Source organism: Phyllostomus hastatus, unplaced genomic scaffold (assembly GCF_019186645.2).
Source record: "Phyllostomus hastatus isolate PE091 unplaced genomic scaffold, TTU_PhHast_1.1 phas_scaffold_1674, whole genome shotgun sequence".
NCBI classification, from domain to species: Eukaryota; Metazoa; Chordata; class Mammalia; order Chiroptera; family Phyllostomidae; genus Phyllostomus; species Phyllostomus hastatus.
Genome location: NW_025334011.1, coordinates 849,638 through 993,816, shown reverse-complemented (window position 1 = coordinate 993,816; position 144,179 = coordinate 849,638). Strand labels below are relative to the sequence as shown.

Sequence of the window (144,179 nt, the reverse complement as noted above, 5' to 3'; positions counted from 1 at the left end):
TATTATTCTGTCTGGCATCATGACAAGGTCAATAATGCATTTACCACTATTTGATAATTCTTGATTAATGTGGCTTTTTAAAAAAGATTTTATTTATTTATTTATTTTAGAGAGAGAGGAAGAGAGGGAGAGAGAAAGGCAGAGAAATACTGATTGGTTGTCTTTCACACACACCCAGTGGGGGACCTGGCCCATATCCCAGGCATGTGCCCTAACTGGGAACCGAATCCATGACCCTTCAGTTTGTGGGATGATGCTCAACCCACTGAGCCACACTAGTCAGGGTCAATGTAGCTTTTTACTCTCTAAAGTATGGATTCTTTCTTATTGTTATTCACTAGTAATTTGCATATACATCTACATAGTAATTCCAGGCACAGTGCTGCTTCTTCTGATCTTTTTGCCCTGATTGTCAGCTAATTAGAACCTTGAGATGTCAGTGTGTCAAGATGAAAAGAAATCCTAAACCCAGGTTAGCGCAGACAATGGCTTGTATAAATCTTCTTAAGTCATGCTGTTCCCAGCTACCTCCCTGTGAGGACGAGCAGTTGTTCCTTGACCCCAGAGGACTGCTGAACAAGGAGGACCTCTGCTGTCGAAAAAGAGCCAGCATCTTTAGAGGGACAGTGAGAGTGGACTTCCTAAAAGGCAAAACCAGAAGGAGCCACCACAAGGATACTTGAAGAAGAAACAGGATTTCTTTATTACCATTTTTTTTCTTTCTACAGAGATGCCAAACTAGCAGAGATGGACAGGCACACCCCAGCCTGCCACCTGCCATTGTTAGTGAACATGATCTTATGATGAATAAGAGAGAAAAGTAAGTTGTTGAGAAGGTGAAATTATCTTGTTTAGAGAAAACAGTATATTAATCACCTTGTGACTCTGTATAAAGCCATTCTTTCCTTTTTTCTCATAGTTTGCATACCACTTACATATTCATCATAAGAACTATATTCTCATCCTGGGAGAGATGTGTAAAGGGGACAACTTCCTCCCAATGTGTCACCAGCAAGAAAAATCCGCCATTAGGACTGCTTCACACACACACCTCCCCCAGCAGAAGGTTTTGTGAACTCCAAAGATATCTTTTCTTAACTTGATTTTTTTCCCAAAAAAAGGTATTGATTTCACAAATCTTCATAAAGAATCTATTAGTTGCATAGACTGGTATAGGTACTGTGGGGATAGAAAAGTGTAAGAGAGAGGTTTTGAGTTTGAGAAGCTGCAAAATAAGATATATGAAGTTTGTACAGAAGGTATCCAGCCATGTAATATGAAAAATGGAGACATTTCTTGAGAAGATACAGTAAACAGCGCACACAGGACAATGATGCTTCAGTCCCCTTCAAAGTAGGTACATTGGGACCTCACACAGTTCTCCCAGTTGCCATCAGCTGCCCTATCATATTTTCCTGAATCTCATTGATGTTCTGAAATCTCTTCCCTTTCAAAGGTGATTTTAGTTTTGGGAAAAGCTAGAAGTCTCAGGGCACCAAATCTGGGCTGTAGTGGGGCTGAGTCACCTGGGTGATTTGATGTTTTACCAAAATACTCTGCATGAGACATGATGCATGAGCAGGCGTGTTGTTGTGATGAAGCTGCCAATTACCAGTTGCCCATAGCTGAGGCCTTCTGAATCATCTGAAAGTTTCTGTAGAGGAATGTTCAAGCTTAATGCAAAATTTGATGCATACTCATTGCTCTACTTGCTCAGTCATTTTGAATGCCACAGCCACTTAGTACACATGCTCACTCAACAGCATCTACCACCCTCACTGACTAGTACAGTGAAGTTGTCATTGTTCATGCATGCACATTCCAGTCCACTCTCCTTGGCTGCCAGGTTACATCAATGTCAAGCAAACCATTCTCATTATATTGACAATGGCTGGATTTTTTCCAGACAGACCTCATATATGCATTAAAACAAATAACAAAATAAAAGAGGTACCTTAAAGTATGCTATCACTTGGTGCTAAGGGCCTGTTAAAAATAATATGTACTATTTATTTAACAAAATTAGAGAACTGTGAAAACTGAGGAAGCCAAGGGAGTATTTGAAGAGAAGGTCCTTAAAGATAGATAAATATTTGAGTTAGCCAGAAAGAAAGGGGATGTCCCAAGATGGAAAATGGGATAGGATTTACCTGGATAATAATGGGAATATAAAGACTTGTTTAAGGGAGTAGGAATAACCCTGATTAGCTAAAGAGTTGGAGTCTTTGGGGCTCAAATTTTGAAGTTCTTAATGCCAAATTCAATGATATCCAAGTATTTTGGATTGTGCATTTATCAGTAAAGATTTTGAGCATACCTCCCAACCTGTAAGCATGTACAACAAATTGATATATGACTATGCATTTTAATGTTTACTGATTTTAGAGAGACAAAGAAAGAGAGAAACACCTATTTGTTGTTCCACTTATTTAAGCATTCATTGGTTTGTTTCTTGAATGTACTCTGACTGGGGATCAAACCCACAACCTTGGTGTATAGGGATGACATGCTAACCAACAGAGCTACTCAGCCAGGTTACACAATTATATAACATATTTTTAAAGGATGAAATAAATAGTATTAATTTTTTGCATTATGATATAAAAATCTTTTTTTGTCATCTGTGGAAGAAATCAATCTTTTAAATAAGAACAGTATGGTTTAACATACTTTCTGTTAGACTCTGAACCATGTGGTGACACAGCAATTTAGAAGTCTGGCTCTGCATTTCTCTCATTTTGATAGTTGACTTTACTGGCTGATATAGGTGACAAAAGATAAGTGAATGGTAATTTTTTTCACTTTTAACTAAGAAAGGAATCTTAAAAGAATTTATCATTAAGTTATCATTAAGCAACATTCTATATTTTATTGTGTCAAATGCCTTTAGACACCATTAAAATATTTTTCTTTTCTGACGATAGAAATAATCTTACCACAAAGCTAATGAAGTGTAAGTTCAGGAACCCTCACCTGCATGAGCCTCTGCCCTGGATGGTACCCACAAGACCATCCATTCCTATGTGTAAAGGTTGCAAAGGTGAGATAAAGGGAGGATATTTTGACCAAAATTAAGACAGCTGTTTTTTTCTACTCTGACTCTCTTCTGTTATACTCCATTTGTGTTAAATGAGGCACGTGTGGCTGCAAGCATTTTGAAAATCAGAAAAGGGAAAGTAGACTGGGGAGCACATTTAGCCCAGGTTTCATGGGATATATTTCTACAGTTCCCAGGCTCCTCCGTGTGGACTTTGGTTATCACCTGCCATCCCAGTAGAAGATGCTTTCTGGGAATATTCCTGCCCACTGTACTCACTCATGTGTGGTTGTGTCATCAAGGTGCAAAATGAGTGTGTCCTAAAGTGTGCAGGGTCAAAAATATGTGGAAGTGGAAAAGTAACAAGGTTTGAAATTATGGAACCAGAAGCTTGTCTGTAAAAAATTCTTCCAGTAATTGTGTATGTCAGAGTATAAGCAAAGAAGTTGGTTCTCAGTGGAAATTCTCTCCTGTCATAGTATTCAATTTTAAACAAATCACACATTTTTTTCAGTTTTATTGTATTCACCTGAAACAGAATTTATCATAATTCCTATTTGTAAGGCACAAACCTACAGCAATACTAGAGCCAGTGAGTAGGTCTGTGTGTGAAGTCACATATTTTATGTGTCCCAGTTATCAGAGCACATCTTACCACAGCTCAGGTATCTTGTTCTGATGATATCTGGCCATTCCAGGTAAAGCGGCATACAACACTGCCACCAACATAGCAAAACAAGTAAAGAGCCTGCATTCTTATCATAGAACTCCTACACATGTTTACCAGTAAGTCAAAATATATAACATAAGAATAACTTGATTATATAATTATATAGCTCACTATAACACAAAAGCTGTTTTTAAATGCTTTTGAATTTGCTCTGATTAATTACTATTCCTAGTTCAAAAAGCATTTAAAATTAGTCTTACATTATGAACGTCCCAAAAATCTTACAGCTCAAATATAAACATAAGAGGTTTCTCCAAATTTGACTACAATAAAAAAATCAAAGTGGTATTTTTAATAGCAAATTATTCTCAATAATAAGAAGCAAGTTTTGATCAGTCATTCTGAAGTATGGATTATTTTTCTAGTTTGTCTGTAGAAAATGTACAAAGTAATTGTCATAAGGGGTGCTCAGAAAAGATGCAGCTAAAAAATATAGGGAAAATGTATTAGCTTCCCTGGCAAAGATGGCAGCATAGATAAACACAGCTTGTCTCCTCACACAACCACATCCAAATTACAACTAAATTATAGAACAACCATCACTCAGAACTGGCAGAATTGAGTTGAATGGAAGTCTGACAACTACAGAATTAAAGAAATCACATCCATCCAGACTGGTAGAATAGATGGAGATGCAGAACAATCTGGTTCCACATACACATGTGGTGGGTAAAAATTTGGGAGGGATGTCTTGGCAGCAAGGAGTCCCAGCCCCACACCAGGCCCCCCAGCCCAGAGTACCAGTGCCAGGAAGATAAGTCCCCATAACTTCTGGCTGTAAAAACCTAGCAGGGATTGAGTCAGTGGAAGAAAATTCTGGAGTCCCAAGCAGTTCTTCTTATAGAACCCACACACAAACTTACTTAGACTCATTCCCTCTGAGTTCCAGCACCAGAGTAGCAGCTTGAAAAACACCAGTGGCATACAGAAAGGAACTGATGTGGCTGGTATCAAGGTGAGAGCTGGGGGACAGCTTTCCCCCAGACAGGAAAAGGAAGAGCCGGCAGGCAGATGCCATATTTGAGACTCCATCAACCTGGCTAACACTGTTTGCCTAGCCCCAGAGGTCCTCTGAGGCTCTGTCACACCCAACTTATACCTCTTAGCAGTAGCTTTTCTATATGAATGGCTAGCCTTGGCTCAAGCTTCAAACTTCCTAAATCCTTTCAAACAAGGCAGAGCAGGCCTCAGTAAGCCCACAGACCCCTTATGTGTTGCTAAGTGGCCCCAGGCATGGCACTAGTGGCAACCAGCCTAGATTCACAGCTTGGCTTCACCTGGAAATCTCCAAGCCCAGAACGAGTAGAAGCCATCTCAAATTGCTCTATAGCTCAGTCAAGGTGGCCCTGGACAAAATACAAATGGGGGCAGACCTTGGCCTGCACCACCCCAAAAAACTCAGGGCCTGTGCTCCCAGTGGACAGCTTCAGACCACGTCAAAACACTACCACCCTGTCCCTGTTTAGCTGATCCTTCAGAGGGCAGAGATTGGTGATCAGTTGTCACAGCCAATCCTTGCAACTGACTGGCCTGGGTAAATCCCTCCCATTGACCTGCCAACAGCAACCAAGACTCAACTATAAGAGGAAGGTGTACTCAGCCCACACTAAGGGCATATGCCGAGTACTCAGCTTTAGTGATAAGGGTGGCTGTGCCACTGGACCTTACAGGACACTGACTATATTAGCCCATGATACCAAGACAGGGAGTCAAAGCACATCTACATAATGCATAGAAACAAACACTGGGAGATTGCCAAAATGAAGAGACAAAGAAACATGGCCCAACTGAAAGAACAGATCAAAACTCCAGAAAAAGACCTAAATAAAATGGAGACAAGCAATCTATCAGATGTAGACTTCAAAACACTGGCTATAAGGATCCAGTCACAAATGAAGGATGCACAATTGAAATAAAGAACAATTTACAACAGGAAATTGTAAAAACAACACTAGAGAGGATGAAGTCGAGAATCAAATCAATGACTTGAACACAAGAAAGCAAAAAACAACCAATCAGAATAGAAAGAAGAAATAAGAATCCAAAAAAAAATGAGGATAGTATAAGGAGCCTCTGGGACAACTTTAAACATTCCAATATTTGCATCATGGAGTGTCAGAAGGAGAAGAGAAATAGCAGGAAATTGGAGACCTATCTGGAAAAATAATGAAAGAAAACTTCCTTAATTTGGTGAAAGAAATAAACATACAAATAATGGAAGCACAGAATGTCCCCACACAAGATAGATGCAAAGAGGTCCACTCTGAGACACATCATAATTAAAATGTCAAAGGTTATAGATAAAGAGAGAACCTTAAAAGCAAGAAGTTAGTTACCTACAGGGAAGTCCCCATAAGACTGTCAGCTGATTTCTCAAAAGAAAATTTGCAGGCTAGAAGAATTAGCAAGAAATATTCAAAGGGACCTATAGCCAAGATTGCTCTACCCAGCAAATCTATCATTTAGAGTCAAAGGTCAGATAAAGAGCTTCCCAGACAAGAAAAAACTAAAGGAGTTCATGAACACCAAACCATTATTATATGAAATGTTAAAGGGACTTATTAAGAAAAGATCAGAACTATGAACATTAAAATGTCAATAAATACATACCTGTCAACAATTAAATCTGAAAAACCAACTCAGCAAACAAGAGCAGAGACAGAATCATGGATATGGAGAGGGTTTTAATGGATGCCAGAAGGGAGGGAGGTGTAGGAGAATGGGTGAAGAGGTGAGGGAATTAACAAGTACAAATAGGTAGTTACAGAATAGCCATGGGAATGTGAAGTACAGTATAGGAAAGGGAGTAGCCAAAGAACTTATACGCATGACCCATGGACATGAACAGTGGTGGGGGGGGATTGCCTGAGGGAGTGGGGGGTGCTGGGTAGAAGGGGCAAAGGGGGGAAAATTGGGACAACTCTAATAGTAAAATCAATAAAATGTAATAGTAAAAAATAAACAAAAATTAAAAGTTCTTATAAAGGTATACCAGCCATTCATTTATAAAACCATTATGTTACATTTGTGGATTTTGTGTTGTTTGTGGTATTTCCTACTTCTTAAGTGAATTATCTGTTGTGATTTCTTTTCTCATTCTAACCAAATGTTCCTTTTCATATTGGATTTTGTATTTGTAGTTTTGTATTTTTTCTTTTATAGAAAACTAACTCAAGTTCGAGCTCCACAAAATCTGAGTATATCCTTTTTAGGTTCTCAGTTTGTAATATCTCAGCTAATTTAATGACTTTAACTAAAATCTCAAGCACAATATATATACACTTAAGTTAAATACAGTAATAAATATTTCAAATGGCCTTTTCAGTAATTTTAAATCCTTTTGACAAAATTCTTGTCAGAGCTGATTACTTGCAATATCATTATTGCATAATGCGGCTTACGAAGTGTTTACACCAAGAATAGAAGTAATAGCTGCTCTTTGTTGTTGTTGTTCTCTTATCCTTCCAGTTACTCTTCTCTTCAGTCTGTGATTTCTTTCCTGGAATGTATTTAAGCCACTTGCCCATTCATGTAACTACAAATCAACGAATTCATAACAATGCATCTAAATAGAAAAATATCACAATATACTAGAAGCTAACCCCAAAAGTGAGATATCACTGATAACCTCCAAGTACTTTGAAACTTCAACTATTACTTCCAGATAACTCAGATACCACAAGCAACACAGTCACCGGACATACAGTCTGAAAGGCAGTTCCCATATCAGTCTGTAGAGGGGAGGGCAAAAGTAGGTTTACAGTTGTGTACACAAAACACCTTATTCTTGTATTATTATTATTATTATTATTATTACTGTATTATTTATTTGTATTATGTAAACCTGCCTTTGTCTACCCCTATATATAAAACATTAGCAACATTTAACTTTTCTTTTTGCTTAAAAATATGTATAATTTTTATATTGTGTAGAAATAGGAATTTAAAAATTCTGCTATATTCTTCTGCATTCCCATGGACATTCCTTCACATCTCCTGGATATACCTACCTCAATTTGGAGATCTCTGGTCTAATTAATTAATATGATTTATCTTAGGGGAAAAAAAGAAACCACTGAGGATTTTTGAGCATAAGACAGACATTAAACCCATATTTTTGGAAAATGAAGTTAACAATGCTATTCAAAATGGACTGAATGCTAGAGTTTGGAAGGAGAAAGATGAGTTAGTAGGTCAGTGCAATAGTCCAAAAGTGAGGTGGTAAGAATATGAGGTAGCAGTATGGAAATGAGAACGAGAAAAAAGAAACAAAAGCCACTGACCTGACTGAAGGAGAATGAAGAGAATTTACAATGCTCCCATTTACCAGACAGGTTTTGAAGGTGTGGGTGGGTTGAGGGCATTTGATTAACTCATGTGTGTCCTTATGGTTACGTCACACATCGAATTGCTAGACTGTTTATGTGTCCTTGGGAAAGCAGAGTGTTAATGTGCTACTGCCACACAAATAAACACACTAGAGAAATTAAAGCAGTGTGCATAAACATATGGGATTTGGCTGTCTCATTTAAATCCTAGCGAGCCAGCAACGGCCTAAATTGTAAGAGTTTAGTGACTGCCAGAGGAAAGCAGCAAATTAGACATTCTAAGTGGAAATATCTCAAATTTGTCCCAATTGACAATTTCAATGAAGAATTAGCAAATTTCTGAACACCAGCTAAAATGAGCTCAGTCAGAAATTTCTGAAGGTTATATCAAATTTTAGATTCTTAGAATGATTTGATGCAAAGGAGTCTCAAAATAGTGAACTAGACTATTTTCCTTGTTGACAGACCAGAGCAGTGAACAAGACAGACCAGATGAAGAAGAACACCACCTCACACTATTTCCAAATGTCTATATTATTAAACCATTTCTTACTTTTAGTTACTTTATTTTTATTAATCTTTTTCAAATAACCAAAAGGCTTCTAATTAAAGCTTTCTCCTGTCCTACCACCAGTGAGCTTCCCATCCTTCTCCCTGTAATCATAGTTAAATAATTTAGTGATTATATAAAAATCTTTAGAAAAACTTTTATTTTTATTTAATATCTTTAATCATTGTATTTTTGTTTAATGCTATAGGAAGTGAAGATTTATCTGTTTTATACCATTTCCAATCTAGTTTTCCCCAATCCACCCAATAGCACTATATCTGGTGGTATGTTGGAACCTACTTGTGCCAGATTGCAAGAGCCAATTGTTTTAGAAATTTTGCAAGCCAATTGTTAAACATAGCCATTATTAAAAATTAAATTACACAAATAAATTATGTAAAAACAAACTCTCAAAACTTACACTTCCTAATTATATTACTACCTTTTACTATTATCCATGTTGTTGAGGTTACTTATATTTTCATTACAGGAATATATTTATACTTAAAACACTTTTGCAAACACCCACAGTGTACTTCCAAAAAATTCTTCCTCACACTAATTCAGGTAATAAAATCAGTTTTCTTATAATAAAGACAAGCTGGTGTCTATTTTCTGATTCTAACTTTTTTTTAATTGAAGTAAAGAACTATTTATTGTGGGTTAGAGAAGAGATGCACAGAAAATGGTCACAAAATTCTCAGGTTTTAAACTTTGTGTGTGTGTGTTGACCCATTCCGTGTTAAATGTAGGAAATTGTGAGGCAAGTATATTATTTGAAACAGAAAATTAGTTTAACAGTAACAAAAGTAGACAAAAACAATCCCCAACTGAGTCTCAATGTTGACAAACCATCTAAACTGGGGAGTACATTTTACTTTCCTGACTATGTGTGAGTTGAGCATAGGACAGACATTATGAAAAAGGGCTTTTATGGTCTATTAACAGAGTTAAATGCTTTTAAAATGGAAAGTTATTATCCACAATAAAAAAATAATATTCATCCATATCTTCAAAAATATTTCAGATAATTTTAATTATCAGAAACAAACTACTAAATAATAACTTCTAGGAGTTTGCTAACCTTATATAACATCACTCTGTCTTCTGTAAATATACAGTTTACTGAATTTCCATTTGCTTGAAAAAACTTTTGTATTAATAAAACAATTTCTGGTAATAAAAAATATGACTGGTAAGAGAAAGCTTACTGTCCTCAAGGCCCTCCATCTTGAGAAAAAAAAACATAGAAGATCAGAAGTAGACTAATTGTTTATAGTATAGAAACATAAAGTATTGATAAATTCTGCATTGATAAATTTCAAGCCATCAAACTGGTTTCCAGTATGTCTCATTGTTCTTAATCTACCTCTATCCTACTGACTGAGATCAGCCTTTTTATATATTGGCGTTTTAAAAAATTATTATTATTATTATTATTATTATTGAACACATAAGTTTATTCTAATAAAATATGCCTATTCATTACTTTGTTTACAGAAAAATATCACCCATAAAAGAAAAAGGCAAAAAAAACACAAAAAACACCTCACTTCTAAAAGCTAATTGGATGTGCATTTTTAATTATATACTGAAATGTTTAGCAGGCTTAATTTTTCAGGAGCACCCTGTCTCTTCAGATGCCAGTCCAACAATTTCCCTTCTGTACAAAGTGTGCCTGTCCACCGTTAAGCCAATGCACATCGCTTCATAATTTAGGAGACATTGCTACTGTCCTGGAGTCCTCTGTGGAGCCCAGTGGCTCTCTATTAATGCACAAGTTCACTGAAATTAAGGATAGCAAAGGAATAGAGTCCATTTGAAAATATAAAGGGCAGCAGGACAGAATCTAATTTAATTATCAGGGCTGGGATTATTCCAGGACCCTGCCTGCCATAAGAAAAGTATCCTGGGATCTTTAATGACCACCAGTGGTCAGGATTCCAGGTTTACAGATCATTCAATTAATTGCCAAACACATCATTTGCAATACCATTAAGTGACAGAGCTGGGGAATTCACTCTGCTAATTAAGAACTTGGAGCTCTGTGTAGTTTCCCAGAGGACTTTTCAGGCTATGTGGGTGTTTGTACATGTCCATGTAAACATGCATTTAACAAGAGATGTTTCTATCATGCTTCGTGAATGAGAGAGACTTCAGTCCTCTCTGCTCCACTCAGTTAGGGATGGACGATCTCTACAGCACAAAGCAGGTGAGGGGTGAAAAAGACTGGGCTCTTGGGCCGTGTCGAGCCCCCACTCCATCTATCATCATGGTCAAGTGAAGGGTGTACAAATTGCTTTACACAGTCCCACATGCCTGTGGAGGAATCCACCCTCGCTCTTTACAGCAGGTCTCATTTCAGGATCTTAATATACTCTTCAGGGTGAAACAGGGGCAAGGGAAATTCTCATGTTTTCATATTCTTACAATAAAATGTGACTCTTCTTCAATTTCCCTCTCTTTGAAGGAAAAATAATTATATCTGCCATCTCAAAAATAAGTGAAGTCTGAGGAATGACCATCAAATATTTTTTCCAAAGTGAAAAGTAGGAAAGCTCCATCAAAGAGCCTTACTCCGTGGTTCCCAGACATCACTCCAATGACCAGTTGCATTTGAAGCACTTTTGAAGTTTATTAAAACTCAAGATTCTCAGGTTCCACTCCACAGCTACTAACTCAGAATGAGCAGTGTTGGGAACCAGGTATTTGAATTTTCAACAAGCCTGTGAGATCAATCTGTTTTTGAAAAACCACTGGACTCTGACTTCCTTTGGAGACAAAATAACGAAGACCCATTGTGTGATTTTGGAAAAGAAAACTTTGTCCATATATTACACACAGTACACACAATTTCTTTCTCCCTTTGAAGGCTTATTTTCTTTCTTTCATTGCTTCTATTTTAGATCCTATTATCTCAGTTATCAAGCTTAATTTCTTTCTTGCCAGGAAGCATTGTATAGAATTACTTTGGGATCTTATTAAAATCGATGCTAATTAACCTGACCATATTTATTTTCACACTCAGATAATATGAGTAATCCATGAGAGACACTGAACTTTAGACACAAGGGAAGTTAAAATGCCTATGACGCAAATAGAGGCATTAGAAGAAGATTATTGGACAATTTAAAACTAACCAAATGCTACTTTTTCCTGTTACTGTAACCGATGTTCCAACACAACCATCTGTTTTTAATTAGTGGGAAAGGAGATGTTTGAAGACATTGCAGAAGTCTGGTGCCACAGCAGCAAGAGTGCACGAAGATGGCCAAAAATTTCCAGTGTGATTGAGATTTTATTCATCTGTAAAGTGAGAGGGCAGTTCTGCAGGGTCTCTGAACCGCCTTCTACTCTAACCTGCCAGCAGTCTGTGAATGACTGTAATCCTTGAACAAATCCGCAGAAATTTAGCAAGGACATGAACATGTAAAATCAATAAAGTCACCTGGTCCTATTAGACCTTGAAGAAAGAGTTAGGTGGCTTTAATAAAGGAATCCAGGAAATATTTCTAGACCAAATAGGGTAACCTGTTGTCCAGGCTTACTCAGCACTAAGGGGTTTTCCAGGACACTGGACTCAGTGCTAAAACCCGTACGGTCACAGCCAAAGCAGCATTAGTGGTCATCCTAAGGCAAGAGGTTGAGTTTATAAAGTACAAAGGAAAATTCTCTACCTCGTAAATATAATTAAGTTCTTGACATAATGGGGGTTGAAGCTGGAGCTCTTTAGATTTTGGACAGGTGTCTGGAATATGACCAGTAACTCAATTGCCTGAGGCATCTCAGCCATGACCAGAACAAAAAACAGAATGTGAGCATGAAAGTACCTAAGGTAAGACCTACACAAGAAGCAACAAGAGCACCTGAGAAGGAATATAGGTAAACACCTTAATTAGAGAGGGATCTGGGGATTGTATTGTAAGTAGCAACTAATTTACACAAAGCACTTCAAACTAAAGACCCCATCAAGAAGCAAATTATTTTAAATGAATCTGCTGCCTCCAAATAGTTAACAAAACCTACAAACAGAATAGCAATTGATTCCCCTCAGAGGTAAACATGGACCTGCTTAGCAATTATACCTATTTACCTGGTTCCCCAGCTTATTTTTCTGACCCTCAGATATGCTCCAGGCATTTAGGCAAGAACACGGATCCATCCAGAGAATGTTTAAAGATGAATTTAAACAAAAAAAAAAAGAAGAAAGAAAAAAAGAAGTAAACAAAAACAAAGGAAAAGAAAACAGTACAGATGAATTCATCAAATTAAGGAATTATTTCATTTCACCTTAAAGTTATTATGAAAGGCCCTGACCTGTATGGCTTAGTTGCTTGGGCCTTGTCTGCAAAGTGAAAGGTCACAGGTTTGATTCCTGTTGGGGCATGTACCTGGGTTGTGGCTTTGGTCCCTGGGCAGGGTGCATACAAGAGGTAACCAATAAATGTTTCTCTTTCACACCGATTTTTCTCTCCCTCTCTTTTTCCCTCCCTCCCCTCTCTCTAAAAATAAATTAATAAAAAAAATTTTTAAAGTTATTATGAAAGATACTATGAATCTTTCATACTATCAGTTTTATGAAAGATACTTATGAATACGCATGTTTGAGGAGAGAGGGTTCTGGGAAAAAGGGTGTAGTAGGGAGCATCAGGAATCTGTTTCCCCACCCAGCTAACAACTGTACTGGAGGAATCTGTCTGCTGGAACTGTCTTGGAATTCTGAAATCTCTTGAAGGCTTGCAACTTTCAAGGGAAGGCTTGGACAGAAAATTGTGGTTCATTTCAGTCCACTTCAGCTCTTAGCACAAAAAATGAGAGACAAACTATAAGGCATATAGAAAACAAATAGCAAAATGACAGAAGTCCCTCCTTGTCCATAATTACTTTAAATATAAATGGATTAAATTCTCCAATCAAAAGAGAGATTGGCAGAATGGAAAAAAAATACAATTATACATATGCAATCTATAAGAGACTCACTTTCGATCCAAAGACAACTGACAGGTTGAATGTGAAAGGATGGAAAAAGTTATTCCATGCAAATAGTAACTAAAAAGAGATCAGGAGTACTAACATAAGACAAAATAAACTTTAAATCAAAAAAGTTTTGAAATGAATATAGGATTTCAGTTTTGTAACATGTAAAGAGTTCTGGACATGGATGATGGTGTCACTGAACAGTATAGTTAAAAACAGTCAAGGCAGTCATTTTTATGCTATATGTATTTTATCATAATAAAAATGTTTTAAGAAAAAAATGTATGTTTGTGTTTATATAATCTCCTAATTCAGAAAGGACTCAGCATTTTAGGAGGTGATGATTATGTTTGCAGAGACAATTATATAACCTCCATTTTGATTTGTAAAACAAGGTAGAGAAAAAAAAATCAATAACAATAGCTTGTCCCTAAATTCAAGGGACTCATTTCAATCCATTTCCTGATTGACTTCTGAGCCACATGCAGAACAGTTTATCACTCCCTGTTTCATATGCACAAAATAACAAACTTCTAACTAGAAAAGATTTGTAAATCTAATAGTGTAGTATTGTCCTGAGCCCTACTGGAGTCGGAGACAAAAGGAAAATTCAAAAATTCTGATATTGTTTCTATTTCAAAGTTTGATCTTTTGCATTAACTCAGATCTTTTCAATATTGCACTAAAATATTATTTGTCTTAATTCCTGGGGGTTTGGCACCCCTTTAGTTTTGTGTTCTGAAGTTAGTCCCAACACTGAAAGGATTCTCTTCCTGTCCCTTCTGTGACAAACCACAGTTTACTAGTTTTTCTGCTCCCTTTCTGGCCTCTCTCTTAGTCTTCTTTGCGCCTCTTCCTCCGTCAACTATATGCCAATGCCCTTCAAATTTTTTTTTAAGTTTTCTCCCTTTTCTCTACATACACATCCAAGTTATTTCAGTTATCTCTGTATTCTCTTGATCCTCAAACTGTTTCTTCTTCACTTTACCTTCCAGCCACATTAACACCCACACTATATGGATAACTTAATCCTAATCTAACCCCAATTTTCTGCCTCTGTGGGTCAGTCAATTCCTGTTCCCATGATGCATTTCTGGAGACCAACTTCCCACTTCCAACGAAGTATGTCCTCCTGCCAACATTTAAATTTCTGTACTCACCCAAACCCTCTCCCCACCCCCGTCGGGACTGCTCATACCCTAGGGTGTAGGGAGGGTGAGAGAGCAGCAGAAACCCTCCAGGCCCTCCATTTCATTCCTCCCTCTACTTTATACTCCAGTTGCTCAACTATGCCAAAATATCTCAATTTCACAACTTCAAACACACTGTTCTTTCTATTTGGCATGTTTTCTAACTTTCACTAACAAACTCCTACTTATCCTTCAGGTCTCAGCCTACAGACCCCTTCTACATAGACCATATCTGACCTCTATATTATATTAGGTTCTCCTATTATGTGCACTTGTAGGACTCTGTACTTTCTCTTTCATATCCCTCATTACGTATTATAACTACTTTTCCATTTTCTACTTTCCCCATTAGACCACAAGTTCCATGAAGGCAGAAGCCATGTCCATCTTGTTCACAATTATATAGCCAGGTCTAACGAAACGCAGTTCCAGGATGCATCAGCCACTCAGTAGGTAATTATGAAAGGGAATAAGGGCAGTCAGTGAGAATCAAACACCCTCCAGAGAGAACCTGTGTGATCAATGAGCAATTGAGCAAATGAGCAAAAGATAGCAAATGCTAAGATCACAAAGTCCAGCCACTATTAGAAACCAGATAAATAGAAAGTCCACTTTTTTCTAACCCTGAACCTTTTTTTTTCTAAATAACCAGGACTCCTTGCCCTCGTGCTGTCTGTATAATAGGCAGAGCACAGTCTATTTATTGGCTTGGATGGGGCCTGGGGCCACTGAAATCTTGGCAGACCTCTACAGGGCCACATGGCCTGAAACTCATTTCTTCTCTACTGTGACCAAATGTTACGCCCATTGATCTGTTTCTAGACGTAGGGTTTTGCTTGTTGCTTGCTGGCTATTGTACCTTGCCAGAGTATGGCTTCACATAACTATAAGGAAGAGAGTCAAGTTTGCCAGATCCCAAAAGCTCACCCTGATGTTGGAAACCCCTACTTAATATCATTAGCTTATGCTGATATAAAAGATTATGCTGATCAAACATAATGCTCATATTATACAAAGTGTTTAAAGCCAACAAACACAGTTTTACTGGACAGCAATTTGGAACAAGCCTGATTCCGTGGCTTAAAAAAAATTCATTGCCAAACTTCAGCCTAAATTATATGAGGTATCTATAAAACAAAAGTCAACAAATTCAAGCTGGAAAGTGGGGGCTTTGGTTTTGGGGGGACTTCATTGAAGCCTGCAGGAGAAGGAAGAGACTCTTCTCGTCCTGGGAGAATGAAGACTGTCACATGAGATGGAAATGTGCAAAAAAATTCTACTTCTTATAACCCCAAAAAGTTCAAAAAAGATCATTGAAAGAAGGAAAAAGAGAGAGAGTGTGGTTTTGGGAGAGGAAAGGAGGAGTAGGGGGTGGGTAGAGATGGGAAAAGGGGAGGATGGGGACATCTGTGGTAGTGTCAACAATAAAAATAAAGAAAAAATATTTTTTAAAACAGAGAATAGAGAACTTCATTAACCTCACTGTGTGTGGTTAATACACCCTTATTAGCATGTGGGGATTTGTCAGAAAACACTCCTAGAGCTTCCCCTGAACATTTATCCTTAATGTACTGAGAGCATAGACACACAGAACTAAGAAATTAGCATAATCTATAAAAATAGTGCAGCCTAAAATATTATAAAGCTGTAGAGTGGAATGTAAATCTTGAAAGCCTTTTTTTCTGTATCCCAGTAAGCGTGAGACTGAGCCCCATTTAAAAACATGATGCCAAAAATAGACACACACTGCTTAGTTTTAGAGAAGGATCTTGTACATGTCACTCCACACTGCAGGGGCTCTTTACAATGAGTGTAAGTACTTTTCCCATTGATTTCTCCCTGGGATTTTTCCCTTGGAACATAGCATATGGGCCAAGAGTGCTTAGATGTAGGCAGCAGGAGACACCCTGGTAACACAAGACGTGATACTCTCACTGCCTCCCTAACTGCAAGGCTAACACTCCCTTGCAGAGAGTCCACTCCACTTTATTGCTGAGTGTCCCACTCTTGGCTTTTCTTGCAATGCCATATCCTCATACTTCCCTTCAATTAGAAATTTGAATAGAAATCTGTGTACCAAAAGGTATAATAAGGGACACATTTTAGATCTTTTCCCCACAGAGGACAGAGTTCCAGCCCCTGAGATTTTTTTTTAACAGTCTGTCTGACTTCTGATGCCAACACCAACTGCTGGTTAAATCATCTAATCAGCCAGGAGGAGGCTTTTTGTTCTCCTGCTTTTACAATTTCATTTTTTTGAACATTTAAAGTTGCCAACAATTCCAAATGGTGTCACAGCACTTCTCTTCCATTTGCTTCCATGTGAAGATAAAAACTATTGTGTCTACACCAAATTATAATGGGATACGTAAATGACCCACCATTATGAAACCTACAAATAGATAGCTCCCTACAATGATCTGAAAAGGAAATTTTTTACTATCAAACCACAAAGGGAAAAATACTCTCTTGTTATCATATGGTTGTTATGCTATCAAGAATAGCAATGGTTTACCGAGTCCCCGCCAGTACCACCAGAGGAACTCTGGAAGTTTAAGTTAGTAAAGCGAGACCTATACAGTTTATCAATTCAGAACAAGGTCAGACATTTGCTTGCAGAAACAAATAAGGTTTTCCATTTCTAACATTTATGATTTAAATATTTTAAAAAATAAAGACAGGAAAAAGGTTAAAATGCAAAGCTGTTTTTTCCCAACACATGACTTTTTGACTTACAATAGGTCAAGCATCGATGCTCAGATATATAGCCAGGGAGCTTGTGAAACACGTGTTGACATCTGTAAGAAGAAAAATAACAATTACTTGATGAATCTCAAGCCATACAAAAAATTTTATTGAGAGTAAGATACTTCACGATAGCTAAATCCATATAAGAATCTCTTCATTCCTTCTCTTTTTGCCCCTTTCTCAGGACCTGTTCTTGGCATACTGTTTTTGGGTTTCTGCACTCTTATTGCTGAGGTAATATGATGTACAGATTTCTATTAACTGACAAAATAATAAAAATCAGATTTCTTAGAAAATATGTAGGAAATTTGTCTTAACTAATCTCTGGAAGCATTCATATAAGGTTGTCTACTCCTAACCTCTTAATGGGATTTGAAATATGTAAGTACAAATATTCATTTTAAAATATTTGTCAAAATGCAAAAGTCCCTATAAGAAAATATAGAAGAAAAAGATTCATGTTGAAATATTAAAAAACATATAAATTTATTGAAATCCATCAACCATAAGGATTTGCATTCTCTAAGGAAAATTTTTACTTAAACTGGTCTCAGTATAAAAATTATGGCCATTATTATCCTCCTTTAACAGACTGCTGGTTCCCATTTACATATTTGTGTTATCTTGTACGGCTTAATGAAAATTATCTTTATATTTCCTTATTGAGTAGTTCTACATGTAGCCTATATGTAGTCCTTAAGGATTTAATAATTATTGTACAAAAGCAGAGAACAAATTCATGTATCTTGGATGTTTCTACAGACATGATGATGTTTGGGGAAGTCTTTGCATAAAGCATGCAGTTTTGGAAAACAGGTACAAAACTAGTGTCAGGAGCCTAGTCTTAACAGAGATATGCAGTATTTCCCAAAGCTCATATCTCCTTACTTTCTATCCCTGTGAAAGATATGAAAACTTCAGAATGCCTGCAGAATAAAGAGAATAAGAACTCAGACCAACTGTGAGAGGGCCAGAACCCACTGCTGGCTACTTGGGGTTTGACCAACACACCCCCTCAGTTCATCCTCAGGATTAGTGCATATGTTTAAAATATTTCTACAATGAACAGCCATCTGTGTGAAATTGCGATGAGTTCTCCACCCCAGCTTGGCACCACTTCCTTCTGTGTCTCTGGCTATAAGCATCACAGACACTGTTTTGTCTTAGTAGAACCATTTGAAAGAGCAAATCTCTGAGTAATGCTTACTAATTACTTGAGAACTGGAAAGAAAAAGCCACTCTGAAGAGGTTCCCATTCTACCTTTAGCCTTAACATTTTTTCCCAGCAAAGGGCAAATCTTGTCTCTTTCAATAGCATCTGTATGTATCTGGCCGAATAATGCCTTCAAGGAACAGTAACACAGCACAGGTTTTTATGAGAATGGAAATGAAGTCACTGAAATCTCTCAAGCCTTAAAGCCTCCCCTGAACCTGATGGTTTATTACTACATTTACCTGAATATATACATGTTTAATTTCTTTTTAAAAATTTTGTATTTTTTAAATTTTTATTTATTGATTTGAGAGAAAGGAAAAAGGAGAGAGAGAGAGATTAGTTGTTCCACTTATTTATGCATTCATTAGTTGATTCTTGTATGTCCCCTACTGGGATCGAATCTATAATCTTGGTGTATCAGGATGACATTCTAACCAACTGAGCTACCTAGCCAGGGCCTGTGTTTAACTTCTAATAAAAATGTCCATCAGAGATGGGTTTAACAAAGAGTTGACTAGGTTCACAAATGCCTTGGATAAGTTAAAACATACATATAAAAAGACCATCTTAACTATATTGAATATTGTAGAATTATTGAAGCTACTTTTATAAAATATATTTTTATATTTTTCAACACAATATATTTCAACACAATCTTTATATTCCAATATTAGTAATACTCTTAAAAATGTTAGGATATAGAATAATTCCCTTGAATACAGAATTCTCAACACATCAACACCCCTTGCCTTTGAAGCAGGGGTTGGGGTGAGGGTAGTGTTTCCATATAAGTTTGAGATTGTAAGAGCTTTACAGTAACTCCCTATCTATTCCCCCTTAAACCACATAATACACAGAGAGAGAGAGAGAGAGAGAGAGAGTGTCCTCCAGCCAAGAAGCAGAGGTAGACCCCCACCTGGACCCCACCTGGTCCCCACCACCAAACTAAAGGTACCTGCATTCAAGTAAGTAACAACTATTACTCATAACCAAGATGAACAGAATACTTACATTGGGCTAGGCACTGCACTACAAGCCTTGCATGAATTATTTCATTTGATTCTCAGAACAACTCTGTAAGCTCTCCATGATTTGAGGTTTAGAGAGTTTTTAGAGGTTTAGAGAGAATTGCCAAGTTCACACAGCTAGAAAAGAGTGGAACTAGAATCCAGGCTTGGGCTGTGTTCCCCCAGAGCCCCACACTCCTGCTGTCTCAGCCACAGCATCTTCACCAACCTTACATAATCCCTTCAAGCATCTTCAGATCATCATTTCAGAGCTTATACTTCATACTCCTTTCCTATCCTTAAGCTGCCCTGTCTTTCAGTTCGAGTATCAATTGCTTCCTTCACATTGAAAGAAGCCAAATAAGGCAAGAAGGCTCCTAGAATTGAACCAATAATCAGAATCAGGAGGTAATAGTGAAAGTTTTCAGAGGTAATAAAGCAAAAAGTGGAAGAACAGGAAAGAAGGGAGTCTCTGTTGCAAAGTAACTACTTGGCCTATCGGTTGGAAATAGTGTTTTTCGGTTGTGGTATATTCTCAAATATGATCTCTATAGTAGTTAAAATAAATGAATTACATCTAGTGCCACAATATGAAAAACTAGATTGAACGAAGAAATCAAGTTGGAATATGTTATGTACTTAATATCATTTGTTTACCTTTTTAAATACTTTATTTACTTAATTTTAGAGATAAGGAAGGGAGGAAGAGAGGGGGAGAAACATCAGTGTGTGGCTGCCTCTCATGCACCCCCAACTGGGGACCTGACTCGCAACGCAGGCATGTGCCCTGACTGGGAATCAAACCAGCGACCCATTGGTTAGTAGGCCGGCACTCAATCTACTGAGCTACACCAGCCAGGGTCATTTGTTTATTTTTTAAACCCATAAGATAATAGATATGGATCCACACATGTAAATAAAATGCATAAAACATTGATGGGAAGGAAAGAAATACATCTCAGAAATAGTTATGTCTGGGGGACTTCAGGAGTTATGGGCTGAGGAAAAGTAGAGGACTTTGACTACATCTGTAATGTTGTTTTTATTTCAAAGTATCTGAAACAAAGATGGCCAAATGTTCCCCTTTGTTAAATGCAGGCGCTGGTTATGTTAGTTTCTATAGGTTTCTGAATGTTGGAAATAGTTTATCGTTTCAACTGAACAATTGAGGTGGAAAAAGATGTGAGAAATAGGCAATTATGTATTGTGAAGTGTGCAAGGTATTTGATACATGATTTATACTCTCTTTCTGAGGAAAAAGAAAGAAGGCCCTGGGAAGGGGATTGACCAATTGCTGGTAAAGGCAAGGAATGCGTGGCTGTTGGGGCTGTCTGAGCAGGCATGTTGGGGAGGAGGGAGATGTGGAAGTAAAGGTTAGGTAAGGCACGGGAGGAGAAAGGGAGGTGAGAGGATAGTGTACTGAGGGTGCGAGAGCCACAGGTAAGTAAAATGTTTGAAACCTGAACTATAACTGTCTGGAAATGCAGAGCCTTGTCTGGGCTGGAGCTGAGACTCAGACACATCCGAGTGGGGGAGAATGAGGGCCTCGCTGCCCTCCATCCCTCCGACAGACACAGAGTCTCTTCAAGTAAGCTGGATTACTTGAGACTGAAGATCCTGCTGGGAAAATAGTTAAACCCTGACCCCAATTAGACTGCATACACATGTACCACTATGTCTGATTAACTGGGGGAACTTCAAAATAAAATAAGATACATGAGAGGCAATAGAACACTTACCAAAAGTAGCAAGGTATCTGGTGCAGTGATTCAGCAGAAGGACCTAAGGGTTGGGGGGCAGTGGATTCAGCAGCTGCAAGTGGAACCCAAGGGGACCTGGGCCTTCCAGCAGCATGTTTGAGCCCTGTGCCTATGAATGAACGGCTGTCCCCCAGCTTTGAAATGCTGGGGCACAAACCTTCCCACCATTTCCAAAAACAAAATTGGCCAAGATATTAGCAGGGATCTCAAATGATAAGGTGTTGGTGGCAGCAAAGTCCCAGCTTACCAGGCTCAAAGGCAGCTGCAACATCAGAGTTCCCACCAGAGCTCCAGGTGGAAGTTTTGGCTGCAGCAGAGGCAATGCAGGTCAGCTCAGAAGAAAGCACTGTGTGTCTAACTCACTGTGCTTTCAGGCTAGCCCAGCCTGTTCTGGACCCCTAGAGCAAGGGAGCATTCTTTTTCTCATTTTGTAGCGGTGCCATTGGCTGAGACAAGTGCCTGAGACAAGAGCCGCACCCAGGCAGTGGTGGCAGCGCTGTGGCATGCCAGCACCGATGCGGCAGCAGCACCAAGCCTTTTGCTAGGACCTGCAGCTAGACTGCAGTAGCAACAGCAGAGTTCCAGCTCTGGCAGCTGTGGCAACCAGTCTTGGAAGGCCCAGCAATGAACTCTAGCCCGGACTCTGCATGGACAAATTAAAAGCATCTTGTGGGGGAATTTCCACAACTATGTGGAGGAAGGGAACTCCGCAAAAGCTGTCGTAGGTAGGTGGAGTGCAGAGCCACTGAGATGTGAATGTTTTGGGCACCCAGGGTGGGAAAGGCTGAGAGGTTCAAGTCATTATAACTTGGCTGCTGTGAAAGACAGCATGTTTATGAAAGATTTGGGCTGCAGAGGGGAAAAAAAACCTAACGAAATAAAACACATTTGAATTAGATCATTCTTCCCAATGTTTTTGCATCCCTCTAAGATACGAAATCTGCTAAGAGGATTTTTTGGTTTAGAAAAGAAGGAGAGAAAAAGAACAGGAGGGAGGAAGAAACTGCAAATGATCAAATATATCCACTTATGACTATGTCACAATGACAATCTCTTCAACTGTAAACAATGAGAAACATGAGATCCTGGAGGCTGTTTCCAACGGAACTTTGCGTAATAGCTAAAATGTTAGTCTGAAGCCTGACAGTGGAAGAGGACAGGTGACAGTGTGCCGCCAGCAGGGATGGCTACCCGCATAAATCCAGGTGAAATGAGGAGGAGCTGAGCAACAGTGACCCCAGAGTCAGCCTCAAATCTAAAAATGCCCCCAACTCATTCCTGAACACTTAGAAGCCCATTACACAAGCAATCCTCAGTTTACAGAGCCCATTTGCATATATGAAGAAAAAACAAATAATGTAATGAGAAAGGTGGGGCAGGTGGAAACATCTGAGATAATTCAGATGAGATGCTGAGATTTGTCCAGCAACATACACAGCCACTTGGAAAGGGAAGATAGTCATCTCCTTCCATGGGCCCAATATTGAGAAGCATTTTAGATGACCGCTTTGTTGAAAGTGCAGGTACTTTTACTTACCCAGCACTTTGCCCATCTCAGAAATCATGCTGTCTTTCCTGAGTGTTCCCCTCTGGCAGAAGCAGTCCCATCAGTTGACTCCAGAGAATGTGGCAAAGGGAGAGAGCACATCGACCCCAGAGGGCCCAGCCCAGCCTCCTGAAGAGGGCATACGGGACACATGTGGGCTGTCTCTACCTTCCTGAGTCTTGCACAGGTATAAACACACAAGCGTCACAGCAAAGGATCACATGGGGACCAGGAGAGATGCATGCATGCTGCACTCCACTGTCAAGGTAACAATTACCTTCGATCCCTGGCAACAGATTCCTTCCTGACAACAGACTCCTTCTGGGCCTTCTGTCAGAAACTACGGGATTAGCCAGATTTCTCCCACTGGGAAGGTCACTCCCCTCTCCAGAGGGCCGATCAGTACATTAATCCCCACAGAGATGGCTGTTGTTGGAAGCATGTAATATAGGCAGAAGAACTGCTCGTCAGCATTTCTAGGTTGTGGGGACACAGCCCCAGAGTCCTCACACTTTGTACCTCCTTACTGATTTCAATAAAGACTTCTCCCAACAAGGAGTCTGTCTCCAGATAGTGACATATGATGACCAGCTGGCAGCCTGGCTCTGGGGAAAATGACCCACAGCAAATCACAGCACTTCCTGTTGGTGAAATTCAAATCCCATCATCAAAGGACTCGAGGATCTGATGGTAGTAGGAGATCGGGCTGACTACAGAGAGAGCATGCCTGAAATCCAAAGCACAAGAGGACGTGCCCCTCCCATAGACGAAGGTGTCCTTACACTTCACATGTGCCCCACATTTCCCCTGCCTCATCCCAGTAAGAGGCTTGCAATACGAATGTCCAGCAATTTTAAGACCCCAAAAGCCCCTCCCCTCCCTAGGAGGCATCTCACCAGCAATGGGAGAAATTACAGTTCTCCCAGCTACCAAGCTGCAGACACTATTTTCCTGCTTTCCTGGCTCCCAAGGTAACTGCCAAGGTTCTCTCCTTTGCCACAGAAGCAGCCGGAAGCTGTCAAAAAACAAATAGTATGTCACCTTTCTCTAAAGTATGGAATAACTTTTATTTTATTTTATTTTGTTTATCTTTTTCTTGAATTTATTGGGTGACAATGTTAATAAAATTATGTAGTTCTCAAGTGTACATCACCATTTATCTTCCCTATGCTCTCTTCTACTTCCCTCCCATAACCCCTCCCAGCTGGGAATAACTTTTAATGCTTCCAGTCTTAAATTGTTATCCTTCGTGACAGCATGGTTTGAGCTGGAGATTATTATGCTAAATGAAATAAGTCAGTCTGAGAAAGACCAATACCATGTGATCTCACTTATATGTGGAATCTAATGAACAAAACAAACTGACAAATAAAATAGAACCAGGTAATGGACACATGGAACAGACTGACAGATCTCAGAGGGAAGGGGTTTTGGGGAGGACTGGAAAAAAAAAGTTGAGATTAACCAAAGAATAAATGCATAACCCATGAACACAGACAATAGTGTGGTGAAGGGGAGGGCGTGGGGCAGGGGCTGGGTGGAGGTGGGCAAAGTGGGGGAGAAAAAGGGACATCTGTAATAGTGTCAACAATTTTTTAAAATTTTATTTAAATTGTTGTTGCAGTACAATTTTCTATCTTTTACTCCCATCCCAACCCACTCACAACAATTTTTTAAAAAGAGCTAAATAAAGACTATCTCAAGTTTTCCCCCAAATCACCCATCCACACCAAGCCCAGACTGCCTCTATTCCTTCCTTTAGGATAATTTATTCTTCAGCAGGCTGCTCAGGCTACTCTGTGGATAGACTCCTGGAGGCCTTGCAAATTTAGGGGAGTCTGAGACACGGACCTCCCAGAATGGCCAAACGTGTGATATACACAGGTAAGGTACAAGTTGAGATCCCCCTACGTTATTTACCACCATGGACACCATTCTCTCAAGGAAAATGACTCTTCCCCACAATGGAAGACAAAACTGTTGGACTGGCCAAAAAGTCCATTTAGTTTTTTCCATAAAATAAAACACACATTTTTCATTTTCACCAATGACTTTATTGATTTAGATATTTTGAGTATGTCAGCTATTTCCCACTATTGGCTTCTAGTGGGTAGAGGCCAGCTGTGCTGCTAAACATCTTCCAGTGCATAAGACAGCCCCACAACAAAGAATTATGTGGCCAAAATGTCAATAGCACCAAGAAAATTCACAAAACACTTCTGACACATTTGATCATTTGTCCATACACTGCACAAATCTTTTTTTTGCATTTCAGTTGCATTTTTACCTTTCCTGAAATAATAAAGCATCAAAACATCAAAACATCAAAAGCATTGAGTATCTTTTTCCACCTTCAATATTAAAATGGCTGCACAAAAACTCACTAAATTTTGATGTTTTTTTAAAAATGCACACTGATATGACAGTTGTCACAATATGATCTAACAAAATTGTTTCGAATGAAGTTAAAGACAACTAAGCACTATTAGAGCCATCATACGGAAAAATCACAAAGAACTTTTTGGCCAACCCAGTATCATTAAATGAAGGAGAAGAACTTCAAGTGTGAACGAGCAAAGATTCTGCCCATGTTCACATTTGTATACCTTAGAGTGTGCTAAGGAAAACTGTGGTCAGAAAGCTCATAGCAGCCCTGGCTGGTGTAGCTCAGTGGATTGAGCACAGTCTGCGAACCAAAGCATCGCAGGTTCGATTCCCAGTCAGGGCACATGCCTGGGTTGCAGGCCAGGTCTCCAGTGGGGGCCATGTGAGAGGCAACCACACATTGATGTTTCTCTCTCTCTTTCTCCCTCCCTTCTCCTCTCTAAAATAAACAAATAAGTAAAATCTTTTTTAAAAATTTCCATTTAAAAAAAAAAAGCTCATACCTTAAAAAACTCTTCCCTTAGTTGACCTCCCTAGGCTTTTCTCTTGTCAGACACATAGAATCACAGAGAAGTGTGACCTTGGTCTCTCTTAACCACCATTTCCTCAACTGTGACTACCAAGGAATGTTAACACTTGAGAATCTGACAAGAGATATAGGCCCTGTCCCCAGAAAAAGACAGGCAAGACTTCCATAGAAAATTTTACATATAATCTGAGGAGAAGATGGTTCTAAACCTCCTAACATCCAATCTAAAAACCTTTGAATTAAATGATATCTGAGATCTCTTCCAACTTTCAAATGAGTTTATGGAAGTTCTACCTAAACTGGATGGATTAAACGCTCTCATTCTTTTTTGCTCCCTCCTAAAATCTCACAAGAAAAACATAACAAAAATAATAGTAGCCTATAACTTGAGTCGTAGACCTGGGACTCACTGCTGCTGGAACCTGAGTCTTTGCTTCTTGCCTTCCTCCCTGAACAACACGAGCTTCAGCGCCCACTCCAGCTTTTCCACAAACTACAGAACCCTGGGCTCCATGCAATCACTCAGCCACTGGACACGGCACATCTGTACAGGACAGAGGGCTTGGGCCCAGATCTCTTGTCCCACTCCACCAGCATGTGGGGTGGCTGGAGGTCTGGGGGCCTGGCAGTGGGGATGGCCAGGGGTCTGGCGGGCACAGGGGGCATCAAGAGCAAGAAGGAGACTATGAAATGCCTGAATGACCACCTGGCCTCCTACCTTAAGAGGGTGAGAAGCCTGGAGGCTGATAATCAGAGACTAGAGAGCATTTGGAGAAGAAGGGATCAGGGCAGAGACTGGGGTCATTATTCAAGATCATCAAGGAGCTGAGGGCTCAGATATTTGCAAGTTCTGTGGACAGTGCCTGCATCGTTCTGTAGATTGGCGATGCCCAAATTGCTGCTGATGACCTCAGAGTCAAGTATGAGACGGAGCTGGCCATGCGCCAGTCTGTGGAGAGAGACTGACATCAATGGGCCCTGAAAGGTCACTGATGACACCAATATCTCTCAGCAGCTGGAGACAGAGATAGAGGCTCTCAAGGAGGAGCTGCTCTTCATGAAGAAGAGTCACGAGTAAGAAGTAAATGGTTCACAAAACCAGATTGCCAGCTCTGGATTGACCATGGAGTTGGATGCTCCCAAATCTCAGGACTTCGGCAAGGTTATCTGGGCCCCATATGATAAGCTGGCTTGGAAGAACCAAGAGGAGCTCGACAAGCACTGGTTCCAGCAGACTGAGGAGAGCACCTCAGTGGTCACTTCACAGACCTCTGAGATAGGAGCTGCTGAGATGACACCACAGACCTGACATGTAAGGTCTAGTCCTTGGAGACCAACCTGGACTCTATGAAAAATTTGAAGGCCTGTTTGGAGAACAGCCTGAGTGAGGTGGAGACGTGCTATGCCATTCAGAAGGGACACCTCCACAGATGCTGCTGCACCTGGAGTCAGAGCAGGCCCAGACCCGGGCAGAGGGGCAGCACTAGGCCCAGGAGTCTGAGGCCCTGCTGAACATCCAGGTCAAGCTGGGGGCTGGGATTACCACAGACCGCAGCCTGCTGACAGAAGGGGAGGATGTCAATCTTGGAAACTCCCTGGATAACAGCCACTCCATACAACCCATTTAAAAGACCACCACCTGCAGATTGGCAAAGTGGTGTGTGAGCATTTTGAGTGCTCATAATGTATTGGATAACTTCCAGAACTGTTTCATAGGACCATACTACTCCTATATCCAAATCTTTTCTCATGTTATCTTTCCTACATAGAATACATCATTTTCTTCTTATAGTTTCTAGAATCTCATCTTTCTTACCAAGGCTTTCCAAATACCTGGATGAATAGAAGACACATTTTATTTGAACATGTATTTTCTTGAGATTCACACTTAATTAACATAAATACATTGTGCTGATTTTTCTAAATACTGTATATTTAGTTATTGGCTATATTTGCAGTAATTCTTTTGTCTGTTAATGTGCCTAAAACTCCTGATTGTCTATTTTCCTTGGAAGGAACAAGAAACTAAGGGAGTGCAATAGGGGAAAAATAAGAGGAGCGTCATCCATAGCAAATCTTGCTTTCACATACTTAGGCATCGTTAAGCAGAACAGATAATAAAACCATGTGCTACGATGCTCATTTTTTTTCATTTCCTTTTTTCTCCTATGTATCCTACAACCAAACTTTCTCAACTAAAACACTGATCCTTTCAACTCAGAAAAAGTACAAAAACAAAGACAAACAAAATAGAGCAAACGGCTTCTTCATTAGCCTAGATAAGAAAAAGTTAAGTGTACATCTTATTTTGGTTTTTATCTTTGTCTACCTAACAGCATGTGATGGGTAAAAACAAGAAAAGATTGAAATTAAAATTATATACTCTGCGAGAAGTCCAGGGCCATTTTTCATAAATCAACTTTATACACATATATCTATTATATTTAACTTCTAAAAAGTTCATATTTATAAAACATTTCACAAAATTAAATGATTATTAATGCTAAGTGACAAATACATTTCCCTGTGCCACAGAAGAATTCAGTATATTACAGAAAACAAACAAACCTGTACATTAAAGTTCACGGATTAAAGAAGTTTCATTTAGTCACTAAACCAATATCTAACAAGCATCAGCTTCATTTTCCAGATACCATTCTAGGCACTGAGAACAGCAATGATCAAAAAAGTACCTATCCTGATGGAATTTACATTCTAGGGAAGGCACACAGACTATAAACAAATGTATGATCAAATGTATTGTCTTCATCTGGTGATAAAGGCAATAAACAAACGCAAGGGAGAGGAAAGGGAATAGTGGGAAACAGAAGCATGATGAAGGGGATGTACTTTTAGACAGGGTAGTCAGGTAAAGCCTGTTTAATAAGATGTTTGAGCAGAGACAAAGGACGTTGGAGTGAGCCAGGAAGAGATCTGGGGGAAAAGCCCCCAGGCAGGATGACTAGCAATGGCAGAGTGCCCAGGACTAGAGTGTGCCTGGCATATTCAGGGAATCACAGAGGCCGGTCTGCTGCACAGTGAGCAAGGAGCAAAGTAGTAAGACGTGAAGGTGGAGATCATGAAGTACCGTAGGGCACATGGTAAGAAAATCTTGACTCTGAGACATGATGAGGCAAAGAGATGGGATTACATTTCCTTTACTCCTCTGAAAAAGTCAGTCAGTCTTTTTTTCTTTTTAATCTTTATGATATTTTTTCCACTACCATTATTTAGTCCCCTTATACCCCGCCCCCCAGTAATCACTACCCTGTCGTCCATATCCATGAGTCCCTTTTCTTTTTTGCTCAATCTCTCTACTCCCACAACCCGCCTCCAGTAGCTGTCATCCTGCTCTCCACCTAGAAATCCATTTCCATTTTCCTTGTTAGTTCGTTTTGTTCACTAGATTCCACCATATGAGTGAATCATATGGTATTTGTCTTTCTCTGACTGGCTTATTTCATTTAGCATAATGTTCTCCAGGTCTATCCATACTGTCACAAAGGGTAAAATTTTCTTCTTTTTTACAGTCAAGTAGTATTCTATTGTGTAAATGTCCCACAGCCTTGTTATCCACTCATCTGCCGATGGACACTTGGACTGCTTCCATATCTTGGCAATTGTAAATAATACTGCAATGAACACAGGGGTGCTTATGTTCTTTCAACTTAGTGTTTTGGGTTCCTTCAGATATATTTCCAGAAGTGGAATCACTGGGCCAAAAGGCAGTTCCATTTTTAATTTTTGAGGTATCTCCATACTGCTTTCCACAGTGGCTGCACCAATATGCATTCCCACCAACAGTGCAAAAGGGTTCCTCTTTCTCCACATCCTCACCAGCACTTATGGTTTGTTGATTTATGATGACAGCCATTCTGACAGGTGTAAGATGATATCTCATTGTGGTTTTAATTTGCATCTCTCTGATGATTACTGATGTTGAATATCTCTTCATATGTCTACTAGCCATCTGTATGTCCTCTTTGTATAGTGTCTATTTAGGTCTTTTGCCCATTTCTTAATTGGATTGTTAGTTTTTTTGGTGTTGAGTTTTTTAAATACTTTATAAATGTTGGATATTAACCCCTTATCAGATGTATTGGTAAATAAGTTCTCTCATTCTCTGGGTCTTTTCATTTTGTTGATGATTTCCTTTGCTGTGCAAAAAGTTTTAGTTTCAACATAGTATTGGGTGTCATAGCCACAGCAATCAGACAAGAAGAACGAATAAAGACATTCAAATTGGAAAGGAAGGAGTAAAACTGTCATTATTTTCAGATGACATGATACTGTACATAGAGAACCCCAAATATTCCACCAAGAAACTACTAAAACTGATAAATGAACTCAGCAAAGTAGCAGGAGACAAAATTAATATCCAGAAATCAGTTGCATTTTTATATACGTCAATAACAAACTAACAGAAAGGGAAATTAAAAAAACAACACCACTCACAATTGCTACAAAAAGAATAAAATACATAGAAATAAACCTAACCAAAGGTGTAAAAGACCTATAGTCAGAAAATTATAAGACATTGAGGAAAGAAATAGAAGATACAAAGAAGTGGGAGAACATACTGTGTTCATGGGTGGGAAGAACTAACATCACTAAAATGTCCATACTACCCAAAGCAACCTATAGATTCAACACAATTCCTATCAAGATTCCAGTGATACATGTCACTGAACTAGAACAAATATTTCAAAAATTTATATGCAACAACAAAAGGCCCTGCATAGCAACAGTAATCCTGAGAAAGAAGAACAAAATTGGAGAACTCATGCTACCTAATATGAAACTATATTATAAGGCTATAATAATCAAAACAGCATGGTACTGGCATAAACACAAACATATATTATGAGGGGATTAAATGGTAATAAAAAATACAATAAAGATTAAATTTTAAAAAAAACAGACACATATAGATCAATGGAACAAAATAGAGAGCCCAGAAATAAACCCATACTTTTGTAGTCAATTAATATTCAATAGAGGAAACAAGCACATATATTGAATAATAGTTTATTCAATAAATGGTGTTGGGAAAATTGGACAGATACAGACAGAAAAATGAAACTAGACTACCTTCTTACACCACACAGAAGAATAAATTTGAAATGGATTAAAGACTTAACTGTTAAACCCAAAACCATAAAAATCCTATAAGAAAACATACACAGCAAAATCTCAGGCATTGCTAAAATGTAGCAAATAATTTATCACATATATTTCCCCAGGCAAGGGAAATAAAAGAAAAAATAAACAAATGGGGCCACATTGAACTGAGAAGTCAGTCTTGAAGGAAAGGAATACATTAACAGGAATCACAACACCAAGGAGGGACGAGACTAGTCCTGATGAACAACAGAGTGCTTTGAAACCCACTTCAAGACCATAACATGTGACTCTTGCGATTTTTATCTGAAAATGTTATGAATACAATAGCAGGCTGACATTCGTGATTACCTTCAGTCTACATGCAGTAACCTCCTATTTTCCCATCAGGAAATAGAATCCTAGTCTAAATTCGGCCTCATCAGAGTGCTAATAATAGCACAATTGTGAAGAGTGCCTCTGAGCTAGAGATGCCCAATTCTTCTTCTTAATTAAGCCTTATTACATGTCCTCAGGTTCAGGTTAATCATCATCCTGTGGTGAGCAACAGTTAAAGACAGGCATCAACATTATACCAGAACTAGAACTCAGAAGAAACAACCACCAAGCTCTAGCCAAGCAAATGTGCCAGCATGCAGTAACCCGTTCTTTCTCGTTGCTGAACTTCTAGCAGTCACTGCTGAGCAACTCATTTTCCCACACTGTGGCTGCCAGAACAATTTTCCCACAGAAAGTGCACAAAATTTCACCAGCTAATTTGTTCTCGAATCCTGCAGCCTTTCTTTTCCCCTCCTTCCCTACCATTCTTCCTCCCTTCTCCCCCTCCCTTTCTTCCTTTCTTTTTCTTAATACTTACATCCTGGGCCTAAATCATCTCCTTTAGGGATGAAGTCTCTCCCTGCTTTAGTGAAAGAACTTTACTGTTTAATTCTTATGGTAAATTAGGTACAAAGAAAAGGACATCTGTGCTGGGCAATATTAACACTGTACTGTGGAGCTCAAGCAGTCCTCGTGAATTCTCTTTGTAGTGAAATACTTTTGTGGTCATTGTTCAAAATGGGTGCCAGTCAGGGAATTGCATGGGAATTCCTGCTGCCTCAGATCTCAGCCTATTCTCTTCACAGTTACCACCACCCTGTCCTTATCTTCCAGACCCATTAGGATTTGAAGATTCATATTTATTGTTCATCACTAGGGAGGAAAAAACAATGTAACAAAAATCTAAAGTGTGATGATACCACAAAATTTTTTTAATCCTACCTAGTTCTTCAGATAAATAAATTCTATTCTATATTGACACCTAACTGGAGGCAAGAAAATCTCTCTTATAATGCCTTTCCTGGTTTCCGTAGGAAGTTTCATCTATCCAAATATTACAGATATTTATTGAACATTTATTATGTGCCAGGCATCATTCTAGGTGTTAGAGATATAGCAATAAACCAAAAAATAAAATAAGTAAAAAAAAAGTTCCCGCTATTGCTACCAGTGCAGGGAAACATACATTATAAAATTAAGTAAGTGAAATACATAGCTGGGAAAATTGTGGTAAATGGTATGGAGAAAAATAAGCCAGGGAAAGAGGCTAGGGATGACTAGGTGGGAGGGAAGTGCAATTTTGAATAGGCAGTCAAGAAAGGCATCACTGAAAAGATTCATTTGAACAAATATCTGAAAGATTCAAACACACAGGATACCCTTTCAAGAAGCATTTTGACTTCATGTTATTTCATTTCTAAAAATATATTCTCTGTGATGGTTTTAAGGAAGCATATTTTATAGATTTTTGGATCACTTTACACACTTTTAAATGTTAGCTCAAAGATAATCACTCTCACCATTATTATCTCACATTGTTCTAGAGGAGATAGTAGCCAATGAAATTGGTCAAAAGAAGAAATTAGGTATGAAATAGCAAAGGAGGAGGTGAGTATTATAACTGATAGATCATCTACCAATTGCTTCAACCTAAACAGGGAAAAAGGCTGTCCAGATAAGACTAACTTATGCTGATGAGAATTGGGTTATTCTTGGGAGTAGGTAATGTCAGAGAGGGTACATCTGAGAGCCTTCTGTGGTACTGAAAATATTCTGTATTTTCGTTAGTAATGGTTAAATGCATGTATACATACTTTAAAATATTTGCAAAAGTTTTACAGACTTTAGCCCTGGCTGGTGTGGCTCAGTGGATTGAGTGCCAGCCTGTGAACCAAAGGGTTGCCAGTTCGATTCCCAGTCAGGGCACATGCCTGGGTTGTGGGCCAGGTCCCCAGTAGGGGGGTGTGCAAGAGGCAGCCACACATTGATGTGTTTCTCTCTCTCCCCTTCCCTTTCCCTCTCTCTAAAAATAAATAAATAAAATATTTTTTAAAAATTTACAGACTTTATATAAACTGTATCCCAATTTAAAAAAAAAAACTAGCCTGGAATTTCCTTCTATTCAACCACAACATACTTGGGACTAAGCTATCCACATTCCTTTCTTTCTCCCCTTTAAGAGTCAAACTCACCTATTCAGCAAAATTCCAATGCCAGATAGCACAAATGCAAAGTCACAAGGAAAACAGAAACACAAATATATTTAGCTGGTGGAGAGATCAAAGAAAAGTAAATAATGAACTGTGGCTTCATCAAACATTTACAGAATAGTACAGGGCAGAACAAAGAAGCCAATAATCAAGATACGTGTCTTGAGACAGGATCCTATTTGCTTTAGAGCAATTTATTTGCAAATTTGCAATTGGTTTCAAAGTCTTTCACCAAAATCTAACATTTTGTTAAGAGATCATAAGAAAACTCTTTCCTTTTTGAGATTTTGCATTTGCACTGCCCCACAGTCCACTGACCCATATGTATCCAAGCAGCTGGCAAACACTCTAACAGGACTAGTTTTCACACTAAATTTTCTTTCTTCTGCATGTATAGAAAACTTCTCTGGTTTTGGGAAGATGCTGTAGAGACCTGCTTCCCTGGCTCTGAGCCTCTGAGTATTTCAGTTAAAAATACAACTCCCCCCACTACCCCGTTCTCCCTCCCCTTATTTTTCAACAGAAGCAATTCCTGATGGGAGGGTAAAGAGCACAGAAAAGTCCTAGGCCAAGGGTGGCCAAAGTCAATGACCTTGGGCAAACCCACTAAGCTTTCTCCTACCAGAAGCCACAATTTGAAGAGTGAAAATAAGCAAAGTAAGGTCATAATAAACTGCTACCAGTAGAAAGGCTAATGGGAGGAGGCAGCTGCATCAAATTCACCCAACAGCATGATTTTGTCCCATTAGCAGTGCTCTCTTCTGTAGGGATCCAATGAATTCTGAGCTTATAACAACGTGAGGCCAGAAAATAATCAAATATTAAGGAGGAGGAAAAAATATAAAGAGAAGGGAGAATTTGATAGTATTAATAGCAATTATTCCCAACTTTATTAATTTTCCTCTTCTTGGAAAGAAATGACAAAGAAACTATGGAATTTATCCCAGGCCTACTAAAATACATCTACCGGGAATTATTTCTACTATTGATGAATCAAAAACTCCTTATCACTTTTTAAACCTTTATCATCTTATAATTTTTGTGAAGGCTTCACGCCTTTTAATCCTCTGGAATGGGATAGCTGTGTTTTTCTGGAAAGGGAAGGAAATGGGGTACAGGTTATCTAATCTGAGAATCATGGCTTTGTCACTTACTAGATATAACACAGGAGACAAAGCCTAGCTCCACATGACTGTCATAAAGAGTAAAAAATTTTGTAGCTTGTAACAACTTAATACACATGTAAGAGAGGCAGTATTACCAAGTGAGAAGAACAGAGAGATCCTAGTTCAAATCCCAGCAGTATCACTTTGACCAAGTTAAGTTCTCTGAACTCAATTGCTCCATCTGGATTGTTGCAAGGATTAAATATTAACTTACATAAAGGCCCAGTTACTTAACAGACATCCAATAAAACAGCAATTAGATTGGAGATTTTTTCCTTTCCTTTAGTTATTTTTCAATCATTTATTCAACAAATATTTATTGAATAAATGTGCTGGGCTATAACAATAAGACACACACGACTGTCACCATGGACTTATCATCTAACAGGGGATGCAAAAAAATAAACAGAAAATCAGAATAAGATTTTGTATGGATTGCAATAGGAAAAGTGTAGGGCACTCTGGGAACCCAGGTGAGACACACTTCATCCAATTTAGGTTGGTATCACAGAGGCCTTTGGGAAAGGTGTAATTGAACTAAAATCTGAAAAATAAATAGGAATTAACAAATGAAGCAGAGAAAGTACGGGAAAATTTCCAGGAAAAGATACTTGCGAAGGCCCAGAAGCAAAAGAGATAATGTTTATCAAGAAATACTTCAAAATACCCACCAACACATCTCCTCTGTTCTGGGATAGAACATAAACGCCTTCATACAGATCTTTCTGCCCTTTTCTTGCCCTTTGACATCATGTCTTTCAAACTTGCATCTGACAGAGATCCATCAAAGACAATTGAAGTAAACATATTTTCATCCTCAGCCAAAATCTGACCATGTCTAAGCACCATTATCAGGTATAAATTCCCGATAATTCACAACATATGTTCTGATTTCAATCTAGTGATACTATGAGCATAGCATTGGCCTCAATGATGATGGATAAACACCACTCTCTACCCTCTATGAGGTTAACAGTCCAATTAGGAAAATAAAACAGATTATGACATAAAACAGAATGTGATTAAATACTACTCAAATGGTTGGACAACAAATGTAATAGAAATTCAGATAAGGCTTGACCGTGATAAAAATCTTATAAATGCCACTGCAACTTGGATTTTCCTCACAACGTTTACTGAGTATACCTCAAAACCAGGAATTTATTTATAAAAATTGTGTATTTATTCTTACGTGTTTAAGCTGCAGTCACCTTCAAAGTACTCTCCATTTGATCCAATACACCTACTGAGACATTTTTTCCACTGTTCAAAACAGTTCTGAACTCATTGATTTTGATGCCTTCTAGTGCTTCGGCAGTTTTTCGTTTCACCTCTTCCACATAGGCAAAATGTTTCCCTTTGGGGAATTTTTTAATCTGGGAAAACAAAAAAAAAAGTTGCTCGGGATGAAATCAGGTGAATAGGGAGGTTGGGGGGAGGGGGATCATGCCGTTTTTGATCACAGTCAGCATGGCGTGGGCAAGTGCAACTGTAAATCACCCACTATGAAGTGGGTGAATGCACTGAGTCTTCAAAATATTTTCACTGAAGCCGAATCAAGCCTCCCACAACACCAGCTGGTACAATGATATTGATGGGTTCCTAGAACACTCACCTAGTAGGGAAAGACTGTACTACATGGGGTTCACCCTCTAGAAGATAATTCTGGGGGCAGGGGTTGGATCACCCCTCATATATATATATGCACACACACAAGAACACTTTGACAAGTTCATTTGTTCAGTCATGCAACAAATATTGAAGTTGTCTACTATTATATGTACATGGCAGGTACAGGAACAAAACAAAGGTTCTGCCCATACAAATCTTACATTTTTATTGGCAAGAGAGGAGGCCATACAAGTAAACACTTCACCTATATATCTTACTTAATCCTTGAAATAACTCCACGAGGTAGGACTTACCATTCTCCTTTTACAAAGGAGATACAGGATATTGAGTAACTTGTCCAAGGTCAAACAGCTAACAATTAGCACAGACAAGATTTTAACCTGGTCTATCAGGTTATATAGCCCAGGTTCAATGTGAGCCATTCCATTACACTGCTGAAACTTGCTACTCCCCTGAACCACAGAAGTGGCCGGCGGCTCCTCTGATACTGCTTCTCTGGTACATTGTTGGTCCTGGAAGAGTATGCCCAGCATTTAGCCAAGTGATTCTCACAATCTCTCCTTCCACTGAGCTGGGTTGTGGGCTATTTCTTACTCCTGCAGTTTCTACCTTCCATATGAATCACTTTCAACTGTGATTTTGGTTCCCACTTCAAAATATATCTACAAGTTATCTATAACAGTCAATAACATATAAATATTGAGTTGGCCAAAAAGTTCACTTGATTTTTTCTGTAAGATGGCTTCATTAGACTTGGTTGTCTTTAATATCATTCAAAACAATTTTGTTAGATTGTATTGTAACAGCTATCATATCAGCATGCATTTTAAAAAAATCAAAATTGGTGAACTTTTGTAGAGCCATTTTAATATTGAAGATGGAAGAAAATACACAACATTTTCTGCATATTGTGCTTTATTATTTCAAGGAAGGTAAAAACACAACTGACATGCAAAAACAAGATTTGTGCAGTGTATGGAGAAGGTGTTATGACTGATTGAACATATCTAAAAGTGGTTTGTGAAGTTTCAGGCTCAGAGATTTCTTGCCGGACTATGTTCCACAGTGAGGTAGACTATTTGAAGTTGAAAGCGATAAAATTGAGACATATTACTTGAGAACAATCAATGTTATACCATGTGGGAGATAGCCGGTGTACTCAAAATATCCAAATCAATAAAGAGATATTGGTGAAAATGAAAAATGTGTTTTTTACTTTACAGAAAAAACTCAATGGATTTTTGGCCAACCCAGTATATGGGTTTCACTCTATGCAATTGCCTTCTCTGCTCTTAACATCTTCAACAATTCTCCATTCATTTTCCTCATTCACCAAAAAGTTGTTGGTGAGTAGCACTACTCTTACCTTCAAAGGTAGTGCTCTAATGGGTTATGTGGCAACTGTGATATTTTGGATTACTGTATTTAGATTTTCTATATATTAATAATAGGTCTACAACTGAGCGGTTAGCACCTAGTCCATTTCTACACTAGTTCATTTCAATAACACTGCAAGTTATTAAAATGTTGTCCTGTTTTTCAGATGAGAAACTGAGTTATCTTGCTCAAGACCAGGATATAGTAAATCCAGGTCTTCTCCTGTGTTTCCTACTACACCATGCTGCTTCTCATCTAAAATTATAGAAATCCCAGAAATGTGGATTTGAAATGACTTCCTAGGATGGTTCACATGATCCCTTCCTGTGTGGGCATCTCTCCAGTAGAATCCTATCCAGCGATTCAGTCTCCTGTTGAGAGCCTGGCTTTGTCACATGCAGATTGTGACCTCTGTGAGCCTTTGTTTCCTTGTCCACAACAAGGAACACTACTTCTTACCTCAGGGTTACTGTGAGGACGAAATGACAAAGTGTGCAAAGTCCTGTGCCAACAGCAAAGCACTTTACCAATGCTCCCTGAGCTTCTTTACAAGTAAGTCAGACCCGTAGAGCATTTTTTTTTAAATTTAAGTTATTACAAATGGATTGTCTTTCATACATTACTTATTTAATAATCACAAATTTAAATACAACAATATGCCAACAACTCTTTTTAATGCAAGATTATTTTACATTACTACTAGATAAAACCCAGCTTACAATGTTTTTCACCAATTTCTTTTTATGATATAAGTTTTTCTCAAATTATTTGAACAGGGAAGAAAATATAAATGGGAATAGCTATGAGAAAGTGAATTTCATCATAAATGTGCAGTTACATAAAATAATTAATTTGGCTTGCAATAAGACTGGCTTTAAATGAGTTTACCAATATAATTTTATTAGAATTCATATCCATATTAAAAATACCAACACAATTACAATAGAAAACATTTATTGAGCACTTGACACTTGTTAACTCATTTAATAAAATTCTTCAGTTATAAGAAAATAATACTTCAACAATTAAAGGAAAGTTTAATAGCTAAAGGAAAGTTAGTATAGGACACTAATAAAATTATATAGGCAAAAAAATATACATAGCATATATAACCTGATTTTTAACAGAACTTTTGGTAAATCATAAATTATACCCAAAACAGAAATGTTTTAGAACCCTTTGTAGAAACTACAGATAAAATAAGTTAAATTTCATTAACTTGACATACATGTGGAATGTCCACATGTATGCTCATTTAAAACTGATCCATGAGTATAATATTATGTCCCTTTATCCAAGTAAATAAAAAAATTAGATTTCTCTATTTATTTTTTATTTCTTTAACTTTCAATTCATCTCAGTACATTAATCTTAAAAACTGTCATTTCCAGGATTGTTTCTGTGCTTCTTTCATTGGCATTCATATTGTTTCCCTTTCCTTTCCAAGTATTTTATTCTAAAAAGCCATAACAATGCATGAGCATATATATATTTGTATCTGTGTGTATGCACAATATTACATCTTTTTCTAAATGTACATTTCTTTTAGTAATGAATTAAAATAAAATCAGGGAAGAAGGTTTACCCCTTTCTCACCCCCTATTAAGGCAGAAAGGTGGAAATACATCATGTGGGCTTAGGAAACACAAAAGGTGTTTCTTTCCTAAGGTGCCCATCTCACTAAATAAAAATACTTACTGTTTTACTTACAGCCAATGTCCTTCATATTGCTTGTGATGGTATGTTTTTTCAGCAATCACATCTGAAAAATCAAAGAAAATCAGTTTTCTACCTTCTAAGGTTCCGTATCTTCTGAGTGATGCAGGCTCAAGAGTTGCCAAATGAGATGGGCAAAGGCGGCCAAGTAGGACTTCCTAGCCAACCTAAAAATAGCAGTCAGTGGTGGGCAGATACATTTGTTTCTCCTTGCTCTTTTTTTTTTCCCTAAGAGCTAGGTACCAAAATAATGGTTTCTTCAAAATTAAAACTGTACGAAGAGAATTATATTCTCTCTTGCCCTAAGATTTAAACATGTAGTGGTCAATAAAAAAATTTTTACATTTTGTTAAGGAAAATGTAAAAATCAAGGCAAACCTATAGTCTACATTCATTACATGAAGTTTTTCATTGTGGAAAAAAAATTTGATCACAACTTGCTAGAATCCAGAACTGCCTTTGTCTTTTACTTTTACTTCTTGGAGCTCCTTGAATGATAACTATTAACATTTCTATGTTTTATAATTTAAGAAGTCCTTTCACAGATTTTATGTTGTTGGCTCCTTACAACCAGCCTGGGACTTGGAAAGGTTCTAGAATTACAATTTGAAAAATGTAAAAACTGAGGTTCACAGAAGTTGAAGCTTGCTCAAGGCCATCTGGGTACAAAAAAGAGACAGATCTGTCTTCAGATTCCACAATTGTGTCACACACACACACACACACACACACACACCCCTACCTCCCAACACAAATGTCCTTTAAGGGTTTAACTTTTAAACTTTCACACAGGTACAAATAAATTTGGGGGGAAAATATTATACTAACTGTTCTTAGATTAAAAGTCCTTTAAAAATTCAGAAGTTCTACAAAGTGTTAAAAATGAATTTACTAATCATAATTACATAATGACAAATACACTTTAAAAATTCATTTTTCAAAATATTATTCACTTAACAAAAGAAATTAAATAAGGAGTTACCACGGACATTTAAGTTTTGTTTGTTTGAATGTGGGAGCGAAGAAGCTCACAGCTTGGGAGGATATACAAATGTCATAAGCAGTTCTCTCTCAGTGGTGGAATTACAGATTTTTTTTCTTCTTATATTTTCTGTACATTTCAAACTTTGCAGAATCAAGAGAATACAAACTTAATTATATTTTTAAAAATGACTTAGACATAAGAAAATTGTTACAATAAACTAAAAAGAAAGCAGGTCACAAAATTGAATCTATAGTGTTATCTCAATTTGGTAAAAAAGAAAAATGTTTCTTTGTAGATGCAAGTACAGACAGCTGGCAGGCAATAGCCTGTCAGGATTGTTTTACCTCTGCATGACGGGATCCAGGAAATTATCTTCTTATCTGAACATTTCTGCAATCTCCAACCTGTTTTAATGGGCATATTGTCCTTTCATAAAGAAGAAAAAATGTTATGCTTATTGTCACAGCCAATGGGAGATCAAGTGGAAGTAAAAAAAAAATCTCATATTATAAATCAATGGAAAATATAAAGATTCCCAAATTGTAATTTATAAATCTTTCAGCTTTATGTCCACTAAGTTAGACACAGGTGTCTCTCACTAAACATAAAAGATAAGGGTCAATAAGTTTTGCTGATAATCAAATCTGTTTTAAAAACCCTGTATTATTACATTTTCAATATACAATTTAAGATTTTGGTTTCTGAATGTAAACAAAAGTCCACAAAAGATCACAAATATACACAAATATACACAATTCATAAAACTATGTATATGAATATGTACATACATGAAGATGTATACATAGTAAAATGCAGGGATATGGTGAGATTTCCAGTAGATTATACTTTTTACTTTATAATTTTTTAAAAGACTTTATTTATTTATTTTTAGAGAGGGAAAGGAGGGAGAAAGAGAGACAGAGAAACATCAATGTGCAGTTGCTGGGGGCTGTGGCCTGCAACCCAGGCATGTACCCTGACTGGGAATCGAACCTGCGACACTTTCATTCGCAGCCTGCACTCAATCCACTGAGCTATGCCAGCTAGGGCTTTACTTTATAATTTTTTATATTAATTTACTGTGCTAAATATTGCTCCAGTTTCCATGAAATTAAAGATGCCTCCCCCATCTCCTTTACCTTGATTCCTTTGTTTGCAGTAAAATAGAAATTGCAGAACACCAAGAGATAGATATCATTCAAGGGTTTCATTCACTTTCCTTTCAGTCCCTATTATACAATATCAAGTATTATCCAGATATTACCTGCACTGCTCCACAAAAGGCAGAATTCTTCAACTGTCTGAACAGACCGGAGGGCCTGACCAGGCATGAAGCCAATGCAGGATTTTTGCCTGCAGCCTACAACCATTCCTTGCAGAAACATCTGGGTAATTGGGTGGGGTGGGAAAAAGAGTTATCTTGCCCTTCGTATTATGTCCTCATGGCAGAAATATTGGACTCATAACACTAGTTATAATATTTTACTCAAATAAGTGAAGAGTAATAGACTTCTCTTTTACAAAAATAGAAAGAGCAATGGCAATTTCCACAGAATAGACTTTAAAGATTATTTATAGACATTGAGAATTCTTTGTTTTAGTCTCTCTTCTAGGAAAGGATACAAAGATCCTTATGTACCTTGCTTAAAAACAACAGATAACCCTGACTGATGTGGTTCAGTGGGTTGGGCATCCTCCCACAAAATGAAAGGTCACTGGTTTGATTCCCAGTCAAAGCACATGACTGGGTGGGGGCATGGGAGAGGCAACTGATTGAGGTTTCTCACACACAAAGATGTTAATCTCCCTCTCTTTCTCCTTCCCCTTCCCTCTCTATAAAAGCAAATAAAATCTTTAAAAAGAAAATAACAGATAAAAACCATAGCCTACTGTAGTGAGTCTACATCCCAAGAGAAGGAAGGCATCTTGGTGTTAGGAGTGTCAAGTATCAAGTTTTCCTGAGAGGTTTCCACAACAAATTTGTATCATTTTTTAACTTACATTTATTGTTCACAGTATTACAGATGTACCCATTCTCCCCTGCTCACCCCCCACCCCTCAGCCTTTACCACCTCTATGTAGCTCCCACTCCCCCTTCCCTGTGTTGAGTTGTGTAAGTTCTTTTATCTATTTTGGAAATTAACCCCTTATCAGATATACCATTTGTGAATGTTCTTCCATACAGTGGGTTTCCTTTTCATTTTGTTGTTTCTTTTGCTATGCAGGTTTTTAATTTAATGTAGTCCTATTTATTTTTTCCCTTGTTTCCTTTGCCCTAGGACATATAGCAGCAAAATATTGCTACAAAAGAAGTCTGAGATCTTACTGCCTATTTAACTTCTAAGATTTTTATGGTTTCACAACCACCTTTTATCCATTTTGAATTTATTCTGGTGTATGGTGTATGTTGGTGGTCTAGTGTTTTTTGGGTGTGTTTTTTTTTCACATGTACCTGTCCAATTTTCCCAACATTTATTGAAGAGATTGACTTTACTCCATTGTACGTTCTTGCCTCCTTTGTAAAATGTTAGTAGACCATAAAGGCTTGAGTTTATTTCTGGGTTCTCTGTTCTGTTTTATTGATCTACATGCCTGTTCTTATGCTAGTACCAGGCTGTTTTTATTACAATGGCCTTGTAGAATGGTTTAATACCAGGGATTCTGATACCTCTGAATTTGCTTTCTCAAGATTGCTGAGGCTATTCAAGGTCTTCTTTTGGTTCCATATAAATTTTTGGAGTATTTTTCTAGATCTGTGAAATATGTCATTAGTATTTTAATAGGAATTGCATTGAATCTATAGACTGCTTTGTGTAGTATGAACACTTTCATGATGTTAATGCTTCCAATCCATAAACAGTATATGCTTCCATTTATTCCATCTTCCAATTTTTCTTCAATGTCCTACTGTTTTCCAAGTACAGACCTTTTACCTACGTGGTTAAATTTATTTCTCGGCACCTTTTTGTTGTTGTTGCAATAGTACATGGGATTCTTAGCTTCTCTTCCTGATAGTTCACTATTGGTATACAAAAACACCCCCAATTTCTGAGTATTAATTGTGTATTCTGCTATCTTGCCAAATTCATTTATTAGATCTAGTAGGTTTTTGGTGGAGTCTTTAGGGTTTTCTATGTATAACATCATGTCATTTGTGAATAACAGTTTTACTTACTTTCCCATTTTTGATACCTTTATTTCTTCTTGTCTGATTGCTGTGGTTAGGATTTCCAGTACTATGTTGAATAAGAGAGGTGAAAGCAGACATTGTCTTGTTCCTGATCTCAAGTGAAATGCTGTTTTTGCTCATTATTATGTTGGCTGTAGGTCTGTCATGTAAAACCTTTATTATGTTGAGATATAATCCCTCTATTCCCATTTTTCTGAGTTTCTATCATAAATGGGTGCTGGATTTATCAACTGCTTTTTCTGTATCTATTGATATGATCATGTGATTTTTGTTTCATTTTGTTTATGTGTTGTATCACATTTATTGATTTGTGAATGTTGTACCAACATTGCATCTCTGGCATAAATCCCACTTGATCGTAATGTATGATCTTTTAAATGTACAAGTATTGCTGGTTTGCTAATGTTTTGTTTAAGGTTTTAGCATCTGTGTTCATCAGGTATATTGGCCTACAATTTTCTTTCTTTGTAGTATCTTTATCTGGTTTTGGAACTAGGACAATACTGGCCTCGTAAAAAGAGCTTCCTACCTCTTGAATTTTTGAAATAGTTTGAAGATAGGTGTTAGTTAGTTCTTCTTTGAATGCTTGGTAAAATTCACCTGTGAATTTTTAATATTTCTATAATCTGAAAACAATAAAGCTGCTCTCATTTTTTATTTAGTAGAACTTTTTCACAAATGAAAAATTATTTTTAAAACATTAATGAAGGTACCAAAAATATTTATATTCAGCACCATTCAAAACAATTAAAATACAGAAAATAAAAAAAAAGAGAATGATAAGAACTTGGGTAGCAATCTAATTTCCTTCATGTGTAACTTGAAACTTTCTCAAGGGGAAAAATAGATGTTCCTTCATGTCTTAGCATGCAGTAAATCAATAAATATTTGTTGAATGAGTTGAATATTAAATAAATTGCTACTTTTTTATTTTTATACTGAAGACATTCTCCCAAGAATCTTAACCACCATTCCAATCTCACTCACCAGAAGTAACTACATGAATAGCTTGGTGAATCTCTCCATACACAAACATGTATGAAAGAAAGATGGGGAGAGAGAGACAAGAAGAAAATGAAGGAAGAGAAAGTGGAGAAGGAGGAGGAAGAGAAAAGAGGGGAGAGGGAAAAGGGAGGAGAGATGTAACTATTTATACTTCAAAATACAGTGGGTAGCCCACTATAGTTCTACCTAATTCATTCTTTTTTAATATGGCACAAACGTTAACAATTTTCCAGATGCTATCAGCAACCAACACATTGACTGAAAGATAATAATAGTATTAAAAGTAATGGCTAACACTTACTGAGCATTTTTCCATATGATTTATATACTACATATTAAAATTGTGTAACTTTATAGGTAGGTACTATTATTCATGGCACTCTTACAGATAAAGAAATTTAAATATATTACTTGCCCAAGATTAAAATGACTTGCCCAATTTAGACATTAAGTGGCAGGCCAGGATTTGAAGGCAGGAGTCTGTCTTCCAAGCCTATGTTCTTAATCACTACTGTTTCTGTGAGGGTAAAAATATTAAACATAAATTCATACTTGACAATGAATGACTATTGGTATATACCAGATGTAAACATAGAACACAATGTCTTGGTATTTTTTTTAACTATACCAGAATCTTCCATATTTAGTAGTGCTTCCAAAGTAACCATATCGAGATTTTATGATCGGTTTCGAGTCTGTCATTAGTCAAAAGTATTTGAATTGTAAAAAACATATTAATTTCCTTCATAAATATTTCATAAGCTGAATAGAAAAAGGAATCTAAGTGCCTTACCCTTACCTTCTTTTTTTTAAACAATTTTATTTTAGAGATAAAGGAAGGGAAGGGAGAGAAACATCAACGTGTGGTTGCCTGTCATGCGCCCCCACTGGGGACCTGGCTTACAGTCCAGGCACGTGTCCTGACTGGGAATCAAAACGGCAACCCTTTGTTTGGCCCGCAGGCCCACACTCAATCCATAAAGCTATACTAGCCAGGCCCTCTTACCTTCTTTTGTGGCCCAGAGAGGCTTTTTTCAAGTTTTACTCTCCATTTATTCACTGGACTTGTGACTAAATGATTTATAGTTACTAAAAAAAAAACCTGTATCCAGTCACACACATACAAGAAAAACCTAAACCATATTTTTAAAATATGACTCAGACTCTAAACTCAGATACAGGAGTTTTTTGAATAAGATGGCAGAATCTTAGGAATAAATGTGTCATCTCTCAAGGTTACTTTTCTGAAGAGGATAAAATTCAATTGCCTGTTTAAGGTCAGTCTGCTAAAAGCTAGTTACCATACTTATCAGCTTTATTTCATTTACTACTCCAGCAACCAGTTCATGTCGGCCATCAGCATAACAAGTGCTGTCCATATTGACTATCCTGTTCCCAAGTCAATAATAGCTAGTCTTCTAAGCACTGCATGAAGATTAAAAACAGTGTTTCTGAGCCGAATGGAGGATAAATTGTTTTTATATTAGCTAACTTCCTAATTTACTCTTTAACATAACATGATTTTACTGTACCTGGCAGTAACAGCATGGACAAAAAATGGCAGCTTGAGGAGATGCTTTACCTTTGACTGAATCTTAAACAAGGAATAACAGTAAAATCAGTGCATACATACACATAGAAGTATATTCAATATTACCAAAGCACCAGTATCACCATTATTTTGAAGTGATGCCAAACAGCATTAAAATGTGATATGTTTCAGAAGATGGGTCAACTGAAGATCAGGTTACATCTATCTCTGTTACGGACCATGGATTTGTTAAGTAAACCTTTCTTCTTTGAAAAATACTTCTGTCCGAGCTCCATACAGTTCCATAGAATAGTAAAAATAACTGTAAGCTTCTTTGTATACATAATTTTAAGTAAATGACAAAGTCTCACAAGACAACCCTTAGTCTAATGAGTGAACATCGGAAAATCAAATTTTGTGCTCACTTCAGCAGCATAGACTAAAAATTGGGGTAATACAGAGATTAGCATGGCCCCGAGCATAGATAACATGCAAATTCATGAAGTGTTCCACATTTTTAAAAGGAAAAAGAAAAAAAAGAAAATCAAATTTCATGGCAGCCTGTTACACATAATTATCTAACCAAATATTGGATTGGCCAAAATAGCCATTACATTTTTTCTGTAAAATAAAAGACACTTTTTTTTTCATTTTCATCAATAATTTTATTGATTTGGATATTCTGTCAGCTATCTCCTGCCATTGGCTTCTTTCTAGTGGGGAGAGGCCAGGGGTGCTGCTAAACATTTTCCAATGCCTAACAGCTCCACAGTAAAGAATTATGTGCCCAAAATGTCCATAGTACCAAGAAACTTCACAAAACACTTTTGACATGATTGATCAGTCACAGCACCTTCCCCATACACTGCACAAATTTTTTTTGCATTTCTACCTTTCCTGAAATAATAAAACACAATACACCCTGAAAATGTTGCATATTTTCTTCCACCCTCAATATTAAAATAGCTGCACAACTCATTAAATTTTGATTTTTAAAAAAATGCACGCTGATATGACAGCTGTCACAATACAATCTAATAACATTGTTTCAAATGAAGTCAAAGACAACTCAGTACTACTAGAACCATTGTATAGAAAAAACCGTAAGAGACTTTTTGACCAACCCAATACTATCCCCTAAAAACAACTTGGTATTATTCAACCTAAAGCTGGAGAAGCAGCTGGAAGTTATGTAGCAGACTTTCTTATAGTAAAATAATTCTAAAATCACCACTCTTTTTGATTGCCTACATCTAATCCAATAGCTCATTTTCTCCCACTCCCCACATCTGCACACATACAATCTCATAAAAGTATTTATTAATCAATTAGTGCTTTTGCTCTGGCAATGCAAAAGACCTCTTATCAGCTCCTATCTTTTCCCAACCACTCACCATCAATATAATACTGCTTGGATTATAGCCAGAGCAGAGGAAACAGTCAAGTATATAATGACCTCATGTGGCAAAGGCCTATAACTACTGATCTAACTATGAAATAATCATGGGCTTATACTTGTGTTATCGAATTATTTTCATATTACATTTTTAAATGAGAATTAAATAATGCCTAGAGTTAAGGATGAAAAGAAAATGACTTCAGACATAAACAAAAAGCGGAGGTAAAAAATAAAGCCATTTACTCACTAAAATAAAAGAAACCCCATGCTAGAGTCAAAATATTTGGGTTCTTGTTTCAGTTTTAATTTTTGTGGTTTCTTGAAAAATCCTTTAGCCTCTCACATCTATAAAATGGTGGTAATTGTTTTTTACCATAGCCTTTTAAGGCTAAAAGATGGTTATGTGAATGTTCTATCTTGTATTTATGACACTTTTATCCTGTTTATGGTATTTATAATTCTAAAACATTTTAAACCTCATCATAAAAACTAAACCAAAAACTATTTTTACATAGTTCATCTTCCAATTGTCACCTGTTAATTCTACTACAATGACACTGATTGGTATATTACCTGTTTTATTCTAGACATGGAATTAAAACTGAATTCATTCAAAGAATAGCCATGTTGTTAATGAAATTCTTTGAAGACAGTCTTTTCTACTACAGTTTAAATTAGATATTTTGTATGAGTTTCAGGTGGAGGATAGTCTTAAGTCTTAAAATAGTTCATATTTATATATCAATTTGAAATCTGATAAAACAGAACTGGGTATGAATTCCTTGTGAATTCCCTGAACTAAGCCCAAATCTTTGTTCATAGAAATATCCTGAGATCAAAGTCATGTTAAGTATTATAACTCATTAAACATAGTTATAGAGCTGCAACCTCAACAATCTAAAAAACATGTGGGGGGAAAAGGGAGTAAAACTGAGTCAAAGTCAAATTACATACCCATCCCTCACTTGATATGTCTGTAACTTATTCCTGAAATCACGGCTACAAAGTAAAAGGCTCTGAATGAAAATCTTTTCCATTAATTTTAATAAAGTACATTATATGAGATCCCAAGATCCCCCCAAAAGTATCAATTGACTATGACCAAGTTTATAGGCAATAAACACTATACTGTCCATGAAATATATTGCAAAGGTTTACTGTACTTGCCAAGGAGAACTTGGGTTGCAATCTGATGGAGAAGAGGAATCAAGGAATCATTCTTTGGAAGGTAAATTCCGCTTTCTGAATCATATACTCCTACCAGTGTTCCAGCCATTTGGATCTCGTTTTTAAACTGCACTTAAAATTAAATTATAACACAAATACCTTTCAGGAACTTCCAAACACATATAAATGGTATCTGTCCATAACGGACTAGAGCCCCAGAAGATGCAACATCATCATTCCTAAACAATTGGATGTACAATTCAAATGTGTTTAAAATGATAATCTCTGTGAAGAAACTGTCAAGTAAGTGAATATACTTTTGTCTAAGATGGTAATATTTATGCTGTTTTTTATTGCATACTTGTTTAATGTACTTTGGAGTAAGAAGTCTTTATACCCAAGGAGAAAAAAGGATGATTTTCTGAAAAATAATGTAATTTTTCAAAAACTATTATGGCAAAAGTTATTAACTTTTTGAACAGGTTTTATTGGGGAAGTCTGTATTTAACATTTAGGACATTACTGATCTCAGTGCTAATACATTTTGTAATTAATGATAACATTCCAAGGCATTACAGAGTAAGAGAAATAATGAATTATATCAAAGTTGTCTCCACTTTTCAATATTTTTCTAACTGAAGATAAGAAAAACATAATTTCATTTTACACATAAATTCTTTAAAAACAGAAACCTTATTAGAACAGCTTCAAATGCCCCCATTGTATTGCTAAACCTAGGTAGCTCATGCTCTAGGAAACACAAAAGTTATCCAACTTCAAGACTTAGTATATAGAAATCTACAGTAATCAAGACACTATGGTATTAACAAAAGAAGAGACAAATAGATCAGCGGAACAGAATAGAGCCAGAAAAAGACCAACATAGTCCACTGATGTTCAACAAAGGAGCAAAGTTAATACAATGAGGGAGAGACGGTCTTTTTAACAATGGTGCTGGAACCAAGGACATACACATACACATACAAAACAGTGAGTCTAGACACAGACCATTCATCTTTCACAAGAAATTAACTTAAAATGGACTATGGGCCTAAAGCTAAAACACATAATTATAAAACTTCTAACAAATAAAACAGGAGAAAACCTATATGACCTTGGATATTACGTTTTAGATACAACATAATGAACAATCTATAAAAGAAACTGGTAAGCTGGACTTCACAAAAATTTAAAACTTCTGTTCTGCAGAAAACAATGTCAACAGGAGATAAACCACAGACTGGGAAAAAATATTTGTAAAAGGCTCATATGATAAAGGACTGTTATCTAAAATAGTCAAAGTTTTAAAACTCAGTAAGAAAATGAACCTGATTAAAAAATGACAATGGACCAACCTTAAGACATCTCACCAAAGATATACAGATAGCAAATAAGCTAATGAAAAGATATTATATGTCATTATGGAACTGCAAATTAAAATGAGTTACAAGCACATACCTATTAAGAATGGAACAAATCTAAACCACTGACACCACCAAATGTTGGTTAGGATGTGGAGGAACAGGAACTCTCATTTATTGCTGGTAGGATGGCAAAATGCTATGACCATTTTGGGAGTTTCTTAGAAACCTAAACATACTCTTAACATATGATCCAGCAATGGTACTCCTTGGTATTTACCCAAATGAACTGAAAACTCACATTCACACAAAAACTTGCAGATGTATATAGCAGCTTTATTCATAATTACCAAATCTTGGAAGCAACCACTTGTCCTTCAGTAGCTGTGTATAAACAGTGGTATATTTGGACAATGGGCTATTATTCAGCACTAAAAAGAAGTGAGCTATCAAGCTATGAAAATACAGACAGGAAAACTAAATATAAATTCCTAAATGAAAAAAGCCAATCTGAATAGTCTACATACTATATGATTCCAACCATATGACACTCTAGAAAAGGCAGCTATGGAGACAATAAAATTAGTGGTTGCCAGGTCGGGGTGGGGGGATGGTCAAAGCACAATGCACAGAGTACTTTTTAGGGCAATGAAACTATTTTGTATGGTGAATACATGTCATTATTCACCAAAACCCATAGACTGAACAACACTGAGTAAACCCCAATGTAAATTATGGACTGAGTGATATGTCAGTGCAGGTTCAATGAGTGCAACAAATGCACCACTCCGGTGGAGATGTCCAGAGTGTGGGAGGCTGTGCAAGGAAGGGCAGGGGCAGAGACTATATGGAAACTCTGAACTTTCCACTTAATTTTGGTTAATATGAACCTAAAGCTGCAATAAACAATACAGATTGAACATAAAATACATTGTAAACATGTCTAAATAAAATCTATTAGAAGTTTTTAAAAGGAGAAATAAGACTGATAAAATCCAAATAAGGCCTGTAGTTTAGTTAATGGTGTACCAAAGCCAATTTCTTAGTCTTGACAACACACTGTGGGTAAGCAGGGTGGTATCTGGGTGACGGGTGTGCAGGAGCTCTAACAATTTTGCTACTTTTTGTGAGTCAGAAACTATTTCAAAATGTTTTTCTTTTTAATTTTAAAAGGAAAGATAAGATTTGTCAAATGTGGAAAGCTATTTTTAATCAGGATTTGTAAAACCCTTAAACAACTAATCAAGCATTTTTCTGGCAGTAAGATTTACATTTCTATGTAAAAAACTTTGGTATTCCTCGTCCTAAAAGTTTGACAGACCAAATTTCTAGGGTGCTCAGTATGTAGTGCTCTAAGTTTCAGGCATAGAAGATGAGAAATTCTGAATGAGGAAATAAGTCTTATACAATTAACTTCTTAGGAGAGCAAACTATAAAAAGTAGTACATATACTCTAGTGGAAGATGGTCTGATATGGAAAATAGAATCCAAGAGGTAATGGAGACCACTGAGCTCAATACTCTCTTGCCTATCCAGTGGTACAGCTTTTGAGTCATGGCAAATAGATTTGTTTAAGCTTCTTTTCAATACCATAAATTTAAAAAGCCCTTAAATATTTTTAAAGGTTATCAAAAACTTCTGAATTGTCCCCACTTAAAGTAGAATCAATGTAGCCCTGGCTGGTGTGCCTCAGTGGATTGAGTGCCAGCCTGCAAACCGAAGTGCTGCCGGTTCGATTCCCAATCAGGGCACATGCCTAGGTTGTGGGCTAGGTCCTCAGAACGGGGTGTGTTAGGGGCAACCACACATTGATTTTCCATCTCCTCTTTCTCCCTCCCTTCACCTCTAAAAATAAATAAAATCTTTTAAAAAACAGAATCAAATTGTAATTGAACAATAATTTTAAAAAACAATGTAATTTATATAAACCGTTGTCAGCTTTTTATACTCATATTTTTTCAAAGTAGAATTTTTATGTAAAAAGATATTTATTTTAATAAGTGTAGCTCCATTACAGGTCATGAGATTTATACTTATTTATTATTTAATTTTTTAAAAGATTTTATTTATTTTTAAAAACAGTGCAAGGAATGGAGAAAGAGAAATATTGATGTGAGAAAGAAACATCAATCAGTTTCCTCTCATACACACCCCAACCAGAAACAGAACCTGCAACCCAGGCATGTGCCCAGACCAGGAATTGAACTGGAGACCTTTCACTTTGCAGAAAAACGCCCTACAGAGTCACAACAGTCAGGGCTATATTTATTTATTAAGCAAATGTTTAATTTAGTAACCAAATTGACTTTGTTTACTAAACAAAAAACATACATAATATCATGAGATAGTTTTAAATACGGTGATTACAGATTTGAAATGTAGTTTCCCTTTCAAAGGTCAGTACATCTAGATTGTTTAACCCACTAAATTATCTCAAGAAACAAAAGATAACATTTTTAAATAGAAAACAATAGTTTCAAAGTAAAAGTGACTCTTCTCATTTCAAAAAAGAATTTTTCTAAAATGTTAAATAGAAACAGTAAATACATAGAAAAAAACTTCACACTTTAAACAAACTTGAAAAAATCTGTAATGATATACAGAACTAAAATGAATCCATGTGGTTTTAAAAATTATAACTATTTTGTCCGTTTTCTTTATTTTCTAATATGTATTAAAAATGATAATACTTTCAAGATATATAACATACAAAGCAAAATCATTTTTATCAGTAAATTGTCTTAAAGGAGTGGAAATAAAACTTAAGGTGTAATCCTACAGAGAAGCAAAGCCAACTCTGAAGCGAAGAATATCATAATGTCCTCAAATCATAAGTGCAAGACTTTAAAATAGCAGTCTGCCTAATTCAGAGTAGAGAAACCCAGATGAGGCAGGAAATAAAGGCAGGACTAAGCAAGCTAAACTACTAAGAAGGTAATCTCCCTTGTCTTCAGTTTCTCTTTGACTTCTTACGAAGTATAAGGGTAATGCAAGACTATTCCTAGTGCAGAGTCAATAAAGAATGAAATGGAGAACCTTACCCCTTACTATATGTTCCACTAATGTTTTACCTATAAAAATTAGAAGAAATGCAGGAAAAACTACATTTCCACCTCAAATGATTTAAAGACAATCATAATTTAAGCCAATCTTTAAACTATAACAGTACTATTTCCTCATAAAAGAACAGTCCGAAAAGGAAGCAAGTAGTTAGCTATTTTAAGCTCTATATAAATTAGATCATTTACTCACGTAATAACCTTCAGTTATCTTTTAAGTATAAAAACATTTCCTCTTTAATCATGCAAAATACCATGCAAAAAGACGAAGTGTCACTCATAGCACAGATATATCCATTATAAATGGGAACAAAGCCTAACTTGCTCCTCTAAGAATGTATTATAGACACACTAATATCAACGAATCTATTAAATACTAAACATATTATCTTCCACATAAATTGAGGTAGAATAGACGACACTGGATCAAAAGTACTTAAAACTTTTTAATTTTTTCTAGAGATTCCTTAAATTCCACTTTCAGCTTTTTGCACTAATTCACATAGACACATTACCACTTTCCATGTAACATTAAAGTTTCCAGTTAAGAAATCAAGTTGAGGAACTGGTCAACAGTGAGATGCAAAGCACCAGGAAAAAAGCCAACCTGCTAAGGGGGATAATAGAGGGGAAAGACAGAAGGATCCTGGGTCCTTTATGATATAGTTTAGCCACTATAATGATTCTAGAACTATCTACTTCCCGACTTCTTGCCATGAGTGATAATTAAATGTCCTTTGTTTTTTGACTTGCCGCAATATTTAATTATCGATTTGGTCATTTGCACAAATTCTCAATGGTAATTGGTGGCTGTTGCTATATTATATTGCACATACTTCTTTTTTTTAAATTTTTTATTATTATTACAGTTGTCCCAATTTTTCCCCCTTTGCCATCCTCCATCGAGTCCACCCCACATTCCCACAGTCAATCCCTATATTTGCCCATGTCCATGGGTCATTCACACATGTTCTCTGTCTAATCCCTTCCCCTTCCTTCCACCATTATCCCCCTCCCCCACCCTCTGGTCCCTGTAAGTCTGTTCCATGTTTCCATGCGTCTGGATCTGTTTTGCTCATTAGTTAATTTTGTTCCTTAGATTCCTCTTAAGAAAAAAGAGAGGAGAGGGGGGAAGAGGGAAGAGGGAGGGAAGAAGGAGAAGTGAGAGGAAGACGGGGGAGAAAAAAGGGGGGAGGGGAGAGAAACCGGTCATAAAATCTTATACAGGATTCATTAAAAAAAGTTTTTTTCTTGGAACAAAAATGGTTAAAAACTTGGGTTTTCTAAGAGACATGTATGACTATGACGCTACAAAGACACACGAAGCTGAAGTATCTGGAGTCATTTCACTGCCTGTAGTCTTCAGCAAGATCACAAAGTGCTCAAAAATTCTTTGACCTGAAGGAAAGAAAAATATATTAATATAATTATTTGACTAATTTGAGATATCTAACATTCATTTTCACTTAAAAGTATTTAACAATTGAAGACCCTCAACCATCACAAAGCCATAGCATTTACTTTCAAAAGATGTATTAATACTTTAGTAGTAAAACTGAATGACCTAAAATGTAATTATAAGAGTTATTAAACCTAAGATTGATATAGTTTTATAACAGCCATAATCTCTAATTTTAAAATCTTTTAATTTTATAATCACTAATTTTATCTCTTTATTATACCACAGACCACTGACATATGCAGCTTTAACACTGATAACTTTAATAATTACAATGGTTTAATGGTTTAAACTACTCTGAAGGTTCAGACACATAACAGATTTGTAATTTTTCTTTTTTTGCCACACTTCTCCTTCCCCCTAGTTACTTTTCTGCAAGTTTTCTGAAGCACAAACTTAACTCTTGTATATACTCTGTAATGTTAATGTAAGAGGAAAGGTCATATAAGCAGTGACAATCTGTCCAACTAAACAACATCGCAGCAACAAGATTCTGTTCTCTACATATTCTAGACTACCCAGCAATTCTGCTGACAAGACGATTACTGCTGTGTACAAATTCTAGAAAAGAATGCCAACTGCTACCACTGTTAATGAAAATAAAACTAGATAATACAAAATGATGATTCTTAGCCAAAAACAAATGTTAAGATAAAATTTTAAAAAGCAGTTTTATAGCTTCATTCAGTTAAAATGATGGTTGGCTGTTAGTACTACAATAGCTGACAATTTATTTTAATAGTATCATTTAAGTGAATCCTAGCCTATATTTTTAACATCAGTTTTGGCAAAAAAGAGGTCACTACAATTGTCCAGATATATCCCTTATGAATGTCAAGTACCTACTACAGTATATAGCAGATATTTTGCAACAGGAAAAAAGAAAAATCAAATTTATTTCAAAACTAAAACAAAAAAAGTGTGGCTTCTTTAGATCTTGAATCCCTAAGTTAATTAATATGAATATAGGGATATTTGTTATATAATTCCCATTACCATTCTCTCTCAAGCATTCATTAATAGGTTCTCTCCCAGTCACTTTATCAATATAGTCACCACTCACTCAATAGAATATCCCAAATACCTGGGGGATAGATGAACTCTAATTAAGACAATGACTCAACTATTAGACAATTACAATTCATCATTGACAAGGCCCCAAATAAATTTCAAAAGTAAAAATCCTTTAATCTCAAGACTTCAGCTAATATAAAAATGGATGGGATCCATATCCTAGAATTTCAAATATCCTCCATACCAAATTTAGTTCAAAAAAAATAAATAATTAGTTTATTATTAAAATATCTAAAGATTGGTAGCATAGAGAAGAGAAAAAGAAGGGGAAAAAGCAGAGAAGCAGGTGAGCAAGAACTTTTGTGATATTCCTGTATCGCAGGCAAAGGAACTAAAGAATTAACAAGCTTCTTATTTTAGCTAAGGCCACAAAGCTAGAATTTCAAGTTAGGATTCAATTCTAAACAGTCTAAATCCCTTTAAAGTTCTTACATGTCCCTTAACGTAACTTTATATAACCTTTTCTGTTAGAAATTGTTTTTCCAAAATTTACAACACTTTTTTAGACATAACAAATATTAGTTTACAGTCTTTACATAAATATACCTCTTCAACCAGACTGTCATGTTTGTCTTTAAAGTCTTCATTAACATCCAGTGTTAAGATAGGCACTTCTTGTAGATAATCAAAGTTGGTTCTGTTTAAACAGAGATGAACAACACAATTAGAAAAAGCAATATATATGAGAAACACTAAAAACTCATTATAATATCACTGAAAAATCAATCACCATTACTGTACAAGTACTTCATCTGACAGCCCCTTCATTCTCACCTAGATTTACTTACACATCTAAAAATCTCAAGTATAAAATATAAAAAGCTAGGCATTGTGACATGTAATACTCCTCAAAAACCAAACTCATACCATAAAGTAGGAAGAATGTTTGCATTTTAATGCTAAGAAAACTGAACTTCAAGGGGGTCACTCTGAGACTCAGAGACTGCCCAAGGTCACACATGAGTAAGACTGGATTTTAACCAAAAACTGACTAGTGACAAAGTCCATACTTTTAACAGCTATGCTATACTACCTCCCAAGTCTTGATCTACGAAACAACTTTGAAATACTGGATCTTAAAATACTCTCTGAAAAATAGACCTAAATAATATACATAGATATATTTCCTACTTTATTACTTAATGTGAAATTCCATATATTGTGCTGTCATTAACAGTAGGGAAGATTGGCTATAAAATCTTTAAGAAAATTGAAATAAAGCCATGGCTGGTGTAGCTCAGTGGATTGAGCGCGGGCTGCGAACCAAAGTGTCGCAGGTTTGATTTCCCAGTCAGGGTACATGCCTGGGTTGCAGGCCATGACCCCCAGCAACTGCACATTGATGTTTCTCTCTCTCTCTCTCTCTCTTTCTCCCTCCCTTCCCTCTCTAAAAATAAATAAATAAAATCTTTAAAAAAAAAAGGGTGATGCTAAAGAACAATTAAAAAAAAAAAGAAAATTGAAATAAAAGAATCAAAATCTATACCTAATTCTGACACAGCCTACAATAGTAATAAATAAATTGATGGAAAATAAAAAATTGTATGCATTGTACATTTTTAATTAAAATTTGATAATGGCATTAAAAACAAGTAGTAAATAAGAAGTCTTACTTCAGTGTTCTATGCAAGAGCCAGCTTTCATGCTTATAGTGAAGCTTCTCTAAATATTCAAGAGGAATGTCTTGCTCTTCACTTCTTCCCCGTAAATATATTCTGCTCAAGCATTTCTAAAGTAAGCAATAAGATGAGGGGGGCGATTATTCCTTTCTAATGCCATTAAAATTGTCTTCTCTAAGTGTCTCTTTAGTCACATGAGCCAAAATCTCTATTCCTTCTAGAAAGTTGAAATAGTTCCTTTTCCCTCCCAGTACTTTTCACACCATTTACTGGCTTTAAACAATACAGTACTTTCAAAAATAAGTATATAAATTTCTGGCATCCATATTAGAAATATACTGTCTAAAAAAGTTTGGTAAAAACAAAAAAAATTCAGCATAAAACTGTCCTTCTATTTTAAATTCTCTTTTCAAATAATTAATTGATCCTCTAATCAAAATATATCAAAAAAATTAGTGAAATAAAATAGTTTTGTATTAGGCTTTAAGATTTGACTATGAATGTTTCTAACAATGAAATCATTAGTATTCTTTATGTTCTTCTATATTTGCATTTACTATTTTTATAATTAAAAAATTCTTTTCCAAAAAAGAAGCAAATTTCAAAATTATTATTGTTAAATTCTGGTTTATGTGATATTAGAACAAAATCATCACTTGAACTCAGAAACCTAGTTTTCTTTGAAAATTCAACATATTACAGCCTTCTTTCAGTCTATCAGTCACAACATTTACATTCATCAGAACCTACTTATCGCAGAATAGAAATAAAGAACAGAGAAAAATGGGAATGTCAGTGTCAAAACCACAAGTTTCTTAATAACTGTGAGCTCTCATTTAATTAGTTTTATGAAAGGCATCCACTTGGTCTTCCTGGATTCATTACATAATAGTCTATCTAAACAATAGCTATGTTACGACCTATCATGAAAAGGCACATTTTCAAGTAAGAAGCTCCCTTAACTGAAAACAGCAAGGGTCCACTAAGTCTTTTCTCTTCTGTAGCTGCTACTAGCCACCCATTCCAAGCCCAAACCATGAAAGACATGCTCCATCAACTATGCCATTCATTCAGCAAATATTTACTGAGCTCCTACTATGTACTCAAGCCTTATTCTAGGCACTAGATATTCAACAGTAATTAAAATACCAAAAGTCCCACCTCATGAAGCCTATATTCTAGAAGTTACTTGAGCAAGTTTCTTAATCTAGATGTGATCTACATATCTTAATCTAGATGCCTCTTATTAACCCTGCAAAAGTTAAAAAAATAATAAAAAACAGAACAGAGGAAGAACAGAGAAGGACCTAAACAACTTGCTAAATTTGGATTTCCAGTTTGCTGAGAAAATAGAACACTTCTATCCACACAATTCTGAGTTTCTAATTTGGAAGGGAGAAGCTAGAGGGTGGGGAGTGAGGTTCAACTAAATTGCCTTCACTGCATAACACTGAAAAGATTTCTAAATATTACTTTAAATTTTCAAAGGGGCCCTGGCTGGTGTAGCTCAGTGGATTGAGCGCAGGCTGTGAACCAGGCATCGCAGGTTCGATTTCCAGTCAGGGCACATGCCTAGGTTGTGGGCCATGGCCCCCAGCAACTGCACATTGATGTTTCTCTCTCTCCCTTCCCCCTCTAAAAATAAATAAATAAAATCTTTAAAAAAAATTCTTCAAAGGGACAAATATTTGTCTCACCTCTGGAGTGGCTCGAAGATAAATGATTCCATCCAGTTCAAGGCTTTGGCCAAACTGGTTATTCATCCAGTCATGCCAGTCTTGATAAATTGTCCACTCTGTTTCATTCATACAATCAGATTCATACAAATTAGATGCAAAAATATACCTGAAAGAGAACCTACATCAATACACAAATTCTTTCCAAAGAACACACAAAAACAAAAAAGACAAAATGGATCTACTAAATGGAATGTTAGATAATGCTTAGACAGCAGAAAAAACAACAGATTATCTCTTCAACTATAGGAAGCTATGTTCTTGGCAAGTGGTTCTCAAAAATGTGGTGTAAGGACTACTGGTAGACCCCAAGACTCTTCCAGGGGTTCTGTGAGAGGCCAGATTACTTTATATACTATACTTCAACCAAAAAAATATATTCAACAGATTGAATATAGAAGCATTAATGAGAACTCAGCTGTCTTCTATTAAATCAGATATTAGATTCATAAAAACATGAAATGCTGCTATTCTCACTAATTTTTTGTTTTGAAAATATAATTTTCACTAATATGTTATTTATGTTTACATGTAATGGGTTTATTATTGTTAATTTTAAGTAATTTTTCTATTTTTCAATCTTAATTTATAATAAAATAAAGACAAATATGACACCAAGTTCTTTGGGCTCCTCAAAATTATTAAGAATGAAAAGGGGTTCTGAGAACCTCTGTTCTGAGCTAACTCTAGAGGTTAAAAAAATCCTTGCATAAGCAGGGTAATTCTAAGACCCCCTCAGAGATTTTTTAAATCTCTTTGGTACAGGTGAGTCTAGAATATAGATTCAGATTTAACCAGAGCAGATGAGAATTTTAAGAGGATTAGAGAAAAAAATTTATCTGCAAATTTGAATGATATGACCACCTTATAGCACCAAACTGCTAAAAGGATTAAATGTCATTTTCCATCTCAAATCCCCAACTCAGCCTCTCTTATTATTTGATTCCCAGAAAACAGAAAAAAAAAAATTCCAGTCCTAAGCCAAGGTTCCAAACTAATAAGTACAAGTTACTTATGTATACCTGTCACTATATACAGATCGCTCAAAATATACTACAGGTTTCTCCGCGTCTTTGAGCTTGCCATTCAGAGCAGCAAGCTGAGCTCGAATTCGACTGAGGCAGGCATATGACTGGAAGGTAAAAGACCATCGCTCGGGTTTCTCATACATCATCTGAAGAACATTTCCACCACTTTTCTGAGATGTTGTCAATTCCTATTTTGAATGTGAAAAAAGAAACAAAAGGCAAAGTTAATAGCCAATAAGCTTAATTTTTTTAAAAGCTCAAAAAGAGAAGTTGGATAAATAAATGCATCATGATTAGCAAAATCAAAATGAGTAAGTCTTCTTCCTCCTTCCACTGTATTTTTCCACAGTATTTTTCAGGTTACCTGAGGCTTGGAAGAATTTAAAAAGCTAGGTTAACCACCAATTCCTTAGATCTTTTTCATAAGAAGTCACAAACGGCCTATGGCAAAAATTATTTGTCTGGCCCAAATGGGACTCATAAAAAATATAAATTTGTTGTCAATATCTAAAAGCTAAATAATTTCACATAATATATCTGGATGTATATTTTCATTATAAAAATGGAAAAAAACAAGCAATACTGTGCCTGGATTTCCTCTTGGTAAATATCAGCTATAGTAAAGTCACACGTGCTTTCCAGTTCATAAGCACCACCATTCCCTGTTGAGACTCAAAAGGCCTGATTTGTTTAGATGACCCTTTCACTATTTGAATCTGTGACACTAATCTTCTAATAAAACAGAATAGATCCTTACCAAAATTTGATTCAATAATTATAACGTAGAATCAGTATTTTCAGTATTATAAGAGAAAAAAATGTAAAATTAAGAATCTAATAAAATCTCTGTAATTTTACATCTGAACTGGAAATAGCATCAAGAAATTATTATTTTTTCATGATTTTTCTTTTTATTTTTTTATCAATTATTTTTCTTTCTACATAGTTTCCCTAGGTCTGTCAACCAAAAGGTCTACAGAAATAAACATAACATGACAACCTTGTAGAGATAACTGGAACTGCCATGCAGATTACAATCTCTAAGTATCATTTTCCATTAAACTAGGGTCACCGTATCTGATTCCAGGTCTGGGGAAGGAAATGTACAAAATGAGCTTAATACATATTGTTTCGGGAAACAAAGAAATTATGAAACATTACTGAGGCTGTGCCAAGAGCAAAGGAGCCAACGTGAAGGGGCTTCCAGTGATTAAAAAACATAGGGCACAAAAGGAATAATAAATGAGAGGCAAAAATCCGTAAGTTCATAATACTAAAGAAAACCAGAAAAAGGAAACAAACTCTCTAGTCATCTTTGAAAGTTGCTAGGGCACCAATTAATTATTCTGAAAATTTATAGATAAAAAAATATGTGTGTGTGTGTGTGTGTAGTCTCAAACATTTTACTCTGGCCATTTCTGAACAAATACTATTTCAGGTTAATGAAGTAATGAATGAAGATAAAATCTTTACTGAAGAATCTCAACTAATTAATTCAGAAGACTTGAAAAAGATATCTTTTGCAACATCTTAATGATAAATTGGATTAGGGTAACAATTAGCAATAGATGCTAAAATCATTAGAGAAAACCTGATAGAAAGTTTTATAATGTGTAAATTAAGCTGAACAGATTAATTTTAGCATTACAAAAGATATTCTCTAGATGGAATTGAAAGAAAATATACATTGCCACCTAAGAAGTCTTACAAAAAAAGAACTGAAACTAAATCTAATCAAGCCCGTAAAGATCTACCTATAAATTTACAGGAAATACAGAGAATTGAGAAACATGTTAAATTACACCACAGAGACACACTCAGGCAAAAACAGAATGAGGGGAATTGTACAAGGGCAAATGAACCGGTTTCTTTAACTAAAACTGCAAAGAAAAAAGAGGAAGAGGGAACTATAGGTTAAAATTTAGAAGACAAATTAACCAAATATAACTTGTGAACTTTGACTCATCAACAAACATAAAAAATTATGAGACAATAAGGAAATAAGAACACAGACTGGATGTGATGATACAAAAGAATAATCTTTTAGACAGTTTTAAACAATCTTTATTTCTAGAGTCTTTTTTATCAAGCCTTTAATTTCTACAGATGAATTAATTTACTACTGATAACAGAGGTTCTCAAAGTATAGTAAGGGAACCCCTAGGGCAGGGTATCCAACCTGTGGCCCACAGGGCACATTCAGCCCAGGATGGCTGTGAATGTGGCCCAACACAAAATTTACTGTGTAAGGCACAGTAAATTTACTGTTTTAGTAAGTTTACTTAAAACATTATGAGATATTTTTTGTGATTACGTGTCAAAATGTATTTAATGTGTGGCCTCTTCTTCTGCCAGGGTGGCACAGAAGACGTCAAAAGGTTGGACACCCCTGCCCTAGGGAGTCCCTGAGATCCTGGCAGGGAGTCTGCAAGAAAACAAAAACTACTTTTATAATAAATATACCTTTTTCCAATCTCATTCTCTCATGAATGTATAGTCGTTTTCCAGAAACTACATGACACGTATATTCCAGCAGTTCAAATGCAAAAGTATTACCATTGGTATTAAGCTAATTATTGATGAGAAAGCAGGAGCAAAGCAAGTAAGATATTGAATTGAGTTTAATAAACTGAGGAACATAAACCTGCCTGCTTGGCCAGGAAGCTACAGCTTCACACTGCCAGGCATTACAGTAGTTACCTGCTAACAAGATTAACACTCCTCCCTTCCCCATTCCAGTAGAAAACTATTGAGAGGCACAGAGGACACTGTGGGACCAAAGAGGCCTGTCAGTCTAGCAAGGGGAAGGAAAGGAAGGGATTGGTTGGGAAGCAGACCCCTCCAAAGTCTGTGAAAGTCTGGAAAGTTGATTGGTTCTTTTGAAAAAGCACCTAGTCCATCCCACAGCCAACCTAATATAATCCCAGGGGAACAAAGTTCTCCCTCGCTTAGAAACCCATGCCTGCCTGGTGGGCTCACATGTTTTGTCTCCATAGCTGTGTGGCCTTAGCAGCCACTTGGCAAGCAGCCAGACAAACTCCACCACCGGAGCAGAGGGGAACAAGCTAAACTACCTGGATGACGATTGAGGTCACTTAGCAATCACCTGCAGGCTCCAAAAGGACTAAACTAATATGTGTGCTCACTCTCTCTTGCTCATGACCAGCACTCATCCCATGCACATGCATGGCCTCTCTCCATAGCCATGTGGCCCTAGTAGCCACATAGCCCATGGTCCATGGCCCTGGAGACCCCACATGGAGGCTCTAGGAGGGAACCTGAATACCGCAGCACAGCAATGGGCTGCAGCTGGAATGCCAGCTTAGCATTCACACATGCTAAACTAAACAGATGCTGGTCTGAACTATAATTTAAAATGGAACAGAAAGTCTGGCCACTGGCTTTTGCTTTGGCCTTGCTGAGGACAAGATTGGACTTCTTCCATGGCAAAACAGATAGAGATGGGACATTTGGAAGTCAGTGGGGAACCCCCCTAATTTTACATCAATAAAGTGTACCATGGGCCCTGGCTGGTGTAGCTCAGTTGGTTGGAGCATCATCTGACCAACTGAAAGGTTGAGGGTTCAGTTCCTAGTCAGGGCACATGCCCAGGTTGTGGGTTTGAACCTCAGTCCATGAACATATGGAAAGCAACCAATCAATGCCTCTCTCATGCATCAGTGTTTCTCTCTCTAAAAAAGGAATGAAAAAGTGTCCTTGGGTGAGGATAAAAAAGAAAAATTAAAGTAAAGTTTACCACAAAAAGTTGCATCCTCCTGTGTGGGTCTCAAGAAATTCTTTTCCTCACCATACCACAAGAACTTGTTTTCCACCAATGACAGAGGCAGATGTGAGAATTCAGCTTTTACTATTCAATCACACCTTGATACTTGTACAATATAAAACAATGTTTTTTCACTAAATTTTTTGGTTTTGGAAAAGTCATTTTTCATAAAAATGTTATTTATATTAATATGCAGTAAATTACTGTGATTTTTAAATGAATTAACTGAAAAACTTTAAAGTTTCAAGTTCAATTTCTAACATAGTAAATATTGATCTGACATAACAGCTCCTTGGTTCCTCAATAACAAGAAAATATATGCAAGTTGTTTAGTTAAGTAACTTTACCTTTTAAATGGTGCTATCTTGTGTCTTAAAATAATTAAGAGCTCACAAATTTATCTATTCAATAAGCAGTTTCCCTCCTAAAAACGTCACATATACAGTATCTGCTTCAAATATCTTTATTACATAAATATAATATAGTTACATATTCTGATAAACATAAATGATTTAGAAAAATACCCAATCAAATCCCTAATTTAAAGTATTGGATTAGCCAATAAGTCCATTTAGTTTTTTCCATAAAATAAAAAACACATTTTTCATTTTCACCAATAATTTTATTGATTTGGACATTTTTAGTATGTCCGCTTTCTCCCACATGGTATAAGGCTGATTGTTCTAAATTAATGTCTCAATTTGATCGCTATCAACTTCAACTCATCTACCTGAACATGAAGCATCATGCAGAGAGAAATCGCCAGCACAAAACTTCGCAATCCACTTTGGACACATTCATAATGTGCCAAAAATGTTGCGTATTTTTTCATCTTCAATATTAAAATGGCTGCACAAAAATTCACCAATTTTGCCTTGGCTGGTGTGGCTCAGTGGATTGAGTGCTGGCCTGCAAAGTACAGGTCTCCAGTTCAATTTCCAGTCAGGGCACATGCCTGGATTTCCAGCCAGGTCCCCAGTAGGGGGTGCATGAGAGGAAACCACACATTAATGTTTCTCTCCCTCTCTTTCTCCTTCCCTTTCCCTCTCTCTAAAAATAAATAAAATCTTAAAAAAAATGTTTTTAATTCATCAATTTTGACCTTTTAAAAAATGCATGCTGACATGACAACTGTCACAATACAATCTAACAAACTTGTTTCAAATGAAGTTAAAGATGTTTTCTGCAATGTCAAGCTACATAAACCTTCCACATTAAGTTGTGTAAAGTATTTGATCTTGTACACTAACCTTCAAGGAATACCTCTTAATTCCTATTCTCAATCCTAGTCCAAGTAAATACCCCTAAGTGCTTCCTGAAAATTCATGCTCCAAGTAGGTGGTTTTCCTCTATTAAAAAAAATCCGTAAGTATGAATATTACAACTGATCTCAAAGTTTAGTTAAGAATTAAAAACCATGCAAATACATGGCACAAACCACATAGTTAAGTGAATCTTCCTCTCAAATTTGAAATAGAAAGTATAAAATAGAAAGAGGCTAATAGTCAACAATAGGTCTGTGTAGAAAACACTCAGCAACTAATGAACTAAAATAAGGTTGTAGTTGCCTTCCCAAACTGCTTAAAGAATAAATTTACTTTTTTATTTTTTACTTTTATGAACATTCCATTAAAGAGCCTTTGTTAATTTAATTATAAATTGACTCCCCACTTATTCAGCATTCTCCAGGAAGAAAATGTTTCATAAAAGCGAATTTTCTCCAGCTAAATGAAATTTTTCAACTCAACCAAAACTTTTTTCCATAGTTATTTTTATAGGGAGAGGACACTATGTATTTCATTCCTACCCCAGTAAATACAGTATTTGAAAATTATTCTTAGTAATAGAAACAACTTTATGTAATACTGACTGTTGGATGTATGAGAGAAGTTAACGCTACAGCACAAGCTTCCATTCTACATGTAAAAATATCAGGCACAAATTGTTCAAGTTGCTATTTGATCTTATACTAAATGAATCCAAATTGATATTCCTTTTTATCCTTGTCTACTTTTTTGGTATTTTTTATTTCCTCCTTTGAGGTCAAGTTGTCAACATGGTTGTCTCATTCAAGTCCCTCCACTGACAGCTCCTTCTAATCAGAACATAAGTTTTTAAGATTGTGTCAAAAGTATATGTAAATACCCTATGAATATACCACATTAATCTTTTTAAATATATTTCATTGACTATGTTATTACAGTTGTCCCATTTTCCCCCTTTATTCCCCTCCACCCTGCACACCCCCTCCCACCCACATTCCCCCCCTTTAATTCATGTCCATGGGTCTTTGGCTTATATACTTCCTATACTATTCTTAACCTCCCCCTGTCTATTTTATACCTACCATTTATGCTACTTATTCTCTGTACCATTTCCTCCTCTCCCCCTCCGACTCCCCCACTGATAACCCTCCATGTATCTCCATTTCTGTGATTCTGTTCCTGTTTTAGTTGTTCACTTAGTTTTTGATATTTTTTAAGGGTCAGTTAACAGCTGTGAGTTTGTTGTCATTTTAGTGTTCATGTTTTTTTTAAAGATTTTATTTATTTATTTATTTTTAGAGAGGGAAGGGAAGGAGAAAGAGAGAGAGAGAAACATCAATGTGCAGTTGCTGGGGGCCATGGCCTGCAACCCAGGCATGTGCCCTGACTGGGAATCGAACCTGCAATGCTTTGGTTCGCAGCCCGCACTCAATCCACTGAGCTACGCCAGCCAAGGCAGTGTTCATATTTTTTATCTTCTTCTTAGATAAGTCCCTTTAACATTTCATATAATAAGGGCTGGGTGATGATGAACTCCTTTAACTTGACCTTATCTGGGAAGCACTTTATCTGCCCTTCTATTATAGATGATAGCTTTGCTGGACAGAGTCATCTTGGATGTAGGTCCTTGCCTTTCATGACATCAAATACTTCCTGCCAGTCCCTTCTTGCCTACAAGGTTTCTTTTAAGAAAGCAGCTGACAGTCTAATAGGAACTCCTTTGTATGTAACTGTCTCCTTTTCTCTTGCTGCTTTTAAGATTCTCTCCTTATCTTTAATCTTGTCTAATGTAATTATGATGTGCCTTGGTGTGTTCCTTCTTCGGTCCAACTTTTTTGGGATTCTCTGAGCTTCCTGGACCTCCTGAAAGTCTATTTCTTTTGCCAGAATGGGGAAGTTCTCCTTCATTATTTTTTCAAATAAGTTTTCAATTTCTCACTCTTCCTCTTCTCCTTCTGGCACCCCCATGATTCAGATGTTGGAATATTTATAGATGATCTGGAGGTCCCTAAGGTTCTCATTTTTTGAATTCTTGTTTCTTCATTCTGTTCTAGTTAAATGTTTCTTTCTTCTGCCCCAAACCGTTGATTTCAGTCCTGGTTCCTTCCCGTCACTGTTGGTTCCCTGTAGATTTTTCTTTATTTCACATAACGTGATCTTCATTACTGTCTGGGTCTTTTCTATGCTGTTGAAGTACCCAGAGAGTTCCTGGAGCATCCTGATAACCAGTGTTTTGAACTGTGCATCTGATAGGTTGGCTATCTCTTTGTCGCTTAGTTGTGTTTTTTTTTCTGGAGCTTTGAACTGTTCTTTCATTTGGGCTTTTTCTTTTTCCTCCTCAGTGCTCCTGTTACATAGTAAGGGGCAGAGCCTTGGGCATTCACCAGTGCAGGGCAAGTGGCTGGTTGTGACCCTGTCTGTGGGTGAGGGGTCTGAGAGGGAACAATGCAGCTTGCTCTGCTCTCTGACAGTTTTTCATCACTTCCCCCGCTTCCCACAATCAAACTGGGCCCTTCTGGTGCTGATTCCTGGGTTGGTGGTCTTGTGTACGCTCTAGGACCCTGTGGGTCTCTCCAACAAACTCTCCTGTGAGGCTGGGAGTTTCTCCCAGTGCTGCCTCTACCCCCTCAGGTGTTTTCAGTCAGAGGTTTGAGGCTTTATTGCCCCAAGCTGGAGCCCTAAGTTGAGTAGTCTGTCTCGCTCCCCAGCTGCTCCTCCTAGTTTATCTGCACCCGAATGTTGGACCGACCAGTACAAAATCCACCTCCTCACCAGGTCCGCCAGCCCTCAGCCTTGCCCGCCCCAGTCCTCCAGCCGAGCCTTGCTGCGAGTCCTCTCTACCCCTCCTACTGGTCTGGGTAAATGTTTCTTCTTTAACTCCTTTTAAGTCTTGGATTACTCTGCACTATCCTGGGTTACATTATCCCCAGCTTAAATGACATGTTTTTTTTAAACGAATGTGCTTAGAAATATGAGCAGAAAAGCCATATTTATTTTCTTCTAAAAGTTTACTTTAATGTCTTAGAAGCAGAAAACATAGAATATTTGAAGAGCTAATATGTTTCATTGCTCAAAATATCCCTTCATCAAGATAATGTAATTTAATGACAATTATAATACCTACCATTTATTGTCTCATATTTTACATATATGAGGCATACATTTACATTCATTTTGCATTTATTTACATATATTTTCTCACTCCTATGAAATAGTCGTTACTGGCCCCATTTTTCAGATTAAAAAACAGGGCTCAAAGAGGCAGAATATTGTTAACATCAATATACCTTGTAAGCAACAAAACTAGGATTCACACCTAGGATTGACTCTAAAGCCATATTCTTTCCAAAATGTTGTACTGCTATTTAAAAAGTAAGTAAACAATACTTACATTTAATTTACTGAAGGGAGATACTTGAATACTATGTGGATGATTAATGTAGTGCTTATGCTCTGTATTTTAATAATTTTATCAGATATGGATAATTTTACATAACTACACACACAATAGAGAATTCGCTAACAAGAAATACAAATTTACTAGTATAAGTGTAATTTAAAACTAAAACTAACCATAAAAACAATTTTTTGTCTTTACAACTTTCACATAAGTTAAACATGGTACTTTTTGAGTTTAAATTATATTTAAATATAAATTTAAGGTACTTCAACTTAGATATATGTGTATGGCAGACAATGGTCTATGTCCTCTAAAGCCAGCTCCTTCTTCCTTCTGGACACACAGGTAGGCTCTATTTTCCAGCCTCCCTGGTAGTAAATTGTGACCATGTGACTCACTTCTGCCCAATGGAAGCAGAGCAGACACAATGTATACCATTTCCAGGCTTAAACCATAAAAATCTCTCAAATGTTATGATTCTCTTTCTTTATCCATAAGCTGAAAGCAAAGGACATCAAGGCCCTACAGTGTGGTTCTCAACTTAAGCTCCAGGACAGGGGTATTGAAGTAGGTCCCCAAAGCAGCTGTATTAACATGACTTGGAAACTTGTAAGAAATGCAAATTTTCAGCACCTCCCACCCCAGACCTATTAAATCAGAAACCAGGGCTAGGGTCAAAATCTGTTTTAACAAGTGTTCTAGGTGAATCTAAACACTAAAGTTTGAAGCACTGTCCCAGAGGTTGGATGAGCTACAAGGTAGAAGGGACCTGGGTCCCTGAGTCACAGCACAGCATGCCATCCACCAAATACCATACTGTATTGTGCTCTGACTGAAGAATCAAATTTCATTTTGAACTAGAGATAGTTTTGAAGGTTTTTTTAAATTTTTATTTATTGATTTTAGAGAAAGGAAGAGACATAAATTTGTTGTTCCACTTACTTGTGTATTCATTGGTTGATTCTGGGATGTACCCTGAGCAGGGATCAAACCCACTACTTATCAGGACAATGCTCAACTATTGAACTACCCGGCCAGGGCCTGAACCACAGAGATTTTAGAGTTTATTACAGCAGCAACTATTACCTTAAATCTACCTGATACACTTAATAAAATCTATCAAAAGTGAACCTGGTTCATTTGAAAAACACTTTTGATCAATTTACTATGCACTGTGAATACTGAGATAAAACAGACTTTAAACAGGGCTCTTTACATAGCTAATGAGCAGAAGTTTGGGATTTTTTCTGAAGAACCCTGAGGATAATATGCTAGGTGAAATAGGTGAGTCAAAAAAAGGACAAATTGGTATAATTCCACTTAGATGAGGTATCTAACACAGTCAAATTCACAGATACATAAAATAGAATGGTAGTTACCAAGGGCTGGGCAGAGGGGGGAAAGGGGAGTTCTTTAATAAATAGTTTCAATTCTGCAAGATGAAAAGGTTCCAGAGGTGTTTCACAATATTGTAAATATACTTAACACTACTGAACCATACACTTAAAAATGGTTAAGATGGTAAAATTTATGTTTCTTACCATAATAAAAGTTAATCATGCAATAAAAGATCATACGTTTCCTTTTTAAAAAATTATTTTTCAATTACAGTTTACATGCAGTATTATTTTATATTAGTTTCAGGTGCACAGCACAATGGTTAGACAATCATATACTTTATATAAAGTGTCCCCTCAATATTTCAAGTACCCACCTGGCACCATACACAGTTATTACTATATGATTGACCATATTCCCTATGCTGTATTTCACATCCTGAAACTATTTCATGACTGCCAATGTGTAGTTTTTAATTCCTTCACCTTTTTCACCCAGTCTCCAATTCCTCTACCTTCTGACAACCATCAGTTTGTTCTCTTTATCTGTTTCTATTTTGTTTGTTTATTTTGCTCTTTAGAGTCTAATAATATCCACTTAGTCTTTCCAAAATATCCAATTTGTCTTTTTCTGACTTATTTCACTTGGCATAATCCCCTCCAGACCCACTGACGCTGTCACAAGTGTTAAGTTTTCATTCTTTTTCATGGCCAAGTAATAATCCATTGCACATACATACCACAGCTTTTTATCCACTCATCTACTGATGGGCACTGGAGTTGCTTCTACTTCTTGGCTATTGTAAATAACACTGCAATGAACACAGAGGTGTGTAAATTCTTTCAAATTAGTGTTTTGGGTTTCTTCAGAGATATATGCAGAAGTGGAATTACTGGGTCATAGGCAGTTCCATTTTTAACTTTTTGAGGAACCTTCCTACTACTTTCCATTGTGGCTGCACCAATTTTCATTCCTACCAACAATACACTAAGGTTCCCTTTTATCCACATCTTCACCAACGCTTGTTGTTTATGGATTTATTGATGACAGCCATTCTGACACATGTAAGGTGATATCTCATTGTGGTTTTAATTTGCATTTCTCTGATAACTAGTGACACTGAGCATTTTTTTATATGTCTACTGTCCATCTGTATGTCCTCTTTGGGAAAATGTCTCACACTTCTCCATTTATTTGAATATCCCAATAAATGTAATCTCTCTTGCCTAAACATATAGGTGGTGGAATTATAGATAAGTTTTATTCTGTTTCTATAGTTCATATCTGTAATTCTATTTCACTTCATGATAGAACACATTATTTTACCAAAAAAAGATTACTGCTAATATAAGTGAAAACCAAAAATATCAAGTAAAAATACAAAATCATTTATCTTTTAATTCTAGTCTAACCTTTGTAAACATTGCCAAAGAGTTGAATTAAGTTCATTCAAAAAGAATCAAGAGTCCATTACACAAAATAATCATAAAACAGTAAACAAAAGTTAGCAGGCGAACCCTAACAAGTATGGTTCAGTTGGTTGGGCGTAGTGGTGCAAAGCAAAAGGTCCTAGTTTGATTCCAGGAGAGAGCATGTGCCTGGGTTGCAGGTTGGTTCCCAGTTGGGGGGCACATAGGAGGCAACTGATTGATATCTCTTACACATTGATATTTCTCTCCCACTCTTTCTCCCTGCCTTCCCCTCTCTCTAAATATAAATAAATTAAATAAAAAAGTTATCATGCCCTGGCTGGTGTGACTCAGTGGATTGAGCACCAGCCTTCGAACTGTCGCTGGTTCCATTCCCTGTCAGGGCACATTCCTGTGTTGCGGGCCAGGTCCCCAGTTGACAGTGTATGAGAGGCAACTGATAGATGTTTCTCTCCCTCCTCTCTCCTTTCCCATCTTCCTAAAAGTAAATTTTAAAAATCTTTAAAAAAAATTATCAGGATGTCAGAAGGTATGAATGAAAGTACTTTACTGAGCATTTTTAATTAATTTCCAAGAATGACTTATTAAAAACATATGACTTGTTAAACAATGACTTGTTTAACAATGACTAGTTTAACAATGACTTGTTAAAAACTGTTTTTTTCATAGATGAGTATATTTTATCCCTTCTTTCTCTTAGTTATTAATTTTTCAGTGGTTTCTTAGTGGTAAGAAGTATTGGATAAAAGTAAAATAGGATTTGATGATTAGTAACAAAGAACTACAAAAGAATTCAGCTCAATGAGAAAACATGACAGATCACAGATATCTCCCTCACAATCATATTTCAAAAATAAACAAAAAAGAATAATACTCAAAAATAAATCAAATCAAAGCTCTGGGCTACATAATAACATAAATCACCACATAAAGCACATTGTTATTTGACAGAAACCTTCAATAAAAAGATCGATAATCATCTGCATGGTATGTTTTAAAGCACAGGTGGCACACACAGGGCCCGTGGGCCAAATCTGGCCCTCCACCTTGTTGTATACGGCCCGGCACCATGTTTCTACCCAGTGGTAGTGAAAAGCTCTCACTTACTGGTTAAGGAGTAATTACATTTCTACAGCCCTAAAATTTCATTTGGCCCTTTGAAGGCAACTGCGAGACTGATGTGGCCCCTGGTGAAATTGAGTCTGACATGCTGTTTTAAAGGCAATCCTAACATGGGAGGCGAAGGGAGGGGAGGGGAGATACATCTTTTGGGGCATTTAGCCTTATTGTTTTGCTAGTATCTGCAGAAGCTTATCAACAGTATAGCAACACTACAGCCACTTGGTGACAAGTTTAAAAAAAAGCTTAAAAAAAAAACAACAACAAGCTAAGCATGCAGGTGCAAATTTACTTACTGACTAGAGGAATACATCAAAAGTACCAACAGCCCAACTCTTCCAATTGTACACCAACTGCCAAAACGTATGATTTAATGGAGAATATCCAAAGTAGGACTGGTCTTGCAAGGGTTACATCTGAAGACAGTGTATTTTTCACTGCTGATGATATTCTTAGAAAGTTGAGATTTGGACAGTGGGTAATTCATACTATAACCCCAAACATTACATCAGGGCTGGGTCTGAAGAAGGAATCCAAGATGAAAAAGATCCCACTTCTTGAATTTAGAGGAGATCCAGGGAGAAAAAAAGGTATACAGATACTGAGAACCCACTCACCCACCACTACCTTCACACTCCAAAACCCTGTACCCCCAAAAACTATCCTCATGTGGCAGGAAAGTTAGAATAGGGAACAAAGGCCTCAGGCTCTACCTGTCTCCTCCATTTTGGATGGAATGTCATTGACACTACCTTCACTGACCACCTGTTCCCTGCCCCAGTTTCCTAAACTGGGAAGACCAAAAAGAAATCACTATTTGAAGAGGACAGACAAGAATAAGCTGCACTGGCAGTCATCCTACCAGAGTCAGAAGCAGAGGACCACCCTATTCTCTCCTACCTCCCACCTACATTTAAAAAAACCTTCTACCTAGACCCCACCAGAGCATCTCATTCTCCAAGGTTGCTGGATCTCCCTTCTCCAATGCATACTATCACTTTAATGAATTTACTGTGCTTTGCTAAGTCCTTCTGTCATGCTCTTGAATCATTTCTTGTTCTGTGACAAAAAACTAGAATAGGACTGAGACTTCCCTCAGCTTCCCCAGGTGCCACCCTATACCACTGAAAGTCCACCTAGAAGTACAGAGGACTAACAACATAGTAGTTCTCAATACACACACAAAAATAAAGCTATCCTCACAGAACGTGCACCAAAATCCAATGAAGTTCATTAAATTGTAACATTGTAGAGATATGACTGGATTACAGTAAACTGATAAATGTATAATAATAATAGTAATAATAATAATAATAATGGCATCTCCATGGTAGTTTTAAAGAAACATCAGTTTGGAATTTTGACTACAGTACATGTGAAGAAAATAACCCATCTCAGAAACATGAGTATCAGACCCATGAAGCTAAAAGATTCTCAGAATGGAGACAGATGCATCAATGTGTCATAGTCTGATGACATCAGTCATTAAGATAATATAATTAATCCCCTGGGCTCTTAGTCTAAACTTAACATACAACCTTATTATAAATTATATTCCCATGTATATTAATGCAATGTTTTCAACCTCTCCTCTCCTTATTAACTGGGTTCAATATACTACCGACATTAACAGTGATTTACTAAGGCAGTAATTTTTAACCAGGAAGCAACCACATATTTAAATTTCCAAGGAACTGTTTAGTTTAAAAAGTACCTCAAATCCTTGAGATTCTTAAGTTTCCTCTACTAGCTGAGAATTATAGGCCTACCAGGAAAACAGACTGACCTAATTTGATGAATCTGATAATTACTTATTTCTCTCTACAAATTAAAATTTTGGCATTTTGGTTTTTATATATCAGTTTCTGTGCCCTGGGTTAATGTGAGGTAGAGAGGCAGAGCATTTAATGTGTCAACAAATCAGTCATACATATTTAACATGAGTGAGAATTTTATGATACTAAGACTAGAACAGACCTTAAATAGAGGCTACTTAATCCAATCTAGTCTTAACACTGCCCCAATGAAAGAATCCCTTCTCTATTTCTGAACTTGGTTTAATTTGACTACATTCTACCTAAAACCTGAGAATAACTACACTGTTGGTTAATCACAGAAATGGGGTGTGGAGGAAGAAAGAAATTTTTATTTTGTTATTTCCTTTTTATTGAATTTATTGGGACACTAGTTAACAACACAAAACAGGTATTTTTAGAGCCCATGTCTCTCATTTCTAAAGGTAAGCAAACTTCAGTAGGGCACTTCAGTGAAAGAGGCCATGAGACATACTTCGGGAGGTAAAAATACAGGGTGGGGGAAGACATAAGACCCAAAGGAAAATGGGCAGAAGGCCCTAAACAAGAACTTCACAAAAGAAATTTTTAAAAAAGGAAAAATAAATTCATTAATTTAAATAAGGAGCACAATCTCATTAACAATCAGGGAAATACACATGAAAAATATAAAAAACATTAAACATTCATTAGAATGACAAAAATTAGGAAGCTGAACAATACCAAATATTGGCAAAGATACAGAGTAATAACAACTTGAGTACACTGTAGGGAATGTAAACTGGTGAAAACACTTTGGAAAACAGACATCACACATTTACCCCTCCACCCAATAATTTTACTTTATCCCTAGAGAAAATCTTGCATGCATATGTGTACCAGGATTCATGTTCACTACAGAGCTGTTTTTACAGCAACTAAGCTAGAAACCACTCAAAGACTAATCTCAGGTACAGAATGGACAAACAGTGACAGGGGAATACAATTTAATATTACATAGCAAATGAAAATGAACAAGCTAAAGCTGCATGCAATATGGACAATTTTCATAAACTTATCAAGCAAAAGATACAAGAGGAAAAAATGCAAACAGTTGACTTCATTTATAAAACACTCAAAAACAGACAAAATTAAGTTATATTTCTTAGAGCCCTGTTCGTGTACGGTAAAACTATTTTTAGAAAACTGGAAAATTATTATCACAAGAGTTATTTTATGAGTTATTACCCCAGTGAAGTTGCTACCCAGGGAATGAAATATCATAACCTGAGAAGGATTTCTAGAAGGATAGTGATGTTCTCCTTCTTGACCTGGATGATGGCTACAAAGATTAACATTTTTCTTCAAACTGTACATAAGTTTCATATACTTTTCTATAGTTACATAATATGTCAATACAAAGTATCAAAAGAAAGAAGCAAATAAAGTTACCCATTTTAAAATTCTACTGATTGCCCTCCCCTCAAGATAGTATGTAAATGGTGTACTTTACAAATTAACATTTTTTCCAACAGCCAGGTCTTTGGCTGGAGATTTAAAGGGTGTGTTTGAGGACATAAGAATTAGGGAAACCATTTAGTCAAAACTAGGAATGAAACAGCCATTTTTTTTAATTTTGGATGTGGCCTGAGGTAGAGTTGTGCAGCATTATTTTTATAATAACGTTATATTTACCAAATATATTTGGTATATTTACCAAAGGGAGAGACACAAAGAAAGATCATATTTTCAGAACTGACCTTAAAAGTAATTGTTGTGAAGTTATCTAGTAAAAGTGTATCTGTATCTTAAAAAAAAATTTCTATTTAAGGCTAACCATGCCTTTCCCGAACGGAAATATCAATTTCTTAAAAAAAGGCAGCCATATAGGAAAGAAGTCCCTACAAGCTTTAGTCTTGGTTATTCTAAGGACTGGGGTGTATGAGATGGGCCTAAAGTTAACTATGCTTGGCAAACAGGTATGTGAGAAAATATTTATGGTCATTGAAAACCATATATCCTCCAAGTTTACAGATTATCTTACTATTTTATATATATCACATTTTCAGTACTCAAATATTATTTCCAGATTCCTCATACCAACAGCTAAACTCTAAAACAGGCTTTTTTCAACCCTGTCCTCAGCTCTAACAAAATTTCTAGCACACATTTCCATTTTGAAGGCTTCTACTACACAGCCATGCTGTTTTCAGTTTTGATTCTCGTTTCTCCAGAAATAAAAATCTTAGCAATTAGATTGCATTCCTTTCATATTTCATACACATATACTACAAAATTTTATAATAAACAAAATAAAACTTAACTGTTATTCCCACTTCCTCACTCACAACATAGGATGAAAAATGCTGGGAAATTGAAACTTGTGTCCAGGATGAAAGTCTGACAAAACTGACAGGACAAAGAAATGGGAGATAAATTATGCGCTTTAAGACAAAAGACTTGAAAGGAAAACTAATAAAATTCAGTTATTGTGTAGTTGCTTTTGTTTTTCTTGTTTGTTTTTTTAACGTAAAAAGCCACTCAAGGAATTTAACTTGCAATTAGATTTTTTAAAAACTTTTCCACTAATTTTTGAAAACTTAAAATTTTTCTTAGGTGCAATAAAGTGCATAAATCTTAGGTGCATATCGTTCATTGTTTACATATGTAGATAAACATCCCTGTAACCATTGTCCAGATGAACATAAAGACTTAAAGGTAGATTTGAAAGTTTTATTGGCAAAAGGAAAAACAAGCAAAAACCCAAGAGATTAAATACCACTGCTTCTGTAAACCAAATGGTTTTTATTTTATTTAGTTAAATTTTATTTTCATACCTGAAATTCATCTTGAGTACTTTGAACATTGCACCATCTGGCAACAGGTTCAGGAACCACTTCCCAATCCTCACAGACTTGTTTAAGGATATTCACAAATGTTGTCTTTCCTGCACCTATTGTGAGAGAAAAAGTAAAACTGAGGAAGAAAACTTAGCAGGAAAAAAAAAGGCCAAAATAGTTATCAGCTTTTCAAAATTTAAAGTCATGCACAGCATTGACATTTTGGTCAATGTTGAACCATACATATTATGGTGGTTTCGTAAACATTATAATGGAGCTGAAATATTCCTATCATTTAGAGACATGTAGATATCCTGAATGTCTTAGCACAATGTAATACCCACATGTTTGCAGTCATGCTGGTGTAAACGAACCTACTTCGCTGCCAGTTGTATGAAAGTATAGCACATACAAATATGTGCAGTACATAATACTTGCTAATGGTAAAAAATGGTTATGTTACTGGTTTATATATTTACTATATATAACTTTTATTGTTAGAATTGACTCTGTTTATTTTAAAATAAAATAAAGAGCCCTGACTGCTGTGGCTCAGTGGTTGAGTGCTGGCCTGCATATCAAAGGGTCACGGGTTCAATTCCCAGTCAGAGCACATGCCTGGGTTGCAGGCCAGGTCCCTAGTAGGGGGCACGCAAAAGGCAACCACACATTGATGTTTCTCTCCCTCCCTTTCTCTCTTCTCTTTCTCTTTCCCTTCCCCTCTTTTTCTCTCTCCCTTCTCCTCTCAAAAAAATAAAAAAAAATCTTTATAAAAAAAAAACAAAGTTCACTGTAAAACAGTGTGCCCTAAACCTCATACATCTTATGGTTACCACATCTTTTGATTGCATCATTTTCTCTTATGCTTGATTTAATCTTGTGTCATATTTTTTAAATTACATTTTATTGATTACACTATTACAGTTGTCCTGATTTTTCCTCCTTTGCCCCCCTCCATCCAGCACCCCCCCAAGGCAATCCCCCCCACTATTGTTCATGTCCATGGGTCATGTGTATAAGTTCTTTGGCTTCTCCATTTCCTATACTATACTATACATCCCCATGGCTATTCTGTAACTACCTATTTGTATTTTTTAATCTCTTCACCTCTTCACTCATTCTCCCCCACCCACCTCCCATCTGGCAATGATCAAAACACTCTCCGTATCCATGATTCTCTGTTCTTGATTGCTTAGTCTTTTAGATTCAATTGTTGATAGGTACGTATTTTTTTCCATTTTATTGTTCATAGTTTTGATCTCCTTTTTCTTAAATAAGTCCCTTTAACACTTCATGTAATAATGGTTTGGTGATGATGAACTTCTTCAGTTTTTTCTTTTCTGGGAAGCTCTTTATCTGACCTTTGATTCTAAATGATCTTTGCTGGGTAAAGCAATCTTGACTGTAGGTCCCTGCTTTTCATGACTGAATGTTTCTTGCCAATCTCTTCAGCCTACAAAGTTTTTTTTTAACTTTTTTTTAAAGATTTTATTTATTTATTTTTAGAGAGGGAAAGGAGGGAGAAAGAGAGAGAGAGAGAGAAACTTCAATGTGCGGTTGCTGGGGGCCGTGGCCTGCAACCCAGGCATGTGCCCTGACTGGGAATTGAACCTGCAATGCTTTGGCTCACAGCCTGCACTCAATCCACGGAGCTATGCCAGCCAGGGCCTGAAGTTTCTTTTGAGAAATCAGCTGACAGTCTGATGAGCACTACCCTGTAGGTAACTTACTTCTTTCTCTTGCTGCTTTTAATATTCTCTCTTTATTTTTAAGCTTTGGCATTTAATTATGATGTGTCTTAGTGTGATCCTCTTTGTATCCATTTTGTTTGGGACTCTGTTCTTCCTGGACTCACATATCTATTTCCTTCACCAAATTAGGGCAGTTTTCTTTCACTATTTTTTCTAAGCAACTGCTCTAACCAACTCAGCTACCCAGCCAGGACTCACTTGTTATTATTTTTAATTTACCAAAACTATGGAAGAGAAGAATTAAAGATCCGGTGAGACTTTAGGCAAGATATTATGGTAGAAAAGAATCACAGTCCTAGGCTCACTTTCTTCAACCAAGGAATAAGTGAGCGATTGATACTTTTGTGGGGAGTGCTTAATTAGGTATGTGATTTTAGGATAAGTCACTGAACTTCTCTGAGCCTGTTCCCCATAATTCAATGGAGATAATAATAATAATGCCCTTCTAATGGAAACTGCTGTGATAAGCAAGTAAACTATTAGTACAGTGACAGTCATTCTAGGCTCTCATATTTTCAAAATTTTCTTCCCCAATGGCTCCATTCTCTCAGTTTACAAACAAGCTCAGGTCTTTCATAAAACCAATTTAGAAACAACCAAATAAACTATAAAATCAATATAAAGATGCATCCAATGCCTTGAGTTTTATAATGGAATTATATAACTAATTATTATATGGCACTATGGTTACAATTAATTATAAAAACAATTATGCAAGCCCTGGCTGGTGTGGCTCAGTGGATTGAACTCCAGCCTGTAAACCAAAGGGTCTCTGGTTCAATTCCCAGTCAGGGTACATGCCAGGGTTGAGGACCAGGTCCACGGTGGGGGCGGTGCAAGGGAGGGAACCACACACTGATGGTTCTCGCCCTCCCTTCTTCCCTCCCTACCATCTCTCTAAAGAAATAAAATATTTTAAGAAAACATTTATCAAAGTATTTCCTACAAGCAATAAGCATGTTTTCTCTCATTCACATTCATGGTATGTGCAGTGTGTACTTTATCCAATGCTTTACAAAAGCTAATGTTACAGAGCAAACATTTCAAAAATTTATATGGAACCATAAACAACCTGAATAGCTGCAGCAATTCTGACAAAGAACACGATAGGAGGAATCACAATACCTGGTATCAAACTATATTACAAAGCCACAGTAATCAAAATAATCTGGTACTGGCATAAGAACAGAAACATAGATCAATGGAACAGAATGGAGTTCAGAAATAAACCCAAGTCTCTATGGTCAAATAATATTTGACAAAGGGGGCAGAAGCATAAAATGGAGTAAAAATAGCCTCTTTAACAAATGGTGTTGGGACATCTGGACAGCTACATGCAAAAAAATGAAACTTGACCACCAATTTACATCATACACAAAAATAAACTCAAGATGGATAAAAAACTTAACTAGAAGTCATGATACCATAAAAATCCTAGAGAACACAGGCAGGAAAATCTCAGATATTCCATGCAGCAATATTTTCACCAATATCTCCCCTAGGTCAAGGGACATAAAGGAAAATATAAACAAATGTGACTTCATCAAAACAAAAATTTTCTGCACAGCTAAAGAAAACATCAGCAAAATGAAAAAGGAAACCAACCATATGGGAAAATATATTTGCAAATGAAAGCTCGGACAAGGTTTGATCTCCAAAATATTTGAAGAACTCACAGGACGCTACTCCAGGAAGGCAAACAAACCAATTAAAAAAATGGGCAAAGGATTTGAACAGACACTTCTCCAAGGAGGACATACAAAGGTCCCAGAGACATATGAAAGGATGCTCAGCATCACTAGCCATCAGAGATATAAATTAAAACCACATGAGATACTAATTCACACCAGTCAGAACAGCCATCACAACCAAATCAACAAAGAAGAGCTGGCAAGGTTATGGAGAAAAGGGAACCCTAGTGCGCTGTTGGTGGGATTGCAGACTGGTGCAGTCATTGTGGAAAACAGTATAAATTTCCTCAGAAAAAAAACTAAACATGGAAAAAACTAAAACATGGACAAAACTAAAAATGGAACTGCTTTTTGACCCAGCAATTTCACTGCTGGTATTACACCCTAAGAACACTGAAACACCAGTTCAAAAGAACCTATGCACCTCAATGTTCATAGTGTTATCTACAATAGCCAAGTGTTGGAAGCAACTTAAGTGCCCATCAGTAAATGAGTGGATCAAAAAACTACAGTACATTTACAAAATGGAATACGACATAGCAGAAAGGAGCTCCTACCCTTTGCAACAGCATGGATGGAACTGGAGAGCACTATGCTAAGTGAAATAAGCCAGGTGGTGAAAGACAAACCATATGATCTCACCTTTAAGTGGAACCTAATCAACAAAACAAATAAGCAAGTAAAATATAACCAAAGACACTGAAATAAAGAACAAACTGACAGTAACCAGAGAGAAGGGGGGAGGGGATAATGGGGAGCGAAGGGGAGGAATCATCAAGGAACATGTATAAAGGACACAGGGACAAAGCCAAAGAGGGTAGGATCAAGGGTGGGAGGTCGAGATAGGTGGGGAGGGGAGTGGTGTCATGGTAGGGGGAAAATTGAGACAACTGTACTTGAACAACAATAATAAAAAAAAGAAACAAAAAAGTCATCTGATTATCCACTCATTTCTGAGATAGTGAGGGGGGGATATTCAGGTGTAATCAGAACATATTATATTCATTATTTTTAAATTTCCCAGAATACATTCCCTTTAAGAGCAGAAAAAGTCTTGACCTAGAATTTCACAGAGTGTTAGCAGTACTCCTAATGATCACCACACCCCTCCTATCTGAAGTCACCAAATGTGCTTATATAAGACATCTCTAGTCAGCAAAATGTATGTTTCTCTCTTTGGATGGAACTGGATATATATATATATTAATATAGGATATATATTATATAATGTATATTATATATTCACACATATATGTATACACACACAGATATGCATACAAAAAACAACTTCAGTATGCTTATAAGGAAAACCTCCTCTTCCTATAAACTGGATCCAAAGAGAGCAAAAAGAACTTACCTTTGACTTACAAAACTATATTCAAACTTAGGACATTAAATGGGGCAATAGAATGAAAGAACAAACTGGAAACATTTTAAAAGAACACATATAGAGGAAAGAAAAGAGGAGGGTCAAAAAGAAGGTAACACACAAAGAACAGTTGAGGAGAAAAACTTTTAAAGATAAATGAGATGACTATTAGATCTAATCATGGGAAAAACACTGGTGACCACACAGATTTTGTGTGGAGAGGGTAAGCATAGAGAATGTAAGTCATTTAGGAGAGTAAGTGGAAACATAAAATGATCACCAGACATTCACTGACCTAGATGAAGATGGAAAGGAAAACATGATGTTCAGAAGAAACACCCAAAGAACACATTAAAAATCCCAAGCATCAATCAGCTGGAGTGTGAAAGCACTTAGGCTAGAATTCAGCTTTCTTCTGACTCTGTCGACAAAGTTCATGTGGTCATACTTTGAAATTTTAAGAGTAATAAAAGTTACATGTAATGCAAGCAATAATTACCTATAGTTCTCAATTGGACTAATATCCAGTTCATTAACTTGGGGGGAAACTAGAAAATAACCTAATTAATAAATTAATATTCTATGAAGAACCAAGGACACTGATGTTAACCATTTAAAAAGTCATGGGACCTAACAATTACTAATGCCAAGCAGGTATTATGGCACCAAAAGTTATTCTGTACAGACTATTAAGCTGAGAAGAAACAGGTAAGGCCTCCATAAATCCAACATAAGGGAGTATTTCAATAGAGAATGTGAGAAGATGGTGTACATGAGTATAAAACTAAAATGACCAGTTAAGTTTTGAAGTCTAGGAAAAAGAGAAGAATCACAAAATAGTTTTCTACGGACAGATTAAAAGTTATTACATTTAAGTTATTTGGGTCTGACAAATTGGAGGGGGCATGAATGACAGAGCAAGAGCAGTAACAAACAGCAACTGGCAACACTTCAGTGTCGGGAAAGACAATATCTAAGTAACAAGGAACACAGTTCCAGCTAAAGAGCAAATTGATGCCTTATGGAAACGCAGGCTGTGTTACTCAGATTTTTCAAGACAAGTAGAAAATGTAGACTTTATGGGAAATCGTGAAATGTAATGTTAGCAATTGAAATATTTTTTTTAAATCTGTGTAGGCCAATATTGTACAAATGCAGGCTATCAGTTTACAGCTCCTTCCAGTGCAGATAAAGAGGAAGTCAGAGAAGAATTTTAAGCAGAGGATGACAATTACAGTACTCATCCCTTATCTGTAGGGGATACTTCCAAGACCCCCAGTGGATGCCTAAAATTGCAGCATTCAAACCCTATATACACAATTGACCCTTGAATAACATGGGGGTTAAGGTCACTCAATCCCTCCTCAGTGGAAAAATCTGCATATAACTTTTGACTCCCCCAGAAACTTAAGTTGTCCCTTGGTATCCAAGGGGAATTAGTTCCAGGACCCCACTGTTGCAGAACACAGCCAAGGGGGAATGTACGATATATTATTACTGAAAGGACCCCCCAGTAGGTTCGCTATGCCCGCTGCCAGAGGAAAGACATCTCTCAATTCCAGAGATTTGTGAAAAGGAAAGGAATTATTTATTTAAAAGCTATACAGAGTTAGAGTAGTGACTTAATGTCTTCATTAAAATACTGAAGTCCTTTAGAATACCCACAGACACACACAGTCCTTCCTTCTCCCTCTGCCCTAGTCTGGGGTACTGTATCTCAGGAAAAGAAGTTGAAGTCCAGCACCATCAGCTGTGTTGCCGCCATGATCTCCAGCTAATCTAAAGCCATGTGGCACCTTCTCATGGCCCAACAGCAAGAGTCCTTTCACCCCTTTTCTTCCAGGCAAAGTCTCTCCTTCCTAAGCCATGTGGCAAAAGGGAACACCACAAAGCCATGTGGTCCTCACTCTTGCCAAAGCTTTGGGGTCCCCACTCTGCCAAAGCCTCGTGGTTCTCCCCTTGCATGGCTGCCGCATCTGGGTTAAATCCCTGCACCAATCTTCCTCTGCAGCCCCATTTCCGACTCCTCCTCCAATTGGTTATACCTGCCAGCATTCCTGTATTCTTCTAGTTTTACTGGACTCCCATATGTTGGGAACCGCCCTGACTGGTATTAGAAGCTGAGACCCCCGCCTAGGCTAAGGCTAAGGGAACGCCCTTGGAACCGTGAGCCGGCAAGGAGACAAAAGCTTATCTCCCTGGCAGTAATGCTGTTTCTGCTGCCGAACCCCAAAAAGCTTGGTCGGATAGCCAAAGACGGGTAAGATTCCCCACGGGAGGGAACAACCCAAGCCAGGCACGATCACTTTGGGAGGCCCCCCAAAAGAAGGACTTGGGGGGGGGGCTGCAGCAAAAGGGGGTGATGGACCCTCATTCCTCGGCTTTGACAAAGTCTGAGTTCTCAGCGTCCGGAAGAAAATCTCCTTATCTCTCGGTGGCCTTAGTTCCCGCGCTCCACCTAAGCCTGAAACAATGACGGGGAAGTACAGCTCGGTACTGGGAAGTGCGGATTTCCCGGGGTGATCAGGCCTAAGAAAGAACATGTAAATTACTGTGAAACCTTCTTTGTTCAAGAATGCTCTCAGTTGAATGAGGAGGGTCTTAGGAGGAAGCTAGTTTGTTCCTCAGCCTTACAGCTCTTTGACCCCCCAACTCAATAGACCGGCAGAGTTCTTTGTTTTATATATTCCTTACTTCCCCTAATGAGTATTGTACGTTACCTGAGTTATTATGTAGCATGAGCCCAATAAAAGCAGGTATGAACTGTAAATCGGCGCGCTCCCCACTAGGGGGGGTGGCCATTCTGTCCCTACTTCCCCACAGAAACTGGTTTGTCTCTGTGCATGTGTGTTTTTTCTCGCGTATTGTCGAGCCATCCACAGTGTGCCGTGGTCACTGCTAGCCGGTGACCCACGCGCAACAGCTGGCGCCCAAACGTGGGGCAGCGATTCGGGACCACAGAGGTGGGACCCCGTTCGAGACCACTTGGAACCAGCGGCTACGAGCTGTCGCTGTGGACAACGCATCAACTTCGGGTGGATTTGCGCGCTAACAGCCCAGGTAAGGGCCCACGACCCCGAACTCTTTCTCGGGCATGTCGTGGGATGCGTTGAATTTTCAGGGAAGTAGGTCTTTCTTTTCTAGGTCGTTTCTCTCTTCGCGACCGCCTATAATTGGGTAAATAGTAATTTAATTCTCAAGTTTGGGGAAAAAAAAGATTTGCCTTGAAAAAAGTAATCAGGTGATTTGTTTTGGCCAATTAAAAGTAAATAAAAGTAAGCTTTTTCTTTAAAAAAAAAGAAGGAAGGAAGGTAAACATGGGTTGTAACTTATCTAAAGGGCAGAAATCTTTTCTGCGTATATTACAACAAGTTCTTAAAGAAGCAAAGTATAAGGAAGTATAAGAAAGTATAACAAAGTATAAGAAAGAAAAGCATTTGGTGCAGCTTTTGCAATCTATAAGAAAATGTTGTCCTTCATTTCCTGATAGAGGGACGTTAGACATTGATGTTTTGGAAAAAGTGGGTGAAAGGTTGAAATCTTTGCAAAACAGTGGTATATCTATTGGTGCACACACCTTTGTAACCTGGAGGCTTGTCAGGGATTCTCTCGAGTTCATTTGGGCAAAGAAAACAGAGCTAGATGATGATGAATCTGATTCTGACAGTGAAACGGTGTGCAAATTGAGTGAGCAGATCACGGAGGCCCCACCTTCACCCCCCACAGAGAAGGATGGATTTTGCTCTGTATCTGCTCTGAAAAGGAAATTGAGGATTCCAGGGAAGGTTGAAACTTCACACTCTAGGAATGTAAATGGGAAACTGTAAAGATAAATGGAAAAGTAAATGTTTTAGGAAAGAAGTTATGTGATGTTAGTTAATAATTGAAGGTATAAGGCATGGAAATGCAATCTTGGTGAATATCAGAAGGGGTATGAAAGAAAGATTAGAAGGTTTGTGAATGTTTGCAGAAAGTCTGTGGAAGTAAATGTTTTAAGAAAGAATTATGTGGTGTGTGTTAGTAATGGAAGGTATAAGGCATGAAGATGCAATCTTGGTGGATATCAGAAAGTGTATGAAAAAGAATAGAGAGTTTGTGAATGTTGCAGAAGGTCTGTGGAAGTGAAAGTTTTAAGAAGCCTGGTAGATATCAGAAGGAAAAGGATTTTCCTTCACACTTTATATTTTTCTCCCTACCTGATCCCTCCAGAATTTGGCATTCTAAAGGAGTAAGTAATGACATAAGGTTTCTTTGCATAAATCTAACAAGACCAGTTGTTAATAGTGGTTATGATTTAATTGTGCCTTCCAACTCTTTCCAAATCTGTTATCTCCAGAATATGACCAGAAAAATGAATGAATCCAAATGGCATTATAGCATTTAACAATGCACTGCTCTCCTTATGAGTCCGACAGTTTGTTAACACCTGGTTGCACTTATGGTTTAATCAATGCTACTTTAGAATTAGTCCAACAGGCTCAAATAGATCAGGAGATCCTGACCCGCCTTTCTGCAGTTGAATCAGCACTGGACTGGATTGGCGAATGCCAGGACGCTCTCGTGATTCGTCAGCACCTAACCTGTGACCCTGGTTTCTCCAGACTGTGTGTCACACCGCTACAGTGGAATTCCAGCCAACATACTTGGACTGATATACAACATCGCTTGAGGGGAGCTTTCTCCACTAACTTAAAAGGACAAATTGATAAATTGCAGTTGGAGTTACATCATCAGCTGCAGGACATTCAACGTTTAACCAAACAGGACATTTTTCAAGCCCTTAATGAAAATATTAATTGGCTGAATCCTAAAACATGGTTTGATGGAATTAATTTGAGAATTTGGGTTTTTGGAGCTGCTGGTTGTTTACTGATTGTGATATTGATTTGTGTACTTCGGTGTATTTGCAAATTGTTTTCCCAGGGTCGTATCAGAGACCAGCAGGTAGCCACCTTTATGGAACCCTTAGCAGTCCTAACTGAAAACAAGGGAGAAGGTATGAGAAACCACTCTGGCAGGCGTAAAATTAAAACTCAACACCCACGTAAGAAAGTAGGTGATGAGTCGGTGCGCAGAACTGCACCCTGTTAAGAAATCCTCTCGTAAGAAGTCAGGCTTGCATTATGCTCAAACTGCCTTGTAATTTGCCTTTCCTGATATCTATGTAATTTCTCTCAAAGATTGAAATGTAATCAGACCTATTACTTTTGTTTTTCCCTTAATATGTTTTCTTGCACTGAATTTAGAAATTTAGGTATTCACCACCCATAGAATTTAGTTTCTGCTTTATATTTCTATTATTGCCTTATGATGTATGTAGATGTTGCTTTTCTTCTGATTTGCATTCGAAAACAGCAAAAGTAGGTTTCACAGGCTTAACGACCACAATTGATTTTAAAAAAACTAAAAAAGGGGGATATGTTGGGAACCGCCCTGACTGGTATTAGAAGCTGAGACCCCCGCCTAGGCTAAGGCTAAGGGAACGCCCTTGGAACCGTGAGCCGGCAAGGAGACAAAAGCTTATCTCCCTGGCAGTAATGCTGTTTCTGCTGCCGAACCCCCAAAAGCTTGGTCGGTTAGCCAAAGACGGGTAAGATTCCCCACGGGGGGAACAACCCAAGCCAGGCACGATCACTTTTGGGAGGCCCCCCAAAAGAAGGACTTGGGGGGGGGGCTGCAGCAAAAGGGGGGTGATGGACCCTCATTCCTCGGCTTTGACAAAGTCTGAGTTCTCAGCGTCCGGAAGAAAATCTCCTTATCTCTCGGTGGCCTTAGTTCCCGCGCTCCACCTAAGCCTGAAACAATGACGGGGAAGTACAGCTCGGTACTGGGAAGTGCGGATTTCCCGGGGTGATCAGGCCTAAGAAAGAACATGTAAATTACTGTGAAACCTTCTTTGTTCAAGAATGCTCTCAGTTGAATGAGGAGGGTCTTAGGAGGAAGCTAGTTTGTTCCTCAGCCTTACAGCTCTTTGACCCCCCAACTCAATAGACCGGCAGAGTTCTTTGTTTTATATATTCCTTACTTCCCCTAATGAGTATTGTACGTTACCTGAGTTATTATGTAGCATGAGCCCAATAAAAGCAGGTATGGACTGTAAATCGGCGCGCTCCCCACTAGGGGGGGTGGCCATTCTGTCCCTACTTCCCCACAGAAACTGGTTTGTCTCTGTGCATGTGTGTTTTTTCTCGCGTATTGTCGAGCCATCCACAGTGTGCCGTGGTCACTGCTGGCCGGTGACCCACGCGCAACACCCATAGTGGGTCTGGGCAGGTGTGGTTCCATTGCATGGAGCCAATCATTTCCAAGCTCTCATGCAAGCACTGTAACCAGGGGGAGTTGCCTCTCAGTTTACATCTTGGGTAGAAGTCACTCCCATCCTCCTGGCTCAAAGCAAGGCCACAGCTATTTAATAGATCTATGAAACCAGTTAAAGGCTATAGATTGTTAAATGACCAAGCCAGAGATTAGTTGCAAAGCTGTTGCTATACAACACAGCTCCCAATGGCCCTGTTCCATGTATCCCATTCCCCAGCTTAGCCTTGGGTAGGGGGAGCGGGGGATGGTGAGGACATCCAGTATATTTTTCCTGGACATTTTGAGTTCTGGACCCCAATACAAATTCCTATTAGGGGTTCCCCTCTTGGCTGCACCCTGTTACACCATGGATACCATAATCTGCAGATGCTGAAGTCTCCTATATAAAATGGCATATGTAGATCATGAGGGCATACAGTCTGCCCTCAGCATTCAGACTCCCAACCACAAATGGTGTTATTGAGGGGAAAAAAATTCACATATAGCCCTGGCTGGGTAACCCAATTGGTTAGAGTCATCTGGATATGCCAAGGTTGCGGGTTCATGTCCTGGTGAAGGCACATTCAAAGAAGCAACCAATGGGTGCATAAGTAAGTGGAACAACAAATTGATGTTTCTCTCTAAAAATCAATTTTTTAAAAATCCATATATAAGTGGACCACCGCAGTTCAAATGCATGTTGACCCAATTGTATATGGATCTTTTCCGCTGGTGCCTTAATATTGGAGCAATGAAAGAAAAGTCTTCTTTGAGGGTATGTTCAGCTTTTTCTATTCCTTGGAAGGTTGCTAAAGCATCTGCTTGCCTTACTTTTTATAAGGCCAAGTGCTTTAAATGTGCTAAGAATAAAAAAAACACTTGCTGTATGCATGAATGGCTAGTACCTAACTTAGAGACAAAAAATTCTTTCAAAACAGGAAATGTCAGACATAGGTTTCCTGTGGTGGGAAATATGTAAGAATCGAAAGTTCAGGTGCATCTTGCAAAAACACATTAATGGTGGAGTCTGTCCCCATCTGAGGAAAAAACAGAAATAGTAACAGTTTTTGAATCATAAGCCAGTGTTTACTTGGATGTAGGGTAGGCAATGCGTAACTCCATTCTGTTAAGATCATTAAAAACCTCTTTCTTTGTACTAGAATGTGTATAGCAGTTTTATTCATAATCGCTAAAAACTGGAAACAATCAAATGTCCACAAACAGGGAAGAGGTAAACTGTGGTATAACCACACAGTGATATACTACTCAGCAATGAAAAAGAACTACCGAAACAAGCAAGATGAATGAAGCTAAAAACATTATGCTAAATTAAAGACGCTATACACTCTATGATTCCGTTTATATGACATTCTGGAAAAGGCAAACTTACAGGGTCAGAAATCAAATTAGTGGCTGTTGCCAAAGGATAGGAAGAGAGAGGGGGCTGACTACAAAGGAGCACAAGGGAACTTTTTGAGGAGATAGAAATGTTCTCAATCGTGATCGTGGTGGTGGTAAAACGACATTGTTTGCCAAGCCTCAGAAGAGTACACCTAAAAAGGGGTAACAACGTATGTAAATTACACCCCAAGGACCGACAATACGCGCCCCCCCCCAAAAAAATGTTTCCCTTTGCGGGCTCCCAACAGAGGATGAAACCAGCCCAAAGTGCTCCTCACAGTCCCGCAGGTTTCTGCAACGGCCCGCGGCCGCCGCCAGGCTGGGGGTAAACGAGGGAAGTCGGGGAGGGCAGAAAGGAATTCCACACCGCAGCCGCGTCTGCCCAGTCAGACTGGGAGGAAAGTACTCGAGGAGCAGCAAAGATGCAGCAAATGGGCCTTCACCGCTGCCGTGACAACCCTTTCTGTGAACCCAACATTCCCCAGAGCTCCTTACCGATGTTCCCTTCGATCGAGATTTTCTTGATGCGGGTTCCCTCAGAGCTGCTCGCAGGAGATGGGCAGCTCCTCTTGGGCGGGGTGGCCATTCCTGGTCTAGTGGCCGTCGGATCGCTTACGGCAAGAAGGGCTGGGAAGTCCGCACAGGTGCTTGAGACGCCGCCGCCTCGGCCGCCGGCCTGTAAGCGGGAACCAGGATCTTCTTAGGTTGTGTCCCGCCAGCACGCCCAGGATTTGATTTTGGCGCGCGGAGGCGGCTGCCAAGGAGGCGGAGCAGCGGGCAGGCCACCCACCCAGCGGGAAAGCCACGCCCCTCCCTCTCTGCTGTTCTTGATATCCCCTAGGGCCCCTCGGCTGGCCGCCGCTATTGCCGGGACTGTGAGGGAGTGCCCAGCACATCAGATCTCGCGAGAGCAAAAGGCGCAGCTGTGCGGGCTGCGACGCGCCTCTTCCTTCCGGGGATGCCAAGGACGCCGGGGCCTGGGGAGAGGGGCGGGTGATACCTGAGTGGGGTGGGAGCGGAGGGCGGGTACCTGAAGTCTAAGAGCGGCTGGCCCAGGGGCGCCTGAGGACGCGTGAGCGCCGCTGAGGGCAGTGGGTGTCGCCTGCTCTCAGACCTGAAGTGGGCTGGACTTTGGAGAACTCGCCTCTCCAGTGGAGCTTGTGGAGATAAACACAGCGTCTGGGCAGAATTGGTTGGACTTGAAACTTTGAACTTGTCTGGGGAGAAGCAATGTGTAATTGAAAAATCAAATAGATTACCCTGTGTTCTCAGCCTGGAGGACGACCATCAGGCTAAATGCTGCTAGGCAACCCAGCCAAGCACTGTTTCCAGCTGTTTTCAGGAATTAACTAGCAATCCAGTGCGTGGAACTGGGGTGAGAATTTAGGTAATCAGATGCCACCCCACAGATAGCCTTTCCTGATCTCTCATTCTCCACCCCCCTTCATTTGTTTTTGTTTGCGTGATTGTGCTAAAAGAAAGTAAAATATGCCAACCCAAAATATGCATTGGCATATTAATGTTTTTGAATTAAAGGTATCTGAGAAATAACCTTCACAAGGACGCTCTGTCTCTCCTTTGTCCCCCACTGAAAGGAGATAAGTCTCCCATGTGAAATGTACCCTACCCGCACCTTATCACCAGAGATAGAAAATGTAGGGCCCTTTTGTGTTAACAAACCTGGTTACTTCTTCACCAGTTTACTATCCCAAGCCCAAATCCTTTGCCTTGTCTACTCTTTGGAAATTTATTATTTGTTTAAAAGACGAAAAAGCTTCTTGCTTTGCTCACCTCAAGTCTCCTATTTTTATGGGGCTTCCATACAAACGAAGTAAAATTTGTTTTTCTCCTATTATTCTCTTTTATGTCAATTTAATTACTAGACCAGCCAAAGAACCTAAAAGGGAATAAGGAAACATTTCTACTCCTACCATGCTATGTGGAAATTAACACACTGGGTATATTTCTGTTCAGTGAGACTATAACTATTTAACTTTGCATACCCTATACCTGACACATACCTAACAAATACATATGTATGTTGAATTTTTGAATGCCTATTCACGCTATGTACTCTGCTAGAACACTCAGCTGGGCACAAATACTGTGTAAAAATGCCCAGAGGAACTCATTTTTAACATGATAAAAACAACAACAAAAAACTCATAAAGCAGACACTGTCCAATCTAGTAGTCACTGAGTTCAAATTATCTACAGAAACCAAAGGCTCTGTTATTTACTTTGCAACTATCATTACATCTAAAATGCATCTAAAGGTGGAGGTCAGAAGAAGGTGGGTAAATGGTGACTCATTCTCAGAAACAAAGAGCAGAAATCAAAATGTAACTCCATGGGGAACTCTGGAATAAAAACAGTAAAAATCATGCTTTGGAATTTCCCTATATTATTTTGTTATGCTATTGTTTTATGTATATTACTTTTGTTTATTCCGTTAGTGATTAGCAGTATGATCCTTGAAATGAAAAAGGCCTGAATGCTTGTCATTAAGAATGGCAAGGAGGCTGGAGAAGCTACTAGGTGTTTTATTCCACACCTAAGCTTGGGGGAAATCTATGAAATAAGGGTACTGGTAGTTACTGAGAAAGGAATGAAGTGGGGTGAATCTCTAAGACCTTCACACAGGAGGAAAGTGGAACTGAAGAAGCCCCATATAGATCTGCACAGATTTTTGGGATTGAGGAGTAGAAATCCCCAAGTATGGTTTCCATACACACAAAACACACATACACACACAAAAGAAATGTCGCAAGTAACAGTTTAAGCATTGAAAAATTAAAGGCTGCTTTCAAATCTCAGCTCTGCCATTTCTGGCTATAAGAGAAAACTTGAGCTCCCCTAAGCTTAAGAGTGTACCTTAAAAATACCAAGTCAATGGGGGAAACAGAACCTAGCTCTCAACACCAAGTTCAGCAGAGTTTTCCGTTTTCCTACATAACACAAGGAAGAGACAAGAGAGGAGCACTTTTAAAAGCACCTTCCTGATTTTTGTCCACAATCCCTTATCTGAAAGTAGCATAGCCAGATCTGTTTTGGAATTCAAAACTTTTTGGACTTTGGAAAATAAATACAGTCGTAAACTGTACATATTATGTCACCCCCCCAACTCTCCTCTAAAGTGTTAAATACACTAATATTTGGCAGTGAAACTTGAGTTTTCACATTGAGATGAAGACTGTTAACCTCAGATCAGGTTAAGTCTGCACTGAATCAAGAAAATACTTTGTTTTCCAGGCTTTTCAGATTTTTGTGTTTCAGACTAAAGACAAGGGATTGGAGCATTTAGCCAGTTGTGAGCTGCTACTGTCTTAACACGTCTTTGCCAGAAAGTCCTTCAGTTTGGGGATTCCTTTTCTCCTGTGGGAGTGCTGGTTGAATGAGACAGGGTCCTGACTGATCACATACAAGTTTATTAAGAAACCTCTAAAGCAACTCAAAAACTGAGAACAAAGGGAAAAAAAAGGACTGTGAACATTGTTAAGTAGCGGTTACACAGCCTAGTCATTTGTATATACCAACTTAACTTCTGTAAAATTGCTTATCAGCTTAATAACCCTGGTTACAAATTTCTCCTTGCAACCTTCATTATTGCCTAGAAAACAGAAAGATGCAGAAACCATCATAAAGAGTGGAGAGTCAGGGTGCTTCCAGCAAATAGCAAAATAACATACTAGCAAGGCATAGTAGCCAGCCATCAACTCTGCAGAGCTCCTTAGGAAAGGAAGCTATATTTTGCAGCATGCTTGTAAAGGTAAACTTAGGTAAAAAAAATAAAGTAACACTGTATTTATTATGCTGTTTAAAATGAGTTTAAACATATATTAAACATGGTTAAGCCTTAAATAATTACCTTTGTTACCAAAATGCATCATTCAAGACATTATATATTTAAACTTACAAATGAGACAAATGAACCTACTTATCAAAATGATTTTTATGAGTTTCTTCACACACAGATTTTTTGTACATACTGTATGTGCAGAATAACATGGTGTTTTTATTAAAACATAGTCAACATTGGTGTGGACTAGCATTTCTTCTAGTCTTTTGCTGAAATACTAATTAGTGACATTGGACTATTGTGGCTACTACCACCAAAATATTGTCAACATGACTGTCCAAACACAAATGCCTCTAAACATAAAAACCTCTAAAATAATAATACTCTGGGGATACTCTAAAAGTACATTTCCTTTTGGAACTTATATATCAGGGTAAAATGATTCACTAATGCTGCTCATTCTTTAATGATCTATAATGAAGACAGAATTTCATAAAATCTGAGCTTGATGGAAAGATAAAAAATAGTTAAATATTTTGCCAGCTGTTTTCAGTTACAGTACAGTAGTCCCACCTCATCCACAAGAGATATGTTCCAAAACCCCCAATCCCTAAAAACTTGCATTATACCTAACCCTATGTAGTTTTTTCCTATACATATATATGCTTTACAGCTTCTCTTTGGCATTCCTGAACTGCCAGCATCACTACTCTTGCACGTTGGGGTCATTAGTAAGTAAAATAAGGATTACTTTGAACACAAGCACTGCAATACCTCCATAGTTGACTAATAGGCGTGGGTACACTGGACAAAGGGATGATTCATGTTGTGGGCAGGACAGGGCAGGACTGGGCAGGACCAAGTGGGATGGCACAAGATTTCATCATGTTACTCAGAATGATGTACAACTTAAAACTTATCAATTGTTTATTTCTGAAAATTTCGCTTTAATATTTTCTGACCACAGTTAACCGTGGGTAACTGAGCATAAGAGGGTACTGCTATATATTTAAATACCAAAAGGATTGGTTTCAAGGTCAAAGCGTATTTGGATTTTTATTTTGATTTTAAAGAGAAGGGAGAAGACAACCATGGATTGTGGTCCCACTTATTTATGCATTCACTGGTGGATTTTTGTGTGTGCCCTTAGATCAAACACAACTTTGGTGTTATCAAGACGGCTCTCTAACCAACTGAGCTACCTGGCCAGGGCCATGTGGAGGTTTTTAAACCCCAGTTCTGATCAGTGACTTATACAATTTCTGAGCTTTAGTTTTCTAATATGTAAGACTAATATAATAACTTCCAGGGTTGTTGTAAACATTATTAAAAAATAATGCCTAACAAATTTTAAATTGTCAACATATTCCAAATACCCTCCATATTTCTCTAGGAATGTCTTCAGTGTGGGAATATCTATAGCAAAAAAAAAAAAAAGAGTAATACAAAGTCAGAATTCATGGCCAAACATAACTATTTATTAATTTTTGTAATAAACATCCTTTCTCCCTTTAAAAAAACCCTAAACTTAAATATTTCTTCCCATCTCATCACATACAAGTCTGTATACATTATTTACATCTCTCAAAACATGTTACAGATTTTCATTCGGTATCCTCTTTGAAAACAAAAATGATAAAGCAGTTAAACTTTGATCAATAATAACTATAATTTGAGTAATTTTGGCACAGTTTACAACACAGCATCCATGTTACATTTCATATTTTAGGCCATTTTTCCCCTTTCAGCTACTCTAACTGAGAAACTGTCTATCTCCGATGGAGCAGGACCCCTGTCTTTGGACATTCTTTCCAATGCGTGTGCAATGTCGATGCTGGGCCTCTACGTCCGTTCTATGGCACTGGCAGTGTTCTGCTTTTGTCCTCATAATCGATTTCTGCTCAGACTTTTAAGTGTTCTCATCTATACTGTATTCACTCTCAAAGCTAGATTTCATGACAGTTTCTAGATAATTTTAAGTAATAATGTATTAGAAATGTTCAACTAGAAGAAAAGTTAAGTGTCTCCCCACAAGACTAGCGCACTCAGCACCCTAGTTATGCATGTATAAAAATAACAAATACAATTTAGTGGCTTTAAAAAACTATTTCCCCTAAAAATAGTTATCTCAGCAGAATAATTTAAGGAGAAAAGTGTTCTTAAAATGAAAATGTACTAATCTATTTTACAACCTGCACAGTTAAGTATTTCAGAAACAAAAAAGAAAAAAAATGTGCAAACCAGTAAGAAACACAATAATAATATATGAGAGAAATTAAATATTAACAAAAATTATTATTGTATATCACTAATGATCTCAACTTCGGTGACATATTTAAAGAAAGCTGTCAACAACAACAAAAATGCCTACGGAAGTAGCATCTTTCAACAGTTCAGCTAAAACCTAAGTATTGACAGCAAGTACTTCAGAAGCACTGACAATGAGGACCTGCACTATCAGCCTGCTTTGTTGTCCAAGTGGCTGTGTTTTGGGGTGGTGGGAGGTATAGAAAGTCAACAGCAGTAAGGAAGTAATTTGCCTCCAAAAAGAAGAGGATGACAGGTAAACATAAAGCTGGGAAAGGCCAGAGACTTCACTATGGATCTTTGAGAACTGAAATCCAAAGTTATCCATTGCAGAGTATTAATATGTAGAAAAAGAAATTCGCATCACACTAGCAAAACTGAGAATACTCAGTATTAATCTGTATTTTCTCTCTTTAGTCAAAATTTATGTACCAGTTCAACTACAAATTGCATACATGGAGCATACTTTTATAGCTTCAAAATGAATTCTTCCATTTGATTAGCTCTTTAGGAAAACCCTAAAAATTCAAATTGTCTGCAGTCAGAATTGTTATTACATCTCAAAATTAAACGTTTTCATTAAATCTTGAGATAGTTTTCCCTCTAAATATGTATCTCAGACACCACTAAACTGACAGCTAAACAGTAATTCCTATCGTGAATCAACATTATGACAAAACTTTAATATTTAAATTATTTTAGAAATGGTCCTTTAAATATAGGTCTAGAATAGGATTTCTAAGAATTGGTATATTCTTTAATATTCCAGATAAATTTCAAAATAACTAAAGTTTTCCTCCTGGTATGCAGACACATTTTCAAATTACAAATAGACTTCTGGTCCCACATCTTTTAAAGAGACATTCACAATTTTAAAGTTTTAAGTGATATATGAAATGGTTATATAATTTTAAATAATTTTATCAATGATACATAGGCTTAAAACTAATTAATATATAAAATTTAATCCAATTTCTTTATAAAATGCCCTCTAGTCTTTATATTCAAATTGTTCATCTGAGTGAAAATGTTTTTTTGAAAAAGGAATGAGGTAAAGGCTGTTGTTTCCTTAGACTACTTGTATTTTAAATATGGGATCCACTTCTTTTCTTACTATTCCTTCAGTCAAAACAATTTTATAGTAGTCAAGACGGAATTCAAGAATTATCAGTGAAAGAAACAAAAAAACAGAAAATAAGGTACTTAGATTTTTTATGATTATATTTAACTGAAAAATAATTCAACTAAATTAAAAAAAAATAAATCCTATACATCCAAATGATATTGTCTACTTCAAAGTAGTGACATTTATTAAATGATGCTACCTATGCTCAAAACATTCTCTTCTGCAAATTCAGAACCTATGGCACATTCTTCTGAACTTGAATGGTTTAGTGCTAAGAGAACAGCAAAGCAGAGACAGTTTGGTGAATGAGACAAGTCACATTATTTGCCAAAAACAGTTTTTGGTGCAACTCAAATGATAAAGTAGATCCTCTTGCATAGTCATAAAATGGTTCTCAAGGCATCTTTGAAAGTATTCCCAAAACTCTATACCAATGCAGCATAAATGGAGTAAGTAGTGCTCCCAAAGGAACCACCCTGAAGATCAACTCTCATTTGGATATTTAAGGTATAACATATTTATTTAAAAGTCCTACAACTTAGTAATTGCATCTCACTTATTTTACCATTTCAGTGGTTATCAAAACCTCTCTCAGAGAGGGTGTAGACAAAGGTATAAAAGAAATCTGTCATTTTGCTATTTTCCCATAAGCAAGGAAAATGCTAATACATAATATGGAGTCTGGTAGATTACATGAAAAAAGTAAATATCCACATCATCTGTACTTCCTGAATACAAGCAATTTTAGTGCTTTAACCTTCCTGATAAAACAAGCTGTAATTCAGTGTGAGATACATTACACACTAAACATGTCATCTCCAACCAAATACATTTTATGCTGACCATTCAGAATTTCCAAATGACAAAGGTAAAAAGCGATAGCAATCTAAAATCTTTCAATTTAAGATAAACTGACCTCCAAACAGTGAGTTTACACACATGCTTTCTGTTTTAGTGCAGTTTAATGTAATGGATTTTATGAGAAACAGAGTAATCAAGTCAGCAAATGAAAGCTAGTAGCACCATCTACTGCTAACTTAAAGATTTTCACTTTCTGTTATTAACTTCTCTCTAACACCATTACTCCATCACTAAAATAATTCCTGAAACTTCCTTCATAACAACATTTAACCAAAGCATTGTGAAAATAATACTATGTTAACTTACTACCTTATATTTTATGCTTTTATTAGCAGATGAGAAAACCAACTTCTGTTTTACATCTCTGTATAGTGAACAGGGGGGAAATCCTTATCTTGGTCATTTATAAACTTAATAAAGAAATCTGGAAATAATCCAATAAACAGTTATAAGCAAGCTCTGCTGCAAAGCCAAGATTTGATCCTTATTTTGTATCTCACTAATGCTGACGAGAACCGACTGAACCAAAGCAATTTTTTAATTAAATCAGTTATTTCTCACATGTTCTGGTGAATGTTTCCCTACTTGTAGCCATGTAACACCAAGTACAATGCCAGGTCTCTCCCTGGGAGAACATCCCTACTTTGTTACCATATATACACATACATAACTCATTACTTCCCAATAACTCTGTTTAAAGGAATACTCAGAAGCAGGCACCTGAGATTCTGGCACAGTGACAACAAACTCCTATATACACACAGTGGGAAAGTAGGTCCTACTACTAAACATTAATTTATAGAAACATTTATGCATTTTTACAGTGTACTGTATAAGGCTTAAAAGAGCAAGAACAATTTTTCACTATTCTCCCTACTCTTGGCTATTGCAACCCTTTTGATACTAGGTTGATCCGAAGTCAAATGCACTACGAAAGACTACTTGAGTAATCATATGCTTCATTTCCCTAAATAGATAAGACCCCAATCACTTGATGCCAAATTTTATTTTTGAATCAACCCATAATGGTTGATCTTACATATTTGGATACTAAAAGATTTTTTTAAGGAAATCAGCTTGTTCTCACTGCTATTTATAACTAAGCATCACCAATGAATGTCCAATGTATTTGTCCCTGCCTGTCCCTCTTGTTAACTTCTACTGTTGGTACTTGGAGAATGACTGCTATCAATAAAATGGAGAACAAGGCAGTTCCTAGTGATCACAACTGAACAGCATTAAACTGTATCACTGCCCTACTTGTTAACAGCAAAACCAAACTGATTTCATTTCAGATTTTTTTCTAGGTATTTTCAGAGCAAGATTTCTCTTCTATAAGGGAAAATGTATATATTTCTAAATGAACGATGCAGATTTACCAGGAATGACAAAATTAAAACAAAGTCTGAAAAGTATATATCTCAAGAATAAAACTGAACTGAAAATGTTGATATTTACTTTAAAAACTAATCTTCAGAACTTGGGAATAATTCACTAGAAAGTCATGGAAAATACAGTTAAAAACTACTGAATTAGCACTTTCATTGTTTGATATCACTGCAAAAAGTATTTCCTTTCACAGTGGAAATCAGAAGTCAGAATGCTTCAAGTTGGGCCTAGAATGTACTGTATCATTTAAAAATGACAGGCAAACACCAGCTCCATTCACTGAATGGAAATGCTAAAAAGTGGTCAATTTCTCCAAACAGTCCTTGAATCCCATATTTAATATCTATACCTAAAATTAGTAGTTTATTTTTAACTTCTCATGGAAGTTGATTCCTAAAAAAGAAGTCTCTGAGACTCTGCTTATAAGAAACTGATTAAAATCTTCATGCCATTCTATGCAAGGGTTTTAAGACAGGACCTTCTAAAACTTGATTTCCCATACTTAATTCCATTCCTAACTCTCCATACAAACTAACTGCCCCCTGCCCCAGCAACAAAACACACCTCCTATCCCTGCTTCTTCATAGCAGAAGGGGATTCTGCAGATTTATGGCTCATCTGGCAATTGCTAAGAAACCTCACAGTTCAGCATTACCTCTGAAGATGGCAAACTTGTATATAACCTGAATATTCACACCTACAGTGCAGTTAACATGTAGAAAGAAGACAAAATGCAAAGGTATTGCATTTCGACATCCTCAAGTCTCAGTATCACAGATGTCAAGAGATGGAAAAAGGCCTGCTTGTAGAACTTGAAGCATTTGTTGAACAGAATTACTATTAATATAAAAAATAATTAAGAAATACTAATTTTTGTATGTTCTACATGCACAACTTTATTAAGTGTGTTTCCTCTATGTAGGAAAAGCTGGAGATCATCAATTTAGGTAAACTATGGCTTTTAGCATAGATGTTTTAAAACATAAATCAGTAAGTGCCCTGGGTAGTACTCCCAATATTGTTGCAAGCCCTGTTTGGTTCTATCTCTGTGCTTTGCACCTCAGAAGTGAGTCTGCCAAGGCACTTAAAAACATAAGTCTTTCGGGGACTTCAAAAATTGGCCACCATTTACACAACACAGAACCCCATCCATCAGCAGTCCAATCAATAAGCATTTTCTTTCAACACATATTATCAGAAATTCTACAAGTAACCAAAACCAAGTTAAAAAAAAAATACCATATGCCACTAAGACAAAAATTTACCCCTATCAAATGTATAGAGAATGATTCTTGGCTTCCTCTAGCAATAGAATATAATTTTATTTATTCAGAATAAAGAAAAAAGAACCCAAACAAGCCCCCCAAAACTAAGACAAAGCCACTGAGATAAACATAAAATACAATGAAATCTAAATACACTCCACACAAATGCATTTGAGGAACAGTTCTGCAGCCTTTATCTGTCCTTTGAGGTGAGTTTTTCAATCAGTTCTTGGAGTGGTGCAAGTTCTCTTCTGTCAACGAGGTTGAATTCCTATGCATGATAAAGAAAGGCAGAAGAAATAGCAAAAATGTTATTTACATCTCAGTCCAAAGCAGATTTCCATTAATACTGGTTGGAAATTAACTTTTACACTAAATAAAAGTAAAAAAACAATTTTAAGTTTCTAGTCCCTGCCTGTCTTAGGCAAATAACTTAACCATTTCTGATATTGTTTTATACATGTAATAATATTAGGATAAATCCTCCTACCTCATAAAATTATTATGGGAACTAAATGTGAGTTAACCACTTCAAGTAATCCCTGGCACAAAGTAAACACTCAATAAATGGAATTTCTGCTCTCTGTTAAAAGGAATAACTTGGGCACCATTAGACATAGTCAACTAAGTAGGAACCAAAATATATAGCATCTCAGACAAATTTCACAGTAAAAGAATTAGTTTATGTTACAAACAAATCTGCAAGCTATCATGAGATGGTGTCATTCCAAAGTTCAAGTCTGAATAGATTTCCCCTTACTAAACTATAATAAATAGAAGCTGTCTATACTTCTGATCTTCTGCCATCATAGGGCATTCTGAACTCCCAATTTCAACGATTTATGAATATCCATCAGGTGCCAAATACTGCAACAAGTGCTGGGGAGAAGCATTAGGGGGCATTTAATAGCAAACCTACCACTAAGATTTGCGGGGTCTGGACCAAGAACACAAATGAATATATAGTATGACTAAATTATTAAATTTTAAATTAAGCTAATATATTATTAAGTAAAACATGTTCTATTCTCCTACCTTGACAAAATATACCTTTATGGTGACCAGGAGAGAAGACTCAAATTTAGAATTACCAAGACTCCTCAGAATTCTTCACTGTAAAGTAGTGACAGGAGGAGAGCCAGCGCCTGACCCTCAGCAACCTTGCTCGTTTCCCAACCCCCAGCTCCATCCTTTTCTTATGGGGCTTCACACACATGAGTGTGGACACCTTGTCTGGCTTACAGAGGCAACACCATACACCCTCACTAACAGCTGCCATCTGACTATGCAGTAGGTCTAGAGGTACACATATCAGAGACACGACCTCCCCTCAAAAGAAGAGACCCAAGGAAATGATCCATGCAGACCCTGGAAATAGGTTTGGGACGAGTTGGCAGGGAATTCTGAAATGGAAGCACACACCAGAAGGGACCTGGGTAGGTATGTAGTTGACCCTGTGGATTCTTCCCTCTGTGGGGAGGAGTCTAACTGGAGAAGAGTCAGGGCAGGACTTTCTAAATTGTGAGGCCAAGGGTTTATTCAATCAAGGGCTGATATTGCATAACTAATGGACCCACCTTTAAGAAGGGCACAGTATTTTGAGCTGTAAATAGGCCCAGATGTGGTAAATGCCATGTATCTTCCCCCTACTATTTGCTAAGAGTCGGGAGATACAATGCACTTTAAGATCATACTGTAAAGTAAAACTAACCCTTCTGGTGGGAGCATATCCTCTCATAAACCACTCAAATCTGAACTTCGGCAATCATGTCTGCCTAAACCAAGGCACAGATACAAGCTTTAGGGAACCATTTCCTTTGTTTCTGTGGGTATCTGTAAATGGAATACCATAGTAAAGTAATTGCTCAGAGCAACAGTTTAGGCATGTTACTACCTCCTAATATGTGTTTATATAGGTGAAACTGAGACACAAAATTTGTGCCTCAGTGTGAGGATTGTGTAGAGAGGGAAAATGACACATTTTTCTCTAGTGGAGATGGGTCATGGAGAAGACATTTATAAGTATATGCCCAAATATATACAAAAACAACACAGAATCAAGCTTTGAACTTTTCCTGCCTACCATAAACCCCTTTCAACCTAAACCAGGAAAAAAAAAGAGCTGGTCAGCTTATCTTTTCCACCTATTCTTCACTCCTGGCTCTTAGTTCCCTAACTGTTATAGCAGGGTGAGACTATCTTTATTCTTCCTAACCTCAACTCTAAGACCACTTCTCTCAAAACTAAAAAGAGAAGGAAAAGGAGGTCAACTAAGGAGTCAGATCAAAGACTAATTAATGGACCTCCTGGAAGAGCAACACTCTTTGGGACATTTTCCCCTCTTTAGACATAATGGACAGTACCTAACTTAAAAACTATTCAGAATGCTTAAAAAGAAGAAAAAAAGAGGGCAGGGGGGAAGGTGTGATATTCAAAGCCCATTGCCAGGACAGAGTATGCTAAAAACATTCCAAGGTAGCCAGGAATTAAGGGTTAAGAGGAGTAGGAGGAGTACTAAAAAGCTCAAGAGATCAAGTTCATCTATAGGTCTGCCAAACTAGCCAGGTTCCTCATTCAGCCCCTCCATATCAGCCCGTTAACTGAAACAAATCCAAGGCAAGAATCCTCAGAAACCATCTTATTTGGATGTGTATGCCACCACCTTGGAGATGAATGGAATTCAGAAACAAAAGGCAGTCCTTATCATCATGGCAAGTATAGGAAAGAAAGAAAACTAGAGAGATATAGCAAATTTTATCCCTACAGTGTGAATACGGTTTTTACCTCAGAACTCTGTAGATAACTGCTTTTACTGAACAAAAAAGGCCTCCCATTCAAACTTACCTGGATGAAAAAGATAAAGTGCTTGAAAGATGTATTCAAATGCGCCTCCTCCTGAAGCTGAATCACAGGGTCGAAATGCTGATGATAAATGTGTGCATAAACCCTAAAGAGGCGTTTGAGTATAGTTTTTGCCACAGACATGAAGTTCTTCGGGAAAGGGACCCCTAGTAAATAGAGAAACAACCCCAATCTATTAACAAGAGACAGGCAATATGAGTTTGTCAGCAAATGGCAACATAAATCACCAAGATAAGGCTGAAAAGGAGTATTTATGAATTACTACTTAATATACCCACTGTACTCTTCAGAATTCTCAACATATCATGAAAGAAAACAAACTTCAAAGCTTGTATGGAATAAGAACTAGTCTCCAGGCTGGTGTGGCTCAGTGGATTAAGTGCCACCCTGTGAACCAAAGGGTCGCTGGTTCAATTCCCAGTCAGGGCACATGCCTGGGTTGTAGGCCAGGCCCCCAATAGGGGGCACATGAAAGGCAACCACACGTTGATGTTTCTCTCCCTCGCTTTCTCTCTCCATTTTTCTCTCTAGAAACATAAATAAATAATCTTTAAAAAAAAGGACTAATCTTCAGTATAGCCCTTCAGGCCTCTAATATACCACACCTCACTAAAATGAAACAAATGAATGCCTAAAATGATAATGGAGGTAAAACTTACAAAATCAGATCCTCAGATTTTGTAATATCATGTCTTAATACAAATATATGCTCAGCACAAATAATGTATTAACTATGCTCATTTTTGTTTAAATGTTTGCAATGTATTTTTAAATTGTTTTCCATAAGAATTATTTCATTACTCCATGTATACATCTATCCTGAAAAACAGCTACAATATCTGCTTAATTAGGCTTATTGTTATGAATTACAGCATTTTTACAGCATTAAGCAAAAAAAAAAAAAAAACAATCTAGAATACAAAATTCCATTTACTTTGTTGCTCTTGCTAAATAATCCAGATTGGCAAAACACAAGCCAAACAGCAGTACTACTGGGTTCAATGTCTTCATATCACCTGTTGCTCATTTAAAAATATTATAGAGATCATGAGAAAACATAGCAGAAACCAAAATAAAGGGGGATTAAATAAAACAGCCTGCCTACACTCTTCAAAAATATCAGTGTCATGGAAGTCCACAAAAGACTGATGAAAGCATAAGGAATGCTAATGAGACATGACAACTGAATGAAAAAATGTTGAAAAATTTCTCTTGCTCTAAAGGATATTATTAGGAAAATAGGAACAATCCAAATAGATCTATAAATTAGGCAATTGTATCACTGTTAATTTCTTGATTTTGATAGTTATACTGTGATTTTCTAAGGAAATACACATGGATACACATATGGATAAAGGGGCATCACATATGTATCTTATTCTCAAATAGTTCAGAAAAAGGAAAGAATGTCTGGGGAGAGAGAGAAAGAGAAAGCAAATGTGGTAAAATGTTGGCAACTGAAGAACCTGGAAGAAGGATATATAGGGATTCTTGGCATAATTCTTGCAAATTTTCTAAAAATCTAAAATTGGATCAAAGTTAAGTTAAAAATATATTATGGGGAATAAAAGATAAGGTGGGGCACTTATCCAAAACCATTATGATGTATATAAATAAAGCAGCCATGAAAAATAGACCTTTATTTACAAATGCTCCAAGGTAGTGAAAACATTCAACGAACACATTTAGCCCTGGCTGGTGTGGCTCAGTGGACTGAGTGATGGCCCGTGAACAAAAGGGTCACCAGTTTGATCCCTAGTCAGGACATATGACTGGGTTGCGGGCCAGACCCCCAGAAGGGGATGCACAAGAAGCACCAACACACTGATATTTCCCTCTTCCTCCCTTCCCCTCTCTCTAAAAATTAAAATCTTTTAAAAAACTTTTTAAAAAAATGTGTTTAAAACAATCCATAATAATAACAACTATTTATTTATATTATTGTCTCTTCCACAATACCCACCCACCAAAATCTAAAGGCATGAAATATAATCAAAAAGTTATCTATTGTTAAAAAAGCAAATTCTTAATTTTTTCAGAAAACACAGTTATAAGAAATCTGAAAAGGTAAAAACCTTATGAACTGTCTAGATGTGAACGATTTCCACTTGAAAGGCCAGCCCTTAAGAACAAATATGAAAAAGCAATAGACACTCAGTTGGTAACAGGCCAATCGCTCAAATCTTGTTTTCCTCTCACTTAGCTTGATTTCAGTCTGTGAATCACACCGTGGATCATAAACTCAAACTCCCTCTTTGCCACAAATATAATGTAAAGCTGGATATGAGTCATACAAACTCCTCCCCTAAACAAGAAATGGCTGTGACTGTTGCAGATGACACTGACTGCCTACCCAATAGCGTGTCTCTTTTTTCCCATAACACAGGCCAATTTATGTCACTATCTGACTTAATGCTAATCTTCTCATTGTTTAAAAAACAGGGAGGCTTACCTTAATGATCATGATAAATTATTATAAAAATGATAGAAGGCTTTTAAATGTGTAAGATTATAAATACCTTGATAAATATAGTAATCTAGTATGGTTCCTGGAGTAGAGAAAAAATAAGCTCTAGAAATATATAAAATTAGATAAAGCATGATGGATTCAAATTATGCAAAACTACTGTACCTATTTTTGAAGGAAATAATGTTTCATCATCCAATTGGTCCTGAACCCAGGTCATCAAGTAATCAATATACTTTGGCGCCGAGCACTTAATCGGCTTCTTTATGTTTGTTCCATCTGCCCAGTGATACTCATATCTGCATTGGAAAAATAAAAAGCACACAGAATATTAGTATATACCTATACCCAATGTGTATATTTTTTATATTATACATGTATGTGTTATGAATGTATACAGGACATGTCTTAAATAATCTGTTCCTCCAACAAAGATTTTTATAATTGGCATTTTAATTTAAAGTTTTCAAATGGCTACTGAATTATTTTGCATTTATCACAATCCAAACTAAGCAGATTCCACCAAACTCATTTTTTGTTTCTATACTCTCCTCCCATGTTTTAATTTTATTACATAGCTTTCCCTCATATACAAAATTTGTATGTTAGAATCATACATTGCCATAATAGAAAGCCTAGTTTACTTCCCACTTCTATGATGACCATCCTCACTTTTATGGTTGTTTTTATTCCTTGATATTTCTCAAGGAAAGGAGGAAGGAAGGATTATTTTTCATTTCTATAGTGTCTTTTTAAAAAATTCTCTGAGGCCTTTTTTTATTGCTTTTAAAGAGAAAGGAAGGGTGGGGGAGAGAGAGAGAAACATCAATGGGAGAGAGAGAAGCATTGACTGGAGAGAGAAAAGCTGCCTCCTGTACATGCCCAGACCAGGGATCATAGGCCATGCCGAACCTGGGATCAAACCCGCACCCTAGGTATGTGCTCTGATGGAAAATTGAATTCTCAACCTTTCCATTACTGGAGGACGCTCCAAACAACAGCAACACTGGCCAGGGTGCACTTGTACAGTATCTTTATGAAGATCCTATGCCTGTTATGTGGGAAGAACTGGGTATATTCTTCCTATACCAGCTATTTAGATAAGGTTTCTGTGAAGAAAGTGACCAGGGAAGTATTCTGACAGTAATTCTCCCTAATTCATAGGAACAAAATATTGGTGTAATATAAGCAAACATCCCAATAAAATACGAGTCAATTACAAAGGGGAAGAAAACGACAAATTTGAGGTAAAGGCATCTTGTAGACACTAACATGGTAATCAGGGTTAATGATGGCATAGTCAACATCATGGGCCTTCTGACATGATCCACTGAGAAAAAAAAGTATTGTTTCTTTGAGTTCCTGCCAAGAATGCATATAATTGTACTCACAGGCATGAATTATCACAGTGAAAGAACAAAGACCAAAATCAACAAAGAGAAATAGCAAACCGAGTGACATCTGGAGGAAACCAGGAGCAAGCTTCTGTGAGTCCTCTCCCAGTGGAGTCACACAGGTTACCCTTAATTCCCCCAGGATTGAATCGTGGTAACACATGCTAAATACTCTCTGCCAGGAAAGTTCATTAGAGACTTAGGGTCCAGGTTTTTTATTTGGGGGAATGGTCAAAAAGGCGCCCGACGCACGACACACTAAAAACCCAGATGCCCAGAAGAAAAGCATAAGCCATATTGTTTATACAGTTTAGGCACAGTGAGCCACTCTTAACTGTTAGGGTTGTGGGAACTCTTCAGAAATATGAGTTGCAAGCCCTGGCTGGTGTGGCTCGGTAGATTAAGTGCCAGCCTGCAAACCAAAGGGTTGCAGGTTCAATCCCCAGGTCAGGGCACATGCCAGGGTTGCAGGCCAGGTCCCTAGTAGAGGGCGTGCAAGAGGCAGCTACATATTGATGTTTCTCTCCCTCTTTCTCCCTCTCTTCCTCTCTCTGTCTAAAAATAAACAAAATTAAAAAAAAAAAAAGAAAGAAATATAAGTTGCAAGATGCCATCCAAGGGCCAACCTTGGAGGCAGGCCTTTCAAGAGATTGTAGTCAGGCCTGTTATATTAACTCTTTCATGCACAAAGGCCAATACAGGGAAAGAATGAGGAACTATTCCAGATTTAAAGTACCTGAAGAGATCAGTCAAATACATGCAATACATGTTCACAGACAGGATCCTTGCCTAGAAACTAAAAACTGAGATATTATTGAGACAGCTGACGAAATGCGAATAGTATCCATGGACTGGAGGAAGTGGCTTGGAGGGTTTAAATGCTGGTTGTGTTTTTTCCAAAAACAAGAGTATCCTTGTTTTTGGAAAATACACAGTTGAACACATAGGGGTAAAGGAGAATAATGTCTACAATTTGCTCAAAAGGTTCAGAAAAATATTAATGTTAATGAATATACATACAGAGTGTGGGTGATGAATAGACAGTAAAAGGTTAATGAAGAATTGAGGTAAAAAAAGATGCGAGTTCTTTGTGCTGTTTTGGCAACTTTTCTGTACACTTAAAATTATGTGAAGTTTCAAAGTCTGAAATAGTTTGCAAATAAGTTATTTTTCAAAAAATTACCTTAGAAAATAATAAAGGCACATTATTTGGAACATCTTTGATGACGGCAAATTGTTAGTTCTTTTTAAAAGGACTCGATTCTGAAACATATCTAAACTCATTTAGAGTCAATTTGAGGAATAAGGTAGACGACTCTAGGTAATACTTTGTTCAACAAATAAATTATGACTATGAAGTAATAAAATTGAATCTCTTGGGTAGCTAGTGATCTGACACTGTAATTTAAAAGTTACGAAAAATATTCTGAGCAATGAAAGCATTAGCACAATGAGCAATTAGCAATCTAAGGTCACTACTTATAATGATAGTACTTCTAAGCACTAGTAAGTTTAGAGAGCTTGTTTTCTTTTGTTTTGATATTTATACCTTGTTTATAATTGGGGGGAGAGAACATACTTTCTAAAAAATCAACACTAAAAACTAAACCTCTCTCTATATAATTTATAAACACAAATTAATATTTCTTATAAGAAAATAATACGATGTAGCAACTGACAGTACGGGCGAATCAAAGAGACCTGGATTTCAATCCTGGGTCTGTTTCTAGATAACGGGACCTTGGACATGTTACTTAGCTTTTCTGAGACTCAGTTTCTTTTCCTGTAAAATGAGAATAACAATAGTTTTCTTACCTCACAGGTTTGCTGTATAAAGGCCTTACATTTAGGTAGCACTGAAAAAACAGTAGCTGGCATTGTTGTTATCAGCCACAGTAATAATAAAAGTCAGTTTCAACAATTTACTGATCCAAGCAGCATTCACTGAGTGGTAACTAGATGGCGACACTGTTCTTGCACCAAAACGGATTTAAAAGAAGAACTAATCTAACCAGTTAAATAAGAAACATATAATTAATATAATTATAATGTAACAAAGAAATGTAATCATAAAAATAAAAAATTAAATAGAAAGATCACATCAGTCTGAATAAATCAATCTGGAGAAGGAAGCATTTGATATGGGCCTTGAAGATGGGTAAGATTTCTGGAAATGTGGGCAGAAGATGACAAGGAGATGGGAACAGAAAAAAAATAACCAAGACAAGAACAGAATGAGCAAGTTTTCAGAATATAAGCAATGGAGGGACTAGCAAGCAAGGCATTCCCAGTAATCTAGTCTGGATAGACCAGAGATGTGTAAGTTAACAGGAAAGGCAAGATGGAGGACAATACAGGAAGGGTGATAAAGCTCAGGCTTAAGAATCTGAACTTAATACATTACTCATTGGTGAACCAGTGAAGGAGATGCTAAGTGCAGAAATTATATGGTTAGAAACTTTCTTCTTAGCTAAGAACTGTAAAATAAAGTAAAAATGAGAACTGATCATAAGCTACATCTTACTTTGGTCCGGCTGACATCACTGGACAACTTTCCTCTGTACAGAAATCTGTGATTGTTCCATAAAGCATGTTGATCTGATTGAAAAAATCCACAGCTGTAAAGCAAAAAATCAGTTATAAGTAACATGTTAAATTTTAACTTCACTCAAACAAAACCTAGATTTATCAGTGTTCTTTCCAAATATATACAGATTTCCTAGTTTTTTGTTATCAATTTCTAGCTAAACTCCACTATGGTCCAAGACCATGTTACATGATTTCAATCGTTTCAATTTTTGAAAATGCACATGCGTGTAATCTGAGGTGCTCAGACCATGTATTCCTCAGGTCAAGTCTATCATCATGGTGCTCAAATTTTTCTAATTCCTTGTTGATTTTTATCCTCTACACTCTATCCATTACTAAAAGAGGAGTGTTTAAATCTCCCATTATGACTGTGAATTTGTCTATTTCATCTGTTAGTTCAGTCAACTGATTTTATTTTTGAGATGTTATTAAAGACATAAATTCAGAACATCATATATGTTCTTTGTGAACTGAACCATTTATTTTAAATCTTCCTCTTTACTGTTTTTTTTGCCTTGAAGTCTACTTTATCTGATATTAGCAGGACTATATCAAATTTCTTTAAATTAGTGGTTACCATTTTAGTTTCAACCTACTTTTGCCCTCCCCCCATATTTAAGGACAAATACTACAAATGTGACTTTGAGCTCTGCCCCATTCCCTCTTTATTTATAATCCTAAAATCCCTTTTCATCCCATTGATTACCCATGACTAGCACTTTGCTTTTTTTAATTCAGACTTTCTACAGCAAAGAAAAGAAAACTTTAAAAGGAATCATAATTGCTGGCGAAAGTAGAGCAGTAATAAACATTACACTAAATTTAATTGTACAAGTTTTCCTCTGCCCTCTTACCTCACAAACAGACAAGATTTACTAAGTAATGACTCTACAACTTAATAATTCTGAAGTAGTCTTCCATGAAAACAGAGGACAACCTATGGGTTTTAAGTAGTACAAGTCTGAATCCCAACTCCTATACTTACCACTTGTGTTAATCTCCCTGAACCTCAGTTTTCTACCTTTAAGACTGAGTTTATTATGGAGCACTAAAACATCTATGCCTGCCATTAAGTGGGCATTTAATAAATATTAGTTTTCTTCCACGAATCAAGATCTGGCCTCAGGATTTCATGCCACATAAATTATTTATAAACCATCCATCCAGCTTTTTCGAGAACCCTGAACCTTCTTTCTTTCTTCTTTAAGCTATCACTCTTTCCAGCAGCAGAATGTTCAAAACTAGGCTCTGGTTTCTGGCCGTGAGACTAGTTGTTGAATTTGCAAAAATTTCCCTTCTTCTACCATTTATTTCCATCTGGCAAGTGAACTGAAGCCAAAAAGCCATTAAGATGCCAATCTTATCAACAAATTCCCTTTTCTCTTTTGTGTACCCAAAATGTTTATTTAATCACTGCCAGGTAGTGGAAATATCTAGTTTCAAATCTTATTCACATCATCAAGTGTCATTTGGGAAGATTACTATAAATAAGAAAACTTAGAATCCAATACTTCAGTCAAATGTTTTATTTTCAAGGCAGAATTATCTGCTCAAAGGGGATATTCTGACACTCCAATTCAAAGTAATTTGTGTCTAGTCATAACTGCAAAATTCCTGTGAAATTTTAGAAGTTCCTGAAGTTCTAAGCATTTCAGTAGTACAGATACTCTGTTCTGGCAACTGAGACAGAGAACAAAGACAGAAAATGATCTGCTTTTACACATACAAGTAAGAATCTCATGTAGTACAGAGGCACTAAGCTGCCCTCCTTAAATTTTTTAAATTAGTGAGTTCTTAAATACATGGTACAAAAAAGGCACAAACAAGTACAAAAAAGAATGTACATAATAAATTGGACATTTATCCTGAGTATTGTCTTTGAAGTGTCACAGAACCATCTTATAGGTAAGCTGGGTCTCAACAATAAAGCAAACATTATTTTGTTTCTTTAGTAACTAAACTCTCTGGGTCCAGGGAAATAACCACTTTAGAGTAAATACTGCTCATATGCAAATCATAGTAAGGTTTTCAGACATCTCAGTAAAATCCTTTAGGTTCTTAAAAGCTACTAGTGAGTGGCAGCTCAATTTATAAATACCATGATATATTTCAAAATACAGATACCATCAAATATTATAAGAAAAAAATACTATGGCTTTGTTTTTCCTTAATCAAAGCCTAGAATATAGTGTATGTTTTCAATTAAATTTCATTTTATTTTTACTAGATTCATATAAAATTCCTCCAATTGCAAAATTCTATTAGTTTCTTCACTAATGCTAAAAAACCCTGAATATTAAAAGTACCACTTTTATTCCCCAACTTTCTATGGCTTAATTCCCAAGAATATATTTACTTTTTAGTTATATGTTTTTCTTCTTTGTTGCTAAGAATATCTCATAAACATATTTTTATACTTTCATAAATCACTAGCGAATTGTCTCTTTTTTAAAAAATAGCATAATTTAGCATAACTGAATATGCTACTGAAAGAGGCAATTTATCATAGTGGTTAAAGTGCAGTCTCTAAAATTCTATAGCTGTAACAGATCCCAGGCTCTGGCACTTAATAGTGCGCATGACCTAGGCAATTACTAATCTCTCTGTCTCAGCTTCCTTATCTGCCTTAAAATGGGATAATAATAGTACCTACATCATGAGGTTGTAAATATAAAATAAAATAATCCATGTAGAAAGGAGAGTGGAGTGCCAGACACATAATTAGTGTTCCATAATGATCTATTGCTGTTATCATTTTTTTGCAACTGAAGATGGTAAATCTATGCTTCATATGTCACTGTAACAGGACACAAGAATTTCACAAAACTCATTCAGAAATAAAATAACACAAAGGCTAAAGTGGGCTGAGGTATCACTACATTGTGATGTTAGGTTGCTAACTAGACCCTAGAATAGACAGCACACCAAAACTCACCTACAGTGAGGCTACTAACCTAACTTAAAGTCTGCTGAGAAACAGAAAGACTACTTACTGTTCACTGCAACCCACTCATTTAGATCTTCTCCCTCAGGAAGCATCACGGCCATCCGGAGATTGCCACTGCCAAGTGTGGCTTCTGCATGCTTTAAGAGCTCATACTGGTGAGAACCCTCTGGTATGTTCTTCTTTGGTTTGAATGTTTTAGAGGAGCGACTACCACTATGAACAAACAAAAAAAAGCAGGAATTTCAGTATTTAAGGCATAACTTTCAACAGACTCAACTACACTATATCACTGGATAAAATAACACACAGGTGATCCTAAATGTCCACCAGTAAACAGCCCTAAATTGTACAGGCAACATTACATCCCAGCAATGTAATTGCTATAACTGTGTTTGATACCCAAAACTCCTACAAACCTTCTCCTACAGGTTGTAGTCTATAAAAGCAATTACTTCTTTCATAACCTAGCTATTTTATTCCTTTTCACCCCTAATCTAAGTCTCTCATACAAATAATTTGTTTCCTTCATACACAAAGCATAAAGATATAATTCTATATCAATAAAACATGGTAAGAGCAAGAAAGAAAATCTATGTGTTCTTCTACCCATTATAGGAAGCATCGGCAATCCTAATCCAGAATTCTAGGTATGCAAGATAAGTAGCTAGACATTAACATAATTGCTTTGCTTAAGTTTCATATGTATTTTTAAGTGGATCAAATGAAACTAGTCTTAGAAATAATTTTTACAGTTTTTAAGAGCTAGATGCTTCGTTAATGCGGGCAAATTCTTATCAAATTGTATATCATAGTCATCCCTTCTTAATATGCCCTTTCTCTCTTCATACAAAAAGGAACAGAAAGGAAGGAATGAATTAAGAGTCTTGGTTAGAATTTCATAAAGTTTAATGCAAAAATTCATATCATCAAAACATTTAGGCATATGGACATATGAATATGAAAGTGGAATTCTGAAAAGGGCAGAAAAACAACAGTTAAACTTTCTAAGCTTCCACAGCTTCTCACTTACTACCTTCTCTCAAACTTAACCCCAAGATCTCTCCCTTGTTCCCCAAGATAAAGTGGTAGTTCTCAACCCTGGCTGCATATTATAATCACTTAAGGAGCTTTTACAAAGTTTTGAGGACCTGAGACAAAATAAGTATCTACCAGTCAACCTAAATAACTAATTAATAACAGATATTTTTTCCTGTAAGTTATTCTCATTTAAAAGTGAATCTCTGCTCAGTGATGGGAGTAAATGGCAGAAAACTGTACTTGAACAACAATTTAATAAGAGAGAGAGTAAAATTGATGCTCTTCAACTCTAACAGCCAAGATGTCTCTTTCAAAACACTGATCAAATGATGTTACTCCTCTCCTTAGAACAACTCACTGGTTTTCCAGTGTACTAAGAGTAAATCCAAAAGTCAAATATTAGACAGCATCAGGCTCTGGACCATGACTGTGTGGAAACTCTTCCTCATTTTAATCAGATACCATATTAAACATCAAAATTCTCTCCCAGCATAGAAAGGATCACTACGATCACAGAGTTGAGGCTTATTCATTGTCCTGCTTTTTTACCCTTGGAAAAATTTAGCATAAGAAACAAATTTTGCCAACATTTTTTTACAAAATGACATTTCACTAATTTATGTGTGATTAATTACAAAAAAATAGCTCTCTTAACTAATCCGATGCACATCTTCAGACAGGATGTAAATTAAGTACAGTCCCTTTATTGGCCCACAGGTCAGACAACGCAGCAATGGAAGATGGGACAAGTTGCTCTGAAAAGAGCTGGCAGAGTACAGAACTACAATGACATCGGCCTCACCTGCCCCCGCAAAACCATCTACTTATTGAACCACTCTGCCCTGAAGTTTTAGGCTTCCAAATGTTTTCCCAATTAAGGTCCCACCTAGAATTGGTTTCCATTCCCACCTAAATAAATCTACCTCATAAGACTTTATGGTTGGGTAAAAAGAAAAAACTAAATTTGAGTTCAAATTTGTCAAGGCCAGCTTTGACACTTTGATCTCAAGCAGATTACCCAACTTTCTTGACCCTATTTTTCTTCTTTAACAGTAAAAACCTAATGAAAATATTGATAACAAAACATCACCACTACCTGTATCACAGAACAACTACAAATGAGAAAATAATATTCATGAAACAAGCTTTTGAAAATATAAAATGCTGTGCAAAAGTTAATATTTTCATTATCCTTCCTTTTCCTGAACCAGAATGACTCAGTAAAAACAAATGGTAATACAATGTCCGAAGCTTTCAATGTCCATTCTGACCTTCCCCTCCTGAGAGTGAATACAGAAAAACAAAACCTTTAGAAACAAATGCTTTTGCACATCAAGTTCAAAACAGAATTTTTAAAAAATGTTTGTTTTGTTTTTTTGTTGCTATACCCATATCAAAATTCAGCTGATCTCAGAATAATCGTAGGGCTAGAATGAAAATCAAGAAAACAAGGTTCTAGTCCTCATTTTGCTATTTTCTTACGTTACATAGGAAACCACAAAATGCCATCTGGGCATCAATTTCTTTGGTTTTGAAAGTCTGGAAAATAACTTTTTACAAAAGGGTACAATTTAGAGATGAGATAATGTTTATAAAATGGTTTTAGTTCCCTGTGGACTTTCGACTCCCTTCTTGTTCCTCATTTCCATGTATATTCATACTTCCAAAATGCTTTCAAGTTCTCCATCAAATTCTGTTTTCTGGTTCTTCTGTTTCATATAGGGAGAATAACCTAACCATTTCAATACTCTATGAATTTTTTTAATATTCTCTTTTTTAAAACTATATTTAGCTATTTCTTCAACTGCAATGTAAAACTTCTACCAGTATCCACCCTACCCTAAAAGGGGTGTTCAATAGTGCTCCTGATTTCTAGGTCAAAAAAACAACTGTCAGAGTCCTTAAACTGAAAAGCACAACACCAAAGCATGAACACTTAAGTCCTCATCAATAAATGCAAGCTCTCACAACAAGGTTCTAGTCCTCATGTAGATATTCTCTGCAACAATGTACAGCCAAATACGTATGATTCACATGGCACTTTAAGATATTTGATACGAATATTCAAAAACATTTTGATAACAGAAAGTATGCTGCCCTTCCACCTACCCATCTCAGAGGAAATCCATGGATTAGGGAAATCTCAGGAGAAATATCTTATGTATCCTTCCAGAGTCTATGTCTACAAAAGCATATGAATGCTTGTGCCTGCTTCAGTTTTTACACAATTGTTGCATACTAAATATACCAAGTACTGTTTTTCACTTAATATACCCAGGAGATTATTTTATATTAAGGTGGAAGTATCTACTTTATTCTTTTTAAAGAATGAATAGTATTTCCTTATACAGATATATTTTAACCAATCACAGACTGATAAACATTTAGGTGGTTTCTAGTCATTTGTTACCAGAAACAATGCTGCAGTAAATATCCTTGTGCATAAACACATATAAAGGATAAATTCCTAGAAGTAAAACAGTTGTGCTAAAAGGGCATGTACATTTTTAAATTTTATATAAGGCCTATTTTTATCTCCAAATAAACTATAGCCTTGTACAATCCCATTAATGATGTATGAAAGTAGCTATACACTTTTTTGGTCTTAGAAAACAGGAATTCAATTGTTAATTTCTTTTAAATAGCCTGAGAATTACATGCAAATTTAGAGCTTTTTGATTAGAATGTGAATGATATATTATATGAGGGGTATTGTGTTGATAATTCATAGTATTACCCTGAGGTCTTTTCTTTCCCAATAAACATCCAAGAATTCATATTTGTTTTCTCCAATCCTCTTACTCATATCTGAAGTTCAATCAATTTCTAGAGCAAGACAGGATGGTTTAACAAGTAAATAACTGAGCCCCAAGGAAAAACTCTGAGCATACAACCCTTATAATTACCCATCCAATTTGATCTAACATTTGTAAAATTCAAAAGCCTTATTTATTTCCTCTTTGAGACCCTGAAGAATAGATTAGGCCCCACCGTGACACCTAGGTTAATTCCCATAAGCCAGTTCTTCCCATCTCAACACTATCACATCCAACACTACCCTTACTTTTAACCATTTATTTTCAATCCAACTCTCAATGAAATTAATATTTTCTAAGTTGGAAGACAGAATCTTAAAGCTGAAGGAATTATTGAAGGTGGGAGAGATTTATAGAGAACTCAAAAAGGGACAGTAGTAAGAATAAGTAGAATAGATATCTCTGTATTTTGACACTGAAGAGCATGTCAATATTTACAAATTAAAAGCAAATTAACATTAATTTGTTTGAGCTGACAGTTCTACCCCTGTAAGGTTTAACAAATTACTCTGACCACACAGCTAAATGGCAGAAGTGGGATTCAACAACAGTCCCATTATCTTGAACAAGTTACTTAACATTACCAAGCCTCCACTACCTCATTGATAAAGTGGGAATAATAGCTACCTTACTACTGAACACAGTGGTAAGAACTCGATTAACATTAGTTCTCTTTGCTCCACCTTTAAGTACCAACCTGTCATTCACATCAGTAGCTCCTTCCATAGGTCTAAAGTCCAATACTAGAGATCAATACTAGAGATCAGGTACTTCATAAATACTTACTAATTAATAGTTCCAGTCAACTTCAGGCTGAAAGCTGCTAATAAGGATAGTAATGATGATGACTAACATTAACTAATATTTACTGGACGCTTTGTGCTCAGAAGTATTTTACATGCAAAATTTCATTTTAGTCCTCATAACTCTACGATGTATATGCTATTATTTTCTGAGTAACAAAACTGAGGCTTGAAGTATGAAATCTGTCCAGAAGGTATTCAGCCATGTAATATGAAAAATAGAGATATTTACTGAAGAAGATATGAGATACAAGAAACAATGTACCTAGGACAGTGATACCTCAGGCACCTTGGGACCTCACACAGTTCTCCCAATCACCATCAGCTGCTGCATCATATTTTCCTGGATTTCATTGACGGTCTGAAATATCTGCCCTTTCAAAGGTGATTTTAGTTTTGAGAAAAGCCCAAAGTCGCAGGAAGCCAAATCTGGGCTGTAGGAGGGTTGAGTCATCTGAGGATTTGATGTTTTACCAAAAACCCCTGCACAAGAAGTTATGCATGAGTGGACATGTCGTCGTGATGAAGCTGCCAATCACCAGTGGGCTATAGCTATAGCCTTCTGAATCATGGAAATAGTTTCTGCAGAGGAATGTTCAACTTAATGCAAAATTTGAGGCAGATTCATTGCTCCACTCACTCAGTCATTTTGAAGGCATTGGCCACAAAGTAGTACACATGCTTACTCATCAGCATCTAGGTGCCCACTGACTAGAGTACAGTGAAGGCATCATTGTTCACGCATGCGCATTCCAGTCCACTCTCCTTGGCTGCCAGTTTACATCAATGTCACCCATTATATTAACAATGGCTGGACTTCTTATGGACAGACCTTGATACTTAAATAATTTGCTCAAGAATAGGAAAGTGGTGAGTTAAGGAGCCAGAATTTAAATCTAGAATTTAAATCTTTAAAGTGCTCCCTGGTCAGTGTGTCTCAGTTGCTTGGAGCGTCATCCCATAAGCTGAGGGTTCCGTTCCTGGTCAGGGCACATGCTTGGGTTGCAGGTTCGGTTCTCAGGGCAAGTATGAAAGGCAACCAATCAAAGGTACTCACTCTCTCACATGGATCTTTCTCTCCCTTTCTCTCTCCCTTTCTTCCCCTCTAAAACCAATAAGCATGTCCTTCAGTCAGGATAAAAAAAGAAAATCTTTAAAGCCCATTCTTTTGTCCACTCCCCCGCACTACATAATGTTTACTTTTATCTTATATCAAATTATTTGTAATAATTTTCCTTCTATATGACTACAGTTTAATCAAGTCACTTATGAAACTACACAAGTCTAATTTATACTAACAGAGTTATTAGTAGACACATCTTAAAAGCAATCTTCAAACTACCTAATTCCACTTCTTCTCCCCACACCTCATCTAATTTAGATCACTTTTTAGTATGCCATTAATGAAAAATAAAATTCCCCTAGAGAGCGATTCCCCCGTGAAGGTTGCCAAACACACTTACGCTTTTAGAAAGGTAATTATGCACCAGCAAAACATGTTAGAAATTATCAAAATGAAGTAGAATGTCTTCTACAAAAATAATAAAGCTAATAACTGTGAGTTCCTAAAGGACAATCTTTTTTATCTTTCTTTTTATTGAATTTATTGAGGTGACATTGGTTAATAAAATTACATAGGTTTTAAGTGTACAAAACCATAACACATCATCTGTATATCATACTGTCTGTTCATTACCCAAAGTCAAGTCTCTTTCCATAACCATTTATTTCCACTTTACCCTCTTCTACCTGTTCCTATACCACTTTCTCTCTGGTAATCACCACACCATTGTCAAAAAGACAATCTTGATTCAAGATAGTTAGCAATCTGAACAAACATATCTACTTACATTTCTGCCTAACATTCTGTTCAAAGCATTAGTAGTAGTAGTAGTGCTGTTGCTGTTATTGTTAATGATAGTAGTTCTGTCCTAAGCCCTGGGGAGTTCACAGCACTGAACAAGAGAGATAAGGTCTCTGCTTTCATAGTAGGGAGATGAAGTAAAAGAAAATATAAACCGACAACCAAACTCTAAGGATCCCTTATCAGACTTGCAAGCAGGGGGTCAATGGGCAGTGGTTGCTCATTGCAGGCTTATCCCCTGAACACTGACCCCAAAGCCCCCTTTTTTCTGACTTCCCACTCAGACACAGCAGCTCCACCTAGGCTCCCCCTGTTGCTTCTTCTATCCTAGGCCCTTCCTTGTTTCACTGTCCCCGACTTTAATAAACATATTCTCAAAATCAATCAATCAATATAAACCGACAAAACACTATAGAGCAGAGGTAAGTGTCATGATGAAAATCACAGAATGGTGTGACAAATAATGTGATGTGATGAGGCACCATATTAGATGAGGTAGTTAGAGAAGGCCTCCCCAATGCCAGAAAGCCAAGAAGAAGCCAACCCTGTGATTTGGAGAAGAGGGAAGAATAATCAGGGCTTACAGGATAAACTAGTGCAAAAGCAAGTTTCTTAGAAGTAGAGATTAAAAAATAACTGTGACTTAGGGCATCACAAGTCATGGAAATAGTGACATAAGAAAAATATCAGAAAGGCTGATAGAATCACATTAGCTAAGATTTTAGAGGGCAAAGTATGGAATTTAGATTATCATTTTAAGAATAAATGGGAAGCCATTGGGGACTTTATTAAAAACCAAAAGTAGTAACATGACTCACTGTTTTTTTAAAGATCATTCTAGTTGCCATGCAGAAAATGGATGCGGAGGATGGCAAAAGAGGAATCAGAGAAGCCAGTCAGGAAACTACTACAAAGAATCATGACTTGGATTCACAGGTGAAAAAACAAAGGCAGATTCTAGTATTTATTTGTAGGCAGTACCAGCAGGACTCAATTGGATTTCACAATTTGTGAAGAGTGGTGAAAAAGACAGAAACAAGGATGATGCCTATGTTCTTAGTCCCAAGTAAATAGAAAGTAAACTCTTTTAATTGAGATAGGGTTGGGGACATGGGTTTTCAACATAGTAACTTGCTGAAACCTACCAGACATCCAAATAGATATATATATGTTAGATAAGAAGCTGTATATATAAATCTCAGGCATAGAGGAGAGATTACACTGAAAGAAACTAATAATGTTGGTATCCTCACTGCTTAGCACAGTGCTAAATAATACATTGTTATACTATTAAAATGAGTATTTTATAAGCTATGAGAAGTCCTATAGTAAGTTGTTGATGGCTTAGCTCAGGGTTTCCCAAACATCTTTAGTCACTGAAACTTTTCTTCCACATTTTAATATCTTGCTGTTTTTCTTACAAGATTTTATTTACTTATTTTAGAGAAGGGAGGGGATGGGAGGGGAGGGAGAAAGAGAGGGAGAAAAACATCAATGTGTGGTTGCCTCTCCCACACCCCCTACTGGGGACCTGGCCTGCAACCCAGACATGTGCCCTAAACTGGGAATCGAACCGGTGAACCTTTGATCCGCAAATCGGCACTCAATCCACTGAGCCACACCAGCCAGGGGACAGCTTGTTCTTTAACCCATACTAGGGAATTCTGCTCTAGTACATCAAACTGCTAACTGGGTTACCTCTCAATTTACAATATGTTCATAACACTTTGATTTTATAAAGTATAATTCAGTGACTTCAAACAAGAACAGAATACAGAATTGGTTAGCCAATTCCCTATTTATTTAATACCCCATCAGGTTTTATAATCTAATCCTTACCAAATAATAAAGCACTTCACATGCAAAGGCCAATTAGTTTCTACACTTGTGAATTTATGGGAGCCATTATCTCAGCTACAGATTGAAGACACTCAAGTTTAATTACTCATCTTTAATCACCCTCTAGCTTTTGAGTTGTATATAGCCTGCAGTTTCCTTTGCCCAGCACTAAATTCATTATTACAGACAGTAAACAGGTACTGAAACCACAGGAGATTTTAGTTAGTGCCTATAGTCAAATGTCTGGGTGATTTCCATGCAACAGCACTAACTCCATTTTCAAAATCCTATGAATGGGCTGGACTATAAAAAGTAGGAAAGCAAAACCTGCATACGCAGAGCTCAGAATGAGCATGAATCTAGCAACTGAACTGGCAGTAATCCCAAATATACCAATATTTCAACCAAGAAACATCAAGAGAGCTTAAACATCACTTCTTTTATAATAATTTTTCCTACCCTTCCATGGAAAACTCTCCATCCTCTCTTATGTCTCACCAAAGCTTGAAGCAGCTGTAACACCTTATGTGTATATTTATGCATTTGTTAAATGAGAGGCTGTGTCTGTCATCTTCATTTCTGTAACTCCACTCCCTAATATAACATGATGGCTGACATATACTAAAGGAAAAGGTACAGGACTTGGAATAAATGCCCAGTTTCAGATCTTGTTTTTGTAAATCACTAGTTATGAAATCTTGGACAAATTATACAACTTCTCTAAGCTTACAATTAAAAAATTAGAGACCACCAATTTTGCAGGACCATTATGACAATTAAATGAATATATTTAAAGCACCTTAATTTTGAGGTAGCTATCACACAGCAGCTGTGCAATATATGAAATTACAGCTTTAAAATGTTTAATGAATGAATATTTATATATATAAAGTACATATATATATATGTACTTTTACATGCATATATATGTATAAATAAAGCACTAATCCACACTTTATCCTTGTCTTAGTTCATTCACGCTGCTCTAAAAAAGTACCTAACTGGGTAGCTTACAAATAACAGAAATTTACTTCTCACAGTTTGGGAATGCTAGAAGTCTAACATCAGCATTGTTGGGTACTAATAAAGGCTATCATCCAGAAAACTGACAGCCCACTTCTCACTGCACCCTCAAAACCTCCTGTGATGGAAGGGGCTATGAAAATCTGAAACTCTATAGGGTCTTTTTTTATAAGGATGCTAACTAACCCCAATCTTGAGGGTGGAGCGCTAACGACCTACTCACTTCCCCAAGGCCCCACCCTCTGATACCACCACATTGGGCCTTAGGGTTCCACCAAATGAATTTGGGGGGAGGGACACATCCAGACAACAACAATCCTCCTATCACACTTCTACTAATCCATAAGGGATCAACTTGAAACATAACATCCTCATGCTTATTTGTTCACATTTTTTTCTTTCTCTTACTAGATTGTGAGTTCCTCAAGAATATGAATCATGTCTTAATCAACCTTGATCTGCAGTACCTAACAAAGAACCTGGGACATTAACAGATGCCTAATAAGTGTTTGCTATCTTAAAAATGATATTGAAAAAGAAGAAAAATCTTGTTATTATTCCAAGAACAGTTGTTCTCAATATTAAAGGAAGGGACTGATTCAGCATCTTTATTCAGTATAACAAATCTAAAAAATTCTAACTGCAGCAACAGAAGTTAACAGATGAACTGGGGGTATTTCCTAACCCTGACATTAAAATTTGCATTTTCAATTTTAGGTTGATTACAGCCCTGCCCTACTTAAACCTTCACTACAAAAAACAAATCAACCCATGACATCTCAGCAATTGTAAGTAAGCCTACTCCTCCCACTATGGAAGGGAGAGAAAGAGAGGAGGTAGCTTTTATATTTTTAATAATTAATATGCACTTCTTTGTTGTAATAGATTTTTTTTTTTCAAAATAAAAGAGAATTTCCCCTGACATTTAATCCAAAACCACAGCCCATTAAAAAGGGTGCAATGAAAGATCAAGCCTGCAGCCTTGGCAGTAATTTGGAACAATTTTTATATCAGATACAGATGTCAACACTAGGGCAAAGATTCACCTATGATTCCTATAATCCATTATTTGCCTGTAAATATGAAGCAGTAACACAATAGGCATTCATACAATCAGTGACATAGCAGTTTTGTGGTCTAAATGCTTTCAGATTAAATTCTTATAATAAAGAAAGCCTGACCAGAAAAAAAAAATGCAAAGTTAAAATCAGATGGAGACTATTATTCTTTATTTCATACACTTTTAACCGAAATTTATTTTTTCACTTGATGTCTAGTCACCCCTACAGTATTAATTCAGGGATCACTTTCCTGAGGAAGCTTCCCTGAGGAAAGCCTGTGCTGGATCAGGGACACCTTCTCTGTTCACATACAACACTTATGTGTCTCTGTTTTACAATGTACCCTGAGTCTGCCAAAGGCAAAGCCTATTTCTAAGTCATCCCTGCATCTCATGAACCTAGCAGAAGGCCTAGGTCAGAATAGATCTTCAATAAATGTTTGTTCAGCTAAGTTGATAAAGGATTCCAGGTAAAAATAGTAAATAAAACAAATACTCTGTCAACATCTGCTAAATTTATATTCTCGGCTTACACAAATAGGCCCAGTTATAGTAGATATAAGAGCACAATACATACTATACATGCATAGCAGTATACATCTTATGCTTAAAGTAACAGGTCAGTAGTACAACTGAACAAATAGAATCATCCAAGCACAAAGTTACAGTACAAGACTGTAGAATTGGATTTACCATGACAGCAACATTTTAAACTTCAGGGATCCTCAATGGCAGGATCCCTTCCAAGGCACTAGCAGGAGTCCTAATAGTATGTTCCCATGGTCATGTTTTTAAAACAACTGCAAAAGTAAGCTAAGTGCAATGAGTTAAGACTATTGTCTCTGACTCCCCAACCCCCACCCCCACTCCCCACCCCCCGCCCGCCATCACACTTCCTCCTTGGTTAATGTGGTATTTTGGGTATTTGGATAAAAGGAAGATGCAGAGAAGATAATACTGTATTTTTCAGACCATAAGACACACCTAGGTTTTAGAGGAGGAAAATAGAAAAAAAAAATTTGAAGCAAAAAATGTGGTAAAATATTTAATAACATAAATAATGAAATATTTCACCAATGTAAATGTAAACAGAGCTCAACAGCAGCATTAGAACCATTATTCCTCCCAAATGGTGGTCCAAAAATACATTATTTACTTTAGATTTTATAGGTATATGTAATTCATAATCAAGTCCACATGTGATTAGATCATTGCTAGTCTAAATTTAGGAATGAATGACTGCCAAGGATAATCCCACCACCCAAGCACTGCCTTATCTGCTATCATTCACACTAATGTGCAGGACTGGAGTCATCTACATATGCGCTCCATGGGCTGTGGGCGCAGATGTAAGAATACTGTACTCCATATGTGAAAGAGACTTAGTAGAGATTTCTCCAAATCTGGCACCCACCTTAAAATATTACATGACATAACCAATAAAATAAGTTGTGAATCTGAAACCTTTCTAAGGCGTCAATAATAATAAACACATTCTGATCAGCCATGTTAGCGGAAAAAGTAAATAATCTTTCTATTCTCTCTATAGAAAACAGTAACCCTATTTTATAAATATCAACATAAGAAGTTGTCAAAAAGTGTGTAGCCAAAAAAAGTAAGTAAATAAGAATTAAGAGCTATCAGGCAGTTAACTAACAAAATTTTATTTTTTTATATTTTGTGACATTATTTTTCTATATTTTGCTTTATTGAATTTGTAAAATATGACTTTTTCGCCCTGACTGGCACAGCTCCGTTGGTTGAAAGTCATCCCATACAACAAGAGGTCGCCAGTTCAATTCCCAGTAATACACATGACTGGGTTTTGGGGCCAGTCCCTGTTGGGGGTGAGTGAGAAGCAACTGATCAATGTTTCTCTTACACATTGATTCTCTTCCCTTTCTCTCTTTTTCTCCCTCCCTCCCCCTCATTCTAAAAATAAATAAATACAATCTTTTTAAAAAAATGTGTTTTTTTTCTAATATAAATATTTATTTCGCTACCTAGTTTTTTACTCATAACTTTTTGTTTATTTTATCAAGGAAGGTCCCCAAATCTGGATTAGTCTCTACCCACTTCAAGGCTCATTACATATATTGAATGCAGAAAATTAGAAGTTATAGCCTGATATAACTGATTCTCTCAATCATTCCCCCATAAACCTATGTAGGTACCATCTCAGAGAAACTGCTCTTGACCATCCCCTAAAGAATTAACCATGCCTTCTTCCAGATACTTTATTTAATCCTAATACAATCAACTGCAAAACTGACATTTTACACTGAGATTCAACAATGCTCCCCAATACCTGGAATGGGCTTTAGCTGTGGCCATTTAAAACTAAGAAAGAGCCGTGGCTGGTGTGGCTCAGTGGATTGAGTGCTCACCTGCAAACCACAGGGCCACTGGTTCAATTCCCAGTCAGGGCACATGCCTGGGGACCATGCCAGGTCCCCAGTAGGGGGTGCACAAAAGGCAACCACACACTGATGTTTCTCTCCCTCTCTCCCTCCCTTCCCCTCTCTCTAAAAATAAATAAATAAAAACTCTAAAAAATATATAAAACTAAGAGTAACACAAATGAGTGAAAAACATGCATATAACTAAACATGAAAATCTTTTCTCTCCAGTTTCTTTTTGAACTAAGTAAAATGTAAATACCAGAACTGACATTTAAAAAAAGAAACAAATTTATTAAGGCTAACAGGACTTCTCACACATAAAATTATACAAAGTATTGATAAAGAATGTTCTGAGTGATCATAACATAACTTACTCATGCTTAAATAATTTGACCTATAAATGCTCAAAAACAACAGCCATGTCATAAAGGCATATTCTTCGGATTCACTAGCAACTAGACACTACTATTTACTCTTTGGGAAAAACTCTTCCCCTTGAAATAATCCAGGAAGAAACCCCCCTGGCATAGCTCCCTATCAGACTTCATGAGAAAAGCAATAAATTCATTAAGGGTGATAGCAAAAAGCAGCTTTAAACCCATAGGTCATGAGCCCTGGGTGTTGTTCTGAAAACCTAAAGATTGGGGTACACACCTGGGTTGCAGGCTCCACATATGCCATATGCCTCCCAAATGTGTTTATTATCTGCATTAATTTATCAGTTTAATATCCACATTAAAACATCAGGAAGATAACTAAGAAATAAGAAATTTAATTGGAGTTACATATCTCATTTTATAAAATCCCCCTTTACAGACTATTAATCCCTGTTTATCTTGGAGAAAAGTAGTATTTTCCTGGTAAGTCATTAGTATTTTTAAACTTAATACTGTAACTGTAACCACATTTATTGACAAAGAATTTAAAATTATATTCTACCATTACTTTTCACATGACTTAATTTTTAAATTTCATTTATTAACAAAGAGTTCCATTCTAAATTTTAACATAAAAAATATTTGACTCTTTTAAAATAAAACAAGGTTGATGGCAATGGAAGCAAGCACCCTAACTATGCCAAAGGACACAAATTATTTGGAAGAATCTTTACTATCAACAGTTTACTTGGTATTAATATAAAAAGCCCAAGAAGCTTTCATGATTATTCTTCTTAGTAGTGCAACAGCGGTAGGAACACAGGGAAATGCCACTCTCATTCACTGCTACTGGAACACAATTTACCTTGACAGGTAGAATACATGTGCCAGACATATGCCAATAATCCTTGAAAGGGTAATAAAAAGGTCTCTACAAAACTGTGAAATAGAGATCCAATAAATAGATGTCCCAAAATATTCTGTGCAGGGAGTACTATTCATATCTCCCCATAAGTCTTTGGAAGGGGAAAATTAGAGCAGAATAAAAAGAATCAGTAATACCTCCACCTACTATTGTGAAAACACTGGAAAATGTCATGGATTTGTTTAAGGGGGGAAAAAAACTATGTGTAATATATAGTAGGCACTATACTAGGTGGTAGAGATTTTAAAACATTTTTTTAAAGATTTCATTTATTTATTTTTAGAGAGGGAAGGGAGGGAGATAGAGAGAGAGAAACATCAATGTGCGGTTGCTGGGGGTTATGGCCTGCAACCCAGGCATGCACCCTGGCTGGGAATCGAACCTGGGACACTTTGGTTCCCAGCCTGTGCTCAATCCACTGAGCTACGCCAGCCAGGGCCAAAACGTTTTTTAAAATAGTGCTGCATCATCAAAGAGGTCACATCCTCTGATGAAGAAAGGCCTAAAAACTGACCAGTAAAGTATCTTTTGATAAGGGCTACAAGGACTACAGAGGACACTGAAATGGTATCTTAACAAACTGGGAAGGGGCCACAGGTTAGGGAAAGAGTTGGTTCCAGAACTAAAGAAGTGAAGGTAGGGAAGAGAAGGGCAGTCCAACCAGAGTAACAGGAACAGCACTTACAAAGGCAGAGAGATGTGGGAGAGAAGAAATGCAAATAAAATGGCTGAGCTCTGTGGGGGAGGAAAAGGCAGGAGGGCGGGTGCAGATGAGGCTGGAATGGTGAGCAAACACCCTATCGTGGAGGCTCCCTACGCCTTGGGATTTTGCCAACCACTTCCAGCCCCATTCCAATCTCTACCTGAAAAGCCCAAGGGAACTGCAGGAAGAAAGGAGGCCAAAACCAAGCAAGGCAGGCCCCCAAATCTATTCAACAGAAGCAGCCCCTCCCAAAAATTATAGAGGCACACATCTACAAAATTCCTGCTGTTCTGAATATGTGAACATACTAGATAAACATTACAACTTTTCTAAATACCAAATGCAACTATTTCACACCTATATCTAAAGGAGTTTATATATAATGAAACATCAACAATCTTGAAAAATATATATTAAAAATAAATAAATAATAATCTTGAACCTTCACCAGCTAGTGGACTTAAAACTAATAAGTTAAAAGCAATTATTGAGGAGCATATCCATGTCACATGCTAGTTTCCAAGTTTTAGATTCTTGAAGGCACAGACCACATCTTACTTATCTCTAAATCCCACCTTTCCCTTCCCACCACTACTAGCACCTAACACTTCACTTCATACACAGGAGACGGCCAGTACATATTTACTGTATTGTACATGAACACTATGTACTCGTAAGACAGCTAAACACAATATGGAATGTGGAAAGAACTTATATACTAGGTGTGGGAATTTCATGAGCAAGTGTTTGTACAGGCCTCTCTGGTTTATGAAAATTTCCATAACCATTCTCTCATTCAGTTCTCACAGCAACCCAATGGAATACATATTCCTTTCCCCTAGTAGACAAAGGAAGCAAAGGTTAAGAATTTAAGTGCTATGCCTAAGGTCACATGGTTATAACAGACCAAAAACTCTGAAACCCAGGTCATCTCACTGAAAGGCCACTATTCTTTCTAAGACAACCTTCAACCAAAAATATATATATGTATTGAAGGCATATTTAGCAAACAACACACTAATGTGCCGGGAAATAAAACAGTGAACAAACCCTATGAAACTTACCATCAGGGAAGGGGGGGGGGGGGGAGATGGAAACACCTTAAATAATAATTATAAATAATTACATGTATGCAAAGACAATCAGGTCACCTAACCTCCTTCAGGGTTGCTAATGAAAAAAATAAGCAATGCCACATGTTAAATATGGTAAAGGCAGACTTTATTCAGGAACAGTGAGATAGCTATTGGGACCACTGTGATGGCATTTTACAGTGAGGGGGAGAGAGATTGGGACCAACTCTAAATAGTGTTGGAAGAGTGGGAATTTATAGCCAAGGAACAGGGTAAGGGGGTGGGTGATGAAAAATTACTAAGAGGAAACACTGGGGGTAAGAGAGATTCTGGCCAAAGTGACCTGTGACCTAACAGAATTCTGGCTGAAGACAGGCCAGGGTAATCAGACATCAACCCCCCGAGGGAATGGTGGAGGAAGAGGAAGCTGATCAGATATGGGGGGTGGGAGAATTCTGGTTAAACTGACTTAACAGGGTTCTTGCTAAAACTAGACTTTACAAGGAAGTGCACAAATAGGCCTAAAAAAAAGGTCTAACAACCTGACTAAAGTTCAATTGGGCAAAGAATCTCTGTCAGGGCCTCACAAGTCTCTCAAGGACAGAAGTAGTGTTACACTGAAATCCAAGGATTTTTCTCCTTTATCTTATTTCAAATCATTTAACTCAATATGCAGGCATTCATTCACTTACTAATGTCTAAAGCTCCTCAAACTTGGAGGTGCTTTTCATGTAGGGATTTTATTAAAATGCATTTTAATGAAAAGACTGAGGACTGAAATCTTGCCTTTCTAACGTGCTTGGGTTGTGGCCCAGGACATTGGCTGGGGGCATGCGAGAGGCAATCACTTGATGTTTCTCTCCCTCTCTTTCCCTCTCCCCATAAATACATAAATAAATAAATAAATAAATAAATAAATAAGTTTTTTAAAAGGTGTATCTCTAAACCAATAGTTATCACAAGACAATACAGTCCCAACACCTTACAAATATGTTCCTACTTGAGCAAAAGCTAAAGTCAATACAGTTCAATTTTGGCATATTTTGGTCCCCAAATGTCTAGCCACTTAGAATTTCACTTGTTGGTATAGTTTGGCTGTAACTATAATTTGAAAAAAAAAATTTATTTCAATTCTTAAGAACCTGCCACTTTCCAAATTAAAAACTGACAAGGACAGCAAAGGATCATTAAACTGTTAGAGTCTGACTGATAAGACGTTTTTGGGAGTCCTTAACAAGAGGGTGGAGAGACCTGGCTGGTGTGGCTCAGTAGACTGAGTGCCAGCCTACAAACCAAAATGTCACTGGTTTGATTCCCAGTCATGGCACATGCCTGGGTTGCAGGTTAGGTCCCCAGTTGGCGGCCTGTGAGAGGCAGCCAATGTTTCCCTCACATGCTGATGTTTCTCTCCCTTTCTCCTCTCTAAAAAAATAAATGTTTTTTTTAAAAGAGGGTGGAGACACAAGCATCAGTACACAAAATGATGCTGCACTCTGGTTAAGAGGCTTCAGTTTTGACAAATTAGTTTGTTGTTCACTGACTCAAAAGTGCGATATTTATGAGTTAAAAATAAGAGTGCCAGCTGAATATTTGGCTGGATGTGGGGATAGATTAGGGACACTGAAATCAGGCATACGGGAGTAAAAATCATACCCACAGAGAGTTTTTAAACAAAGAGCTATTTCAGTGGTTAAATCTAAGGCTATGCAGGGCACTGGAGAACAAACAGATTCTCTTAAAGAGTGGGAAGGTCATTCTGGGACTCTGTGTGGAACATGATCTGGGCACCAAGGTACCAGAGAAGTTGCTATTGAAGACTTTTACCTAGACTGCCTCTACTTAATTATTCTATGTTTATACTGAATACTAAGTATAAATACTTAGTACAATGAGATAGCTTAGTACAATGAGATAGCATTATCACTTTCTACAAAGAAAAACACAAAAAATATTCTTTCTAATACCCAATACAACTATTGAACTATTCTCATCAAATTTCATTTTGGGAACAACAAAAGGACTTAAGCAAAAGATAAAACAATAGCAGCAATAAAAACCTTCAACCTTTCATTACAAATAATAACAATAAGGCTACTTGGCTATGAGGTACTTAGACTATTACCCAAATAATATTTGCTTACCTTCCAAACCCTGCTTTCTTTATGTTTCAAAAATCCTCACAAACTCAAAGTAGCACTAATACACATGACGATTAAACCCACAGAAATTGGCTATGACTTTAGTAATCAGAAATGATGAATGTTTATAAAAACAGTAAAAACTATGAGCAATGATCACACTGTTGAGATACTGATAAAGAACTAGATATCACTGCTGCAAATAATTACAATTTACTGAGCTAGGCCTTTTACATTCAGCCTCTCTAATCCTCCCAATATCTCTGAGGCACTGGTCCTAAACACAACAATAACAGGAATAAATTAGATTACTGTCACACTAATACCATACACAGTGTAGTTGCTGGCTGTTTTATCCTTAACATGGCTGAAGCAAGGCCCACACATGCTCAGGAGAATAGCAATGGTTGCTGTTCTAGGGCCACAGGGGAGGGTAGCCAGGTAGGGTTAGGAAAATGGCTGTATACAGAAGTCGAAGCAGGTAAGGGCATTGAGGATAATAGAAGCCAGGTGTCTCACTGACCAAAAAAAAGCAAAAATATGTAAAGGGAGAAGGCTAGAATGATCCCTGTGCTACTGGCTCAGTATTGCAGTTATTGGTGTAAGCTCATTCAAGACACCTGGACAGATTATGTGTGGGTATGTAATTCCTAGCACTGTCCAATAAGACAATGCTTGGTCGGCAGCCATTCAAAATGATGTTGCAGAAGTGTATCTATTGCCATAAAAAAATTTACAAGTGAGCCCTGGCTGGCGTAGCTCAATGGATTGAGCGCGGGCTGGGAACCAAAGTGTCCCAGGTTCGATTCCCAGCCAGGGTACATGCCTGGGTTGCAGGCCATAACCCCAGCAACCGCACATTGATGTTTCTCTCTCTCTCTCTCTCTCCCCCCCTCTCCCCTCCTTCCCTCCCTAAAAAATAAATAAATAAAATCTTTAAAAAAAAATTTACAAGTGAAAAACCTGTCTGTATACAATAGGGATACATTTGTTTATTTTAAAATATATACAAACAAAAATAGAACAGAAAAGACTAGAAAGTTACATCAAAAAACAAATAATTATCTCTGAATGTGATTATGAGTGATTTTTTTTCTTCATTTCCTTAACAGTATTTTGTGATTTCTCCAACACATGTATCATTTTTACACTTAAAAATGGAACTAAAAATTAATTTTAGAGTATTATTTAAATTTAAAGGTTTCTATTTTCTCTTCTACCATTATATTCTTGGTCCCAATAGTATGAGATATTAAAGATTTCTCATTGTAAAAACAAGACCTATTTGAAAATCACCTTTTAATATAATTTTATCAATTATAAATAAAGCAGTATGAGGCAAGATCTCTGGATTTAGATTGGCAGGGTTCAGATTCCATTTACATTATTGACTGGCTACATAATTTTGGGCATATTATTTAACCTCTCTATGCCAGTTTCTTCATTTGTAAAATGGGGTATCTGTTATGCTAGGCACATAGTACTTAGCTAGCTATTTATTATTATTATTGTTGTTGTTAACATTATCATCTTCTTCCTCTTCTTTTACAGGTGAAGATGCTAAAGCACTAAAACCATATGCCAGAAAACTACGATGGTGGGAAGGGATAGGGCAGGGTGGGGGTAGTGAGACAGAGATGGAGGAAATAGAAAAAGGAGAGGTCGGAGAGAGAGACAGAAAGACAAGAGACAGTCATACAGCAAAATCCTGGATCTCTTTTCCTAAATTGCTATTCTTTTGAAAAGATAGATGGAAGTTACTTATATATAGCATAATGCTCAATAAATATTTCCTTTCTTTCTTCCTCAATCCTGTTTTTTCCTATACAGAAATAGAACTGCGTTATATTCATTCACATCCCTAAACCACCTTTCCTACAGACTTGCATTTTAAAGTTAACTATTATTTGTTTTAATTCTTTTGTAAGTCAAATGTCTCTGTGGAATTCCATCAATGAGAAGGGACTTACAATTTAAAAATGCTAGAAACACAGAAAACACTCAGCACCCTTTTTGAATAATTGTTAAGAATTGTTTTTGCCCTGGCTGGTTTGGCTCAGGAGACTGAGTGCCAGCCTGCGAATTGAGAGGTCTCTGGTTTGATCCCTGGTGGGAGTGCATGCCTGGGTTGCAGGTCAAAGGCAACAGATCAATGTATCTCCCGCACATTATGTTTATTTCTCCCTCCCTTCCTGTCTCTCTAAAAATAAATAAATAAAATTTAAAAAAAACAAAACTTACTCTGATCAAAATTTCCCTATATTTTATATGCATAAAATATCAGGAAATGAAAAATACCAAGCTAAAAGACTTGTATTCTAATTCTATCCAGGCCAATAATTAGGCCAGTAACCTGAAACTGGTGATTTTGCCACTTTAGAAAAACAGGTGAGGAAGCAATATGACTGATAGATCCCATCTAGCTTCAAAATTCAATAGCCTCTTAGACAAACCTGAAAATGGAGAATTCACAGGCAATTTTTTATGCCTCCATGTTTCCCCTGACCGCAAACTCCTTTTCACCTTCCCCTTTTAGAAAACTTGTTATATCTTCCATTAATGTCCATTAATTCTTTCTAGAAACCTTCCCTCCAGCCCAAATACAGTAAATTCCTCCATATTCTTTGGACCCATGACTATATTACATCTATTACAGATGGCTGTTTATAAAATGTCTACTGTCTCTGGAGTCCCGCATTTTGCACAATGCCTAGAACACAGCAGGTGCTGAGGCTGTGTTTAAAAATTTGAGTCTTCAACCCTTACTGGTGTGCCTCAGTTGGTTGGGCGTCGTCGCGCAAATCAACAAGTTGCTCTTTCAATTCCCAGTCAGGGCACATGCCTGGGTTGTGGGTTCAGTTCCTGGTGAGGCACAGATAAGAGGTAACTGATAGATGTTTCTCTCCTTCTCCTCCCTCCCTTGCCCTCTCTCTAAAAATAAATAAATAACATATTTTTAAAAACTAAATACATATAAAAATAGAAATTTGAGTCTACAAAGTTAAATTAGGTTCCCTTGAAGTTTCCCTATGCACCATCTGGAAGTTTACAGCTTAACTGGAAGATACAGGGAGGCCAGTTTGCAGCACAACCAAAGCTTTGTCCCAGTCAGGTCCACGTATGCGGTGCAAATTTATTCTGATCATTTGTACAAAAGCTACTCAAAGGAATCACTGTGGCAGATTATCTGGACACCCTCTAGGGATTAGCTAATCTACCTTACCTCCCTATCCAAACAAACCTCTTCACCCTGTTCTACATTATCCCATGGCATTTAAGACCTCCCACCATACTATATAATTTACTGATGTTCAGTGTTTATGGTTGCTCAATGTAAGCTTAACTAATGCAGGAATTTTTATCCATTTTGTTCACAAATGATAGCCATTGCCTATATCAGTGCTTGGCACAACAAATGATTTTCTTTTTTAACTAAAATTCTTTCCTTCTATCTCAAAGCTGTCATGAGTAATGAGTCATCACCTTTATAACCTTATCTTGCATTGCCCTTATTTCCTTGGATCCACCCATTTACGTAGAAGCTTCCAAGAACTGGAGGAAAATATTTGTTATTTCATTCCTAAATTACAGCTCTTATTTTCTCTGCTCACCTGTTGGTACAGAAATAATACCCAGGAAACTATATCAAATAACAAACAGATGAAATAACCAAAACTTTCTTCTTTACATTCTGATAGTTATTTCTATCTACAAAGTCTTCACTACAGATTTTAAACTAATGGTGGACAAAAATCAAAATAAAAAATGCTGGATTATTCTTTTGGCACACAGGCTAAAGATATTGAGACTACATTAGCTGTTACATGTGACCTGACTAAAAACTTATGCCCCAAACAGTACAAACCCTCTAATGTGATATATATATAAAATATATACAACATATATATACTATATATATTATATATATTAGTTATGGCAAGATCTTTGTTAGGTAGCTAATATACTTAGAGGAAATTAACATATCCATTGTATTTCTGTAACTATTAAATATTGAGCCATGTAAAAGAGACACTACTGTATTTGTATTCAGAAAATACTACCAAAACCTTGTCTATCTCCTAGTTTCCACCAAATATGGTCCTTCCCTGCTTCATCCAACTTAGCGATGAGTTCCAAGAAACACAAGTCCAGCAGCAGCAGTCATGGACATCATCTACTTTACTATTTTGAAGACAGCTTTTAAGTTCTTGAAGAAACCAAACATAAGCAATGTAACAGACTCAAGATGAGAAGCTTCAAGCTGGGATGCCTAGATATGTTTATTCAAACTAAAATAGAAAACGAAGACTTTCATGAAGTCACCCAGTCCTCTCATCTATCACCACCTATCTAACAAACTTGACTTCTAGGATGAGCCTTAAAAAAAGGCTTCACAACCTCAAATGACAAAAGGCAGACTCCCCATCATGTTAGAAACAACAGCAAGTCTGCCTGAAGGTTAACCTTCTCAGGGATCTCTCAGTTTTGCTTAAACACCCTAAAAAGAATTAATATTCTAGATATGAGCATTGAAAGTAAGGGTTACATTCTCAGGATTCAGGTGCCAAGGTGATGACTGAAAATAATGTAAGGTGGGGAAAGAAGAGCATCAGAACAGAAAATAATTATTAAATACTATTTTCTCTACAATAGTAAAGGAAAGTATGGAGTGGGTTTCAATCTCCAGAGTTTTTATTAGCTTTCTAACCACAGAGTAAATATAATCACAACAAAGCCTTCAAAAGTCTTAATTCTGCAGGGTTCAAGGTCCTGTTTTCCGAGGATGTAAGGCTTGTCTGCTGCCTCCATAGATGGGATCTTGCCATGCCATCTTTCTGCTCATATCCCAACCCCCAACACGTCTGTAATAAACGATAAGTATGGGAAATGACAAACAGCACTAAACGTGACGTGACCTTGTCATTTACAAATGATTTGCAAAACAATTCCCCAGTGGACCTAATCAACCCAATGCACACTACCCAGGCCCTACTCGGTGGTTGTCTGAAAAGATAAAGCCCCCATTCTCAGGGAAGCAAGGAGCTGCTCCAGACCCCAAGACTCCAGGCTGTCACTAGGCAATCTCTGCCCATAAACAGCCTCGTTAAGTGGCTTACATTCACAAGACTTGTTACCCCAACTGCTCACTCCTAAAGCCCAAGGGGGTAGGGAATACAATGCTCCATCGTCCGTGCTTGGGACCCAGAGAAAAAAAGCAATGGGCAAGAGAGACTGAGACAAGCGACCGGGTACTCGTTGGATATGTGTCATGCGGACAGTGGGAGGTATTTATTCAGATCGGGCAAATAAACAAACCCAAAAGCAGTGCGGAGAGAGAGGTTGGGGTGATGGATAAATGCGAGCTCAGGTACCAGGGTGTCTCGGGACTTGGGGTACAGGGAGACAGAGCCTCCCTTGGGGGCTGGAGAGTTCCACGCGTGCTCGAAGAGGGCTGGGGAGGTGGCGGTGGCAGTAAGACACCGTGAGCGGTAGGGGCAGGTTCCTGGAGGCCCGATCGATGAGAACATTCAGATCGGGTAGCATCGGGCCAGATGGGCTGGGGTCCTTGGCCCAGGTCGCCTGAACAAAGCGGGCGCACGGGGAGCCTGGCTACTCACAACAAGAAGCTCATGTCGGCAGTGGCGTGGGCTGTGGGCTCGGTCGGTGGCGAGGCCTCGGGGCTGCGGCGGCGGGGGAAGCGTTAGCCGGGGAAGAAGAGAAGGGAGAGAAAACGAGGAGGTGGAGGAGTGCAGCCGCAGCTGTTTGGGGTCCGCAACTTGCTTGGCTTCGCTAGTTCCAATGGCAGAGGAGCGGAAGTGGGAAGCGCACAGCTTGAGTCTCTTGAAGGGAGGGGAAGGAAAGGGAGGCGGGGAAAGGTCCGCCCAGCCGTCCCAGGAGAACTGCCACCGCAGTGCAACCCTCGGTCTCCTCCTCCCAAACCCCCAGCTGCCCCCACCCCCCCACCCCACCCCCAGAACTCTCGCGAGAGTTACGACCACTCTGGCCCACGGGCTTCGGCTTTGGGTCCTTCAGCTCTGGACACCTTTGCAGCTTCGGGATAGAGCCCGCAAGTATGCCAAAGCCGCCAGACTGATCGATGCCTGGTCACGTTGGTCAGGAAGGAAGTGGGCTTCAACTCCGGGATACGAGAGTACTATAGTGAGGGATCGAAATACAAACAGAATTTGCCCGAGCGCCCAGCAAACAATGATGGAAGGTTAGAGAGTCTATCTGCTACTACATAAACACAGGAGGAAATTTCCTCTCATTAGAAGAGAGAAAAGGATCTAAATGGGTTTTCAAGATCCCTGTTGTGTTATAGGAATATTTTAAAACCCTGAACTAGGAGATGGTCAGGCTCCACCACTGTCTGAACAGGCAAGCTAGGCTGTCATCAGCTGTTAGGGAAATGGGGAAACTGCTGTGGTGACATATTCCAGGTGTGCAGATGTGAGCATTTTTTAATAGTTTATACAGACTTGTCCTGGTCGCCTTAACTATGAAATGTAGGCTCCTGTATAAGGGAAACTAAAACGTTTCTAGACTCCACAATGAGTTGTGCATCAGAGTGCCCAGTGGTTATAATGGACTTGGGACCCATAAATGCTTAATCAGCATTGCCACTAATGACCAGCCTACCACAGCATTATCAATTTGGCACCCATTTGGCACCCATTTGGCACCCTAGCATGAACCATTTGATTTACATAAGAGATGTCTTTGTTCTCCACTCAACACCCATCAAATTCACAAATAAGTTTTTAAAGAATATGAACAAAACATGTGCAGCTGTTAACCCACAGGCTAATAGACTTGAAGGAGGTGCCATCTGAAATGTGTTCAATTGAGTTTATTAGTTTGGTATTTTAGTAAATCAAACCACTTCTAAAAACAGAAGAAATTATTGAAATCTTGACACTATCACAGGAACAGCAGAGGCCACTGGAATAATTTGAGAATTAAAGGCTGAAAAGACACAGGAAAGGTGGCAAAAGGAGGGTTTATCTTAATATAAGGAAAATAAGGGACTTATGGCATAAAAGCCCTGCACTCCAGATCTTGATATACTACTAACTTCCTATGCAATTCCTTAAGGGTCTTCTGAAAGTAAAACTTGAGATACCAACTTAGCAAATTATGTCTGGGAAGAGTAAGTCAGTTCACATATTAGAACAGCAGTTTTACCCCCTTTTAAAATGAGGAACTTTGATTATTACATGATCTCTAAGCTATCTTTCAGTTGTAAAATTCTGTCATGCTATAGGCATCCTTCAAGTGACTAGAAGAGTTTCCATCTGCTTCTTGATTTGGGAGGGTGGCTTATGTAACCTTGTTTTTGGTCTGACATAATTTAGATAAATCCTATGACACTATCAGGGCAATGATTGGCAGAGGAGAGAATCTGCAAAAATACCTGATGAGTTCTTAAGTTAGGAGAGTTTCCTAAAGTTAACAGCTGATAAAACGTAAATATATTGGTCCTAAAAATGAGAGAGGTGTCATGTTAATAACATAGAACATAATTCCAGAGATGAGTTATTGAAACAATGGCTGTTACTTAAAATTATTCAGCACTTCAAAAACATTGAGAAATCTAGAATCAAAGTGAGAGTGTATTTAAAGACACATTTCTAATTATAATTTCTCCTTCACCAATTTATACAGGGTGGGGCAAAAGTAGGTTTACAGTTGTTTACATGGAAAATAATATAATAATTAGTAAATAATACAAGAATAAACTCTCGTGTTCTTACAACTGCAAACCCACTTTTGCAAACAAGATCAAAATCTTATTTTGTTTATAAATATTTGTTTATGAAGCAAGATTTTTAAAATGTGTCTTTTATTCACCATTTTTTCAAGGAACTGGAAATGATATGAAAGAGTAGAATGAAATATGAGTAGGTACATGCCCTCAAATATCTTTTAATATTCATTTGAGTTACTTTCTTGTCACATTAAGTAAGTATATTTGTATAATTTAGATTAAGTGGTTAAGAAAAAGCCTTTCTAAGGAGGCAATATTTTTACTGAGACCTGAAGGAGAAGAAGAAGCCAGCCTTGCAGAGTGCTACAGGATGAGCATTTTCTGTTAGAGAGAATAACAGATACAAATGCTATAAATTAAGAAAGAGCTTAAAGTGTTTGTAAAACCGACAGGTTATGGCCTTGGCCTTGGCAACAAGAAGAGTGTCATCAGATAAAGCTGGACACGTAGACAGGGCAAGCTTAGACAAGACATTTGAATTTTATTCTAAGAACATTGAAAAGTCAGCAGAGAAGCAAAATAATAAGAGGGTAGGATAAAATAATCATAATAATATAATCATAATTCATTAGTTTAATGAATCCATTACACTGTTTCAGTGATTATCAGCTCATCATGATCCCTGATTAACATTTTAGAAAGGCCACTGTCCTTGTAATGGTCTAGAGGGGACCAACATACAGAAGGTAAGGTAAGCCAGAAGACAATTGTAATTCGTCCAGTTGTTTCTCAACAGTTGTGATTTGGTTTAGGGTAATGTGATTAGTAATAGAAAGAAGAAATAATAATCTCAAGGTAAAATCAACAGCACTTTTTGAAAAGCCAAAGATTATACCTGCTGTTTGTTTGTTTGTGTATGAGCTTTAGCAACTGGTGGATAGTGCCAGCATTTACTGAAACAGGGAAGTTATGAATCACAATTTTGGGCCTGTTAATACTAACGGTTCCCTTTTAGATATGTTAACTTTGAGATGTTTTTTAGACATCAAAGTAGTGATGTCAGGTAGAGTTTTGATACTGTGCCAAGCCCAGGGAGAGACCTGAATAGAAGTATGAATGTAGGAGACCTCAATAAATAAATAGTATTTGAAGCCATAAGATGGGCTTCCAAATGGGGATTTTTATGCCAGCTAAGAATAGGCTTAGAGAAGTGTTACCTTAATGCACCTGTGTTTCTTCTTTCTTCACTTCTCTTCCCAGATATCTCAGGTTTCTGATCATCATTTACCACATCTCCCTTGGTTTTATTTATATTCCCCTGTTCCCTCAAGGTAAGGGTTTCTACAACCTTAAAGAAAATGATTCATCATACCTTTTTATCAGATAAATTAATCACTTCCCATTTGTTAATTAACATGTTCCCCTCCCAGAAACAGTAACACCAGTTAAAGCCAAATGTCCAAATTGTAGATCAGGGAACACTTTCTTCTCACAGAGTATTTTAGTGTAACAATGAAGTAGAAATGACTGAATTATTATTAGAATACCACTATTTTTGCAATTTCTAATAGATGAATGGATCTGGACATTGATCACCAATGGCTGCTAGTATCACAAGAGAGATAAGCATACTTTTTGTGCATCCTGATGGAAGAATATATCACCCGTGAAGATATCTTGCCAAACAAATAGAACCTAAATTTGGACAAGCCTCCAGATGGAATTTACTGAATTACAGGAAGTAGGGAACAGAAGAATATGCTAAAGAACATGTGCAATGACCCCACATGAATGCAATCAACAAAATCCAAACTGTGACGAAACTATGCAGGACCCAATTTCTTCAATGAATGAATCACAAGGTAAAAATAGAGCTGAAGAAGAAATCTATAGGTTGAAAGAAACATGAGAGACCTATCAACCAATTACAATCTGTGTCCTCATTTGCATCCTGGTTCAAAAAAGAAATCTGGGAAAGAACGATAACAAATGTTCATGTCATTTATAGACAACTGAAAAATTTGGACACTGGATATTTGATGAGTCTATACACTCATCATTATTATTTGTGATTATTGATTATTAATCACTGATTATTATTTGTGGTAACGATGTTGAGGTTATGGGTTTTTTAGAGAATTTTTTGGAAACATCAATTGAGCCCTGACTAGTATGACTCAGTTGGTTGGGCATCCTTCCACAAAGTGAAGGGTTACCAGTTCAATTCCCAGTCAGGGCACATGCCTGAGTTGCAAGTTTGGTCCCCTGTTAGGGTGCATATAAGAGGAAACCAATTGATGTTTCTCACATCAATGTTTCCCTCTCTTCCTCCCTCCATTCACCTCTATAAGTAAGTAAGTAAGTAAGTAAATAAATAAATAAATAGAAATATGAATTGAATTACTTACAGATGAAATAATATGCCTGGGATTTGCTTCAAAATAATTGGAAGGAAGAAGCAGGAGTACAGATGACATAAGATTGGCCATATAAGTTGATCATTGTTGAAGCCACATGATGAGTACATGAGAATCATTATACTGTGCTGTTCACTTTTGTTGAATTTTGAAATTTTCCACAATAAGAACAAAAACAAATAGTCAGTCTCCTCTTCAAAAGTCCTCGCAGAAGTGTTATTAATGATGGGAATTGAAAATTTGCTGATATATAACATTTTTTGGTCTAGAGAGTTCTTCCCTTGCCCTCACAATTAGTCAGCTTTTTCTCCCTATTTATATAAAGATATCCTTGTATTTATAAAACTAGAAGCAGATGCTATTAATGCCAGTGAGATAAGTGTTGAATTCAAACCTGTACCTAACTCAGCCTCAGTATTGGGCATCTGTTCTCTCCTGATTCAGAAACATGATCTGAAAGAAAAAATCCTGAACAAATGCTAGAAAAAAGTATACCAGAGCAATAAATCCTTAGTAACCTGATCAAATGCATTCTGTTGTTCATGAGTGTTTCAGTTATTAATATGTAGATTGATGTACTTATTCCATCCTATTAGTTTGTTACATAAGATTATTTCTACAGCTACCATTTATTGAATACTTCTGATGGGCCAATCACTCTCCTAAGCTTTTCATATATTTTATCTCTATTTCATTTATTCCTTACACTGTCCCATAAGTTATAGTGTTATTTCTCCCCTTTTATAGATAAGGAAACTAATGCTGAAAGGTTATATATTTAATTTGTTCAAGATCACATAGCTCATAAATACAACCTGAATTCAGTCAAGTCCATTTCCCTTTCCCCCTTCCCAGCATGACCTAAGTTAGAATGAATATATTCTAAATGAATTTTGGCATGTTACACAATCCCACTTAACACAGCTACCAATTCAACCTGACCCTTACCAATGCTCTTTAGATTTTTATTCTATATCTTACTTTATTAAAGATGAACCAACATATGGTTATACATGTTTCTCAAGGACATTACTTTGACACAATAAGAAAGAATGGAAGTATATAAAAGGTTGGCTCGTGAAGCTTGTCTCTCGGTAACATTCATTTATCACTAAGAGCCATAAAGCATCAAAACAAAGCTTCTTATTTAACATGTTACAAGGGAAGAAGGAATCTTCCAGTCCCAAGTGGCACCCAATACCCTCCCCTTCAAACTGTTCATTCTTTTGAAAGCCATGTCATAGAATGCTAGATTTAAGGGAATGATGAGGTGCAAACTGTTCATTTATTCATTCAGCAAGTATTATCTACTATGAGCCTCTGTGAGCAAAAACCAATGGTTTTAATCTCTGCCATCATAAATCCTATAGGTCATTGGGAAATATAGGCAATCGAACTAATGAAAGTAAAATTAAAAATTGCATCAGTGTCAGCGTCTATGAATGTATATTACAGGAACCTCACTGATTTTTGTGGGCAGAGAATTGGATCCTGTGGATTCAGAAGTGAACAGTACATATTTACTCCTTGCATTTAAATTCCTGTTATATTTGTAAACATAATAATTTAATAAAACTTCTACTTCCCCAATCATCAATGCTAACCCACTTTTGATGTTTTGAAGCACAACATAGTGATTTTGGTTTGTGAGAAGCCAGTTTTTTAGAACTTTTCAGAAGGTGCTATTTGCAGTGTAACTTGGAGGCTCTTAGTCCACAGGACAAAAATCATAAAACATTTCTCACATGGGCTTTGCACTTGTTCAGTAAACATTGAATTTCTTGACTTACGAAGTTTACCATTGTCCATAGTTATTTGTTTTTCCAAAAAAAACTTAAACCGTGTAGCCACTTTTCCTGTCAGCTGCACAGGGAGAAGGAGCAGGCAGAGTCGCTTTTGAACCTATTCAAAGCTGCTTTTCTCAAATTGATAGGACATTGCCAAGGTCGGCAAGCCTAAAATTAACTCCACCAGCTGTGTTTTGGTTTGCTCCATATAGCACACGGGCTCAGGGGGCTTAATCTGCTAGGCTTGCTTGCTGCTTCAATCTGCTGTGCTCTTAAAAGTTTGTTTGCCTGGAGTGCATGTGTGCATAAAGACATGGTAACTAAGCAGCTTGAAAGTATATGGAGACTAAATAAATAAGTCTCTCTATTAGTCTCAAAAAAGCCTAGCAACAATGCGGGGTGGGGGGTGGGGGGGGGGGGAAGGGGCGGGGAGGAGTCACTACTAAGTGTGTCAGATGAGCAGCTTAACTTTTAACCTTGCTGAAGTTTCCCACATGCTGCTGATGTGCTATCAAAGACCAAGAGATGAGGATGTAGTTTCAAGGACTCTACGTTTTTAGCCTAACTCCAGGAGGTCCTTTAGCATGAAGGACCATATATAGACATGAAGAGTATCCCAACTGGCTGCACCTTAAAAATATCCCAAGAATCAGCAGCTGTTACTTTCACCCATACAAATTTACAGTTGGCTTAATTAAATAGTGCCTCTTCTCAAGAGCTGTAGCCCTTGGGCTGTGCCCTAAGTACTTGAGCAGTGCCCTAACACTGATTCCCCCATTCCCTTCATCAGAGTAACCTAAAGCAGAGTGGATGAAATGAAAGGGATCAGGTTTGAGCAGTTCAGGGTTTGCATCAATGTAAGTCATGAAATGTGGAAGTCAGATCTTCCAATACAGTCTTGAATCTCTGCCTATGGGACTACTGGACCCCAGGGACCCTCAGCAGTCCCTAGTCTTGGCCATTTATTCTCTCTTGCTGATGGCCATTACCACACCCTTTTCTTGGCATCTCTCATGTTTTCCACAGTTGTCATAGTCACAACCATAGCAACCTGGGCAGCCACAATCCTCTTATAGCTGGGAACAGGAGCTACAGTGTTACACAGTATAATTCCCCTGCACTGCACCAACTGGAATCTGGTTCCAGACAGTCAAACCATGTGTTTTTCTTCTAGAGAACTATTCCAACCCTCCCCTAAATATCACTGTCCTTAAGGTGTGTGTGGCATCAGGGCAACCAGGGGGCATTACAGAGAAGACCAAAGTAATCAATCTTACACCTTGAAATTTGACCAAGTATCTCCAAATCCTTTTCTTATAGGCTTTATTCTGTATTTCCATACCGGTCATTCATTTGAGTACAGGATAAAAGGGTTTAGGAAAATAAAACCATTGTGGGCAGGAAGATTTCCTATCCAAAATGGAGCTTTCAAAGGGAGTGATCTTGTAATGCACTCCTTATAAGGGGTCTGAGAACTTCCTGGAGCCCTGCGGGATAAAGGGCTCAGATTCATCAGCCAGTCATTAACATTTATTCAAGATCTACCACAAACCAGTTATCATGCTAAGAGTGAGGATACAAAAGAAA

At 37.2% G+C, this 144,179-nt stretch overlaps 2 protein-coding genes and 1 pseudogene across 2 annotated transcripts; 1 reads left to right on the top strand and 2 right to left on the bottom strand.

Annotated features, from left to right (window-relative positions):
- Positions 1 to 46,673: 46,673 nt before the first annotated feature.
- On the top strand, positions 46,674 to 46,773 carry LOC123831382 (annotated as a pseudogene).
- A 7,549-nt stretch (positions 46,774 to 54,322) lies between these two features.
- Positions 54,323 to 90,487, bottom strand: DCK (deoxycytidine kinase). Its single transcript, XM_045858020.1, has 7 exons — positions 90,109 to 90,487; positions 77,102 to 77,217; positions 60,151 to 60,344; positions 59,090 to 59,237; positions 57,387 to 57,502; positions 56,320 to 56,410; positions 54,323 to 54,638 (listed from the first exon to the last, which is right to left on the bottom strand). Exons 1-7 carry the CDS (start codon positions 90,197 to 90,199, stop codon positions 54,612 to 54,614), a joined length of 783 nt encoding a protein of 260 aa, XP_045713976.1. The 5' UTR covers positions 90,200 to 90,487; the 3' UTR covers positions 54,323 to 54,611.
- Positions 90,488 to 94,868: 4,381 nt separating this feature from the next.
- MOB1B (MOB kinase activator 1B) lies at positions 94,869 to 136,608 on the bottom strand. Its single transcript, XM_045857798.1, has 6 exons — positions 136,299 to 136,608; positions 112,666 to 112,832; positions 109,608 to 109,701; positions 105,855 to 105,988; positions 103,205 to 103,368; positions 94,869 to 100,631 (listed from the first exon to the last, which is right to left on the bottom strand). The coding sequence occupies exons 1-6, from the start codon at positions 136,310 to 136,312 to the stop codon at positions 100,554 to 100,556; spliced, it is 651 nt and encodes a 216-aa protein (XP_045713754.1). The 5' UTR covers positions 136,313 to 136,608; the 3' UTR covers positions 94,869 to 100,553.
- Positions 136,609 to 144,179: the final 7,571 nt, after the last annotated feature.

Bases quoted from the DNA above. Each gene is read 5' to 3' on its own strand.
- DCK (XM_045858020.1), bottom strand. From the start codon at position 90,199: ATGGCCACCCCGCCCAAGAGGAGCTGCCCATCTCCTGCGAGCAGCTCT. The intron at 77,218-90,108 runs GTAAGGAGCTCT...CTCTCACAATAG, and splicing joins CTCGATCGAAGGGAACATCG to GTGCAGGAAAGACAACATTT. The intron at 59,238-60,150 runs GTATACATAAGT...GTTCTCTTTCAG, and splicing joins CGATCTGTATATAGTGACAG to GTATATTTTTGCATCTAATT.
- MOB1B (XM_045857798.1), bottom strand. The intron at 103,369-105,854 runs GTACAGTAGTTT...TCTATTTACTAG, and splicing joins ATTATTTCCTTCAAAAATAG to GGGTCCCTTTCCCGAAGAAC. The intron at 100,632-103,204 runs GTAAGTTTGAAT...TATCATGCATAG, and splicing joins ACTTTATCTTTTTCATCCAG to GAATTCAACCTCGTTGACAG.